The following is a 144,179-nucleotide window of genomic DNA, read 5'->3' on the forward strand; positions in this document are numbered from 1 at the left end:
TCATTGTTAACCTCAGTAGGATCCTCCTCAGGGCCTTGCTCTCTGTAACTTCTCCAGAGTTGCTGTGGTGACTGATTCCTTTCAGTTCTAAGACCGTGGAAGTTCCAAGCATCTCGAAAAGAGTCGAGGCTTTGCTGAACCAGTGGAAGGAAAATCCGGTGCAGAGCGAAAAGATGGACTTCATTGTCTGGATTCAGTGTCTCCTGATCTTCCAATGAAGTAAAGATCTGATAGAAGAGGTCCAGGGCATGTTCATAAACATCTCTCCACATCCTCTCTATTCTGTGTTTAGGATAAAATTGAGAAATTGTTAATTTATGACATATGCTAAAGTACATTCAACTAGTATGTTAGTTGTGTGAGCCTAGTTGCCAAACATATTTCTTTACCGCTGATTGTGGACACTTCTGCCTGTGATGTGTGAATTCCTGTCGGTACCTCTGCTTCTGATCATGAATTCTGCTACATCTGCATTCTCCCCCCATTTGTCAGACCGTACCCTTGATGGCAGCCCATACTGCTCAACAGCGGCGATAAAGCTCTGTAAGACCGTATGAGCTCTATTATTGCCGGCCACAGTCAGGTAGACCACTAAACGACTGAATCCATCCACCCCACCGTGGACAACAAATCTCCACCTGTTGCAAACACATGAAAAATATAACTTTATTGTATAACAATTGTAATGAAACATATAGAAAGATGCATTGTTTATCTGCTAATATCACTGACCTGATAAGCTTATGGTGGCCATCTATATGCCACAAAGAGTTTGGGCCAGGAACAAAATACTGCCGTCGCCTTAATACACGCAGCCTCAGACGTCTCATGTAGACTCCTCTGCATTGACTCTGCGTAAAGACTCTTGCAGTCTTGAGACTGAGGGGAGGAATTTAAAATGAATAACCACACACTCACTGGCTACTTATTTTGAGGATATAGTGGTGTCATAATAAAATAAATAATGTGTGTAAAACAGTCAACTATTACAGAACCACCACAGCTTCAAAAATGTACTTTACTGTCAGATATTGTACATATATATATATATATGTATATATATATATATATATATATATATACATACACATATATATACACATATATAAAAATTATATATACATATACATATATATATATATATATACACATACATACATACATATACATACATATATACATACATACATATATATATTTATATATATATACATACATATACATACATATATATATATATACATATATATACACATATACATATATATACACATATACATATATATACACACATATATAGATATATAGATAGATAGATAGATAGATAGATAGATAGATAGATAGATAGATAGATAGATAGATATAGATAGATAGATAGATAGATAGATAGATAGATAGATAGATACCACATGCTCGAACAGAGATGACCTGAGATTTTTTGCCTCCTATGATATTTTGCTTTTCTATGATTATATTATACCCTTTACAGCAGGGGCACATCCGGACAGCTGAGAATATTACTGTCAGATATTGTTCCACCTCTATTAAACAGGAGGCTAAAAATCACAGGACATGTCTATCCTGATGATACAAGTCAGCCGTCCTGAAATGTGTGTTTCTCTTCACATTTCTTCTACACATTCTACATCTCAGAGGCGATGTCTTTCCATAAGCGGGCTTCCTTCACCTTTCAAAGGGGCAGAGCTCCAAATTAAAAATACATTTAAATAATGCCCATATTATTATCTACTCACTTGGAACATGCACACCTCTTGCATTCAGGTGACCACGCATTAGCTTGTAGGCGGTGTTTGGATGACTTCTGTGAATTTCACTTACAATACGGTCTAACTCCTCATCATTCACAGCTGAATAGAGATCTGTCTTTCTGTACAAACAAGAAAAACACAACATCAAGTAATGTTACCTTAAACGTCATATTCTTTCCGAGTGTATGAGAGCAGCAATTCATAAACAGAAAACTCATGAATTTAGTGTAAATACCTTAAACTGTATTGTTGCATGCGCCTCCTGATGGTCCTCTTTGACACACCGAACATCGCTGCAATTTGAACTGCGGGAACTCCACAAAGAAGTTGATGCTCCAGAACTGCACTCGGTATGTCAAACGCCAAACGCCCCGGTCCCTGTGTGTGTTGGGCCTGAAGTGCCCTGGTACCAGAGAAGCGGTGGACAACTTCTTCTAGATTTGCAATCACTCTGTGGTCGATATCTTCGTCGGAAAGTGCGGAAATGACTCCAACAACTTCAATAAGTTCCTCTGCTTTACTAGCTACATGCTCTGGGTCAGCAGGTCCTGCTTCTACATCCTCTGCTAAGTTTAAAATGTCTCTAACCAACTCCCTGGAAAGTTCACGGAGATCCTCCATTGTCTCTATCCAGGTTGGCCTACTCTACTTCAGACCAAAGCAATGGATCAGACTAGATTCGCGTTAGCCCCGCCCACTGACTTTGATGGGTCAGTTTGACAGTTTTAAGTAATTCATGAATCACTGCAATGCAGGATCATGAAATGTAAATGTAAATAGTGAAATAATTATATATGTATTTTACATAAAATGAATCGGTATTTGAATTAATTAATGACACATTTAATAACACATTTATGTATTTAATTCTAATTTTAATTAATTAATGACACATTTAAGTAATTATTTAATGGTGTATTTATTTATTTAATTGTGGCACTTTTAGTCCTCCATATGGAGCATGTATGCCTTTTAACTGTATTCTCCATTGGCCTGTAGAGGGGGTACACACACTTGACAGGGGATTAATGGCAAACACACATACAACAGAAATGCATCATGAATTGGAAACATGGAAATATACAATATGACCTATTTGGCTCCTACAAGCCAGAATGTTGAATAAAATTACATTTGAACTTACTCTACCCATTGTCTGTGCGGTTGGTCCTTCAGATGCTCGACATTTGAGACAAAGTATCCACAGGAAAGTATTGTTTACCTGACTTTTTAGAGTGCTGGTACTGAAGTTGAAATGTCTATCACCTGTCACATGTGCAAAACCATGTAAACCCCTGTTAATATGCATGCATCGCGTGCATGTACTTCCATCTTGTGCACATGCCTTGGGTCATGAGCAAACACCCGTGTTCTGAAGTCTGTTTAATAATAATTTCCTGTGGATATTTAGTCTCAAATTTCAACCAGCTGAAGGACCAACACCACAGACAATCGACAGAATAAGTTGAAATATAATTTTATTCAACATTCGTGACAGACAAGGGGACGTTTGGGTTTTTTCTTTTGTAAATGTGCGTGGTGTTGCCTACACAATTGAAGGCATCGCCACTGGGGGTTGGGCGGTATCCAGATACCTTCAAACTGTGACTGTGCCAACCCGGGATATACGGTATTACCGGTAGTGCACACAAGGGGAGGATGCTACGTAAATGCTAACGAGCGCATGCAAACACTTACTACTAAGACAGACAACCCAGCTCATAAAGTTATGCAAGTATCTCAAAACGCAGTTTGCAGCATGCACAAAACAAATATTAGACAGCAGGTTTCTTCATCCAGGAGGGGATTGTCTGTGCTGCTGTTACCAAGAGGATTGATCTTGCAAGCTAACGTTAGCCACTTAGCAAAACCCAGCTGGAGAGAATTGATTTGGCAAATCTTAGATAATTAACTTAATAGTTATAAGATATATAGCTGGCAAACATTAGTAGTGAATTTCATACAAGTGTATCTTGATCACCTCACTTAAGTTCCGCTGCAGCAGGAGTGACTCGCCTCACAAAGCTCCAGTGGTGACCAGTTATTCAGAGCAGGTGTGGCTAAGCCCCACCTGTTTTGAGCCCCACCTGTTTAGTTAATTAATTTCACATAATTCATGTCACATATCAGTTTGCAAACAATGTAAAAAAAAACTGGTTCAAGTAACAGCCGCATACAAACATGGTTTCTTTCTTGAGTAAGGCAGCTCCAAAATGCAGGTGTTTCAGCCTAGCTCAGTGCTTTCTGTGGTGGAGGGGCAGCCAGCAGAATATACAAAGCGTAGGTGTTGGTAATCTTCTTTAGTTGCGCCGTGATTGGCTTAGTGTTCGGTCACTATGTCACCGCAGAATCTACAGGGAGAGCTAGGCAGTTCAAGCCCCCTTGGGTGCTGCCATAGATTTACATTAGAAGTACCCATCCAAGAAGGCTCAAGGTCATTGGCCACAGATAAAATGACGTCAAATCAAATTTTATCTACCATAGCTTTGATTGGACTGATCATGTTACTTTCAAAATCTTAGCTAGCAAGCTAGACAAGCAGTCATCATCATGAATCACGTCGACAATCTATTGGCAAATCCTTTTCAATCCTTGTCATATGAAGATAAATTATAGATAAAAAGGTATCGGTGCTCATCGGCCATTGGACATAAACATTACACTACAAGTCGTGAATTGCAAATTCAACAATGAGTGGTTTGGAAGGAATCAGTGGCTAACTGTAAGCATTGCAAAGCAATCACTATTTTGCTTAGCCTGCCTGCTATTCGGTGGAGAGGGTGTGTGGTCAAAGTCTGGGTTTAAGGATTTAAAACGTCTGTCTGAAATGGTCTCTTTTAAGGATAAACATTCACTCTCAACACCATGGGCCAGAAAAGGTTGAATACATTGGCCATGCTGTCAATCCAGCATGACTTCTGCCGCGCTCAAAACAACTGGAAACTCGGAACTGGGAAATCTCAGACTTCAGTTCAAGACAACTGGGAACTTAAAAAAAAAAAACTAGCTCCGATTGTGAAAATATGTTTTGAACGGTCATCCAACTCGGAACTCATGCCTCTTTCTAGATCTCCGACCTGAAGATCACTGACATCATGATTCGACCTTTTTTTTTTTTTGTTCACAGTTGTCTTGAAAGCAACTTTGATGACAAAATTTGCCCACAAGAAGGACCGCTGTGCCACCTTCCTATTCAAGTGAGTACAGCACAACAACGGTGAGTCCAAAAATGTATTGTATGTTGCTGCATAAATTAGCTCATGTTCTTTTCTTCACGAGGAGGGGATACTATATAATGTTGTTGGGTTTGTAACCATGTTTGCCAGTAACAGTCGCTTCCCATTCAAATATTTGTTTTCAACAAAAAGTTCAGTAATAGACCCATGTAATTCCAGTTGATATTGGGAGTTTTTTGTTTTGTTTTGTTGTCACCATTATAGTGCAATTAATGTATTGTTTAGTGTTGTGTAGTGGCTTTGCTGGCATGCATCTAAAAATTTTTTTTGAGTTTGCCCCACCAAGATTTACATGCTAAAATCGCCACAGCGAAGCTCCCATTTTGCTAGTTGTGCTTCTTTGTAAACAAACACACGTGACTGGCTCAAACAGCTGTTTTGGGAAACAAGCAGAGGTAGGACCAAGTCACTATTATTCAAGTCACAAGCCAGTCCGAGTCTCAAGTCGAGTCCCAAGTAGAACGGGTCAAGACTCAAGTCAAGTCCATGTCATGTCGAGTCACAAGTTTTCAAGTAAAGTCTTAAGTCAAGTAAAAAAAAAAATCTATACATTCAATGACTTGTTAAACTACAAATCTTTGTCTATTTGTTGAGGCTACAGGACAGCCCTTTTCATTATTTAGTCTACAAAATATTTTATTAGCCTATGTAATTGTAAAATATGGACCTTGTAGCAGTAAGGGCATGAAATCAGCAGAAGGCAAGGCAGGTTGACGTGCTCAGAGTGTAGATTTATTTACAGGTCTTGGTGATCCAATGGTGAAAGCGCCGTATCATACAAAATATGCAAGTAGATTTATCAAATATACAGGGGCAATAGCCCAAAAGAAATAGCCTCTGTATCAGGCTTAACCTGTCTTATCTGAGAAACCAAATCGAATCTCTAACAGGAGCTCAAACAGGTAGGCCTACATAATAAGCACTTGGCCCCCAGGACCATACAATTACCCAATTGGCAATGACAACCAATAAACTGGTTCTACAATGTAAAAGGCCATTTCCACATCCATTATTAAATTGGTACATTCGTCTTAATAAGACTTAATGATTATTAATGATATTTCAACACTATGCATACATTTCTCTTATTCAACGTTCTGACTCCAAGTGGATGTCACGACTTCCGCCGAGGCTGCCTCCCCTCCTTGTTCGGGCAGGTTTCGGCGTTCGTCGTCACCGTCTTACTAGCTGCTGCTGATCCATTTATCATCACTCCACGTGTCTTGTCTAATTAATCACAAACACCTGGTCCTTGACTTACCGATCCCATGGCATAGTGTTTATGAACTGATACGCAAAACGACACCGGATTCAAAACTTAGAATCTTTCAATTTAAATTATTATATAAAATTCTTGCTACCAATAGAATGTTATTTATATGGGGGATACAATCTTCCCAGCTCTGCAGATTTTTCTGTGAAGAGACAGAATCATTAGATCATTTGTTTTGGTACTGTCCATTTGTAGCTTGTTTTTGGACACAGGTCCAGGAATGGCTAAAGGATTGCAATATTTACCTGGAGCTAACTTTGCAGATAGCATTATTGGGTGATCTGAAAAGTCATAGTCAATCGATCAATAATATAATAATACTTTTAGCAAAAATGTTTATTTTCAATTCACAATCTGTAGAAACAATGAGAATAGAAAGGTTCAGAACTTTTGTAAAACATCACAGTACAGTTAAAAAATATATATGGCAAATATAAATCCTATATGGATGTTGTTAAGAGATAGATGGGAGGTGTTGAATGGAATTGAAGGATGGGACTAATAACAACTAACAACAAATAATAACAAGATAACTAATAATGTAAGCATACTGTGTCCATAATGGGTGTATGGGTTGTAGGTTGGGAGCTTTTGTGGAGGAGCACAGTTGGAAAGATATGGCAAAAAAAAAAAAAAGGAAAAATATATTGAAAAAAAACAACAACAAAAAACACCTGGTCCTTATCCCCAATTAGTCATTGTATAAGTGTTCCCTCTGCTTCCTTGTATGTGTGTGTGATAGTTTGTAGTGAGCTGTGTGTAGCTCGGTTGAGCTACCCTTACCTTGTTGTTGCCAGGGTAGTATTTTCCCCTGTGCCTGAGTGATGTTGTCGCATGCTTGCGCAACTGTTTATGGACGAAAAACTCTTTGGATGCGTATTACTCTCCTGCGCCTGACTCCTTCTATCACACGCATCACAGTGGAACGCAGGCCATGTAGCCTATTTCTATGCGCACTAGGCGCGCGCGCTCCTATTATGCACAACAAAAATGACAGAAACACCGAACTCCGACATAAACGGGAAATATGAACAAAGGAATCTATACATTTAATTAAATAAACATAACTTCTACCTCATGAGTCTTGCGAATGTTCAGAAGGGTAAGAAATGGTTGGCAATAAAATTAAAATGTATCGTAGGCCTATCAAACATGAAACAGAAATATCTACCCGTTGCAATAGTGGTGGAAAAAGTATCAAATTGTCATACTTGAGTAAAAGTAAAAATACCTTAATAGAAAATCACTCAAGTAAAAGTGAGTCACCCAGTAAAATACTACTTGACTAAAAGTTTTTTTTTTTTTTTTTAAACCTACTTAAGTATCAAAAGTAAATGTAGTTGCTAAAATATACTTAAGTATCAAATGTAAAAGTAACAACGAGGGTTGTTCTCTTGATAAGTGTGTGAATTGGACAATTTTCTGTCCTGCTAAGCATTCAAAATGTAACGAGTACTTTTGGGTGTCAGGGAAAATGTATGGAGTAAAACGTACATTATTTTCTTTAGTAATGTAGTGAAGTAAAAGTAAAAGTAGTCAAGTACAGATACCCCAAAAAGACTACTTAAGTAATACTTTAAAGTATGTTTACTTAAGTACTTTACACCACTGGCAATAAACAGTAAGGTAATGGAATGATGAAATGCTAGCAATTATTGTATTATAAGATGAAATATATAGATTTACCACATAGGGCCTATGTATTTAAATGTGTGAAAGCAACAGCAAATATTTCAACAAGGGAAAAAAGCTCTCTCCACTGGCAGGAGTTTGGAGAAGTGAAGAGCAGGGCATATGGTGCGTCTTCGCCACAGTAATATTTGATTTTAACAAAAAATTCCAAAATGTAAGCTTCATGAGTAAATGATCAATATCAAGCAATTGTTACATACCAAAGCACCAGTAGACCTATGCTAGTAATTGTTGCCCATTGCTGGTGAGCTTGCAAAGTAAACAGTTAATATTCTTGATCACCAAGTTACTGGAAATTGGCGGGAACTGGAACAAGCTGTCATACACGTCGATCGAGAGCATCTCAAACATGCTCAATGGGTGAGATGTCTGGTGAGTATGCAGGCCATGGAAGAACTGGGAAATGTTCAGCTTTCAGGAATTGTGTACAGATCCTTGCGACATGGAGCCGTGCATTATCATGCTGAAACATGAGGTGATGGCAGCGGATGAATGGCACGACAATGGGCCTCTGGATCTAGTCACTGTATCTCTGTGCATTCAAATTGCCATAGATAAAATGTAATTTTGTTTGTTTTCCGTAGCTTATGCCTGCACATACCATAACCCCAACACCACCATGGGGCACTCTGTTCACAACGTTGACATCAGCAAACTGCTTGCCCACACAACGCCATCTGCCCGTTACAGTTGAAACCGGGATTCATCCGTGAAGAGCACACTTCTTCAGTGGCCATCGAAGGTGAGCATTTGCCCACTGAAGTCGGTTACGATGCCAAACTGCAGTCAGATCAAGACCCTGGTGAGTACAACGAGCACGCAGATGAGCTTCCCTGAGATGCTTTCTGAAAGTTTGTGCAGAACTTCTTCGGTTGTGCAAACCCACAGTTTCATCAGCTGTCCGGGTGGCTGGTCTCAGATGATCCCGCAGGAGAAGAAGCCAGATGTGGAGGTCCTGGGCTGGCGTGGTTACACGTGGTCTGCGGTTGTGAGGCCGGTTGGACGCACTACCAAATTCTCTAAAACAACGTTTGAAGCGGCTTATGGTAGAGAAATTAACATTCAATTCTCTGTAAACAGCTCTGGTGGACATTCCTGCAGTCAGCATGCCAAAAAACTTGAGACATCTGTGGCATTGTGCTGTGTGACAAAACTGCACATTTTAGAGTGGCCTTTTATTGTCCCCAGCACAAGGTGCACCTGTGTAATGATCATGCTGTTTAATCAGCTTCTTGATATGCCACACCTGTCAGGTGGATGGATTATCTTGGCAAATGAGAAATGCTCACTAACAGGGATGTAAACAAATTTGTGCACAAAATTTGAGATAAAAAAGTGATTTGTGCATATGGAAAATTTCTGGGATCTTTTATTTCAGCTCATGAAACATTGGAACCAACACTTTACGTGTTGCGTTTATATTTTTGTTTAGTATAATATGGCAATACTCTCTCCTGACAATTTGACGTTTGCACTGCACCTGATCCTATAGCTGTACAGCAAATCATCAATCTGTTTGCTAGCTCACCCGACCTGGGTTGATTGACAGTTTGCTGGTCCAATCAGAGTGCTGAGTGTACATTTCACTAGCCAATCTGTTGCAGTTTTTTTTGCAAAGGCGATGCTGCGGCTACTGTCTCTGTCTGCGTGTAGATTAATCCACTTAGACTCTGTGCCACAAAATGAGTGACAAAATATTACAAAACCTGGCCAGATAATTTCAAGTCATCAGTTTCAAGTCAAAGTCAACTCCCGAGTCTTGATGCTCCAAGTCATGTCGCAAGTTTTTTTATTTTCTATCCAGTCGAGTCTCAAGTCATCAAATTTGTGACTCGAGAAAGACTCGAGTCCAAGTCATTTGACTCGAGTCCACAACTCTGGAAAGTAGTACTAGTAAGCTTCATAATGAAAAATAATCTAACAGGCAAAATGATGACGCGATCTGCTTTATCTATTACCTAGTGCACAAGTTGACTGCAGGTATTTATTTAAAATGTACACATTGAATTATTATTATTTTTAAACATATTGAAGTTATTGGAAAATCATACCGAGTGTATTTCAAAATACCCTGGGAGACTGTATATGAGGTATACTGCACAACCCTAATCGTCACATTTTGTGACTAACAGCGGTTCCCCTTTTGGGTGTTCAGCTGAACATATGGATCACAGCTGACTAAAATCCCGACGTGCTGTTTTAAGGCCGTCGCATACTATCCAGTCGAGACGTGCCGTTTTGGTGTTTGGCAGGGTTTTTTCAGCTGTTCGCGCACATTTAATTTTTTCTTGAGGCAAGTTTAAGTTTGGTAGCCGAAGTCTATGCCTCTTCGTCGGTGATTGGTCAACTGTAGGGGTGGAAACTAATGGAATGGAGCTACAATGGACAGCTGCCGTTTTACGGGCTCCTTACCAATTCTGCTATTTTGTGTTTTTTTTGCGCTGATCTTAACTTTTTTGGTACATAATGTTTCCGCCATCATTTCCTATGACCGAAAAGAGCTTCTGGACATCAGAACAGCCATCACTAACCACGGTTTGGATGAAGATTTCTACTTCAACGAGTCGGCGGCGCAGGACATATACTGTTCACCCCGGACCAGGCCCTAATCCCAGAGACTCGGAAAAGGAAGAGACAATGTAAGAGAGGCCGACATGCTGACGAAACTACGTTGGGGAGTAAATAAACCGCCTCTGCCCTCCGTTGTAATGAAAATGCATTCCAAAATGCCAGGGGTGCTGTCCTAAAGTCTGAAATGTTTCAACATGCTATAAGTTCTTCCTCTGTTAAGTGCTTACCATGTGATTATGTTTTCTATCCATGTCTCCACACAGGTCAGAGAATTCCTCAGCACATTGTGACCTGGAAATGATACCTATGCTACAGACTGCACCAGCTCACTGGCCATTCATGCCTTACAGCCTATACCACCTCCCATGCTGTAAAGATTACACCAGCTCACTGGTCCTTACTGCCTTAGACAACACTGGTCCCCTATGCCTTCCAGCAAGGATATATCTAAATCCTGGGTCCTGGAGAGCTATACTGGGTTTGCAGGCTTTTATTCCAGCCCAGCACTAGCAAACCCGATTCCAATATTGAGGGTCTAGAGACTGAAGACAATCAGTTCTGGGGTGGAACAAAAGCCTGCGTACCACAGTAGCTCTTTAGGACTGAAGATGGAGACCTCTGCATTAGACTACACCAGCTCACTTGTCCTCTTGTGTCATTCAGACTATTGGCACCATAATGTGCATGTCCAGAGATTAACAGGGATTGTACATTTATTTATCTGCTTATGACAATCAGTATACTTCCATTTTTTTTATTTTAGGGTTGCCAGATTTAGGTGGAGGGGTGTAGATCTTCTGAATTCCTAGTGAAATTTTAATGTGTGTATATTTTAAATTGACCATGTGGAAGATATGCTGTGTGCTTCTTTTTAATGTAGTCAGTTTACAGACTTGTACGTATTTATATTTTGGCACGTACACATTTTATACACGTGTTAATCTGGTGTGAACACATGGTTTGCTGGACAGATTAAGGCTAGTCCTTGACTAAAATGTTATTTCAAAGGAGATTCTCAATTGAGCATGAGTTCAGGCAGGGGGTGGCTGTCACTTTATTCAAAATGGTTAGATCAATACATGAGTTTCCCTTTGCATTACGTTTTTTTGTGTAATATGGAGAAATAACATTGCTGTGATTAAATATACCACTTACTTACAATTAAGTTGTTTGATGGCAGTTACATATTTGTTCCTGAAATAAATGGTCAAACATGATTGTGAATGCTATTCATATTGCCCTCTTTGAAAACAAATATCAGCCTCAAGTATGATTGAAAAGGGGTTTGTGGTAGTGGAAAGCATGAAACCATGGCACTGACTGGTGTTTTTGGGGGAGTGGCTTGACTGAGGATACTCAATAGTGCCCATCCAGCACAGATGATAATGCATACCTGTGACACATTCTGCATATGCTTACAGTCACCAACATTGGTTCCATGAAAGACTGTTATATGGAATATCCCGTTTGATCTTTTCATGCCCCACAAGCCTCAGCCGCAACCCATATGCCAACCTCACCGGAGGCGTTTGAAAAGGGCTTGCCTTTATGGCCTATTAAAAGTGTCATGCTTCAGAGAGTTTGAGTTAACAGTGGACAGACATATGCATTAATTGATAGCAGTGACTGACATGAAAGTGGAACAAAGTAACCACTTAATATTGAATTGGCTATGTACCCCTGAGAAGTTTGTGGGCAATACATTTGCTAACACGGTGCACTTTTTTATTGATACATGCAAAGATTGGCGTATCACGAAAGTGGGACTTTTCGTAACAGTGCAAGGGTCCAATCATCTTCTAAATATTCCGTTTCAAGGCGTTAAATCGCAAAGCCTTCTCGTAAACCTACCTTGACGTCGCGTGCTTTCCTCTGACAAACATCAATTATATCCAACCATATGTCGGTATTCTATTTTCCTGACCAATAATATGCATGGATTTTGAATAGAGGCGGGGTAAGAAACAACTCGCGCAAAGTAGTTAGGTTGTTAGAAAGTTAATGGCTAGGGGGAAAGAGATTCTCTTCTCGCTTCAGGAGAGTTTCGGGGTTTTTCTGAAGTATAAATATAATTACTAAAATACCAACAACCCCAAAGAAAGTTCAAGACAATATTGCGTTAATTAGAATACAAAATACTAAGGGAAGTATGCAGGATGCAGTAGCCGGGGCGGCAATGCTGACGGACGGCTTCGAGGACGAGATTGACTCGGTGACTCCGCGATCCCATGGAATGGGGCTTGGAGCCACACCAGGAGCCAGACTCGGGGGCCTAGGGATTGGTGTTGGTGGAAAGAAAGTCCGCTTGTTTGGAGAGGCTGGTGGGCCTGCAGCTGACAGGCTTGATTTCAAACTCGCTGCGGCCGCCGTGCTTTCCTCCGGTCCCAGATCTGGCAGCGACGATGAAGTATCTGAGGTAAGCCACTCATGCTAGCTAACCAGCGAAACTGGACAAGAAGATTCATGTTAGTCAACGTTCCCTAAGAAAAATACCGTTTCTTTCGACGATATCATGAACCCTCCTTCCTTTCTTCTATCAACTAAAATAGTATCAGTCAGATGTCTTGTATTTTGGCTGATAGTTTGAAGAGTATTGGCTAGCAAGCTAGCGACATGTTTTGTAATTTGACATGATATGAACAATATTTTGGCGGAGGCTTCGACCTAGGCCTAACGTAGTACTGTGGCAGCACACACACAGCGCCATCAACCGCTAGCTAGCTAATTATTGAAATGTAGCTAGCAAAGATTAGATACAAGTTTGTTAACCTATTTATGTCAAACTGGCCAATTGTTTTTAACAGTTAGGTGTAGACAAGTGTTTCTAGCTCGTGTTAGATATAGTAACTGGCATGCAATCATACATCCACTTATTCACTGTCACCCCAGTTGTCTATTTAGTTCTAACGTTAGCTGGCTAGGCACGTTCGCCCTCTCAGAATAGCACGCTAAATAGTTACAGTAACAAGTCCTCCTGATTTAACACGCAGTTTTATAGATTTCTACAGGTACTTCGCCAGGGTTGATGGTACACTTGCCAAACGCAACACAGCCTGATATGTTTGCTACAAGCGTGATGCTGAGCTGTCAGTCAAGATGTTAACTCGAGTGGTGATGATGCAACATCATTCAGTAACTTCAGGGATTAGAAATGCCCCAGTGATCAAATCAAACGTCACATTTTAGTTAGAAAATTATTTCCTACACCTATTCTGGTCTCTAACCATTTTCATGTGGACAGGTTGTTTGGGTTTTGTAATGTGTTAATTGTAAAAGTTTTTTTTCATATCCCAACTCTTCATGAGACACCCTTGGAGAGTGGGGTCACGGCCAGGGTCAGCCATTATCAACGGCGACCCTGGAGCAATTAGGGTTAAGTTACTTGCTCAAGGGTTGTGACTAGAGTGAGTACAGCTATGACCAGAAGTGTCTTTTCGTAGCAGGTTAGGAGAGTATTTTAGCTAACCCTAACTGTTTTCCTAACCTGCTACGAAAAAGTCACTTCTGGTCGTAGATGTATTCCCTCTAGTCAGAACCTTGCTCAAGGGCACATCAAACGCTATCCTCTCCAATTATTGCTAATGTGAGGAGTAAGCATGTCTTGGGGGTATGATCTTTTTGCCTCTAACTTTCTCACTCATCATGATTCACAATTAATTCAGGATTATGCGTAATCATGGTAGCATCCACTTTAATGTAGAAGATTTTAGAAACATATATTCTTATTTACGATGAAAGTGACTCCAAAATGACAGTACATTATTTACCATTCACTTCTATTGGGCACAAAATAATCTGTAACACAACCAAAACAAACAGCAAATGCATCCAACAAGTTTGTTTTGGTTGTTTTGGTTGGCATCACAAGCTTTATCTAGTCATTGCGTGCTAGAAATATTGGACCAAAAGCTAAACATTTGACTACTTTAATATACATAGGCCTATAAGTTAATTTGTCCAAATACTTTTGGTTCCCTATAATGGGGGGGGGACTATGTACAAAAAGTGCTGTAATTTCTAAAAGGTTCACCTGATATGAATGCCCTCAAATTAAAGCTGACAGTCTGCACTTTAACCTCATAGCAGGGTCCAATGTTAAGTCGGGCCAGTTGGCCAAAAATCTACTGGCCCAAACAGAATTTCTACATGGGGTAGTTTGTAAATGCATTAGGGTCATGCAGGGCCTAGGTTTACCTGCTTTCTCTATATATATTCAGATAGTAATAGGCTACATTTGGCTATGGTATGTATTAAAAAGCTGTGTAATATAATTTAGCAATGGAAGACCATTATTCTTTAAAATTGAATTGTGACAGATGAGATCCACTGGCCCAACACATGGTTTTACTGGCCCCAGGCCAGCGGGCCATCATTAATGTCGGACCCTGCTCAGTCACTGTATCATTTCTAATCCAGTGCTGGTGTACAGAGCCAAAATAACAAAAAATGTCACTGTCCAAATAATTTTGGACCTCACGTTATATCCAAAATTACTTTTCTCATTTTTGTTTTCCTCATTTTGGTATTTCATGCAGGTTTGTCGACTTCTGGCCAAGGAAAACTTTTGAGAAATACATTTTTCTGTCAGCTGTTAAAGGGTTTCTATCAATAATTACATTTACATTTTAGTCATTTAGCAGACACTCTTATCCAGAGCGACTTACAGTTAGTGAGTGCATACATTTTCATACTGGCCCCCTGTGGGAAACGAACCCACAACTCTGGCATTGCAAGCACCATGCTCTACCAACTGAGCTACAGGGGACATGTATGAAAATAAGTGATGTCAGAACAGGTTACACATCAGGGTTTCTGTTAGCTGGCAATGGCTGACTTTTAGCAAAAAAATAAAATGAAAAGCCACTAAATAAAACTGTTGCCAGCCAAAATGAAAAAAATCCCATTGCAAAATAATGCTTTGTATTCATTGATGGAAATAACAGTTGACAGAAATACATTTGACCGTCATGCTTATCGGACTATAGTTTAATTTGCATAATTTTGTGGAATTATATTGGCCTGTGTATTTTCGTTAGTGACCATTTTATCTTATTCATCCAACACAACTATCGCACGCGCACAGCATACAGAGCCTATTTTGAGAGGGATTCCTCCTGTAGCTCCTCAACTGGTTGCTGTGGGAGTAAAACGTGATTTTATAAGCCCATTCATTGAGCAACAATTCTAAATGCAATCACGTGTTCAAAACAGTTTTGGTGCACAAATAAAGAGCTACTATTTTTATTTCTCAACTGGTAATTGAAGTGAGCCTCCCATTCACCATTCAAGTGCAGGCAACAGGCTATCAAGCACATCACATTTACATTTTAGTCAATTAGCAGACGCTCTTATCCAGAGCGACTTACAGTTAGTGAGTGCATACATTTTTCATACTGGCCCCCCGTGGGAATCAAACCCACAACCCTGGCGTTGCAAGCGCCATGCTCTACCAACTGAGCTACAGGAGGCCCTACCCACCACTTTACAATGTTCGCTGGAGACAGTATGCAGTTTGAAACCATACTTAATTGTTTGAAACCTGAATGTTTTATTTCATATTATGAGGCATGTCTTACCTTGCTTCAAAGTAGCCTATAGGCTAAATCCGACCATGGAAAGATGGGGGCAATTATTTTATAAAGACTTCATAGGCGGTGAGTTTCAAGTTATCCTACCATTTCTACCGGTCTGCGTGCCAGTTATGATTTTCATATGCATATCTTTCATGGAAAAGTTTCATTTCAATAATAACGTTTTCTCAAAATGATTAAAATCTAATAATCAACTAATGTGAGATCACCAGTCTCTTCCATATAGACACATTGATACACCGGGATGGTGGCACATGAACCTCCCGAGTGGTGCAGTGGTCTAAGGCACTGCATCGCAGTGCTTGCTGTGCCACTAGAGATCCTGGTTCGAATCCAGGCTCTGTCGTAGCAGGCCGTGACCAGGAGACCCATGGGGCGGCGCACAATTGGCCCAGCGTGGTCCAGGGTAGGGGAGGGAATGGCCGGCAGGGATGTAGCTCAGTTGGTAGAGCATGGCATTTGCAACGCCAGGGTTGTGGGTTCGATTCCCACAGGGGGCCAGTATAAAAAATAACTTACAGTTAGTGAGTGTATGCACTCACTAACTGTAAGTCGCTCTGGAGAAGAGTGTCTGCTAAATGACTAAAATGTAAAATAGCCTATAGGCCAATGCAGCAGTACAGTGCCTTCAGAAAGTATTCATACCCCTTGACCTATTCCACATTTTGTTGTTACAGCCTGAATTCAAAATGTATTTTCCCATCAACAAACAATACCCCATAATGACAAAGTGAAAACATGTTTTGAGAAATGTTTGAAAATGTATTAAAAATGATACAGAAATATCTCATTTACATAAGTATTCACACCCTTGAGTCAATATTATTATTTATTTATTTTATGGGGGAGTAGATCAGCTTTAATAGTGCAGATTTATTGTAGCTTCCATCAATGTAATTGTCTACATAATTTCCAATCCCCCATATATTGTTTTGCTTAAATATATACACTACCAGTCAAATTAATTTGTGGAATTTATTTCCTTCTAAATGCATTTTAGCCAAATCAGTTGTGTTGTGACAAGGTAGGGGGGAGGGGGGGGTACACAGAAGATGGCCCTATTTGGTAAAAGACCAAGTCCATATTATGGCAAGAACAGCTCAAATAAGCAAAGAGAAACAACAGTCCATCATTACTATAATACATGAAGGACAGTCAATACAGAAAATGTCAAGAACATTTAAAGTTTCTTCAAGTGCAGTTGCAAAAACCATAAAGCCCTATAATGAAACTGGCTCTCATGAGGACCACCACAGGAATGGAAGACCCAGACTTACCTCTGCTGCAGAGGATAAGTTCATTAGAGTTACCAGCCTCAGAAATTGCAGCCACAGAGTTCAAGTAACAGACACATCTCAACATCAACTGTTCAGAGGGGACTGTGTGAATCAGGCCTCCATGGTTGAATTGCTGCAAAGAAACCACTACAAAATGACACCAATAAGAAGAGATCTGCTTGGGCCAAGAAACGCAAGCAATGGACATTAGACCGGTGGAAATGTGTCCTTTGGTCTGGAGTCCAAATTTGAGATTTTTGGTTCCAACCGCTGTGTCTTTGTGAGACGTGGTGTGGGTGAACGGATGATCTCCCCATGTGTATATCCCACCGTAAAGCATGGAGGAGGAGGTGTGATGGTGTGGGGGTGCTTTGCTGGTGACACTCTCTGTGATTTATTTAGAATTCAAGGCACACTTAACCAGCATGGCTACCACAGCATTCTGCAGCGATACACCATCTCATCTGGTTTGGGCTTAGTGGGACTATCATTTGATTTTCAACAGGACAATGACCCAACACACCTTCACGCTGTGTAAGGGCTATTTTACCAAGAAGGAAAGTGATGGAGTGCTGCATCAGATGACTTGGCCTCCACAATCCCCCGACCTCAAACCAATTGAGATGGTTTGGGACGAGTCGGACGGCAGAGTGAAGGAAAAGCAGCCAACAAGTGCTCAGCATATGTGGGAACTCCTTCAAGACTGTTGGAAAAGCATTCCAGGTGAAGCTGGTTGAGAAAATGCCAAGAGTGTGCAAAGCTGTCATCAACGCAAAGGGTGGCTATTTGAAGAATCTCAAATATGAAATATGTTGATTTGTTTAACACTTTTTTTGGTTACTACATGATTCCATATGTGTTATTTCATAGTTTTGATGTCTTCACTATTATTCTACAATGTAAAAAATTGTAAAAATAAAGGAAAACACTTGAATGAGTAGGTGTGTCCAAACCTTTGACTGGGACAGTGTATATATCTCTTTTAAATATATTTTCCTTTATTATTTTCCCCTAACCCTACCACCCCTCCCCTAATTGGAGTAAACTAATGGACAACAGCACTTAGGCTTCTACTTCCAGCTTATAAACTCAACAAAAAAAGAAACGTCAACTGTGTTTATTTTCAGAAAACTTAACATGTGTAAATATTTGAATGAACATAACAAGATTCAACAACTGAGACAAACTGAACAAGTTCCATAGACATGTGACTAACAGAAATGGAATAATGTGTCCCTGAACAAAGGGGGGGTCAAAATCAAAAGTAACAGTCAGTATCTGGTGTGGCCACCAGCTGCATTAAGTACTGCAGTGCATCTCCTCCTCATGGACCGCACCAGATTTGCCAGTTCTTGCAGTGAGATGTTACCCCACTCTTCCACCAAGGCACCTGCAAGTTCCCAGACATTTCTGGTGGGAATGGCCCTAGCCCTCACCCTCCGATCCAACAGGTCCCAGACGTGCTCAATGGTATTGAGATCCAGGCTCTTCGCTGGCCATGGCAGAACACTGACATTCCTGTCTTGCAGGAAATCACGCACAGAACGAGCAGTATGGCTGGTGGCATTGTCATGCTGGAGGGTCATGTCAGGATGAGCCTGCAGGAAGGGTACCACATGAGGGAGGAGGATGTCTTCCCTGTAACGCACAGCGTTGAGATTGCCTTCAATGACGACAAGCTCAGTCCGATGATGCTGTGACACACCGCCCCAGACCATGACGATCCCAAATCGATCCCGCTCCAGAGTACAGGCCTCGGTGTAACGCTCATTCCTTCGACGATAAACGCGAATCCGACTATCACCCCTGGTGAGACAAAACCGCGACTTGTCAGTGAAGAGCACTTTTTGCCGGTCCAGCGACAGTGGGTTTGTGGCCATAGGCGACGTTGTTGCCGGGAATGTCTGTCTGGTGAGGACCTGCCTTACAAACAGGCCTACAACCCCTCAGTCCAGCCTCTCTCAGCCTATTGCGGACAGTCTGAGCACTGATGGGGGGGATTGTGTGTTCCTGGTGTAACTCGGGCAGTTGTTGTTGCCATCCTGTACCTGTCCCGCAGGTGTGATGTTCGGATGTACCGATCCTGTTCAGGTGTTGTTATACGTGGTCTTCCACTGCGAGGACGATCATCTGTCCGTCCTGTCTCCCTGTAGCGCTGCCTTAGGCGTCTCACAGTACGGACATTGACATTTATTGGCCACATCTGCAGTCCTCATGCCTCCTTGCAGCATGCCAAAGGCACGTTCACGCAGATTAGCAGGGACCCTGGGCATCTTTCTTTAGGTGTTTTTCAGAGGCAGTAGAAAGGCCTCTTTTTAGTGTCCTAAGTTTCATTACTGTGACCTTAATTGCCACAGTCTGTAAGCTGTTAGTGTTTTAACGACCGTTCCACAGGTGCATGTTCATTAATTGTTTATGGTTCATTGAACAAGCATGGGAAAGAGTGTTTAAACCCTTTACGATGAAGATCTGTGAAGTTATTTGGAATTTTACGAATTATCTTTGAAAGACAGGGTCCTGAAAAGGGGATGTTTATTTTTTTTGCTGAGTTTACATACTATATACATTTTATGGACACAATGTATTTTACAATAGTTATCTTTTAGTTTTGTTTTTATTCCCATCCTTCAGCTCTACTCAACCCCACCCATCTATCTCTTAACACCATCCATTTTTTATTTATATTTGCCATATATTGTTCAACTGTGCTGTGATGTTTCACAAAAGTTCTGAACCTTTCTATTCTCATAGTTTCTTCAGATTGTAAATGAAAGAGAAACATTTTTGTTAAAAGTATTGTTATATTATTGATTGATTGACTATGACTTTTGAAATCACCCAGTAATGCTATCTGCAGAGTTGGCTCCAGGTAAATGTTGCACTTCTTTGACCATTCCTGGACCTGCGACCAAAAACGAGCTACATATGGACAGTACCAAAACAAATGATCTAATGATTGTCTCTTTGCAGCAAAATCTGCAGAGCTGGGATGGTTGTTATACCCCATATATATATATATATATATCTCATTCTATTGGTTTCAAGAATTTTGTATAATTTAAATTGAAAAATTGAATACGGTTTTGTTTTGCGTATCAGTTCATAAACCATTTCCCATGGAATCAGTACATCGCAAATCTCTTCCCAACTATTTTGCAATCTATATGGCACAGCTATGAATTTTTTGGTCCTTAAATGAAACTGGTATACTTTATTATTTATGACAATGTTCTTTAACCAATTTTGGTCTTTAATGCAGGGCCGACAGACAAGTTCCTTACTCTTTCCCCCTTCCACTTGCCCCTTCCATTTTTGTGGTAATGCTGCAATTAGTTGGTTGTTATTTTAGGTAGAGCAGACATTTCCATATTTTTGTCAACTGCATGTGTGACAACTCCACCAGTCCTATTTGTTATACCTTTCATTAAAAAATAAAATAATAATACATTAGTATATTTGAGTTTAACCACAATATTTGTTGTATTATTTGTTCTGTCTTTTCTGGTGGATTAAACTGAAATTGAAACCAACTTTCTATGGCTTGTTTTAGAAATAGAGATATTTTGGATATTTCATTTTCAAATAACTGAAAGTGAGAGGTTGTAATCTGAATAAAGGGAAAAAGGCCATTCTTGAACATTGGGTGAGACAATATTACTAATCTGCTAGAGAACCAGTTCGGATTTAAATATAACTTTGTATGATTGACTCCTTTAGTGAGAAGTCTAATGCTTTAATATTTAATCATTTCTGCCCTTCGAATTCATATTCATTATATAAATAGGTCTGTTTAATTTAGTCTGGCTTGCCATTCCAAATAAAATATAATTATAATTAAAAAAACATGTTGCTAGGTGTAGACGGGACCATAAGCAAATAGGTAATCTGGGATAAAACTAAAGAGTTAATCAGGGTGATTTTTCCACAAATAGACAGGTATTTTCCTTTCCCTGATAGCAAAATCGTATATTTTTGCTAACTTTCTATTAAAATGTATTGTAAGATCATTTCTTTCTTTCGGGTTATGTATACCGAGTATGTCCACATCACCGTCAGACCATTTTACTGATCATAATTTGTTTGTAATCCAGAGAGGTTAGAAAAAGTATGTAGATCCTCTGAGGCTGTGGAGGGATCCAAATTGTGGATTTAAAAGAAAGCATGAATCATCAGCGTACAATGACACTTTGATTTCTAACCCCTTGATATTATTGTTGGATCCGATTTTAATAGCTAACATTTCGATGACCATAATAAAAAGATATGCCGATAGTGGACAATCTTGTTTTACTACTCTTGACAGATTAATGCTTTCTGAGAAGTAGCCATTATTAACTATTTTACATCTAACTTAACTTCAACCCATTTTATAAGAGATTCTCCAAAATTGAAATATTACAGGCATTTATACAATGCATTCGCACCCCTTTTTTCTTTTTCCACATTTTATGTTACAGCTTTATTCTAAAATTGATTAAATTGGTTTTCTTCCTCATCAATCTACACACAGTACCCCATGATGACAAAGCAAAAACAGGTTTTTAGAAATGTTTGCAAATTTATAAAATTTGCAAATTTAAAAACTATCACATTTACATACAGTGGGGAAAAAAAGTATTTAGTCAGCCACCAATTGTGCAAGTTCTCCCACTTAAAAAGATGAGAGAGGCCTGTAATTTTCATCATAGGTACACGTCAACTATGACAGACAAAATTAGAAAAACATTTCCAGAAAATCACATTGTAGGATTTTTAATGAATTTATTTGCAAATTATGGTGGAAAATAAGTATTTGGTCAATAACAAAAGTTTCTCAATACTTTGTTATATACCCTTTGTTGGCAATGACACAGGTCAAACGTTTTCTGTAAGTCTTCACAAGGTTTCACACACTGTTGCTAGTATTTTGGCCCATTCCTCCATGCAGATCTCCTCTAGAGCAGTGATGTTTTGGGGCTGTCGCTGGGCAACACAGACTTTCAACTCCCTCCAAAGATTTTCTATGGGGTTGAGATCTGGAGACTGGCTAGGCCACTCCAGGACCTTGAAATGCTTCTTACGAAGCCACTCCTTCGTTGCCCGGGCGGTGTATTTGGGATCATTGTCATGCTGAAAGACCCAGCCACGTTTCATCTTCAATGCCCTTGCTGATGGAAGGAGGTTTTCACTCAATCTCACGATACATGGCCCCATTCATTCTTTCCTTTACACGGATCAGTCGTCCTGGTCCCTTTGCAGAAAAACAGCCCCAAAGCATGATGTTTCCACCTCCATGCTTCACAGTAGGTATGGTGTTCTTTGGATGCAACTCAGCATTCTTTGTCCTCCAAACACGACGAGTTGAGTTTTTACCAAAAAGTTCTATTTTGGTTTCATCTGACCATATGACATTCTCCCAATCCTCTTCTGGATCATCCAAATGCACTCTAGCAAACTTCAGACGGGCCTGGACATGTACTGGCTTAAGCAGGGGGACACGTCTGGCACTGCAGGATTTAAGTCCCTGGCGGCGTAGTGTGTTACTGATGGTAGGCTTTGTTACTTTGGTCCCAGCTCTCTGCAGGTCATTCACTAGGTCCCCCCATGTGGTTCTGGGATTTTTGCTCACCGTTCTTGTGATCATTTTGACCACACGGGGTGAGATCTTGCGTGGAGCCCCAGATCGAGGGAGATTATCAGTGGTCTTGTATGTCTTCCATTTCCTAATAATTGCTCCCACAGTTGATTTCTTCAAACCAAGCTGCTTACCTATTTCAGATTGTCTTCCCAGCCTGGTGCAGGTCTACAATTTTGTTTCTGGTGTCCTTTGACAGCTCTTTGGTCTTGGCCATAGTGGAGTTTGGAGTGTGACTGTTTGAGGTTGTGGACAGGTGTCTTTTTTACTGATAACAAGTTAAAACCGGTGCCATTAATACAGGTAACGAGTGGAGGACAGAGGAGCCTCTTAAAGAAGAAGTTACAGGTCTGTGAGAGCCAGAAATCTTGCTTGTTTGTAGGTGACCAAATACTTATTTTCCACCATAATTTGCAAATAAATTCATAAAAAATCCTACAATGTGATTTTCTGGAATTTTTTTTCTCAATTTGTCTGTCATAGTTGACGTGTACCTATGATGGAAATTACAGGCCTCTCTCATCTTTTTAAGAGGGAGAACTTGCACAATTGGTGGCTGACTAAATACTTTTTTCCCCCACTGTAAGTATTCAGACCCTTTGAAGCACCTTAGTCAGCGATTACAGCCTTGAGTCTTGGGTATGACGCTACAAGCTTGACTCACCTGTATTTGGGGAGTTTCTCCCATTCTCCTCTGCAGATCCTCTCAATCTCTGTCAGGTTGGATGCGGAGCGTCGCTGCAGAGCTATTTTCAAGTTTCTCCAGAGATGTTCGATCGGGTTCTGGCTCTGGCTGGGCCACTCAAGGACATTCAGAGACTTCTCCCGAAGCCACCCATTCGTTGACTTGTCTGTGTGCTTAGGGTTGTTGTCCTGTTGGTAGGTGAATCTTCGTCCCAGTCTGAGGTCCTGAGCGCTCTGGAGCAGGTTTTCATCAAGGATCTCTCTGTACTGTGCTCCGTTTATCTTTACCTCGATCCTGCCATGTCTCCCAGTCCCTGCCGCTTAAAAACAGCAGTGAAGCTGCCACCACCATGCTTCACTGCCAGGTTTCCTCCAGATGTGGCTCTTGGCATTCAGGCCAAAGAGTTCAATCTTGGTTTCATCAGAACAGATAATCTTGTTTCTCATGGTCTGAGTCCTTTAGGTGCCTTTTGGCAAACTCCAAACGGCAAACGGGTGTCATGTGCCTTTTACTGAGGAGTGGCTTCCGTCTGGCCACTCTACCATAAAGGCCTGATTGGTGGAGTGCTGCATAGATGGTTGTCCTTCTGGAAGGTTCTCCCATCTCCACAGAGGAACTCTGGAGCTCTGTCAGAGTGACCATCGGGTTCTTGGTCACCTCCCTGACCAAGGCCCTTCTCCCCCGATTGCTCAGTTTTGCCAGGAGGCCAGCTCTAGGAAGAGTCTTGGTAGTTCCAAACTTCTTCCATTTTAGAATGATGGAGGCCACTGTGTTCTTGGGGACCTTCAATGCTGCAGAAACCTTTTGGTACACTTCCCCAGATCTGTGCCTCGACACAATCCTGTCTCGGAGCTCTGCGGACAATTCCTTCAACCTCATGGCTTGGTTTTTGCTCTGACATGCGCTGTCAACTGTGGGACCTTATATAGACAGGTGGACCACAGGTGGACTCCAAGTTGTAGAAACATCTCAAGGATGATCAATGGAAACTGGATGCACCTTAGCTCAATTTTGAGTCTCATAGCAAATTGTCTGAATACTTATGTAAATAAGGTTTTTCTGTGTTATAAAAAAATAAATGTCTAAACCTGTTTTTGCTCTTTCATTATGGGGTATTGTGTGTAGATTGAGGGAATACAATTTAATAAATTTTAGAATAAGGCTGTGTCATAACAATGTGTAAAAAGTCAAGGGGTCTGAATACTTTCAAAATGCACTGTATATATAAATTATTACGTTTCTTAATTTCCACATTTCACGAGTAATATGCCTAGTAATGTAGGCAGTTAATGCGAAGGATGGTTCATTTGAATGATTTATTAATATATTTTTGTATTTTACCACCCTTTTTCTCCAATTTCGAACTCGTCTCATCGCTGCAAGGCGAAGGTCGAGTCATGCGTCTTCAGAAACATGACCCGCCAAACCATGCTTCTTAACACCAGCTCGCTTAACTCGGAAGCCAGCTGCACCAATGTGTCGGAGGAAACGCTGTTCTACTGACGACCAAAGTCAGCCTGCAGGCGCCGGCGCGCCACAAGGAGTCCCTAGAGCGCGATGAGCCAAGTAAATCCCCCACGGCCAAACCCTCCCCTAACTTGGACGACGCTGGGCAATTGTGCGACGCCCTATGGGACGGTTGTGACACAGCCTGGTATCGAACCCGGGTCTGTAGTGATGCCTCAAGCACTGCTATGCAGTACCTTAGACCGCTGCGCAACTCGGGAGGCCCGAAGGACTGTTGCCTATAACCAGTATTGCCATTACAAAGATTACATTTTTGGCAAGCAATTATTATTTTAGCAAACAATTATTGTGATTAATCTTATATTGTCCCTAAAATCATGACCCCATAGCAACAGATGTGGGATACATACACTTACTCATACACACTCGACCCCTTTCCCCCACAAACAACTACAAGCTCAGATGTTCAACAATTGTTCTGTCCCCGAGCCCAAATTGGGAAATTTGATTAACCAATGTCAAGTCCTAGCTGTTGGAGATGAAAAAACAAATGGCCTTCTCCTTAGTGTATGGGTCGCTCAGGTGGGTGTATAGGGTTGGGGACCGTTCCATCATGATAGGACAATAAATAACTAAACTAAACTATATTTATAATTTATTTTAATGTATATCCCATATCTGCACAAAATTGAAAGCTCTCTTCACAACCCCTGCTCTCAGACACGCGTGGGCTCTGGTATTCGCAACCATTTTCCTTTTTCACTCACTTTACGCCACACTTTTCCAAACACAAACCCCACCTTCCATCACAATTCACCCGCACATACCCACATACTGTGCTTTCTTTGTCCTCTGTTTGCTGTGTTTTTATCCCTACCATGTTGATTCTGAGTACTTTTTTGTTCTAGTTCCTTATATTTGAAGATTCATTTTTTAGCTAATTATCCTTTCTTCTAATGCGTTCTTATCTATTTATAAAATACTATAAATAGAAAGTTGAATACTAATTATTTTACGACATTCCCTATCTTGAATGGTATAGTTGTAGTTTATTTCTTTATCAATTGTTGTATTTTATTGTTTTCCTATGTTTTTTTTTATTACAATCCCTACCATGGATAGTATTGTGTTGCATTATTCGCCGACTCTGGGAACTTTGTAATATTTAGAATAGCCATGGAGTAGACTTCGTGTCTTGGAACATTTGGTTATCAATATACAGTTTATCATCTACGAGAGCTACACGTTTCCCTTTTAATCTATTAACCTTGAAGAGTGGGTAGAGAACTTTGCGCCATTCTGCAATTTCCTTCGGGAACTGATCATTCATGCCTGTTTTCGTGCCAGCGAGTCTTTTACCCAGGCTTTTAACCATTATTTTATATTTTAAAGAATGTAAATTTGGTAACAATTGGGCGCTCATTTCTCTGTCCTAAACGGTGTACACGTTCAAGTTGGATTTTGTCGACAACATCGCCTTGGGTCTGTAGCATTGTAAGCGGTACCGGAGCGCCAAAATGCTTCTTAACAGCTTCTACCCCCAAGCCATAAGACTGCTAATCATGGCTACCTGGACTATTGGCATTGTCACCCCCCCCCCCTTTTATGCTGCTGCTACTCTCTGTTTATTATCTATGCATAGTCACTCTAACTATACCTACATGTACAGTGGGGAGAACAAGTATTTGATACACTGCCGATTTTTGCAGGTTTTCCTGCTTACAAAGCATGTAGAGGTCTGTAATTTTTATCATAGGTACACTTCAACTGTGAGAGACGGAATCTAAAACAAAAATCCAGAAAATCACATTGTATGATTTTTAAGTAATTAATTTGCGTTTTATTGCATGACATAAGTATTTGATCACCTACCAACCAGTAAGAATTCCGGCTCTCACAGGCCTGTTAGTTTTTACCTGTATTAACTGCACCTGTTTGAACTCGTTACCTGTACAAAAGACACCTGTCCGCACACAATCAAACAGACTCCAACCTCTCCACAATGGCCAAGACCAGAGAGCTGTGTAAGGACATCAGGGATAAAATTGTAGACCTGCACAAGGCTGGGATGGGCTACAGGACAATAGGCAAGCAGCTTGGTGAGAAGGCAACAACTGTTGGCGCAATTATTAGAAAATGGAAGAAGTTCAAGATGACGGTCAATCCCCCTAGGTCTGGGGCTCCATGCAAGATCTCACCTCGTGGGGCATCAATTATTTTTTATTTGTATTTTTTTTAGTCATTTAGCAGACGCTCTTATCCAGAGCGACTTACAGTTAGTGAGTGCATACATTTTCATACTGGCCCCCTGTGGGAATCGAACCCACAACCCTGGCGTTGCAAGCGCCATGCTCTACCAACTGAGCTACACGGGACTATGTTGATGATCATGAGGAAGGTGAGGGATAAGACCAGAACTACACGGCAGGACCTGGTCAATGACCTGAAGAGAGCTGGGACCACAGTCTCAAAGAAAACCATTAGTAACACACTACGCCGTCATGGATTAAAATCCTGCAGCGCACGCAAGGTCCCCCTGCTCAAGCCAGCGCATGTCCAGGCCCATCTGAAGTTTGCAAATGACCATCTGGATGATCCAGAGGAGGAATGGGAGAAGGTCATGTGGTCTGATGAGACAAAAATAGAGCTTTTTGGTCTAAACTCCACTCGCCGTGTTTGGAGGAAGAAGAAGGATGAGTACAACCCCAAGAACACCATCCCAACTGTGAAGCATGGAGGTGGAAACATCATTCTTTGGGGATGCTTTTCTGCAAAGGGGACAGGACGACTGCACTGTATTGAGGGGAGGATGGATGGGGCCATGTATCGCGAGATCTTGGCCAACAACCTCCTTCCCTCAGTAAGAGCATTGAAGATGAGTCGTGGCTGGGTCTTCCAGCATGACAACGACCTGAAACACACAGCCCGGGCAACTAAGGAGTGGTTCCGTAAGAAGCATCTCAAGGTCCTGGAGTGGCCTAGCTAGTCTCCAGACCTGAACCCAATAGAAAATATTTGGAAGGAGCTGAAAGTCTGTCGTATTGCCCAGCGACAGCCCCGAAACCTGAAGGATCTGGAGAAGGTCTGTATGGAGGAGTGGGCCAAAATCCCTGCTGCAGTGTGTGCAAACCTGGTCAAGACCTACAGGAAACGTATGATCTTTGTAATTGCAAACAAAGGTTTCTGTACCAAATATTAAGTTCTGCTTTTCTGATGTATCAAATACTTATGTCCTGCAATAAAATGCAAATTAATTACTTAAAAATCATACAATGTGATTTTCTGGATTTTTGTTTTAGATTCCGTTTCTCACAGTTGAAGTGTACCTATGATACAAATTACAGACCTCTACATGCTTTGTAAGTAGGAAACACTGCCGATTTTGTCAAATACTTGTTCTCCCCACTGTACATACAGTGGGGGAAAAAAGTATTTAGTCAGCCACCAATTGTGCAAGTTCTCCCACTTAAAAAGATGAGAGAGGCCTGTAATTTTCATCATAGGTACACGTCAACTATGACAGACAAAATGAGAAAAAAAAAATCCAGAAAATCACATTGTAGGATTTTTAATGAATTCATTTGCAAATTATGGTGGAAAATAAGTATTTGGTCAATATCAAAAGTTTCTCAATACTTTGTTATATACCCTTTGTTGGCAATGACACAGGTCAAACGTTTTCTGTAAGTCTTCACACACTGTTGCTGGTATTTTGGCCCATTCCTCCATGCAGATCTCTTCTAGAGCAGTGATGTTTTGGGGCTGTCGCTGGGCAACACAGACTTTCAACTCCCTCCAAAGATTTTCTATGGGGTTGAGATCTGGAGACTGGCTAGGCCACTCCAGGAACCTTGAAATGCTTCTTACGAAGCCACTCCTTCGTTGCCCGGGCGGTGTGTTTGGGATCATTGTCATGCTGAAAGACCCAGCCACGTTTCATCTTCAATGCCCTTGCTGATGGAAGGTTTTCACTCAAAATCTCATGATACATGGCCCCATTCATTCTTTCCTTTACACGGATCAGTCGTCCTGGTCCCTTTGCAGAAAAACAGCCCCAAAGCATGATGTTTCCACCCCCATGCTTCACAGTAGGTATGGTGTTCTTTGGATGCAACTCAGCATTCTTTGTCCTCCAAACACGACGAGTTGAGTTTTTACCAAAAAGTTCTATTTTGGTTTCATCTGACCATATGACATTCTCCCAATCCTCTTCTGGATCATCCAAATGCACTCTAGCAAACTTCAGACGGGCCTGGACATGTACTGGCTTAAGCAGGGGGACACGTCTGGCACTGCAGGATTTGAGTCCCTGGCGGCGTAGTGTGTTACTGATGGTAGGCTTTGTTACTTTGGTCCCAGCTCTCTGCAGGTCATTCACTAGGTCCCCCTGTGTGGTTCTGGGATTTTTGCTCACCATACTTGTGATCATTTTGACCCCACGGGGGTGAGATCTTGCGTGGAGCCCCAGATCGAGGGAGATTATCAGTGGTCTTGTATGTCTTCCATTTCCTAATAATTGCTCCCACAGTTGATTTCTTCAAACCAAGCTGCTTACCTATTGCAGATTCAGTCTTCCCAGCCTGGTGCAGGTCTATAATTTTGTTTCTGGTGTCCTTTGACAGCTCTTTGGTCTTGGCCATAGTGGAGTTTGGAGTGTGACTGTTTGAGGTTGTGGACAGGTGTCTTTTATACTGATAACAAGTTAAAACAGGTGCCATTAATACAGGTAACGAGTGGAGGACAGAGGAGCCTCTTAAAGAAGAAGTTACAGGTCTGTGAGAGCCAGAAATCTTGCTTGTTTGTAGGTGACCAAATACTTATTTTCCACCATAATTTGCAAATAAATTCATAAAAAATCCTACAATGTGATTTTCAGGATTTTATTTTCTCAATTTGTCTGTCATAGTTGACGTGTACCTATGATGAAAATTACAGGCCTCTCTCATCTTTTTAAGTGGGAGAACTTGCACAATTGGTGGCTGACTAAATAATTTTTTCCCCCACTGTATTACCTCGACTAACCTGTGCCCCTGCACATTGACTCTGTACCGGTACCCCCTGTATATAGCCTCCCTACTTTTATTTTATTTTACTGCTGCTCTTTAATTAATTATTATTTTTTACTTATCTATTTTTTTGATTAACACTTATTTTTCTTAAAACTGCATTGTTGGTTAAGAGCTTGAAAGTAAGCATTTCACTGTAAGGTACCTGTTGTATTCGGCGCATGTGGCAAAAAACTTTTGATTTGATAAGAAATAATTATTTCACCACGATTTCAGGATTTTCGCCTTTTTCTTTGATACCACTAAGTACCAGATTTTCTCTCATAGATCTAGTCTGTATGTCAAGTAAGGCTTCTCTTAGAAACATGTTCTCCTTTTTAAGTTCTTTTAAAGTCCATTTCCATATTTTTGACTGTACCTTTTTAGCTCGCCTTCACCTCCTCTATATCTTTTCTGACTAGTTCAAGTATGCCCAGTTGATCATTTATCGATTTCAGCAAGGCGGTTTCCACCCTTACCATTCCGGGTCGTGAAAAGCATAAATTGTCTGTGTCCGTCGAGGATGCTGCGTTTTCTTTTGGAAATTGGTTCTCCATATTTACTCTCAGCCATGTTTGGTTGTTGTTTGTTTTGGTAATATTGGTCGATTAAATTTGAGGGGATCTGCACCGCTGTGTTCAGTCCGGCGTCTTGCCTGTAACTTTCCGTGGATGGCCTGAGTCAATACTTTGTAGAAGCACCTTTGGCAGCGATTACAGCTGTGTGTCTTTTTGGATAAGTCTCTAAGAGCGTTTTGCCCATTTATTCATCTTTTAATTCTTCAAGCTCTGACAAGTTGATTGTTGATCATTGAGATATTTTCAAGCCAATTTAAGTCAAAACTGTAACTAGGCCACTCAGGAACATTCAGTGCCATCTTGGTAAGCAACTCCAGTTTAGATTTGGCCTTGTTTTAGGTGAATTTGTTGTAAAGCAGGCTGAAACAGGTTTTCCTCAAGGACTTTGCCTGTGCTTATAGCTGTATTCTATTTCTTTTTATACTAAACTCCCTAGTCCTTGCTGATGAAAAGCATACCAATAACATGATGCAGCCACCACCATGCTTGAAAATATGAAGAGTGGTACTCTGTGATGTTGTGTTGTATTTGCCCCAAACATAACGCTTTGTATTCAGGACAGAATTCTTTGCCACATTTTTTGCTTTATTACTTAAGTGCCTTGTTGCAAACAGGATGCATGTTTTGGAATATTTGTATTCTGTACAGCCTTCCTTCTTTTCACTCTGTCAATTAGGTTAGTATTGGTTAGTATTGTGGGTAACTACAATGTTGTTGATCCGTTCTCAGTTTTCTCTTATCATAACCATTCAACTCTAATTGTTTTAAAGCAGGGGTGTCAAACTCATTTTAGCTCAGGGGCCACATGGAGGAAAATCTATTCCCAAGTGGGCCGGACCGGAAAAATCATGGTATATATAACTTAAAAACAACAACTTCAGATTGTTTTCTTTGTTTTAATACGATCAACATACAACATAAAGCTGGAGCCTGAGGACAGTGTGTCAAATAGTACAAGCACAACATCACTATTAATCATAAAACACGTCAAGTTTATTTGAAAATTCTAAAGAAAAAGAACACACAAACACACAATGCCTCAGTGATTAACAGAACTGTATCACAGATCACAGAACTATATCAGGGTGTCATTTCTCAGGCAGAAATGTAGATACAAATAATGAAATCCTGTTCCCCAAACAAGTGCAAGAACCACAGTCAAGAATAGGTTAAATATACAAATAAAATAAAATCAATTAAAAACAATAGCACATCAACATAAAAACATATAAACATAAATCTGAAAGCGTTGCTCAAACTCCCGTAACAGTCCCGTTATTTTATCTTTTGAACTGCTTCATGTCTGCCACATGTTTGGTCGCGCACACATTTTTCAGACAGGGGAAGTGAGCTGCATCACCACCGGCAAGTTGCGTCTCCCACAATGACAGCTTCAACTTGAAAGAACGTATGCTGTCATAATACTGCGTGGCAACTTTGTTGCACCCTTGCAGCTGTTTGTTCAAGTTATTCAGGTGCTCTGTAACATCCACCATAAATGCAAGGTCCTGCATCCATTCTGCGGAATGAAATTCTAACACTGGTTTGCCCTTTTCTTCCATGAACTGTTCAATTTCTTCTCGTAAATCAAAGAAACGCCTCAGCACAGCACCTCGGCTTAACCATCTTACCTCAGTGTGGTATGGCAGGCCATAGATGTGGTCTTTCTCTCTGAGAAGGCTGTCAAACTGACGGTGATTCAGGCTTCTGGATCGGATGAAATTAACAGTTTGGATGACCACCTTCATGATGTTATCCATCTTTAATGACTTGCAACACAAAGCCTCCTGGTGCAAAATACAGTGAAAAGTCAAAAAATCACGTCCTCCATTTGCAGATTGCACTTTCTCTCTGAACTTTGTCACAACGCCTGCTTTTTTCCCGATCATTGAGGGCGCACCATCTGTAGCCAGGCTGACAGCGCGGGACCAGTCCACTCCGACCCTGTCCAGCGTGCCGACGAGTGCGGTAAAAATATCAGCTGCTGTCGTTGTATCTGTCATCGGCACCAACTCCACCAACTCCTCGGTGACGGTCAATATATATATATATTTTTTTTAAATCATCTCGCGGGCCGGATTAAACCCGTTAGCGGGCCTGATCCGGGCCGCGGGCCGGACGTTTGACACCCCTGTTTTAAAGTCACCGTTGGCCTCATGGTGAAATCCCTGAGCAATTTTCTTCCTCTCTGGCAACTGAGTTAGGATGGACGCCTGTATCTTTGTAGTGACTGGGTGTTTTGATTCACCATCAAAAGCCTAATTAATGACTTTACACATCTACCACTATGTATTGAAAACCCTCCCTGGTCTTTGTGGTTGAGTCTGTGCTTGAAATTCACTACTCCGTTGAGGGACATTACAATTATCTGTATGTGTGGGGTACAGAGATTGGGTAATCATTTAAAAAATCATGTTAACCGCTATTGTTGAACACGTAATGAGTCCATGCAACTTATGTGATTTTGTTAAGCACATTCTTACTCCTAAACTGAACTGATTTAGGCTTGCCATAACAAAGTGGTTGAATACTTATTGACTCAAGAAATGTCAGCTGAATTTTTAATAAATTTTTACTAACATTTTCTACAAACAAAATTCCACTTTTACATTATGGGGCATTGTGTGTAGATCAGTGACACACAATCTCAATTTAAGACAGTTTAAATTCAGGCTGTAACACAGCAAAATGTGGAAAAAGTAAAGGGGTGTGAATACTTTCTGAAGGCACTGTAACTTCCATTTCTCTTTCACACTGAGGATTGGTGAATATCGAGGTGGGGATTGTTGGAAAGATTTTTCAAATAGCTTACTGTGAGGAACTATAGTTTTAATATATTATCATTTGCAATGGATGTTAAACACTTTCCTACATTTCCATGCAGCAGCCCAGGTACTTCTATGCGTGCACAGGCACGTGCGCTCACTCAACATGATTAGGATAGAGAAACCAGACACATGTTCACATGGAGCACTCCAAACAAAAGACAATGAAAAAATTGACAAATCTCATAAATGATAGTTATGAAATAAACCAAACTTGTTTCTCACAAGTGTAACAGGTTGTGAACTCTGCAAACAACATTTCCACTCCGAGAATGAGAACGGATAATGACTGTAATTAATACATGCATTAACAGAAATGTATGTAACCAAATGACGGGGATTAATGGTACATTTACTACGGGTGACATGTTATGGGGAATTGATACAAATAAATAATCTAAGGGGAAACAATTCACACAATGAATGAGCAAGAATTGGCGAGAGACAGCTGAGCCATTCTGGAGAGAGACTCACCTATATCTTTGCTACACACCTCCCCTTGTCTCAATGTTTTAAATGATACTAAAGACACATTATCTAAACATTTTTAGGTGCTTTTCACTGACAGCCGCAACTCACTAATCAGCTAGGCCTATTGCTACGCGCGATGCCCACATTGGGGGCTTCCCAAATAGCATAGGCCTACGAGCTTGTGATTTGAAACAATCCACAGCTTCTTAAATAAAAATAAAATAAAAAAAGCTAATGATCCTCGATTCCTCTGTGGCTAAGTCATGCTTTCTGGTGAAGTATTTTATTTATTTCTGTGTAGACCGGGGTAACTATTGGACCGACCGCTATGCCATTTCTCTCCTGTTCTGTTGGTTTTAATATCAACTTTCTTTCGTTGTCCAGAAGGCAAAGGCACAATCCAGTACTAGTTGTTGCATCTTTAGGTTCCCCCTCTAAGTTTCTAACAGATATTTTCATCTCTGTCACATATGGAACTGCTATCAGGTGCGCTGTTTAGAATGGTGTTTTCCTGCAAATTGGATTTTGGCAAATGTTTGAAAATGTTTTATTGGCTGCTTCATTAAATTAGTTGCATGTTCTGTTAAGATGCATTTCCATTATCTAAATGTGATTTCTGTCAATCTAAGCACCGTGGGTGGATGCAGGGATCATCAACTAGATAAAGCCGCAGGCCAGTTTTTTTCTTGAGCGGATGGTTGGAGGGCCTGAACATAATTACAAATAATTTGTAGACTGCAAATTGACCACAAGAAGCCAAAACGGGTATAATATTTGACTAAAACATAATCATTTCAAACCTTGCTTACATTTGTATATGATCACGTGTCTCTCTATTATGCATGGGAATACTTAGGAACAGATTTCTAAAATTAAAATCACTTGGAGCTGATTTCCTGTTTTTTATTTATTTTTTTTTTTTTTTATATTGGGGGGAGGGGCAAATAAAACCACCTGCAGGCCAAATTGGGGTTAGGGACCACTGCCCTATTATGCACCCAAAGCATATGGGTTCGGTAAATTTCTCAAATGGCCGGTAAATTTAAATCTTCCTGGTAGGCTTGGGCGGTATACCGGGTTATTTGTAAAAAGCCACAGGATGGTTTTTCAATACCGTTGAAACTATTTATTTTGAAGTTTTTTAATAAATTAGAATATTTGTAGCTACTTTTTAAGTAAATACCTGCAGTCAACTTGTGCAATACATTAGGAGATAAAGAACATTGGGTTCTTCATTTCACCTGTCATATTATTATGTAGCTTACAGGAGTCCCCAGTCACGTGGTGTTTATTTAGGCCCCGTGTAGCTCAGTTGGTAGCGCATGGCACTTGCAACGCCAGGGTTATGGGTTCGTTTCCCACGGGGGGCCAGTATGAAAAAATTTATGCACTCACTAACTGTAAGTCGCTCTGGATAAGAGCGTCTGCTAAATGACTAAAATGTTATGTAAATGTTTACAAGCACACAACGACAAGACCGGAGCCTTGTGAGTCACTCTCACTGTTGTGCAGCATGCGCCAGGGGATCTAATTACAGTATGGAATTCACAACTAAATGTTTTCCAGCTAGATATCTTAACGATTTAAGTTAACTGTCTAAAATGTGCTAAATGCTCTGCAGTTGTGCATTTGATTTGCTAATTTAGTACCTAGTTAGCTATCTAGCTAAGTGGTTAGCTTCTTCCAAACTCAAGCATTCGCTTGGTAACAGCAGAATATCCCCTCCTGGATCAAGAGCCTTGCTGTCTAATATTCGTTTTGTGCATGCAGCAAACTGTGAGTAGCATTTTTGAGTTACTTGTATAGTTTAGGTGACGCGCTCGTTAGCATTTAGTTTGCATCCTCCATGAGGGTTCCTTTAGTACTTCTTAGCATTTTGTTAGCATTCTGGTAAGTGACGTTTTTTGGAATTTGAATATGAGTACTTTTAAAATAAATACCTGCAGTCAACTTGTGCACTAGGTAATAGACAAAGCAGATCGCGTTCATCATTTCGCCCGTTAGATAATTGTTCATTATGAAGCTTACCTTTTGTTATGTGAATTATTTAACAAACTATTTCAGTGTCTCTGTGCGTCTCCCAAAAGGTTGTAAGTCTTTTGGATTTAAGAAACGGACAGAGTCTCGATCTGCATAGTCAGAGATTTTATTCATTGAGAATTCTGCCATCACAATTTGAGTCCATCTTTAATACTCATACGTCATACAAAAAATCCCTCCTCTCTGTAGGCGGGCTGTAGTTTTCCACTTTAAAACTGCTCTCCTGACCATCAGTACACACACACACACACACACACACACACACATGCATTCCTTAGTTATCGCCGTCCTCACAATATCCTGCATACTCCTTAAAAAGCCTAACAGTTTCTCTCCTCCCTAAATTGGGAGGCCTCTATCTTGGTTTCTCAGTTGTCTGTAGACAGTTCTCCTTGTCCTTTGTTGTCTGGTCTAACTCTTACTCACATTGCTAAATAGTAGCACAATGTCATAATCTTTACTGGTCCTATACTCACACATTACCAGGTAGTAGATTCTAACACATCTCACACAGTTTCAGAGTATAATAATTAGTCACTACTAAGAAAGTACTAATCATACTTAAAACAAGAACATTTCACAACTATATTTAAGGGTGGAACATTTAGTCATTATTTTTTAACCTGTATATATTTTAATTTCTATATCAATCCACCCTTTGACTAAATTATCCACACTATAATACACAGAAAATCATTACAATTACTTTTAAACTAGAGATTTATAGTTCTAGGAAAACATCCAGTCTCAAACTATCTGAATCGTCGTCGTCCTCCACCAAGCCTGGTGGGTCATATTCTTCATTCCTTAGGTCGGAGTCCGGGATTGGGCCGTATCTCACCATCTGTTGGGAAACTGCATTCTCCAACGCCTTGCTCACCAACCCTCGGACACAGGGAATAAGACAACATCCACAAAGAACAAGCATACCCATAGACACGATTGCCGCGACTAAAATAGTTACAACAATAGTTTTCCATTTACCAAACATTTGATCAAACCAACCAGTCATTGATGTGTTCACCCCCCAGTTCTCAGCCCATTCTTTAATTAATGCAGTGAGACCTGCCAGTGCTCTAGTTACTGTACCATCTGGGGCTGTATTGTTGGGGATAAACATACAACAATGACCTCCCACCATCTTGCAAATCCGCCCTTCTCTGCTAAAAGCATTTCGAGAACTAAACTATTCTGCAGGTCATGAGTGAGGTGGCAGATAGTTGGCCTGAGATTCTCTTCACTGCATCCCTTGTCTAATTAACAAACCTTTGTAGATGTAATTAATCCAGTCAACATTTTTATCAATTGTAACCCACCAGAAAAACGTTGTTGTAAACCCTTCTCCAATTTGATCTGTGATTCGCATTACTTTGGTGTCTATAACATTGATAATCTCCGGGGTTCATGGTGAATTGGGGTGCCTTAGTATTATCCTTTTTAAGAGTGGTTATTTTAATATCAGAACAATTAGGTGAGGTTTGGTTTGATCCCAAATCTATCACACAAGAGAACATGGTCTGAGGCATAGGTGCAGTTACAAGGGTTGGCTTACCTGTTGAACAGGCATAACAATTAGTCCCTAGCTGTGTAGTTCATCCACCTTACCCAGAAGTTCTCATTTGAAATTCCTTCTACTTCTCCTTGATTCATTTCCTGCAAGAGGAAATATTCTACCCTTGGTGGTTTAGTGCTATTTAGGATTCCTTCTGAGGGCCTTCCAAGGGGTATTAGACTAGTTTTTTTGGTACCTCTGGTGATAACATTGGATCTACATGCTGATCTGTCTCGGAGGTGGAAGATTCATTTCTCTCCTGAAAAATTAGCCTCAAACATATATCTGCCCCGAAATCATCAACACAGGCCCAATAGTTCCTTGCTATGTTATCGTGCATAATTGACTTTACCGTTATCACCAGTTCCGTTTTATATTTATCATGGGTTTGTTTCATTCCCCATCGGTGTACTGCGTCCATTCCATTCTCATAGTATGTTCCCCAGGTATGTTTAAACACCCTTGCCCAAGGACATGACCGTTCCCCAGTGCTAATGTATTTACCATACCTTCTAGGACCTAACTTTCTTGTACACGCCCCCTTCTTACCAAAGCCCCCAAAACCTCCTAGCTCTTCATGGGAGAAGTCGAATGGTATCTTGAATCCCCCATCTTGTCCTAAACTGACTTTAACTATTAAAATAATAATTCCCCCAATAGTCTTTCTTGGTTTCAGTATTTCTATGAGATCGAATCAGTGCATCATTTCCCTGTTTAGGTTGACCTGGATTAATCCATAATATGGTTAACATGATGATGCAGCTCAGAGTCCCCCAAAACCGCCATCCCAATCCCGTCCCTGACCCACCTGCCTGGTACTTCCCCATACCCACACCTCTATAAACACCCCACAGTGATGAAAGGTCGGGGTAGGGTTTCTTCGTTAAGAGTTTACCCCTGAACCCTAGTGGTTCAGTTCTTCTCTTTAACTCAGTGTGTGTACAACGGTGTTGGTATGTGGGCCTACCTTTTTGCAGTGGGTAACGTGGACCCAAGTGGCTTTCTTAGCTATTCTTATAGCGAAGGCAGTTACCAATAGGACTTGGTATGGTTCCTCCCAGCGTGACTGCTTTCAATCCTTTATCCTCAACGATTGGATCCACACCCAGTCTCCAGGTTATATACTATGAATCACCTTCTCCTTTAATTCTCCTGTAGGACACAAATTCTTAGACATACGGGTATGGTTAACGAACAGTTTTCTCATGTGTTATGCTAGTGTATTCTCTAATTATATGTCTGCCTGTTCTGGTCCTGCCAACTGTGGCATTCTGTAAGGTCTTCCAAACACTTTCTCAAAGGGGGATAACCCATCTTTATCTGGGGTTACTCTAAATTTCTTCCCTTCACTCCGTGATAACTCTATATAAAATCATTTTCCAATTGCTGGAAGGGGTACTTAGCCGGAGGATACTCACCCTGAGGTGCCCTTTGTCTGCCCTGGTGATTATTTTGAGCACAGATAACACATCTTGAACAAAAGGTTTTTATTTTTATTTTTTATAATTAGTAATCCCATATGCAACAAAGTGTTGTCTAATCTGCTCTACCATCCATCCCTCCCGTTGACACATGGCTCTGCCCGTGTGTCAATATTGCAGCATATCTAAACAGTAATTTCGGGAGAATTGGTAAGCTGTCTTTGACCCATATTCCTTCCTTATTTACTGCGCCTTGCTTCACCCATCTGTGAACTTCCTTAATTGGGGCCCTACTGTAGTTATCTATAAGTAGATCTCTATCTATCGAAACTTCCTATTTTGACAGCTGACTGGGACCAGAGAAGTGTTTTAACCCTGCTGACAACATTTGATAATACCTCAACTTACTTCTATCCCGTAAAAGTAATCCAAGATTAGTACAATTTTACTAGCAACAGGTATTCCTCATTCAGGGAAAGCTCTCTCTCTTCTGTTATTTTATGGATCGAATCATATATATTATTACCAAATTATAAATTTCTTCACACTTTTCACAGTACTATAAATTACCCTCAACTTGGTAAAATAAACTATCTTAAAGTCCTCCTCTCATGCCTTTAGAATTTACCAGTGTAGATGATCAATTAACACCAGAAAGTCAAAACAGAGTTCAGAGGCAATTGAAATCATTCAACGAACTGTTCCATCCCATAGTATACTAAGCATTACCATCATTCTAAATATTTCATAAATGTTACTTATCCCAAGTGTTCATTAAGTCCTCATTACATTTATTCTCATAAGAAATCATGTATACCCTAAACTCAGTAAAAACTGAGAAACTTCATAAAATTCACTGTGTGCTCCTTTAAGACTTACCACCTTTGACCTGTTGAAAACCCCCTAAAATCAAAATAACAAGGCTTTATAAACATCATACTAGGTGTGTTGTTTTTTATTTAAAAACCCCAATTAAAAAACAACGAACCAAAATAGCCAGGTCATGAGGACTCCTGATTTCTCTCTTCCCCTTCTGCCTACAGTTTCTTAACTGGTGCCCTTTCCTTGCACAGTAACTACACGGTTCCTCACATTCTCTAGCAAAATGTCCCGTTTTGTCACAATTGTAACACTTCCACTCACACTTGTCTCCACTATTACCGTTTCCTTCTTGTCTATCTTTGCTACCATAACCTCTCTTCTCTCCTAGGTATTGACTAATAGTCTCACTGTCTCCATGTTTACACTCATGGACTTTGGAGAAGTCGGCATGTCTGTGATAATATTCTCTCAGATTATCACAGAGTTGTGCCAATTTATCTCCATAAACCCCTCCTTCTGCCCACTCTAGAACCGGCACATTCCCATCTCCGGGAACCCAGTTTCCTCTCACTGCCACCCAGTCCTTTAACACTATCTGTCTGACTGCCCTCTCTAGTTCCCCTGTATTCAGCTTAAAGCTGGCGGTCAGCCCTTCCATATCTCTTCTGAACTGGTGTACCCCCGTCTTAGGGTGGGGTATCCCTTCCACTGCTCTCACTACATCTCTCTGCTTCGTTTACTAAATCCTGGCATTAGTAAATTCTATCCACACACCACCAAAAACGAATAACATATTTGCATACACATAACTAGAAAGCATGAATGTAATGCCATTCTTGCTTAAACAATGCAATTCAACATTTCTCATCACCCAATTTCTATTACTTGTTTTTTCACACAGGAAACCCTGTACAATCTCTATCCTCTATTGCTGACTTTCCATCTAACATTACTTTTCAAAATTTCTCAAATCTAATTACCTCTGTTATCGACTAAAATTATAGCCACCTCTTATGAAACCCCCAATCTGTCATTGTTTAGAATACAGCAGATATAGGTAACTGTCCTTTCTAAGTAGGCTACAAATAACACCAAACACATGCCGTAGTTGACCAGCATATATTGAATTTATCTCCATAGTATTAATATCCGATGTAGTGATTGACGTTCCTTAATGGAAACCCTAAATTGGCTTTGTACAATATTATATGAATTATGTCTCACCCCATGACGTATGTCTACGTTTGGGTGAGCAAGTTAATATATAATTATTATTCCAATTATTATTTTATGAAGTCTCTAGCCTCTCATTCAACACAAATCCCCATCATCAAATATACTCCCAGCAGAACTGAAAAAAAAATTCAGGACACTGCTCCTTTGTTCTGGCCTCACTATCTCTCCGAGAGATGGCACTCCCTTAAGGTCTCTCTTACTCCTCTTTCTCTCTCCCAATCTGCTCTTGGTAAACTGCATACTTTTTTAACCTCAATATGTGTTGCTGTGCTTTTCTCCACCCTATCAAAGTATTTTTAATGGTCCTGCTTATCTCTGGTCTCATTCCACTGAGGAACGCTATATTTTTAATTGCTGATGGTAGTGCGTATCATTCCCCTGTCTCTGGTCTGGTTCGGGTATGCCACTGTTTGCGTTAAACACATATTTTACTCTCTAAGTACTGGCTGACAGTCTCACTATCCTCTTGTTTACACTCATGTACTTTAAAGAAGTCTGCATGACGATGGTAATGTTCTCTGAGGCTATTACACAATTCAGTTATTTTCCCAACATACTCTCCGTGATCGGCCCATGGCAAAAGTGCCCTCTGGGCATCCCCTGAAACCCACTGCCCTCTAACGGCAGCCCAAACCTTACTATTCCTGTTTTGGGGTGGTCATTCCTTCTACCGCTCTGGCTACGTCCTCTGTGTTCATGGCCTGTCTGCTAAATGGCATATTATTATTATTATTATTACTGTATACATCTAAGGTTGCTTGGGCCCCTTCATTCCCTGCCAATAGATTAGGTAAGGCTATCAGTGGGTACTGGCCCCCCTCCTCCTCTCTCATCTCTTGACTCATACTGACTTCCTCCTGAGCTTAGCTCTGAATCCTCCTGTTCCTCTCTTTTCTGTTTCTTTAGATCATTACCACAATGTACATGCATTTGTTTAATCATGGATTCCAGTTTAATTACATCAAGTCGCCCAGTAAAGCCATTTTGTTTTGTTTTTCCAATTAGGTAAATAATACACATTTAGCTTGTCTCTAATTTCCATGTATTTCTCATCCCCAGTAAATTCTGGGACCACTTGTGAGAATTTGCCTCCCATGGTTGGTACTGTTAAAAATCCCTTAGCCACCTCTTCTATATAACAAGTTATTCAAAACAGTTTCACACAACAATTGGAATCACCCCTTCCTGTATAGGTACTAGTCCCCCAGAATTATCTCTTACTCTACGGAGGAATTCATCCCCACAATGTAATCTTGATAATTCCTGACAGTCTCATACAACAGGAATGGGTTCTCCCTCTTTTCTATACAACCACTTGGAATTATTCATAGATGTGACTTTTGAGCAAATATTAGTTCTCACACGTATACAACCTTACATGATTATTGGTTAACACCATCGTTAACCCGGAGTTTGTAAGGCTCCAGTTTCATGAAACGAATAGAGTTACGGCAAAATCTACAGTTGTTTGTGACTTTTGACTTTACTAATATTCTATTTCTCACACATGCTATTTTAATTCCTTCTGGTGTACACCCCTCCCTGTATTTCTTTATCCCAGATTATTTGTTGAACATTACTGTTCTAAAATCTACTACAGGTTCTCTGAATACAGGGTAGTTTCTTTTGGTAATTGGCCTATTACCGTGAATCGTTACGGACCCACCAACCTTAAATTGGCTACAACCTTAAATCGGCTACCGGCTACAACCTTAAATTGGCTACCTTAAAATGGCTACGCATTGATCAATTTGCTACTTTAAATTATGACGTTACTTTCAGTCAATATTTTAGCAAGTTCTCAAATCAATTTCACCAAGTAATGAATAAAGTCTACTGACCTTATCCTTGCAGCCGAGATTCAATGTAGGTTTGGATTCCGTCACCGTCTCTGTCATTAATCAGGTGTCCTCTGGCCTGTCTTAACCCTTAATGTCAAAGGGCAGGACTTTCTATTTACGAATGTATCATTCGCCCGTCGACGGTTTTCAGAGTTACCTGGAATGACAGAGGCAGGTATTGGATTCCGAGCTCGAAGGACCAAGCTGTTATGTGAATTATTTAACAAACTATTTCAGTGTCTCTGTGTGTCTCCCAAAAGGTTGTAAGTCTTTTGGATTTAAGAAACGGACAGTCTCGGTCTGCATAGTCAGAGATTTTATTCATTGAGAATTCTGCCATCACAATTTCAGAGTGTAGTTTTCCACTTTAAAACTGCTCTCCTGACCATCAGTACACACACACACACACACACACACACACACACACACACGCATACACACACACACACATACATACATACATACATACATACACACACACACACATGCATTCCTTAGTTATCGCAGTCCTCACAATATCCTGCATACTCCTTAAAAAGCCTAACAGTTTCTCTCCTCCCTAACTTGGGAGGCCTCCATCTTGGTTTCTCAGTTGTCTGTAGACAGTTCTCCTTGTCCTTTGTTGTCTGGTCTAACTCTCACTCACATTGCTAAATAGTAGCACAATGTCAATCTTTACTGATCCTACACTCACACATTACCAGGTAGTAGATTCTAACACATCTCACACAGTTTCAGAGTATAATAATTAGTCACTACTAAGAAAGTACTAATCATACTTAAAACAAGAACATTTCACAACTATATTTAAGGGTGGAACATTTAGTCATTATTTTTTAACCTGTAAATATTTTATTTTCTATATCACCTTTACTAGTTTAATCCCCGAGCTGACTAGGTGAAAAATCTGTCGGTGCCCTTGAGCAAGGCACTTAACCCTTATTGCTCCTGCAAGTCGTTCTGGATAAGAGCGTCTGCTAAATGACTAAAATGTAAATGTAATGTAGTTTCCCAAAACAGCAGTTTGAGATGTCACGTGTGTTTTTGTTTACAAAGAACAATGAGCAAAATGGGAGCTTCATGAGGTGAGTCACTCCTGCAGCGCAGCTTAAGTGAGGTAATCAAGTTACACTTGTATAAAATTCACAAAAATGTTTGCCAGCTATATATCTTGTAACTTAAGTTAACTATCTAAGATGTGCCAAATACGTTCTCTTTAGTTGGTTTCTGCTAATTGCTAATGTTAGCTAAGTGGCTAATGTTAGCTTGCAAGATCAAGCTTCTTGGTAACAGCAGCAGAGACAATCCCCTCCTGGATTAAAGATCCCTGCTGCCTAATATTTGTTTTGTGTGTGCTGCAAACTGCGTGTTGAGATACTTGCATAACTTTGAGCTGGGTTGTCTGTCCTAGTAGTAAATGTTCACATGCGCATTTAGCATTTACCTAGTAATCCGCTATGAGAATTCCCTAGTACTTGTTAGCATTTTTTTAGCATTCTGGTAAGTGAAGTTTTTTGGGGCTTTTTTTACTTTAAAAAAATTATAATAATAGCGCCCCTGGTGTGCACTACCGGCAATACGGTATATCCGAGGATGGCACAGGCATGGTATGAAGGTATAGAAATCTGGATACCGCCCAACCCTACTTCCCGTTCATGTTGTCCGCCGCCACATTTTCCTAACAGAAACCCTGTTAAACATACACACTCACACACACAAACAATCTGACACAGAGGTTGCTGTTTCCCTGAGCTGCATGTGATTCCTCCCCCTCTGTCTGCAGGTGTATCTATTGCCTTTTATAGATCTTAACGGGTTCCACACAAGCTATTTATTAGTCAGAAGAATGAGTTAACACATTACAGTTGCTTATAGGGTTTCATAATGCACAAAGCATGTACTTATACTCTACTTTCGATATGTGACGTTCATTCCAAAATGTTCTCAACAGAAGAACAGGAAGAGTATGCATTCGTGAACAGCTCTTGGTGAAATACATTTGGTGGTTGTGAAGTTGGGCAGGGTCTTGTGTCATCTGGGAGGGGAATTAGCCATGATGGCTGTAATCAGGTGAATAAGACTTGGTGAAATCCAGGAGGTCCACAATCATCCAACTCTCACTTCCCCTTTCAAAGATTGATCAAACTTGACATTGGGATTGATCTGTAGATTTTATCACTGCATGTTTGTAATTACATTATGCTACAGTTAAAATATAGCCTAAGGTCCAAGAATGGCCTACTGCACTGCTAGTCATTCAGGCCCCACTAATTTTTGGGCTGCCGAGTGGTGCTGCGGTCTAAGGCACTGCATCTCAGTGCTAGAGGCGTCACCACAGACCCTGGTTCGATTCCAGGCTGTATCACAATCCAGCCATGATTGGGAGTCCCATAGGGTGGTGCACAATTGTCCCAGCGTCGTCCGGGTTTGGCCGGGGTAGCCCGACATTGTAAATAAGAATTTGTTCTTAACTGACTTACATACTTAAATAAGGTTAAATAAATAAAATAGTGACAGTTGTACACACAGATGTAGTTGTGGCTTATCTTGCATATTGCCATGTACTGGTAATTTTGTATTGTACTTTTACACCGGTGTTGTCTTTAGAAGTACTACGGCATGTAGCATGAATTAGGCTAGTGATTTGATATTGATTTTGGATTTCAAGTCAAATGCACTATAGACGACATGACGACACCTTATTAATAACCCAACCCATACAGCAGAGTTTCCGTCAGGAAAGTGACCGGCAAGATTTTAATTTACCGGACATTTGAGAAATTTACCGGACATCCATATTTATTGGGTGTGCAACCCATTAGGGCATTTAGATAATTGTAATTCATCTTAACATAATATAAATTAGCCTGTAAAGTTGTCATAAAATAAAGTAGAACAATGTTCTTATACCAACTTGACAGGTTTTATTGAAAATAAAAACATTGCCCGTTGCGTGTTCATCCCTGCTATAAATAATGAATGAATATCATAAAAAAAAAACATTTAGCCTAGACAGTAATAAAAAAACGTAAAAATATAATATTTGTATATAATTGGGCCCCGACAAAAAAAAATCTTAGTCGACCAAAAGTCGTGTGTTCTTTCGACTCAATCGATTAGTCAAAATGTTAAAACATGGATTTTTCCATATACAGTGCATTCGGAAAGTATTCAGACCCCTTGACTTTTTCCACATTTTGTTATGTTACAGCCTTACTCTAAAATTGATTAAATTGTTTTTTTCCCCCTCATCAATCTACACACAATAACCCATAACGACAAAGCAAAAACAGGTTTGTATACATTTTTGCAAATCTATAAAAAATAAAAAAGCTGAAATATTACATTGAAGTATTCAGACCCTTTACTCATTACTTTGTTGAAGCACCTTTTGGCAGTAATTACAGCCTCGAGTCTTCTTGGGTATGACGCTACAAACTTGTTACACCTGTATTTGGGGAGTTTCTCCCATTCTTCTCTGCAGATCCTCTCAAGATCTGTCAGGTTGGATGGGGAGCGTCGCTGCACAGCTATTTTCAGGTCTCTCCAGAGACGTTCGATCGGGTTCAAGTCCGGACTCTGGCTGGGCCACTCAAGGACATTCAGAGACTTGTCCCGAAATCACTCCTGTGTTGTCTTGGCTGTGTGCTTGGGGTCGTTGTCCTGTTGGAAGGTAAACCTTCGCCCCAGTCTGAGGTCCTGAGCTCTCTGGAGCAGGTTTTCATCAAGGATCTCTCTGTACTTTGCTCCGTTCATCTTTCCCTCGATCCTGACTAGTTTCCCAGTCCCTGCCGCTGAAAAACATGCCCACAGCATGATGCTGCCACCACCATGCTTCACTGCCAGTTTTCCTCCAGATGTGACTCTTGGCATTCGTGCTGTGTTTCTCATGCTCTGAGAGTCCTTTAGGTGCCTTTTGGCAAACTCCAAGCGGGCTGTCATATGTTCCTTTTACTGAGGAGGGGGTTCCGTCTGGCCACTCTACCATTAAGGCCTGATTGGTGGAATGCTGCAGGTTCTCCCATCTCCAGAGGAACTCTGGAGCTCTGTCAGAGTGACCATCGGGTTCTTGGTCACCTCCCTGACCAAGGCCCTTCTCCCCCGATTGCTCAGTTTGGCCGGGCGGCTAGCTCTAGGAAGAGTCTTTGTGGTTCCAAACTTCTTCCATTTAAGAATGATGGAGGCCACTGTGTTCTTGGGGACCTTCAATGCTGCAGACATCTTTTGGTACCCTTCCCCAGATCTGTGCCTCGACACCATCCTGTCTCTACGGACATTTCCTTCCACCTCATGGCTTGGTTTTTGCTCTGACATGCACTGTCAACTGTGGGACCTTATATAGACAGGTGTGTGCCTAACCAAATCTTGTTCAATCAATTGAATTTACCACAGGTGGACTCCAATCAATTTGTAGAAACATCTCAAGGATGATCAATGGAAACAGGATGCACATGAGCTCAATTTTGAGTCTCAGAAACATGGGTCTGAATACTTATGTAAATACATTGTTTTTTAAATACTTTTTTTGTTATATATAAGTATGCTATAATTTCTAACAACCCGTTGTCACTTTGTCATTATGGGGTATTGTGTGTAGATTGAGGATTTTTTTTTTTATTTAATCCATTTTAGAATAAGGCTGTCACGTAAGAAAATGTGGAAAAGTCAAGGGGTCTGAATACTGAATGCACTGTAAGTATTGAAATATAGGCCTAAGTAAGTTATGGTATTAAGACTAAACAGGATGTGCTCTTAGGCCTACAGGTCGATGGTGGTTATACAAGGCTGCTATACTAAGCCTACTAATGATAAATACATTACTTATTATTCTAATGATCATAATAGTAGTAATGATAACAATAAGGAGATCAAGAAAAAGGAGGGTTATTATTATTATAAATAAAAATAAATGGACCATTTGGAACAGTGTAACACTAAATCAATTATAAATAATTCCAGAGAGGCCGTTCTAACGAAAAAAGTGTAAAGCCTTTATTACAGCGTAGCAAAGATTAAAAACGTACGAATTTGTGAAATTGTTTATCCGACATGTTGTGGTTGCGTGAGGCTTGGTGCTCCCGGAATCAGTAGGCTATTAAACAAACACTCAAACGGGCAACAGAAGCAGGATCTGTCTTATTTCTGTAGATATACTGTATGATGATGATTTTTATAAAGCCAGGCACATTTAACAGTTAGGCTATTGATTATAGACCTAATTAAGTTGTTTTCCTCTCTCCTCACTTTTCTTAGACAATTAAGGCAAGGGCTGTTTCTCATCTCCTAACTCTGCTGCTGGCGCCACCACATTGTTCTCAACACCAATAAATCAAATCAAATGTTATTTGTCACATTACACGAATACAGCAGGTTCAGACCTTACCGTGAAATGCTTACTTACAAGCCCTTAACCATAAAAATAAATAAAAAGTAACTAAATAAAAGAACAATAACGATGCTATATACAGGGGGTACAGATACCGAGTCTATGTGCGAGGGTACAGGTTAGTCCAGGTAATATGTACAGTTGAAGTCGGAAGTTTACATACACCTTAGCCAAATACATTTAAACTCAGTTTTTCACAATTCCTGACATTTAGTCCTAGTAAAAATTCCCTGTCCTAGGTCAGTTAGGATCACCACTTTTATTTTAAGAATGTGAAATGTCAGAATAATAGTAGAGAGAATTATTTATTTCAGCTTTTATGTATTTCATCACAATCCCAGTGGGTCAGAAGTTTACATGTACTCACTTAGTATTTGGTAGCATTGCCTTTCAATTCTATAACATGGGTCAAACGTTTCGGGTAGCCTCCCACAAGCATCCCACAATAAGTTGTGTGAATTTTGGCCCATTCCTCCTGACAGAGATGGTGTAACTGAGTCAGGTTATTAGGCCTCCATGTTCGCACACACCTTTTCAGTTCTGCCCACAAATGTTCTATAGGATTGAGGTCAGGGCTTTGTGATGGCCACTCCAATACCTTGACTTTGTTGTCCTTAAGCTATTTTGCCACAACTTTGGAAGTATGCTTGGGGTCATTGTCCATTTGGAAGACCCATTTGCGACCAAGCTTTAACTTCCTGACTGATGTCTTGAGATGTTGCTTCAATACATCCACATAATTTTCCTTCCTCATGATGCCATCTATTTTGTGAATTGCACCAGTCCCTCCTGCAGCAAAGCACCCCCACAGCATGATGCTGCCACCACCGTGCTTTACGGTTGGGATGGTGTTCTTTGGCTTGCAAGCACCCCCTTTTTCTCCCATTGCTCCCAAGGATGAACCAGATTTGTGGAGGTCTGCTATATTTTTTCTGAGGTCTTGGCTGATTTCTTTTGATTTTCTCATGATGTCAAGCAAAGAGGCACTGAGTTTGAAGGTAGGCCTTGAAATAAATCCACAGGTACACCTCCAATTGACTCAAATTATGTCAATTACATTTTTACATTTTAGTCATTTAGCAGACGCTCTTATCCAGAGCGACTTACAGTTAGTGAGTGCATACATTTTCATACTGGCCCCCCGTGGGAATCGAACCCACAACCCTGGCGTTGCAAGCGCCATGCTCTACCAACTGAGCTACACGGGACAATTAGCCTATGAAGCTTCTAAAGCCATGACATAATTTTCTGGAATTTTCCAAGCTGTTTAAAGGCACAGTCAACTTAGTGTATGTAAACTTCTGACCCACTGGAATTGTGATACAGTCAATTATAAGTGAAATAATCTGTCTGTAAACAATTGTTGGAAAAATTACTTGTGTCATGCACAAAGTAGATGTCCTAACTGACTTGCCAAAACTATAGTTTGTTAACAAGAAATTTGTGGAGTGGTTGATAAGAGTTTTAAAAACTCCAACCTAAGTGTATGTAAACTAGCGACTTCAACTGTACATGTAGGTAGAGGTAAAGTGACTATGCATAGATAATAAACAGCGAATAGCAGTAGCATAATATGCTGCTTAACTTTGCTATTATAGCAACATGGTCTAATGTGGCCTCATGTAGCTCAGTTGGTAGAGCATGGCACTTGCAACGCCAGGGATGTGGGTTCGATTCCCACGGGGGGCCGCTATGAAAAATGTATGCACTCATTAACTGTAAGTCGCTCTGAAGAAGAGCGTCTGCTAAATGACTAAAATGTAAAAAATGTAGGAAAAGGGCCACTTGAACTACGCACTGATGTTTCAGGACAACGGACAGCGACCACTATCCAACGCTGGAGAAAGCGCATTTGTTATTAAATAATATAATTTCTATTAGTGTTGCACCATTTTTCTTACATACAATTTTAGTAGCACGTCTTAGAGTGATGGACTATGCCATCCCCACGGCCACGACTGGCACGAATCACCAGGTGTCTTGTACGCCATGAAGAAAACTTCTGCCCAGTAGGGGTACACTTAGCTGAAGTCCCTTATGAGGACCTTGCGTCTTATGCGTGAGTAATTTCCAAGCAGCTTGACGATTTATTAGCCTGTGAAGTTTATTTCCCCTTGAAGTTGGAGCACATCGACTGGTATTTCCATCAATTAATAAAAAAGCATTATTTTGCAATTTAATTATTATTTAATGCATATTTTTTTGGTGGGGGGGGGTCGGCAATGTTATTTATCGGCTTTAAAAAAAAATCTGCCAAAAGCCAGCATTTACCCTGCCATACAAATATCTATGTAAAAATAATTATAATAAGAACTCATGATTTTACAGAGTCACATTGGAGGTTTGTGTTGGAGGGTAAAGGCAGATGTTGTTACTGGAGAACAGGATGTTTGTTTCACATTGAGTGGGTTAATTCAAGGTTCCTTGACCACAGGATGTTCTAGTCTTTCATTCCCTGTGAATGTTAGTTAACGCTCCCAAAATGTAGACCCACATGTACACACATTTGCATTGAAGCTTCGAGTACTGGACCGTGTCAGTGGCCTTCTGGTTAGTGTCCACCCTGATATTTGAAGGTTGGGATTTCGATCCCTGGCCGAGTCATACCAAAGACTATAAAAATGGGACCCTATGCGTCTCTGCTTGGCACTCAGCATTAACAAGATAGATTGGAGGTAAGGCCCTGCGATAGACTATTGTCCTGTCTAGGGGGTGTACTTGTACATCAAGCTGACTCGCGCTACAGAAACTGACCAAAACTACTGACCTCCGCTACTGCTCTTGTCAGGCTCCTGCTCCTATGAGCTGCTCCGGCTCGCAAAAGCCACCGCTCGTGCAAGGCTACTTACTCTTACTTTGAGTACTGTTGCAGCTCAGCGCTGTACTGTAAAGTCAGTGTGTGGCTGAGGGTCAGGGGTCGACAACTATTGGACAGGAAACTGTTTTAATTACAGAAAGGACTAGTGCCGTGTACAACTGTAGGTTATCACTTCAGGCTATCGTAAGTTATTCCCTCATTTGTTATTTATGTGTATGTTTTTGTGGACACTGACTCGCAGGTAATTTCTTGTCCACAGTGCACTGTACTTGTTGATGTTTTCATTGTTATAAGGTTCACATGGTGGCATGTCAGATATTAGATGGCATAAGTAAGTACCGGTTAATGCTAGAGCATAACATTATGCATTTAGCAAAACAGTCTACCCAATAGATTGATTGTGTGGGCATGACGTCAACATTTAGACCTTTTTTCATTATTCTTACATCTTGGAAATGATTGTAATTAATAACTTTAGCTAACATGAGTTTAGAGGTGGAATGTCATTGTTTTTCCTCATTGTGCTCCGGCTGAGAGCAGTTCTCAGAAGTCCAGGATATTTTGGCAGAAGAGGGATTTGACCAAGTAAACTTGCCAGATTGTTGGCAGCAATAATGTCATGTTTCTTGACAATTAATCGTCTTCTATTTAACTAAGCATCCTATGATTGAGTTTCCCCTCACCAGCACCCATTACCCTCAATTTCCTTGCAGACTAAGTGTAATATAAGATAATTCTCCCTGATTAGTGTCTCTGTCACACACTCGCGCAGACAGACGTGCATGAACGAGGTAATGAGTCACTTTTTTGGACGTGGCCTCTTGTCTTGTGCTCTTGTTCAGACACACCCCTGAGACAGATGCTTCCCTGAGCTGAAGCACAGAGCACCACAATTCCATCCGTGCCACAGCTTCGGCAGTGAGATATACCCCAGTATGGTTTCAATTATATTCACCAGTTTGATCATTTTTCTCTGAAAGAGACTCGTGAAAGAAAAATGGAAATGGAGAGTTGCTGACCATACCCTCCCTCAGACTCGGTTCCGTTCATTGGGTCAGTTCTTTTGGCAGAGCCTCTGCTTTTCTGGTCCCTTTGCGCCAGTGACGTTTGTTGATATCATGCAGCTATGGAGTTGTCGGTTGTCCAGTCTGTAAAGAACATTGTAGGATAGTGTACGATTGGGTATGTCTGTGTTTTGTGTTAGTAAATAGATTGTGCTTCATGAGCGGCTTTCAGTCTACTGCTATTCCCGTGATCCAACACACAGCTGTGTCCCTGGATGGTGACCGTGATGGCTGGGATGTATTGGCTCGCTTCTGCTCTGCTGTGCTCCGCCCTCCCCTGTAGACCATGAAATGACATATGGACAGAGCCTGCCTGCTGGATGTCCTGTCCAGTGCAGGACGTCCTGCCCTGTCGGCCGTAAGGCAGGTATATGGAGGTCAAGGTCGCAGGGAGGGGAGGGGAAACGCGCTGATCAGTTAATGTAATTCCACCAAGGCTCAGGTCCTAAGCACTGTGCAGCTCTGTCTCCAGGCAACGTGCTTGAGGGGGTGGAGCTTGGGGATTATTTTTACTGGTGCCCTCGTGCCAATTACTAGACTATACCTGCCTGTGTCATCATGAAATGGGCCTGCCCATACCTTCCTCAGAATATGCAGAAGTATTTTTTATTTATTTCCTGTGGTCATAAGATTTACAGTACTGTATGATAGGAACCACTATTGTAGTAATAAAAAACTATTTAATTGAGGCGATGGGTTTCTCCCAGCAACTGTATAGGGTGAAATTAGCATCAGCAATGCGTCCTGTCTTGACTATCTCTTGTTTCTCCTTGTCTCTAGGTGGAGTCCTTCATATTAGACCAGGAAGACCTGGACAACCCCATGCTAAAGACTGCGTCGGAGCTGCTCCTGTCCAGCGCTGCCGAAGGAGCTGACCTCAGAACAGTGGACCCAGAAACACAAGCCAGACTGGAGGCTCTGTTAGAAGCAGCCGGTATGTATAGTACAGGGTAATTGATGACTTTTGGCCCCCCAAAAAGAAAAGCCGATTTTAAATAAAACTGTTGCCGGCCAAATTGACCGGGAGAAAAAAAAATCCCTTTGCAAAATAATGCTTTTTATTAATTGATGGAAATATCTGCCGATGTAAATACGTTTGACAGTCATGCTTATCGGTCTATAGGTTCATTTTCAAAATGTAGTGGAATTAAATTGGGCCGTGTGGTTGGACGCCGTAATGGGTTACACACCCAATGCATATGGGTCCGGTACATTTCTCAAATGGCCAGCAAATTAAAATCCTTCCGGTCACGTTGTCCGGTGCCACATTTTGTTAACGGAAACCCTTGTTTAGTAGCACCATAATCGGACCCCTTCACCTAGTTTTATGAATGCCCCTGTTTTCAGACCTGCCCATATTTGGCTTACTGCCATGCCCACTATGAATTTGAAATCATGTTAAATTACAACAATGTTACATGGTAAGGCTGCCCAGTCATATTCTCATTATTGAATAGGACTGCTGGTCTTTTTTGATTGTTTGAATGCTGAAACCTGCTTGAATCTCTGCCCAATATAGTATCAATTTAAGCCTAAAATGTTGCTGCAATTTAGTTAGTACATAGAAATACTTTCTGATGTTAGCAGGCCTGTGTCTGGTGTTCATGTTTCTGTTCCTTCCACTGTGTTGGGACATGACCCTGTAGGTGTGTAGAGTTGGCACACTGCCAGGGAGAAATACCTACATAACTAACGCTAGTGCTCAAAATAGATGCTCAAATCTCTGCTACACTGCACCCCTGCGTTTTATTTTTTACTTCCGGTTGTTTTTTGGTTTCTGTAGTTCACCGTGTTGAACAGTCAATGGGGGGGAAAAAACTCAAAATGATATGATCAATTACAGTGATCAGTAAAGTTGACTGCAGGGTGCTCACAGGCTAAGTATCACAAGCGAATACTCCGACAGGCCACAACTCTCTCTCTGGCCTCAGTTGAGCTAAACTGAACCAGCCCATCAAAGCACTTAACCTTGGGGACTGTCTGTATAGAGCCACAGTCATTGCTTTCTGAAACAATTAAAGAAGGTAATGGGTCTGATTCGATGTGCATGAAGCGATGGATGGTGTGGTGTGCAGACATGCCGGGCCCCAGCCAGCCAGCCAGCCATCCAGCCATCCAGTCAGTGCATGGCGAGCTGGTACAGGCTTGCCCAGCCCATGAGATGAGATGGGAGGTAGCTAGGCTCGCTGGGGCACCACGGGGGAGATTAACATGAACAATGGATTTCCATACAGCAACAACAGCTCCCATCATGACTCAGCACTGGCCTTTAGCAGACTGTTGTTTCCGTACGTGTTTCAGCCTCCCGTCTATCTTTTGTGTGTTTTGTGTGTGACTGTGTGTATGTGTCTGAGTGATTGTTTGTTCCTGTGTGTTTTGTCAGTTCCTCTCAAATCAAAATGAAATAATAAAATACAATTTTATTTGTCACATACACATGTTTAGCAGATGTTATTGCGGGTGTGGTGAATTGCTTGTGTTCCTAGCTCCAACAGTGCAGTATATCTAACAATTCACAACAATACACACAACCTAAAAGTAAAATAATGGAATTAAGGAATATATAAATATTATAAATGTTAGGATGAGCAGTGTCGGAGTGGCATAGACTAAAATACAGTAGAATAGAATACAGTATATACATATTACATTTATGTACTGTGTGGTGTGCGTGTCTGAACTGCTGCACATCTGTGTGACCAACCACGTGGCACGTGCAGTGGTTTTTGCATACCATAGGCAATATTGGGCTCATTCTTCTGTTCTTAAGCCTCAACGTTGGCTGATCACCAGGCTCTGTTCCATTGATTCAGTGTATATTATGCACATACTTAGTCATGTGTTCAGATTCCCCAATTGATATTATCAGAAATGACTTCTCCAATAGAAATCCCAGATCACACTTGTAGGCGATGTCATTACGATGTTGGCGAGCTAAGCTCATGCGCAGAAACACGTCATTGGGTCTAACGGTCATCTCACTCTGAACTGCAGATATGCAGGCCGTCAAATCAAAGGCACACCTTCGATATAAAGTTGTTTTTGACGAGGTTGGAGTAATAACATGTTCAAATACTTAAGACATTGGCTTGAATCTAGGTTGTGCCTTTAGATTGAGAAAATTAACAACTAAGGAAGAATTCTTGACTTCTCTCATTGACTTCTATAACCCCAACCCCCGGCCTGATCTGCTTTGTTTGTTTTCGCGAGCGTTCCCGCAAGTCTCCCGATGTTGCGCCTCTAGGTTTAAAAACGGTGATATTATGTTTCCTCAACACTGTTCAACACTTGATAATATAGACAAAATGTGTTCTCTTTGCTCCGTCTCTTTGAACATGTTGCGTGGTTGGAACATGGGCTGAACTATGTCTGTTTCTTGTGTGTTTTATTTGGCCTGGCACTAACCGTGGATGCGTTTTGTGGTCGCTGTGCTGTGAATGCTGGTGACCCTCGATGCACGGCCCTGTGCCTATGAAGGCATTGGTAAACTGTCCACTGCCGATGGTAAAGCCTTCGCCGATCCAGAGGTGCTACGCCGCTTGACGTCATCCGTGAGCTGTGCGCTGGATGAGGCTGCGGCCGCTCTCACACGCATGAGGGCCGAAAACACACTCAACGCCAGCCAGGCAGACAAGTATGTATCTCTTCTGCTCTAGTAGTCTCATACCCCACAGGTGCAGCACACCATATTCTCACACCAGTAGAACGATGTTCTTGTCTAGGACGTTTCCTTTGTGCTTTGTTCAAGTTAGCCTGTCCCCTATTCATGAACATCTGACAATTCCTTCAATGATGATAACATAACTGTGCTCATACTCTGAATAGCTCACATGATTCATAGAAGATGCCTTGTTCTCACAAATTCGATCAAACTAATACGGTTTTACTGAAACGCTTTAAGGCGCCATATTGGGCCAAATGCAGTTCATGAAATGCATGTACAGCTCTGCCCCGAGTGAGGCCTTTTTGTTTTAAACTTCAGTGAGTATGAGAAGGTGTGAATTGTGACAGCACTCTGTAACCTTATTTTCGGACCTGGTGTTGATTTGGCCTGTGCAGCCACAGTCCCAGTAATTGTAGCAGTCTGGTTATTTTCAGCCGTAGCTTGGCGGAGGCTTGCTCGGACGGGGATGTCAATGCCGTGAGGAAGCTGCTGGATGAGGGGCGGAGCGTCAATGAACACACAGAGGAGGGAGAGAGTCTGCTTTGCCTCGCCTGCTCCGCCGGATACTATGAACTCGCACAGGTAGAGTACCCACACACTTTAAATACTTTATTGAATCCACTAATCACATTACATGACAAAGGACACAACAATTTCAAGGGATGTTGACACAAGGAGACTCATGGGAACAAAAAGCACCTTCTCCTCCACACGGCTAGGCTGGCCGTAATTGCCGAAACAGAGCAGTACCTAGCCCAGCTGCCTTGCTGTGGTCTTAGGCAGGCCTGCAATCTGGAGACCATGTACAGTAAGCCTATGTACGTGGCTGAGACTGCCAAATATCAGTGCCACCAACCTGCATCTGTATCCCAGGTTGTGTAGGCATGATGTGAGAGGCTGGTATTTGAGGAGCTTGTCTGCAAAAGCCTGCTCCGGTGTAACAGTCGAATGAGCAGCCCACTTCCAGAATCGGCACCTCCCTCTGGCCTCCCCCACAACAACAATATCTGGCTTAATCAGCATACAAGAAAATACATTATCATCAACATCAAACCAGGCTCCTCTGACACACACTCTCTCATCTTTGCATTTTTAATTGCTCACATTATACTGCTAGCATTGTCCTGCCTTGCTTTTAATCCATGGTTCCATCTAGTTCTGTAATCCAATACAGTTGTATTCAAATTAGGGCTGACCCCAATTATTCGACTGTTCGATTGTTTGGTCATTAGGCTATTGGCAGTTTTTGCTTTTCCTTCACTCAGCGGTCCAACTCATCCCAAACCATCTCAATTGGGTTTGGGTCGGAGTGATTGTGGAGGCCAGGTCATCTGATGCAGCACTCCATCACTCTCCTTCTTGGTCAAATAGCCCTTACACAGCCTGGAGGTGTGTTGGGTCATTGTCCTGTTGAAAAACAAATGATTGTCCCACTAAGCGCAAACCAGATGGGATGGCGTATCGCTGCAGAATGCTGTGGTAGCCATGCTGTGGTTGCCATGCTGGTTAAGTGTGCCTTGAATTCTAAGTAAATCACCGACAGTGTCACCAGCAAAGCACCATCACACCACCACCTCCATGCTTCACGGTAGGAACCACACATGCGGACATCATCCATTCACCTACTCTGCGTCTCATAAAGACACGGCGGTTGGAACCAAAAATCTCAAATTTGGACTCATCAGACCAAAGGACAGATTTCCACGGTCTAATGTCCATTGCTTGTGTTTCAAAGGCCCAAGCAAGTCTCTTCATCTTATTGGTGTCCTTTAGTAGTGGTTTCTTGGCAGCCATTCGACCATGAAGGCCAGATTCATACAGTGTCCTCTGAACAGTTGATGTTGAGATGTGTCTGTTACTTGAACTCTGTGAAGCATTTATTTAGGCTGCAATCTGAGGTGCCGTTAACTCTAATGAACTTATCCTCTGCAGCATAGTCTTGCATTCCTGTGGCGGTCCTCATGAGAGCCAGTTTCATCATAGCGCTTGATGGTTTTTGCGACTGCACTTGAAGACATTTTCAAAGTTATTGAAATGTTCCGTATTGACTGACATTCATGTCTTAAAGTAATGATGGACTGTTGTTTCTCTTTGCTTATTTGTGCTGTTCTTGCCATAATATGGACTTGTTTTTTTACCAAAAAGGGCTATCTTCTGTATACCACCCCTACCTTGTCACAACACAACTAAATGGCTCAAACGCATTAAGAAGAAAATTAATTCCACAAATTAACTTTTAAGAAGGCACACCTGTTAATTGAAATGCATTCCAGGTGACTACCTCATGAAGCTGGTTGAGAGAATGCCAAGAGTGTGCAAAGCTGTCATCATGGCAAAGGGTGGCTACTTTGAAGAATCTCAAATATAAAATATATTTTGATTTGTTTAACACTTTCTTTGGTTACAACATGATTCCATCTGTGTTATTTCATAGTTTTGATGTCTTCACTGTTATTCTACAATGTAGAAAATAGTAAAAATAAAGAAAATCCCTGGAATGAGTAGGTGTGTCCAAACTTTTGCTGGTACTGTATATGGAAAATTACACATTTTAAAATGTCAACCAATCGATTGGTCGAAAGAACAGATAACAGATAAATCAAATGTTCTACTGCCAACCTGGGGCTTTGTGGTTGTATCTGTTGCAAGCACTGATGTTGTCTGTCCTCCTGCAGGTCTTGCTGGCCATGCACGCTAACGTTGAAGATCGGGGCATCAAGGGCGACATCACGCCCCTCATGGCAGCAGCCAGCGGAGGCTACGTAGACATAGTCAAACTGCTCCTGGTACATGGGGCTGACGTCAACGCACAGTCCTCCACAGGTAAACACACGTCACATTCGCTCAATCCAGACACAGTCTCATACTTTCCCACCACATGCATTTATATAGATCTGCTATGAATGTCCACAAACACTAACAATCTGTCCTTGTTCTTGTCAGGTAACACAGCGCTGACGTATGCGTGTGCGGGCGGCTTCCTGGACGTGGTGAAGGTGCTGCTGAAGGAGGGCGCCAACATCGAGGACCACAATGAGAACGGACACACCCCTCTGATGGAGGCGGCCAGCGCGGGACACGTGGAGGTGGCCCGGGTGCTCCTGGAGTACGGGGCTGGAATCAACACGCACTCCAACGAGTTCAAGGAAAGTGCACTTACGCTGGCCTGCTATAAAGGTACGTCCTGGACAATGAACCCCTTGTCCATGCATCAGAGAGATCGGGCGTCTTCATCTAGATATCCGTGACTGAAGTTAATAACGAATGTTAAGCAGTGATTGTAATTGTAGGGAAGAAGCACCCAGAGCTGTTCCTCTTGTCCCCACAGGGCACCTGGACATGGTGCGCTTCTTGTTAGAGGCTGGGGCCGACCAAGAGCACAAGACAGATGAGATGCACACAGCGCTCATGGAGGCTTGTATGGTGAATACACACATACACATGAACACATTTTGGTTGTTCAGCACTATTAAATTGAACAAGATGCGGTATGCCTGTGCACGATGGTGAACCCTGTTGTCTCTGCCCCTCTTCAGGACGGGCATGTGGAGGTGGCGCGTCTGCTGTTGGACAGCGGGGCGCAGGTCAACATGCCCGCTGACTCGTTTGAGTCTCCGCTGACGCTGGCGGCCTGTGGGGGACATGTAGAGCTAGCTGCCCTGCTGATCGAGAGGGGCGCCAACCTGGAGGAGGTTAACGATGAGGGATACACTCCACTCATGGAGGCTGCACGAGAGGGCCACGAGGAGATGGTAGCGCTGCTTTTGGCACAAGGTACGGACTTCTCTCTCTCTGTTTGAATTAAACAGGCTTCTGTTTAGAGATTTTCCCTACTACAGATGTAGGATCTTTATTTGATCACTTTTTGTTGCTGATAATTTTCCTGCACCGCAGGAAATGCAGATGAGCTTTGTGATTTCCATAAATCCACTGAAAACCCACACTAACACAGTTATATTAACAGTATTGCACTTTCAGGTATCCTACTTTTGGCCAGCTAATAGCCTAAACACAGATCAAGCAACATTATGGACTAAACGTTTAAATCCTGTTGCTGTAGTATTATTTTTTCCATGAGACTGACCAGGTGAATCCAGGTGAAAACTATGGTCCCTTATTGATGTCACTTGTTAAATCTATTTCAATCAGTGTAGATGAAGGGGAAGAGACAGGTTAAAGAATGATTTTTAAGCATTGAGACATTTGCAACATGGATTGTGTATGTGTGCCATTCAGAGGGTGAATGGGCAAGACAAGATTTAAGTGCCTTTGAACAGGGTATGGTAGTAGGTGCCAGGCGCACCGGTTTGAGTGTCAAGAACTGCGACGATTTGTTCCCAGCCAAATCATCTGATTGATCCTCGTCCCTCTGTTGTCTATATTGTCTCTGGTGTCTGCAGGTGCCAACATCAACGCTCAGACAGAGGAGACCCAGGAGACGGCCCTGACACTCGCCTGCTGTGGTGGCTTCCTGGAGGTGGCTGACTTCCTCATCAAGGCCGGGGCCGACATCGAGCTGGGCTGCTCCACGCCTCTCATGGAGGCTGCACAGGAGGGACACCTGGAGCTGGTCAAATACCTGCTGGCTGCAGGTGAGCAGAACCTCTCCTATCAGGACTCTACCAACCTGAATTCATACATTATTGAAATTGACTTGGCTATCTCTAAAACAAAAATGTCCTCAAATGTGTCTTTGTTATCCTGATCTCACACACAACCCTCAGTGTGTAATTTGACACCTGTGCTCTTGTCCTAAGGAGCAAATGTCCACGCCACCACGGCGACGGGAGACACGGCGCTGACGTACGCCTGTGAGAACGGACACACAGACGTGGCTGACGTGCTGCTGCAGACGGGGGCTGACCTGGTGAGACCTCTCCCCGACCCTCTGGCCTGCCTTCATCGACGGGAGAAACAGTTCATGTCAATACATAGCCTTTTTGCATGAGTTGTTCACACGTTTACGTAAATGTGGGAGTGCTTCCCGAATGGCACCCCAAGATATTCCCTTTATAGGGAATCAGGTGCCATTCGGGATGTAGCCTGGGTGCTGTTTAAGTGCTGTATACATTGCCGCTTGAATAGGCTCATGTGATTCTTTGTGCCCTCTTTACTCACTTCTGTCTTTCTGTTTGTCTTGCAGGAACATGAATCGGAGGGGGGCAGGACCCCTCTGATGAAAGCAGCCAGAGCGGGACACCTGTGTACTGTACAGTTCCTAATCAGCAAAGGTGTGCCTCTGCCTCCTCTCTGTATAACACCACACACCAGACATCTGACATAGTTTAACTTGAGCCACAGACACATTGCTCATCAGACAGACACAATGATACATTCATCTTAACACATCATGGCGTTGCTACTGTTTTCAAGTGGGCTCAGATTGACCCTGTCCTTTGTCTCCCTCCCTCCACCAGGTGCTAATGTTAACAGGGCGACGGCCAACAACGATCACACAGTGGTGTCTCTGGCCTGCGCTGGGGGCCACTTGGCCGTGGTGGAGCTGCTGCTGGCCCACGGGGCCGACCCCACACACAGACTGAAGGTGAGTCACCTGTCCCAATCTCCTGGGCGGAAAGGTCTCAGGAGAGAAATTTGATGTTAAGAGTGCCACACTGCAAGCATTATAATGGACTCCTGTAAACACAAACCTTTCTGTACCGCCTATGAACACAATTGTTTCTTTGTCTTTTTCAATTGTCTTGAGATAAATTGTAACTTCTCCCAAGAACCTGAGACTAATGGTAACATATGTGTGTTTTGTACATTTTTCACATAGGATGGCTCCACCATGCTGATCGAAGCTGCTAAGGGTGGTCACACCATCGTGGTGTCCTACCTCCTCGACTACCCCAACAACATCCTGTCGGTCCCCACGCCTGACCTGTCTCAGCTCACACCCACCTCCCATGACACCGCTCAGGTAGACTGCTGACTTGCCTATAGACAAACATCTACTTCTACAAACATGTTTGTTTATTTGTCTGGATGACGTTGTATTGATACCATATACACCTTTATACGTTGAAACCAAATTATACTTTCATAGTATCTTACACCTTACCTTACCCAAACAGGCTCCACGAGTTCCATTCCAAGCCCTGGCCATGGTGGTGCCACCACAAGAACCAGACAGGGTCCCCTCCAACATCACAACGCCTCCACCTGTCATCACAAAAAGTTAGTTCATACAACGTGTGTTAACAGTATATACATGTCTAACTTTGTTAATTCACTGGCCAAGAAGACCACTAGACACCAGTTGACTGCACAAGGCATCAAAGCGTTACAGGTAATGATTACTGTAATACTGTATGGGACAACCTCGTAGCTAACTGGTTGTGTTGTCCTGTGTGGTTCTCAGGCAGCTCCAAGCAGAGGCTGAGCCCCCTACTGGGTAGCCCCGTCGCTGCAGGAAGTCCAGATGCAGACCAGCTGCCCCCCTTCCACCCGTACCAGCCCCTGGAATGCATTGTGGAGGAGACGGAGGGCAAGCTGAACGAGCTGGGCCAGAGGATTTCCGCCATAGAGAAGGCCCAACTGCAGTCTCTAGAGCTGATCCAGGGAGAGCCGCTCACCAAAGACAAGATCGAGGAGCTGAAGAAAAGCCGCGAGGAGCAGGTACAGAAGAAGAAGAAAATCCTCAAGGAGCTGCAGAAGGTGGAGCGCCAGCTGCAGTTCAAGACGCAGCAGCAGTTCACCAAAGAGTACCTGGAGGCCAAAGGCCTGAAGGACGACCCGGGGCAGCCGGTTCAGGCGGCAGGGGTGGAGAAGCTCGGCACCCCCCTGCCAATGCAGGCTGCACAGCCGGGCTCCAACACCGAGGGGGACGGGGAGGGCAACCACCACCACGATGGGCAGCCCCACCCAGCTACTGAGGAACAGGAGGATGACTATGATGAAGATGATGAGGACGAGGAGGATGAAGAGGTGGACTACGCCAAGCTGCCCCAGGTGGACACCATCCTGTACAGAGAGGCCCAACAGCCCCCGCCACCCTCTCCTCCTCATACCCAAGGCCTGCAGGCCAGCTTCGTACCCATCCAGTCCCTGGCCACCCAGCAATCCACAGACTTCAGCACGGCAGACTACCTCGACAGCCCTGACCTGCAGAGGGTGATGGTGAGTCAGCAGCAGATGCTGGGGCAGCATTTGACAGGCCTGGGACCGGGCGTTCTCACCCAGGCCCCTGACGGACTCATGGTGGCCACCCCCGCACAGACGCTCACTGACACGCTGGACGATATCATGGCAGGTGTGTGAGCAGTTACTGTAGACACTGGTTCATTTCTTTCCTTAGGCCTTCTAATAACTATAAATAGTGACAGTGTTCCATCCCCCATCCTTAATACTCAAGTTTCAGTTTCAGTACATTTTCAACAGAATTCACAAATGGTTTTGATCCTTAAATTCTAATGTAATATGATTTGGTTATAATTTGTAAGTTGTGTCTTATTAAAACCTCTATAGACTACAGTGTCTGAAATCAGGCACTTGAATTACTGATATTATGTTTATATTACTTATTTTATTCATTTACCACTGTTTTATAAGTCAGAATACAAAAAAACCCCTAGAGCTTCTAAATCACCTCTGTTGAATAAACGTAGTTTTGGCTCCCTTCGGTGGTCAGCTGCATCTTAACACCATCTAAAGAGACTGCACCACCCAGCTTCCTCAAGTGGGTAGTGCTTACGCCTCGATCACACCGATAGCGTTATTGCGTTTTGGTACACCAGAAGTACATCCATTTCCAATGGAACGCTTTGCAGCGTTGCAGAGGCAGTTGCAGTGTATTCTGGGGGGGAACACTACAACATTATTCAAAATATTGCCCTCTTGCTAGAGTGATGCACACCGTAGCGAAACAGTGCGAAAGTGCTGTCAGCTCAAGAGGTTTTAACAACTCTCTCCCTCTCAGCAGCGGTGAGCAGCAGAGTGCCTGTGTTGAACACTACAACCTCGCCCACACCCACAGCACAGACGCCAATCGACGCATGGTCCCCACCGTCCATGCTCCCCCTCTACCCCTCTGTGGACATCGACGCACACGTACGTCACACCACTTATCTAATAATGCACAATGATAATACACACTGCTTAAGCTGGTAATAGTAATACGTCTTGTTTCTGATCAGGAAAATGACGCTGACTTTATCTCTTCTCAGACGGAGAGCAATCACGACACAGCTCTGACGCTGGCCTGTGCAGGTGGCCATGAGGAGCTGGTGTCGGTGCTCATCGCTCGCGGGGCTAACATCGAGCACCGGGATAAGAAGGGTACACGCTCCATACTTTGTCTTTTAAATGTTTGTTGTAGCTTTATTTTTTAAATGTGTAAATTTTCAGAAAACTTGATAATTTGTGTGTAGAAATGGGAGTCCATATCTGTGTATGTTGATGTTTGAGAGTAATCTAAGTGTCTGTCTCTCTCTGTCCCCAGGTTTCACCCCTCTGATCCTGTCTGCTACAGCGGGTCATGTTGGTGTGGTGGAGATCCTGCTGGATAAAGGAGGGGACATCGAAGCCCAGTCAGAGAGAACCAAAGACACACCTCTCTCCCTGGCCTGCTCTGGAGGAAGACAAGAGGTGCTGCTCTGCACTAAACACCACATCAGTGACTTCTTATAGGATCACAAACAAACTCTTCTCCTAACACCACATTAGTGACTTGTTATAGGATCAGAGACCAAGTAAAATGGCTGAACTATGGGCTGGTTGCTAAACTAATACAAGGGAGCTGATGGATATATCAAGCTCAGAAGTGTTCAGTAGTGTGATCAGAGCAGGCGTCTCTCAGACCATAGACAGCCCGATTGATCCACCCCATAGAGAAACAACAGTCTGGACAACCAGACAGACACCAACTCGCTGTCTGAACCAGTTTAACACTCCTTACGTTTAGAAAAACAATAGAAGTGTTCTGTGGATTGACTAACCTGTGGTCCATTCCTTCCAGGTGGTAGAGCTATTGCTGCTGCGCGGGGCCAACAAGGAGCACCGTAACGTTTCAGACTACACTCCTCTCAGCCTAGCCGCCTCAGGAGGCTACGTCAACATCATCAAGATCCTCCTCAACGCTGGCGCTGAAATCAACTCCAGGTATCCACATCCAGCCATCCCCCACAGTTTGTTTCCATGTGCAGGCTGCACCTCTGCCTTCATCCCAATCTTGAAATGGAACGTACAGCATTTTAGCAACATGAAATCGGAAGATATACACTCCCAGGAAGAATGTGACACCTTTCTTTTACATTTTCTGACAAGCGAGCACTTAGATATGGTCATTTTCATGATTTTATAAATTCATAGAATGTTTGTGAATGACGTATAGTAAGGCATTTGTAAGCGGCCGTGCGTTTGGACAATTAATAGACACAATCTACTTATGCCGGTGCACCATAGCCAATCAGAGCTACAGTAGGCCTATATGCAAATAAGCCATATGCCCCACGGGCTGCCATCATTCACTTTGAACTGGACTGTGTGTTTACAGGCTGTAGCAATAGCGCGACTTTAGATCTTTAGAATGCATTCGCCAAAAGCCACAAAATACACCTGAATGGATTTCTGCAAATATGTAAATACCATGAGTCTTATATTTTGGAACTTCACAATCCTATTTATCAAACAACCATGAAAAGGTAGGCTCTCTCCCCCTCAGTTGCCTATGCACATCAACAACAAGATCAACAACTAATGCTAGCCAGAGCAAAATGAGCTCAAATCTAACAAGGGAACATTTGATAAACCCTCTCAAACTTTTTCAGTTAGTTGTCTGTCAAAATTGCACTCATAAACAATGGGGAATAGTAGCCTGCTCGTCCTTCTGCAGCTTGCCTGCCATTGCATGCTTGTCCCAACCCATGTTTTGACAACTGAATGGGAACTTGCCTGCCCACATCTTTGATCAATGCCAAATACATTTGATTGACAACAAAGAGATATGCTAACTGTGGATAAGTCGTTCAAGTTCAGTATAGCTAGCTAGCTACCAAAGTGATTCACATTTCTTGCTAGCTAACCAAATGACACCTGCAGCATCTCTAGCTTGTAGCCAAAAAAAGCGAAAATCTATATGCGGGGGAAAAGTCGGTCACTCACCCACTCCTCCAATGACATGACATCCTCCTACCACCTAGCTAGCTAGCGTTAGGTGCCGTGTTTTTCACCCGCTAAATAAATAGCTACATAAATAGATACGCTAGCCCAGGGGCGTCAAACTCAATCAGCGCACTGACCATATAGAAAAAACACAAAAAATGTTGCGGGCCAGACATAGCCTATTTGTTTTTGTAAAAGAAACGTGGAACTGCGACCCAAACTAGCCATTGTTTTATTAGAAAAAATATGGCCCTTATATAATGTCCACTTATGTACATAGGATGCTGTATATACAGTGGGGAGAACAAGTATTTGATACACTGCCGATTTTGCAGGTTTTCTTACTTACAAAGCATGTAGAGGTCTGTAATTTTTATCATAGGTACATTTCAACTGTGAGAGACGGAATCTAAAACAAAAATCCAGAAAATCACATTGTATGATTTTTAAGTAATTAATTTGCATTTTATTGCATGACATAAGTATTTGATACATCAGAAAAGCAGAACTTAATATTTGGTACAGAAACCTTTGTTTGCAATTACAGAGATCATACGTTTCCTGTAGGTCTTGACCAGGTTTGCACACACTGCAGCAGGGACTTTGGCCCACTCCGCATTACAGACCTTCTCCAGATCCTTCAGGTTTCGGGGCTGTCGCTGGGCAATACGGACTTTCAACTCCCTCCAAAGATGTTCTATTGGGTTCAGGTCTGGAGACTGGCTAGGCCACTCCAGGACCTTGAGATGCTTCTTACGGAGCCACTCCTTAGTTGCCCTGGCTGTCTGTTTCGGGTCGTTGTCATGCTGGAAGACCCAGCCACGACCCATTTTCAATGCTCTTACTGAGGGAAGGAGGTTGTTGGCCAAGATCTCGCGATACATGGCCCCCATCCATCCTCCCCCTCAATACGGTGCAGTCGTCCCTGTCCCCTTTGCAGAAAAGCATCCCCAAAGAATGATGTTTCCACCTCCAAGCTTCACGGTTGGGATGGTGTTCTTGGGGTTGTACTCATCCTTCTTCTTCCTCCAAACACGGCGAGTGGAGTTTAGACCAAAAAGCTCTATTTTTGTCTCATCAGACCACATGACCTTCTCCCATTCCTCCTCTGGATCATCCAGATGGTCATTGGCAAACTTCAGACGGGCCTGGACATGCGCTGGCTTGAGCAGGGGGACCTTGCGTGCACTGCAGGATTTTTAATCCATGACGGCATAGTGTGTTACTAATGGTTTTCTTTGAGACTGTGGTCCCAGCTCTCTTCAGGTCATTGACCAGGTCCTGCCGTGTAGTTCTGGGCTGATCCCTCACCTTCCTCATGATCATTGATGCCCCATGAGGTGAGATCTTGCATGGAGCCCCAGACCGAGGGCGATTGACCGTCATCTTGAACTTCTTCAATTTTCTAATAATTGCGCCAACAGTTGTTGACTTCTCACCAAGCTGCTTGCCTATTGTCCTGTAGCCCATCCCAGCCTTGTGCAGGTCTACAATTTTATCCCTGATGTCCTTACACAGCTCTCTGGTCTTGGCCATTGTGGAGAGGTTGGAGTCTGTTTGATTGAGTGTGTGTACAGGTGTCTTTTATACAGGTAACGAGTTCAAACAGGTGCAGTTAATACAGGTAATGAGTGGAGAACAGGAGGGCTTCTTAAAGAAAAACTAACAGGTCTGTGAGAGCCGGAATTCTTACTGGTTGGTAGGTGATCAAATACTTATGTCATGCAAATTAATTCCTTACAAATCATACAATGTGATTTTCTGGATTTTTGTTTTAGATTCCGTCTCTCACAGTTGAAGTGTACCTATGATAAAAATTACAGACATCTACATGCTTTTTAAGTAGGAAAACCTGCAAAATCGGCAGTGTATCAAATACTTGTTCTCCCCACTGTAGCATTTTAACATATTAAAACAAAATACACAACTATTTGGCCAGCCTTTGCTGCTTGCAGATGTGCATAATATGTTGCAACCCTAATCAAAACATATTTAATAACTCCAAATAACAAAAATGTAGCTGTAGGTTTTTGCACTGCATGAATCACTGGTGTGGTTGAATGCAGCATTGCTGTATGGTGCACTCAAACTATAGCTTTTGTAGTTGAGTAGCCAGCCTAGGCTCCTGCTCAAATGTTGCTGTAATAGGCCTACATGTTTTTCTCTTGCATGGCATTTTGTAGCAGATTTAGTTTTTGGGTGTTAATTGTCAAGTTTTTAAAACCGAAGCCAGACTGCAACATTTTAGTAGCCTAGCTAGGACTGTGGCATGTGTCTGTACACTGTCCCTCTGCTGCACGCTGTAGACGGGACACACGAAAGCAGCGCAATTGAAGTTTAATTCTCTGATGCGAGCGTATCAGGCTGTAATTTCATAAAGTAGATGACTCAACTGTTGACTCATTTATACTTGCTTGTGTGTCCTATTCGGCCTGCGGTCCTTGTGTTTGACACGTGCGCTAGCCTATTAGCCACGTTATGGCTGACTTGTGATCATTGCCCTTGCTAGTTTGACTGTATAGACATTCCCAGCCTTAGTTACAGTCGTCTGTTTTTGTTCAAAATATTCAGTAATTGAAACTGAAATGGTGCATCCTGAATGGGTTGTGGCAGCAAACAATGTACCAGGCCAGTTGTGATTTACAACCAGATAGCAATTTTTTTTGGGCTACCAAGAAATGTATTGGTGAATTATATGAATCATGCATTGAACTGCATCCATCTGTTCTGCCAACAATGCCTTAATGTACGTCATGTAATTTTTTGTCAAATAGAACCTATTTTTAAAACCTCTTATGACGTTGGTTTTGATGCATAAACTGGGAATTTTTATATTTTTGACTGATATTATAATTTTGTTTCATATCTGCAAAGTAGTTAAAACGCTGTCAGTTCCACTTGAACTGTTTGTGTAATCAGCCCTTATCCCTTGCTTTCCCCATTCCCTGTCTGTTCCTCTCTCATTGTGTATCTGTTTCCTTCAGGACTGGGAGCAAGCTGGGTATCTCTCCTCTGATGCTGGCGGCCATGAACGGCCACGTCCCTGCGGTCAAGCTGCTGCTGGACATGGGCTCGGACATCAATGCTCAGATCGAGACCAACCGCAACACGGCACTGACCCTGGCCTGCTTCCAGGGACGGGCGGAGGTGGTCAGTCTGCTGCTGGACCGCAAGGCCAACGTGGAGCACCGTGCCAAGGTGAGAGCAGCTGCCATCGGCTGAACCTGACATGTCGTCATGTTACGTGAGCTAGAGTCAAAGACATTAGGAATGAGGTTTGGTGTTAGACAGTGTGGTGTCTGTTTGGTGGAGTATGTCACTGACTTATTACACATTCTCTCTTAGACTGGTCTGACTCCCCTCATGGAGGCTGCGTCGGGTGGCTATGCTGAGGTGGGACGCGTGCTGCTGGACAAGAGTGCTGACGTCAACGCCCCACCTGTCCCCTCCTCCCGAGACACGGCGCTCACCATTGCTGCAGACAAGGGCCACTACAAGTTCTGTGAGCTCCTCATCAACAGGTAATTACTGTTACAGTCCTCTGCCTACAATATGAGATTGAGACATTTTCATTCTTCTAGTCTTTTTTTTTCTTCTAACCACCCTGTCGTCTTCCTCCTCAGAGGTGCTCACATCGACGTGCGTAATAAGAAGGGGAACACGCCCCTGTGGCTGGCAGCCAACGGTGGGCATTTTGACGTGGTGCAGCTGTTGGTGCAGGCCGGGGCCGATGTCGATGCAGCAGACAACCGCAAGATCACACCGCTCATGGCTGCCTTTCGCAAGGTACAACACCCGCCCCCACAACCACCACCACCACCACACAAATGAAACTATACTATGATAAACACTAGTGTGACATGCTCCTTTAAGTAAATTTGCTCTGATATTGACTCATAGTTGAATATCTGATATCTGACCCTTTGGCACTCTAGGACATGCTCCCCTTTCCTGCACTTAGCTAATGACCCTGGTGGTGCGTTAAAGTGGAAGTGTGTGTATAAGAATCCCTGGAGGTTGACCTCTGACCTCTGTCTTATAGGGCCATGTGAAGGTGGTGCAGTACCTGGTGAAGGAGGTCAACCAGTTCCCCTCGGACATTGAGTGCATGAGATACATTGCCACCATCGCAGACAAGGTAGGATAAAACAGACAAGGCAACAAATTAATTGAAAATGAGAAAAGGGATAAACATGGGTAAAACACTTTGGTGCTCTGAAAGTGTGGGCTAAGTCCAATGGTAAAGCTTGTTTCGTACTCGTCCTAGGACTTGCTGAAGAAATGTAATCAGTGCATGGAGACCATTGTCAAAGCCAAAGATCAGCAGGCAGCGGAGGCCAACAAGAACGCCAGCATTCTGCTGAAGGAGCTGGACTTGGAGAAGGTGAGTAACCTTTGACCTTTCTATCAAACAAAACCTTCTGCATCCCAAATGCCACCCTATTCCCTATATGGGTGATTATACAGAAATGGTGCAAATTGTAGTCCCACTCCAGAAAAATATATTTTTTTAAACAGTTAAGTCTCCAAATTTAGGACATTTATTTACATCATCATACAGTATGTTCTAATTCAATCCAAAGCAATAACAAACATATTGTTAGATGAATATAGTACAAAATCATTGTTTATACACATTTCTATTGAGGTGGCTATCCCAAACCATGACTCCTAAACTTAATGTTTGAAAATAAAGCAATTGATCATTTTTGTATTTTTTGTAACACTATTTCAATAGAACATATTGAGTTGTTCTATTATTACATTGAAAGATACTGATCTAATTAGTAGTTTTGTTTATTTTTTAACATCCTTAAAAAAAAAAAAATGCTGTCCAGCCTTTTGATGTCACTGCCAAAACACACACACACACACACACACATTAAAAGACTGTAGAATGAATGTCCCTTAAGCCACACCCCTACAAATATCACCAGGTGATGGGATTGCACCCCTCTCCAGCATTGCCACGTGGTGAGTAGTCTGTTTGCAAACATTTTGGAGAAAATTAGTGAGCAAGTATCATGTATTTTTAAGAAGTGTCACTGCCAAACATCCTAATATATCATGAAATGTGTAATGTATGGTTTTGAGATTGAAATATATGTTTTCTTGGATGTACATCTGCCCAAATGAAACATAGCCAGCCATATGTTAGCTATGGGGATTCTTTAAAGTCCAAAATAAGTCAAAATTGTCCAAACCCATACGGTCACAACTGAAACAATTGACACCATAGAGATAGGTAGAGGTCTCATCTTTGTATCTGTGCCATTATGGCGTCTGTGACAGCCGGGCAGCGCCATTGAGGCTATCTCCATTTGAAAGTTGCATGCGCCAGGCTCTACCAACTGGGCTACAGAGGACCAACATGTAGACAGTGGGCAAGTGCACATTTCAGGAAAAAGTGTAGAATATTGAGATGCATAACCAGCAGGGTGGCTCCAACCCTCCAAGATCTATTTTGGCTAAAACATAGACGTCTATAATGATGCTGTGCTTTACTGTGCTGTGCTCTATTGCACTTAAGTTTACTCTACTTGAGTTTCTTACCATTTGAACAAAGGGCCCATGGACTCGACTCAAGACTAGGGCTGTTGCGGTGACCGTATTACCACCACACCGGCGGTCACGAGTCATGAAATTCCACATGACCGTTTAGTCACGGTAATTAGGCTTCTCCAAGCTCTGATGCTGCTGCTGGTCATTAGAAGCCTACCAAACTTGCTAACTGCCTGGTACTCAGCACTCTATTGTCCCTCTAATCACCCTGACATCAATGCAAATGTTTTTGAAAATCTAATCAAATACTTAATGAGAGCCCATGAACTGATGTTGCGCAACATTTCTATAGGCTATGCAATTGCGGGAGAAAACCGAGTGATGGCCGCTAATAGAAAGAGGAGGATCCCATCAGCTTTCTATAGGCTAGGCCTGCTATATTTATTCCTCATCTTTCCTAATATTAAGCCACGGGGAAAAGCATCCTCCATTCGTTATTTAAGTGCATGGATGACATGTATTTTTTCCCGCTGCCCCTGTTTCGATACAGGTGCATGATAATGGTGCATTCTAAATCAAAACAAATGTCACACATATATTATTTAGTATATGTAAAGACAAGATTAATCAAGAATAGTCTGATGGGTGACAATATTAGCCTATCTCTTGTGAATGATATATTATCACTTGTGAATGATGTCCAGCATAAGAAACAATGCCTTTTTTGATTTGCGATTTTTACGAATCATAGTTGCACACCTCATGTAGCCTAGCCCATAGGCCTATGTTTTAATAAGGTTTGTATCACAACTAAAGTGGCCAAATAACTTATTAAAATTAAGCACATTAATCTGCTTTACAAGGGGTATAGAGCCTAAATGGCATATACAGTGGGGAGAACAAGTATTTGATACACTGCCGATTTTGCAGGTTTTCCTGCTTACAAAGCATGTAGAGGTCTGTAATTTTTATCACAGGTACACTTCAACTGTGAGAGATGGAACCTAAAACAAAAATCCAGAAAGTCACATTGTATGATTTTTAAGTAATTAATTTGCATTTTATTGCATGACATAAGTATTTGATCACCTACCAACCAGTAGGAATTCCGGCTCTCACAGACCTGTTAGTTTTTCTTTAAGAAGCCCTCCTGTTCTCCACTCATTACCTGTATTAACTGCACCTGTTTGAACTCGTTACCTGTATAAAAGACAACTGTCCACACACTCAATCAAACAGACTCCAACCTCTCCACAATGGCCAAGACCAGAGAGCTGTGTAAGGACATCAGGGATACAATTGTAGACCTGCGCAAGGCTGGGATGGGCTACAGGACAATAGGCAAGCAGCTTGGTGAGAAGGCAACAACTGTTGGCGCAATTATTAGAAAATAGAAGAAGTTCAAGATGACGGTCAATCACCCTCGGTCTGGGGCTCCATGCAAGATCTCACCTCGTGGGGCATCACCTTCCATCATGAGGAAGGTGAGGGATCAGCCCAGAACTACACGGCAGGACCTGGTCAATGACCTGAAGAGAGCTGGGACCACAGTCTCAAAGAAAACCATTAGTAATAGTCATGGATTAAAATCCTGCAGCGCACGCAAGGTCCCCCTGCTCAAACCAGCGCATGTCCAGGCCCGTCTGAAGTTTGCCAATGACCATCTGGATGATCCAGAGGAGGACTGGGAGAAGGTCATGTGGTCTGATGAGACAAAAATAGAGCTTTTTGGTCTAAACTCCACTCGCCGTGTTTGGAGGAAGAAGAAGGATGAGTACAACCCCAAGAACACCATCCCAACCGTGAAGCATGGAGGTGGAAACATCATTCTTTGGGGATGCTTTTCTGCAAAGGGGACAGGACGACTACTCCGTATTGAGGGGAGGATGGATAGGGCCATGTATCGCGAGATCTTGGCCAACAACCTCCTTCCCTCAGTAAGAGCATTGAAGATGGGTCGTAGCTGGGTCTTCCAGCATGACAACGACCCGGAACACACAGCCAGGGCAACTAAGGAGTGGCTCCGTAAGAAGCATCTCAAGGTCCTGGAGTGGCCTAGCCAGTCTCCAGACCTGAACCCAATAGAACATCTTTGGAGGGAGCTGAAAGTCCGTATTGCCCAGCGACAGCCCCGAAACCTGAAGGATCTGGAGAAGGTCTGTATGGAGGAGTGGACCAAAATCCCTGCTGCAGTGTGTGCAAACCTGGTCAAGACCTACAGGAAACGTATGATCTCTGTAATTGCAAACAAAGGTTTCTGTACCAAATAATGAAGTTCTGCTTTTCTGATGTATCAAATACTTATGTCATGCAATAAAATGCAAATTAATTACTTAAAAATCATACAATGTGATTTTCTGGATTTTTGTTTTAGATTCCGTCTCTCACAGTTGAAGTGTACCTATGATAAAAATTACAGACCTCTACATGCTTTGTAAGTAGGAAAACCTGCAAAATCGCCAGTGTATCAAATACTTGTTCTCCCCACTGTATAAGCACCGCGTGAGTTTGAAGTTTGGGGAAGATAATTTTCACCATAAAAATGCACCTTTATAATAAAAGCATTGCATGCATAATTGCATTTTTTATGGTCACTTTTGATAATGGTGTTTTCCGCTAATGGAACATTTGCGCTTATAGCCTACTACCATGTGCGCATTGCTGTGCTTATAATGTGAAGAAATAGCCTAATAGTTTATCAACATTTTAAGCTAAATGTTCTGATCTGTTGCGTCAGCCACATTGCATAAAAAAAGTTTTTTTGATGCTAGTGGTTGTATTAATTTGGGATCTATCGCATCCCACAACTGTCCCAGACTATGTTTGGAATATTTATTTGTCGCACAGAATAGAATAGGTCGACTTTTGTACTATGGGGGATAGTAGATTGACATAGGCTAGTGCTTTTGCTGTTCGTTAGGCCTACTCATCTTGTTGGCTGACAAAGTAAATGTGGACAGTTCTTCCAACATCTTCAATATGCATCTCGGAAATGGATAAGGACGTGCGCAATTGCATTACGGCCACAAAGGGGATGCTGCCATGAAATTCGAGGCATTTTTCAAGTGCTTGTCAAATTGTGAATGAGAGACTATTGGCGTGTGTACAGCCTGCGCAAAAATCTAAGCAAAGCTCATGCCTTTCAAATGACTTTTTTCAAATCATCATAAAAAATCAAAACATATAGCCCAAGGTTTGTAGAACAACTAAAGTTACATTAATAACACTAAATTAAGCATATAGGAGTACCTATTTCTTTGTTAACCGCTCAACACAGAATAGCTGCATGTGCGCACTCCCTGAAATAATTTGGAGAAAATATTTATATTTTATTCAGTTTTGTTCAATTGTGTTCTTCATACTATAAAATAATGCCACGGAATTATAAGCAAATCTTGTCTGCTAAATGAACTAGTGTAGCTCACAGCCATTTGGCATAGCCACAGCCGCCACATCAGGACCTAAAATAAGGACAAGTCAGAGTATGCTATTATTTTCTTCTGAAATAGACTACATTTTCTTCATATCATGCTTCTTTAATCCTGTCTAAAATAAATAATGGATTTATTTTGAAGGTGTAGGCTATATTACATGGATTTATTATACTTTTTTAAATGGCTTGTAGGCTATGTTTGGAAGCCAGGAGATGCTAAATGTGTTTATGTTAATTAACGGTCAATTACCGTGAGACCGACAGTTATTTGCTTGACAATCACCGGCTGACGAAATTTCGTGACCGCCACAGCCCTACTCAAGACCACATAAATTACAGTCTTTAAAGACCTGCTCTGGAACTTTGGCGACTACTAAGTCTTTTTTTTAATTTATTTTTTTATCTCCCGTTTTGGGTTGGATGTTTCAATGTGTAGTTCATACATACATAATCTATGCAGAATTGCTGTTTTACCTCAATTAGCCACAAAATCCCCAGTTTAAAAGCAACTGTTTTTCTGGGAGCTGTGCAGCCCCCTAGCAATTTGAGTTCAACCAATGAGCTTCAGCCCCTCGCCAAATGAGTGTCAGCTAGCAAGATGCACATGATGCACACAGAAGAGGGAGAGAGAGAGCAATGACGTGGTGCACATATGGGATGCAGTATGCAATTTTCAGGGACCACTTTTGTCTCTCTTAGTCTTTGGCTCTCGGTCTTGGCTCCTGGATATTACCTTAGAATTTTGGTTTACAAAGCATAGGCAACCTAATTTGAAGACAAGGCTCTGATCATTGGCGGCTCACTCCCAACCCATACGAATCCCCATCCAGTTGACACATTTTACATGGTGGAGGCCCTCAAGGGCATTGTCTATACTAAAACAAGTAATATCCATCTAGAGTCCTCCATTTATCTCTGACACTTGACACAGAGACACCTGTTATTTTGCCAAAATAAAGATGGGTAAAGTGATAAACATTTAACAACATAATTGGATGTATGAGTAATTCAATCAATCAACAAGTTTCAGATTCATACAATCAACAGAACATTTTACAGAGAACAATAGAGATTATATTTCTCTAAATTACTATTTTGTTTATTTGGTATGCAACTAACATTTCAAAAATGTATCTGTAATAGAAGGTTAATCAAAATGATCACTACTTTGCATGGTTCTCCCTTTTATTGCTACTTTTTCACTATGTTTCAGTAGTGTCAAATTGAGTGGGGTGGTAAGGAATTCAGGTGAATATTTCAAATATGCAATACGAACAAAGTGTGTGAGTAGTATATATGGACCTTTCTATAAATAAAGGGGCCAAGGTGTGACATCAGGGTAAACATTTCAAAATGGGTTGATATACATTTCAATAGGATTTTCTTGCAGCTTTACATGTGTAGTTACAGGGATAAAAGTCTAGATATGCCCAATGAGACCATAACTCCACCTAACAACAACAAAACATCTACATGTCATTAAAAATGTCACATGAAACATGGACACCACATGTTTCTTTGTCATGCCTAGTAGCCAGGTCTGTTTGTACTTTAGTCAACTTCTCTATCATTTATAGCCATGCTAAACATTCCTGAAGAATGAAAAAGATAAACAGCGTTTCTGTATTTAAAAAAAATAGTTGATATAATAATATAATACAATAATATAATACAATGGGTTCTGTCAAGAAAATCATTGTTGATAATAATAACCAATAATAATCAATGAGATTCATATAATCAGTAAACTCTTCAAGCAGTGTGTTACACTGTATATACCCTCTTACGCTGTATATATACCCTCTTACGCTGTATATTTACCCTCTTACGCTGTATATATACCCTCTTACGCTGTATATATACCCTCTTATGCTGTATATATACCCTCTTATGCTGTATATAAACCCTCTTACGCTGTATATAAACCCTCTTACGCTGTATATAAACCCTCTTACGCTGTATATATACCCTCTTATGCTGTATATAAACCCTCTTACGCTGTATATATACCCTCTTACGCTGTATATATACCCTCTTACGCTGTATATATACCCTCTTACGCTGTATATATACCCTCTTACGCTGTATATATACCCTCTTACGCTGTATATAAACCCTCTTACGCTGTATATATACCCTCTTACGCTGTATATATACCCTCTTACGCTGTATACCCTATTTTCACTTACAGCATGTTCTCTGGATTTATGACTTTATTAGATCTCTTTATCACCGCTACCATCAATACTCCTCCAGCACCCAGTGTGATGCTGTCATCCATCTGGTCTCTGGTTCATCTGGTCTCTGGTTCATCTGGTCTTTGGCATCTCTTTCAAAGTTCTGGTATGGAAACAAAGAATAACATGAGGTTATTGAAATAAGTCATTTAATATCAAACAATATTTACATAATGTGAGCAATGTGTTACTTACCACGAAGACTATGAAGTTTACCTCTCTCCGTTGCTCAACATATAATCAATTTTCACAGACTCCAATCCCATGGAGACAAGAATAACAGAAGCAGCTGAGGTTTCTGGTTGCCACTACCCTGTTGTTTGGATCCAATGCAACTTCATGCTGCCAGGCACTTGCTTCAGACTACGGTGACTTCTGTTTCTTTCAGTGTCCTCACTGGGAATGAAGAACATGGTACGGAGGTAATGGGTACAGGTATCTGGAGATGCTTCCTTTGTCAGATTGTCCCTGCTGTAGTTGTTAGAGCTACTTTGCGTTTCTGGTCAGGGCTCGACCAACCTTCACTGCTGTGGTTGCATGGCTCTTGATTACTGCACTTTCCCCATCACTGGCACCTTTACCCTGTCTGGAGCCAGAATAGTTGTGTTGTATGGAGAAACCAAAATCAGACACAGTATAGCTAACATTTGTATTGTGCACCTCAGCCGTCAGTATCTGTGTAACTTATTGCGCTTCAGATTTCTTTGGTTTTTCAGGTGATCAATAGCTGCAGTTTGAAATGCATTGACCGCATTGTAGTCATGCTTGAGGTCATCTGATATCATTATACAACTTTCTGTGATGGTCATTGGGCATTTCCCACATTTGTAGTACATTACCAAGGGGTGCAGTGTAACACTCTCTTGGGTCCAGTAAGCCCCCTGGGCCTCATGCTGGTACCTGCAAGTTTAGTTCTCTGCAAAGTCCAGGATGCCCAATGCTGTGTGTTCTGGGAGGTTGGCTTTCACTTTTGGTTCTGCCAGTCCTTGATAAACAAGTGTTCTGAAAAAGCTTGATCATCTTCTTCATCAGTAAGCATCTTCATAGATTCACGCTTACAGACCAATATGATTGCTTTTTTATGGTGTTCTCTACTTTTTGGCTGACAATCTCCCACCTTTTCCACTCTACGTCAGTGTCCTTTTTTTTGAGGAGGGGGGCAATAAATTGATCTAGTCTATGGACACCAATCCTTGTACTGCCGTTTGACATTTAGGATGGTGGAAATCATTCCCTGTAGTTTTCTCACACATAGTGACACTGCTGAACGCATGCACACCTTTTATGGTTGGTGAATATTTGCTTACCAAGTGGCCATTCACTGTCTGTAATTTCTGTTCAATATTTTCACAGTATTTGGAGAGGCAAGCAACCCACAAGTGTAGGACTTTTCTGTGGTTTAATGGTTCTTGTTCTTAAGCTGTAAAACATAGCAGCTCCTATTGAGTTACCAGGGTTGGCTTTGAGAAATTCTTGGTACAGCCGAGCATGGAACAATCTAGAAATCTGACTGTCTTCCCAGTCTTCTTGCTCACCCTTTTCTTATCTGGCACTTTGTGAGAGACTGTCTCATATAATTTTTCCATTGCTGAGACTGTAGGTTGTGAGGTAATCTGTCACTGGTCACCACCCTTTTTTTTGAGTTGATCACTTTCTGAGTCAAAATCCAAGCCGAAATCTACCTTTCAGATATATATTTTTACATGTCTTAAAAAACATAAGCCTATGCAACATTAACCTATTAAAAACAGTACTGTAGTAATGAGGTTTGTGCATTAGGCTATAGGCCCAAAACATTACCGCATATTGGTTTTGCTTGAATTGCCCTGCAACTGCATTGTTGTTCTTTTCAAACCGTTTTTTAAAATTATATTTCAACATTTGAGGTAGGCTATATAATCACACCAGTAAATGTCTACATTGTAGAATAATAGTGGACATCAAAACTATGAAATAACACAGATGGAATCATGTAGTAACCAAAGAAAGTGTTAAACAAATCAAAATATATTTTATATTTTGAGTTTCTTCAAAGTAGCCACCCTTTGCCATGATGACAGCTTTGCACACTCTTGGCATTCTCTAAACCAGCTACATGAGGAATGCTTTTCCAACATTCTTGATAGGAGTTCCCACATATGCTGAGCACTTGTTGGCTGCTTTTCCTTCACTCTGCAGTCCAACTCATCCCAAACCATCTCAATTGGGTTGAGGTCGGGGGATTGTGGAGGCCAGGTCATCTGATACAGCACCCCATCACTCTCCTTGGTCAAATAGCCCTTACGCAGCCTGGAGGTGTGTTGTCCTGTTGAAAAACAAATTATAGTCCCACTAAGCGCTGCAGAATGCTGTGGTAGCCATGCTGGTTAAGTGTACCTTTAATTCTAAATATATCACCGACAGTGTCACCAGCAAAGCACCATCACACCACCTCCTCCATGCTTCATGGTGGGAACCACACATGCTGAGATCATCTGTTCACCTACTCTGCGTCGCACAAAGCGGTTGGAACCAAAAATCTCAAATTTGGACTCATCATACCAAAGAACAGATTTCCACCGGTCTAATGTCCATTGCTTGTGTTTCTTGGCCCAAGCAAGTCTCTTCTTCTTATTGGTGTCCTTTAGTAGTGGTTTCTTTGCAGCAATTCGACCATGAAGGCCTGATTCATACAGTGTCCTCTGAACAGTTGATGTTGAGATGTGTCTGTTAATTGAACTCTGTGAAGCATTTATTTGGGCTGCAATCTGAGGTGCAGTTAACTCTAATGAACTCATCCTCTGCAGCAGAGGTAACTCTGGGTCTTCCTTTCCTGTGGCGGTCCTCTTGAGAGCCAGTTTCATCACAGCGATTGATGGTTTATGCGACTGCACTTGAAGAAGTCTGCCTAGGTCAGCATCCCGGAGTCGCCTCTTCACTGTTGATGTTGAGACTGGTGTTTTGCGGGTACTATTTCATGAAGCTGCCAGTTGAGGACCTGTGAGGCATCTGTTTCTCAAACTAGACACTAATGTATTTGTCCTCTTGCTCAGTTGTGCACCGGGGCCTCCCACTCCTCTTTTTATTCTGGTTAGAGCCAGTTTGCGCTGTTCTGTGAAGGGAGTAGTACACAGCGTTGTACGAGATCTTCAGTTTCTTTGCAATTTCTCGCATGGAATAGCCTTCATTTCTCAGAACAAGGATAGACTGACGAGTTTCAGAAGAAAGTTATTTGTTTCTGGCCAATTGCTGGGAAAAAAAGAGGACTGAGCACACCCCCATTCTCATCGATGGGGCTGTAGTGGAACAGGTTGAGAGCTTCAAGTTCCTTGGTGTCCACATCACCAACAAACTATCATGGTCCAAACAAACCAAGACAGTCGTGAAGAGGGCACGACAAAGCCTATTCCCCCTCAGGAGACTGAAAAGATTTGGCATGGGTCCTCAGATCCTCAAAAAATTCTACAGCTACACCATTGAGAGCATCCTGACTGGTTGCATCACCGCCTGGTATGGCAACTGCTCGGCCTCCGACCGCAAGGCACTACAGAGGGTAGTGCGTACGGCCCAGTACATCACTGGGGCCAAGCTTCCTGCCATCCAGGACCTCTATACCAGGCAGTGTCAGAGGAAGGCCCTCAAAATTGTCAAAGACTCCAGCCACCCTAGTCATAGACTCTTCTCTCTGCTACTGCACGGCAAGCGGTACCGGAGTGCCAAGTCTAGGTCCAAAAGACTTCTCAACAGCTTCTACCCCCAAGCCATCATGGCTACCCGGACTATTTGCACTGCCCCCCCACCCCCACCCCATATTTTTACGCTGCTGCTACTCTGTTAATTATTTATGCATAGTCACTTTAACTCTACCCACATGTACATATTACCTCAACTACCTCAACTAGCCGGTGCCCCCGCACGTTGACTCTGCACTGGTACCCCCCTGTATATATAGCCTCCCTACTGTTATTTTATTTTACTTCTGCTCTTTTTTTCTCAACACTTTTTTGTTGTATGAATGCCCTGACTTCTGCTGAGGCAATATCACCATAAATGCTACATGGCCAATGCAGACGTCGAATTGACCATGCCTCCAGTTGCACAATGCACTTCTTTCTCCAGAATGCGCTCTCTCCCGCCAATTTGTGCACATTCATTGTTTCATAACTTAATTGTGTGAATTGTTTGCGTTTTGATTGTTAGTGTATATCAATTCCCCATTACATATATCACCAGTAATACATTTACCGTTAATTCCTATAATTTCTAATCTACAATATTTGTTACTTTGATTATGGTAATTTATTTTAATGCATTCAATATTATTATTACAGTCTTCCCATTCTCATTGTCGGAGTGGACACATTGTTTGCAGAGTGCACATCCTATGCTACACTTGTGAGAAACAAGTTTTGGTTTATTTCATTCCATTTACAAGTTTTGTCAACTTAGTCATTGTCTTTTGTTTGGCGTGCTCCTGTCAATGTTGAGTAAGGACACGCATGCATGGAAGTAGGCCTATAGGCTACCTGGCTTGAACGCAAATGTGGGCATATAAATGTGCCCATTTGGGGATCTGATAGTATTTCTGATTGGCTTAACGCACCACCACTAATGACCTGTGGAGCTTCTCTAAGTAATGTTTTCTTCACCTAAAACAGCAAGCAAACAAAGTCTGTTTTTACATCCGTTGATATAGGACTGTCCCCGACAAAAGAAAAATGTCGGTCGACCAAGAGTCTGTTCTTTCGACCAATTGATTTGTTGACATTTTTCAACGTATTTTTCCATATATTGACACATCCTATGTTTTAATCAAATCAACTATATTCCCTGAGCTTGTCTGATGCTTTAAGCACACAGTTCGATTAAATAATTAAGACACACAAATGACTAGAGGGAGTCCGACTAGCAATGTATTTGATTGTGCTGGGCCCAAAAAACAAAAAAAGACAGCGAGTGACTGTGACTAGCACCCATTGTCTCTCTATCCTCCCTGCTGCAGCGACCGCCACAGAACATCAGTGTTAATCAAAGTGTTTATCGCGCTGTCCATGTTGCTGAAGCTGCAACATAACTACAGCCATTTCTGACTGAAAAGTTCTGTTACCGAAATCCCTCATTTGTTTAGGAAAAACATTCCCTATTCCCTCAACCCTTGCTCTTTTTACTTGACACATGCTGGACATGCCGAGAGATGAGTTCGGATTGGTCTGCCATGTAGCACACTTCTGTCTATAACATGAGCTGGTCAGTATGTGTAGGTAATCCTTTCTAACGCAGCTTTTTTTTAAAGATATCACGTAGTAGAACTGCATAAGTGTTGCTCACCACTTTCTGGAGGACCGAGTTTTGAAATCAGTGGAATTAGAGTATGATAGCTAAGGAGATGGAGAAAATTCTGGCGTTTGATTGCAAATATGCAGACGGAGTCGAAAAGAGAACACATAGAAGGCTGTTGTATAAAACACCTATCTCCGGATTACATCTTCAAACTAAGGGCATCCGTGACAGAGAGGGAGAAGCGTCCATCCATGTATACGGGTAAGATAGTCTAGCTAGCTACATTTTCAGATATTACACGTTTCTAATTTTGTCAAAGTTATTTTCATTTCAAGTTAGTGTACTGTTAGTTAGCTAGCTAATGCTAGCTAGCTAATGTTATGTGTATGATCTGTGTAGTAATATTATTCATATCTCAGAGCCATTTGAATTGCTAGTTATAGTTAGCTAGCTAACATTGAACCTGGTTGGTTAGCTACCTGCAGATTCATGCAGGGTAGTAACGTTATGAGTTGGGATTATGGTTCATTGTTTAGCTAGCATGTTTAAATTGTTGTCAGCAGCACAGTTGCAGTCACCAACGCTCTGGATAACATAAAAACAACCTAACCAGCTCTGCTAGGGCGAGTAAAATGGTCAGAGCGAGCTGTTCTCTCATTTGTGTCTGGAAGTAGCTAGCAAGCTAGTCAACATTAGCCAGTTAGCTTAGGTGCTTGACTACTGCTGTTAGGGCAGAACCCTCGGATCAACTCTACTCCTCGGCCAGAGCGTCCAGTGTGCGCTCTGAACGCTCCAAGACCGAAATGCTCAGAATTTACGAACGGACAATCTGACAACGCTCTGAGTTTACGAACACCCAGAGCACACTCTGGCACTCCAGATTACATTTACGAACACACCCGTAGTATAAACCAGCCTTTAGTCTTGAAATCGATGCTGAATGGGTGTAAACAAAGAGCTCTCCAGTAGGTACCAAAACATTCAAGGGCCATTTTCTCAAAAGTTAGGTTACAAGTTGATCAACTTTGGAAGCAGAATTACGTTCCCATTGTTCCTCAACTGTAGTGTATGATATACAATTTTCTAGCTCTGATTCTCTACTTTTATCCAATGTAAAAAAAAATAAGACAATTTCAATTTTTGCTACGTAAGATCGAGCCGGTCGGTCACATATACAGTGCATTTGGAAAGTTATCAGACCCCTTGACTTTTTCCACATTTTCTTACGTTACAGCCTTATTCTAAAATGGATTACATTTCTTTTTTTCCTCATCAATCTACACGATACCCCATAATGACAAAGCGAAAACAGGTTCGTAGAACTTTTCGCAAATGTATTACAAATAAAAAACAGATACGTTATTTACATAAGTATTCAGACCCTTTGCTATGAGACTCGAAATTGAGCTCAGGTGCATCCTGTTTCCATTGATCATCCTTGAGATGTTTCTATAACTTGATTGGAGTCCACCTGTGGTAAATTCAATTGATTGGACATGATTTGGAAAGGCGCACACATGTCTACATAAGTTGACAGTGCATGTCAGAGCAAGAACCAAGCCATGACGTCGAAATAATTGTCCGTAGAGCTCCGAGACAGGATTGTGTCGAGGCACAGATCTGGGGAAGGGTACCAAAACATTTCTGCAGCATTGAAGGTCCCCAAGAACACAGTGGCCTCCATCATTCTTAAATGGAAGAAGTTTGGAACCACCAAGACTCTTCCTAGAGCTGGCCGCCCGGCCAAACTGAGCAATTGGAGGAGAAGGGCCTTGGTCAGTGAGGTGACCAAGAACCCGATGTTCACTCTGACAGAGCTCCACAGTTCCTCTGTGGAGATGGGAGAACCTTTCAGAAGGACAACAATCTTTGCAGCACTCCACCATTCAGGCCTTTATGGTATAGTGGACAGATGGAACCCACTCCTCAGTAAAAGGCACATGACAGCCCTCTTGGAGTTTGCCAAAAGGCACCAAATGACTCTGACCATGAGAAACAAGATTCTCTGTTCTGATGAAACCAAGATTGAACTCTTTGGCCTGAATGCCAAGCGTCACGCCTGGAGGAAACCTAACACCATCCCTACGGTGAAGTATGGTGGTGGCAGCATCATGCTGTGGAGATGTTTTTCAGCGGCAGGGACGGGGAGACTATTCAGGATCGAGGTAAAGATGAACGGAGCACAGTACAGAGAGATCCTTGTTGAAAACCTGCTCCAGAGCGCTCATTTTTTGCTTCAGAATTAAATTTGAAAATAAGTCATTTATAGATGTTTATGTTTGGACCAAATCAAGACCGGACAAAATCTGAACCGAGCATAGGCATCTGTGATTGGTTCAGATTTGGTCCGGACCAAAATCAAGGCTGGTCTGGAACTGCACCAAAAAAAGACGTCCAACTGCATCCAAAAGGCGTCTTTCTTACGGAGGTGTAGCCTACGGTGTTGCCTGAAATTGAATTTTATGAATGCCCATCCATGTGGTAGGTCCACCGTTTGTAATTGCATTGGCTTTATTAGTCCTGATTCCTGTGACTAATCAATTTGTCTATTTAAGCTCTGAAAATCAGCTACCCAACTTTATCAGGAGTTATTGCGAGCCTATTTGCAATGTGTTTACACAGCGGGAAATGCAGAAGTATTTTCTTTTTCGCTATGATCAGCTTGTCAAAAACATTTACAGATACAAACGTGAAACCATAATGTCCATTTTACTTTGACCTGTCCTGTTTTTAAGATATGTTCCTTTGATAACATGACAGCACATTTTTTATTTGATTGAGCGCCATTTAGGTTAGGCTATTTGTTCCGAGAAACCTGCATGATGTAAAAAGTGTCCATCTCATTACATTGTCATACATTTTATTTCCAGCCTGTAGGCTTCAGAAAAGGCCACATACTCTTTCTACCATATCCTATATCTGCTACATGATTTATGTTAGATACTTTTTTTGACAATGTTGGAGCGCTGCAGAGATACGTCTCTTTACAGCACCCTGGAGAGGCTCACTGGGAATGGACAAGCAAAATATTTTGCAACTTTGACAAAGTGGGCACTGCTTATCAAAGTGCTGCATCAGCACTCACCTAAAAAGCCCATATGCCACTGGTTGAGAGAAATTGTCATTGTTTTTGGGCAGAATTATGTGAGGTTGTCAATCTGCCGCCTTAGGCGGCCACCTAATCCTGCCTAATGAGCGGGCAGGCCGTGCCTATAGCATATCATAATCACATCAATAAATTGGTTATAACAAATGGATGCAGAATACGTGACAAATAAACTCGAAACGGGGGAATATTTACACATTGCTCAGGAGGTAAAGGGAAAGTCAGATGTGTGGAATAAATGGAGATCAAGAAAAAGAAGGTAAGGAGCAAGCGCTGAGTGCATATTATGTGTGCCAAACAGGTGCTGTATAGATAACAATATAATTTCTGACCGTTTGGAACAATGTAAACAACACTAAATAAAGTATAAGCATACCAGAGAGTCTGTTGTAATGTTTTTTGGTTAAGCCTTTATTACAGCAAAGACTAAGAACAGTCACATTCATTAGTGAATGCAATTTCTGAAATGGAACGGTTTATTTATTGTTTAAGCTAATTATTCAAGGCTGGCTTTATTTTTAAACTAAAATGCTTGATTGCATTTTTAAATCATGGATGACTTGTTTGCTGTGTGGTAACATTAACAAATTAATGTTTGATTGATACAGTAGCCTATAGAAGTATTGAAATTTAGGCCTAAGTAAGTTACGGTATTAAGACTAAACAGGATGTGCTCTTAGGCCTACAGGTCGATGGTGGTTATACAAGGCTGCTATACTAAGCCTACTAATGATAATGATGTTACTTATTATTAGTATTATTATTATTATTATAACAATAAGGAGATCAAGAAAAATTAGCATTATTATTATAAATATAAATTTTCCGACAATTTGGAACAGTGTAAACACTAAGTAAAGCCTTTATTACAGCAAAGCAAAGATTAAAAACTGTAGAATTTGTTAAATTGTTTACTTGACATGTTGCGTGAGGCTTGGTGCTCACAGAATCAGTAGGCTATTAAACAAACACTCAAACAGGCAACAGAAGCAGGATCTGTCTTATTTCTGTAGATATGTTGTTGATTTATAAAGCCAGGCACATTTAACAGTTAGGCTATCGATTATAGACCTAATTAAGTTGGTTTCCTCTCCTCACTTTTCTTAGACAATAAGGCAAGGGCTGTTTTCTCCTCATTCTGCTGCTCAACACCAATATGCTGGTTAACTCTGCTATTATGCACATAGCAACATGGTCTAGGAAAAGGTGGCAATTCAACAGTGCACTGATGTATTTCAGAACCGTGGACAGCAACTGCTATCCAACGCTGGAGAAAGCGCATTTGTTATAAAATAATATAATTTTTATTAGTGTTGCACCATTTATGTAATATAACCATATACAATTTCAGGAGCACGTCTTAGACTGATGGACTGTGCCATCCTCACGGCCTCCACGATGGATCAGTTCACTCGGCGCGAATCAGACAGGTGTCTTCTACACCGTGATATATATATATATACATATATATTATATTTTTGCTACTGCTCGACTAAAGAAATCTGTCAACCAAACAATCGACTAAATGAGGTCAGCCCTACATTGAGAATTACAGTAGTTACTCAATGTATTTGAAAAATCTTTCCAGCGCTCTCCCTTTCCGATAACCACTCAGTGTGAAAGGGAAAAATGTCATGCTCTGATCCAATGAAAACGTCATAAAATAGGTCTACCTGACTACTTCTTATCAGTGCTTGACTTGGACTGAAATAGGTTCCGGTACTCATTTTGGGTGCTGGTACTGTTTATATTTAGGTGCAGGAGCTCCCCAATACTTTTGAGCTAATATTCTATAAGTGGAACAGGAGCTCAAGCAGTAGAACATTTGAGGTGCCGGTACTCAGCTCCGGTGACCTCCTGCCCAAGTCAAGCACTGCTTCTTATCCTTTGCGCAAATAGCCTACAGCTGTGTCTGTCCCGATCTCACTGGCACAGGAAACTCTGAGGGGCCAGAATATTTTATACAATGTTGTAAGTTCGCTAGCGCAAGCTTTGGGTCGGACCCAGTTAATAGTTAATACAATGTGTCAAGTTCGTTGCAGACATGCCATGCGTGTAGCCAATGTGATTTATAGGATATTTATTTTTATCAGGAATTATTTTCTACCTGCAGGCTGCAATGTTTTTATTTGTTTGCTTTATGTAGGTTATTTTTACATAGTTGGCAATGGCAATAGACGTTACTTTTTATGTTTTATATGATTTTCATTTAGATTTGGATATAATTTTGATTAACCACATGACAATGATTTTGAGATATGAAGACGTTATTATAAATTAAATGAAACTGTTTCACGAAAATGTGCATATGAAAACCATAACTGGCACGCAGATCAGTAGAAATTGTAAGATAAATTGGCATTCCACATGAGAAAGGTTGCCAACTCCTCGTGTAGCCTATTACTGTCAACTTCAGGAGAGTAATGGCAGAATCTGCAAAAGCCAGCAGGAGCGGGAGGAGAATAGTTGGGTCAGGTTAAGGTTTTTTCTTCTGATTATCTAGATCTCTGGCGCCCTCGTGAGGCATTTGTCTTATTTCATCAAACTGTAAGCTTTACGCATCAGACAAGCTCAATGCATATAGTTGATTTTATTAAAACACATGGGTGTGTGTCTGTATATGGAAAAATACACGTTTACATTTTTCAACCAATCGATTGGTCGAAAGAACAGACGACTTTCGGTCTACCAAGATTATTTTTGGGTCGGGTAGAGCCCTACTTGAGACACAGCTGAGTGAGCATACATTTCTATAATTTGCTTTTTTTATTTTACTGGGCTGATGGAGCCTGCATCTGATGGTCAGTCTTAGTGGAGGGAGAGGGCAGCAGACTGAAGATCCGCCTCTCAACATCTCTCCACTCTCCCTTTCCTGTGCTGACTCTGGACAAAAAGTGGCACAGTCTTCCAGCTGATGGCAAAACTCACGTTGCACTGCATTTTCTGCTTCATGCACAAATTCATGTTACTCCTATGACCAGAGAAAGTTAAACATTATTCCTTAATATAAAAAAAAAGACCCAAGCCGCTAATAATAAACTTAAACATGAACTCACTCATAAAAACAGCAGTTCTTTGCTGTATTCGTTGACAGTCTCTCTCTAGTCATGGTTTTAAAAGTTTAGAAATCTCAGTATCAACTTTGCTGTAGCTTTCTTTTACGCCTGCAGACACGGTAATCTGAGCCATCTGATTGGCCAGTGGTAGGCCTATAGTGCACTTGATTTGCTCTCCCCGGGAACGCTGTACCTCCAGACAAATGAAATGGTTCAAAATGGGAACACGTCGCTTACCCATCGCGCAGGGCAGCTGAATCGGGTGCACCTACCACGAACAGCGCGAGACAAAGAAAATAAATTAGGAACTCAAGGCTTATCGTTCATATTTTTACAGAAATGTTTGCCGATCGACTAGGAATGCTTTGCAGATTGTCTGGACTTTTGATAGGCCTTTCGCTAATTCTTCAACAACTGCTACTTCCAACTTCCCCTCTGTTGTTCTGATCTTCTGACGGAAAATGGCTGCCTTCCTCGGTGAGGCCTTGTCAATGAGGTCCATGGTAGTAGTGACATACTGTGCTGCCTGTTTTGGCATATAGGCTTTAGCCCTTTGAAAGTTCTTCCTTCTGGCAGATGGAAACCTTACATCTAGCACTGCTGTCTGCAAGGCTCTTTTAGAATGGTCAAGTTGCTTTCTCTGTTCTAATTTATCCTCTAGTTCCTTGAAATGAATTATCTTTGCCTCCAATTTCTCTTGTTGTGCTTTCACCTGCTTTGCCTTTTCATTCTGCTTTGCCTTTTCTTAGTCCTGACAATGTTTTTCCCATCTTTTTTCTTTTTCTTTCATGCTCCTCTTTTGACCTAGCTGCTCTCTGTTCACGTTTTTTTTAAAGCTAGCTTTGCGTTCTTTCTTTTTCTATAATTCTGTTCTTGTAAGTGTTTTCTTGACTCATATTTGGTTGCTCTGGGCTTCCTCTCTCCGCTTTGCTCTCAATTTCCGCATTCTGGGAAGCACTGGCATTTTTCCGCTGCTGCCCTTCTCCCCCTTTGCTTGAAATGTTCCTCTTTTTTACCATACTAATAGCAAGGGACATGTCATGTCTATATGTTTTGTACAGTCGTGGTCAAAAGTTTTGAGAATGACACAAATACTAATTTTCACAAAGTCTGCTGCCTCAGTTTTGATGATATACTCCAGAATGTCATGAAGAGTGATCAGATGAATTGCAATTAATTGCGAAGTCCCTCTTTGCCATGAAAATGAACTTAATCCCCCAAAAACTAAAAACCGTCTCCTAAAGTTGATTCAGCTGCGGGATCGGGGCACCACCAGTGCAGAGCTTGCTCAGGAATGGCAGCAGGCAGGTGTGAGTGCATCTGCATGCACAGTGAGGCGAAGCCTTTTGGAGGATGGCCTGGTGTCAAGAAGGGCAGCGAGGAAGCCACTTCTCTCCAGTAAAAACATCAGGGACAGACTGATATTCTGCAAAAGGTACAGGGATTGGACTGCTGAGGACTGGGGTAAAGTCATTTTCTCTGATGAATCCCCTTTCCGATTGTTTGGGGCATCCGGAAAACACCTTGTCCGGAGAAGACAAGGTGAGCGCTACCATCAGTCCTGTGTCATGCCAACAGTAAAGCATCCTGAGACCATTCATGTGTGGGGCTCAGGGAGTGGGCTCACTCACAATTTTGCCTAAGAACACAGCCATGAATAAAGAATGGTACTAACACATCCTCCGAGAGCAACTTCTCCCAACCATCCAAGAACAGTTTGGTGACGACCAATGCCTTTTCCGGCATGATGGAGCACCTTGCCATAAAGGGCTCGGGGAACAGAACATTGACATTTTGGGTCAATGGCCAGGAAAATCCCCAGACCTTAATCCCATTAATCCTCAAGTGGCGGGTGGACAAACAAAAACCCACAACTCCAAGCATTGATTATGCAAGAATGGGCTGCCATCAGTCAGGATGTGGCCCAGAAGTTAATTGACAGCATGCCAGGGCGGATTGCAGAGGTCTTGAAAAAGAAGGGTCAACACTGCAAATATTGACTCTTTGCATAAACTTAATGTAATTGTCAATAAAAGCCTTTGACACTTATGGAATGTTTGTAATTATACTTCAGTATACCATAGTAACATCTGACAAAAATATCTCAAAACACTGAAGCAGCGAACTTTGTGAAGACCAATACTTTTGACCACGACTGTAGTTTCGTCCTCTGTTTAATATTTAATCATATCTTTTAGGGTCTTTAGTCTTCATGCTGGTTCTCCAACTTGGCTTTGTGGTTCCACTTTTTATTTTCATTGAGGATGGGATTTGTTCATCTACCTTATTGCATCTTATGAGTAGCATGTATGGCGGCTTTTTTTGGTTCATTATGCAACTTTGAACTTTGAAGCTGTAAAATTCCCAATAAAATTTTATTGTAAATACGACACACAAAATCCAATCAAATCCATTAAAGTGTATTTTAAAACTGTCTAACAGTGTATTCTGGCAGGCTATGTAAAATAATAATATTATAATATAGATGAATCATAAATAAAGGATAACAAGTAGGCATATGGAAAACTGCAGATTTAGAAAATGTTCAGATTTTTTTCAGGATTTCCCTCAATCACACTTTTTATAGAAAAACTATAGATGTTCTATATTCACAACAATGCTTAAACCACATCAGTAGACCACCGAATTGCTGTAGTTCCCCTTTAATTAAACTGCCACCTTGCAATTGACTGTTGTTTGGCTAGGGTGTTTTGGTAGGCTACTAGACATGTGATGGGAGATTTTGCAAAATGAATGAACACCCGATTGACACAAACCATCATATCATTCTGCCAGGTATGCTTTCTTTGCAGTCAACATTTAATTGGGAAAGTTTTTTGTGAAAGCCTTTAAAAAATGTATGTTTTGTATGCGCATGACACTCATGTTGCGCATGATGGTGGCACTACATAAGACGTCCCATCACAAGCGTTCCACGTGACTTTTTCCACATTTTGTTGTGTTACAGCCTGAATTTAAAATGGATTACATTGAATCATAATACTTCATAATGTCAAAGTGGATTTTTATTTATTTAATTTTTGTACTTTTCTTTAATACAAATGTAATAAAAAATGAAAAGGTGAAATGTCTTGAGTCAATAATTATTCAACCCCTTTGTTTTGGCAAGCCTAAATAAGTTCAGGAGTAAAAATGTGCTTAACAAGTCACAATTAGTTGCATGGACTCACTCTGTTTGCAATAATAGTGTTTAACATGGTTTTGTAATGACTACCTCATCTCTGTACCCCACACATACAATTATCTGTAAGGTCCCTCAGTCGAGCAGGGAATTTTAAACACAGATTCAACCACAAAGACCAGGGACGTTTTTCCAATGCCTCGCAAAGAAGGGCACCTATTGGTAGATGAAAAACAAAAAAAGCAGACATTGAGTATCCCTTTGAGCATGGTGAAGTTATTCATTACACTTTGGATGATGTGTCAATACACCCAGTCACTACAAAGATACAGGCGTCCTTCCTATCTCAGTTGCCGTAGAGGAAGGAAACCGCTCAGGGATTTCACCATGAGGCCAATGGTGACTTTAAAATAGTTACAGAGTTTAATGGCTGTGATGGGAGATAACTGAGGATGGATCAACATTGTAGTTACTCCACAATACTAACCTAATTGACAGAGTGAAAAGAAGAATGCCTGTACAGAATAATAATATTACAAAACATGTATCCTGTTTACAACAAGGCACTAAAGTAATACTGCAATAAATGTGGCAAAGCAATTATCTTTAAGTGTTATGTTTGGGGCAAATCCAATAATACACATTTAATGAGTACCACTCTCCATATTTTCAAGCATTGTGGTGGCTGCATCATGTTATGAGTATGCTTGTAATGGTTAAGGACTGGGGGATTTTCAGGATTAAAAAAAAAACACGGAATGGAGCTAAGCACAGGCAAAATCCTAGAAGAAAACCTGGTTGTCTGCTTTCCACCAGACACTGGGAGATTAATTCACCTTTCAGCAGGACAATAACCTAAAGCACAATGCCAAATCTATACTGTAGTTGCTTACCAAGAAGACAATTAATGTTCCTGAGTGGCCAAGTTACAGTTTTGACTTAAATTTACTTGAAAAGCTATGGCAAGACCTGAAAATGGTTGTCTAGCAATGATCAACAACCAATTTAACCGAGCTTGAAGAATTTTGAAAATAATAATTGGCAAACGTTGCACAATCCAGGTGTGGAGAGCTCTTAGAGACTTACCCAGAAAGACTCACTGCTGTAATTGCTGCCAAAGGTGCTTCTACAAGTATTAACTCGGGTGTGAATAGTTATGTAAATGAGATTTCTGTATTTCATTTTCAATAAATGTGCAACAATGTCTAAAAACATGTTTTCACTTTGTCATTATGGGGTATTGTGTGTAGATAGGTGAGAGATGTATTTAATCAATTTTGAATTCCGGCTGTATCACAACAATGTGGAATAAGTCAAGTGGTATGAATACATTCTGAAGGCACTGGATGTCTACCTGACATATGTTGAAGACATGCATGCTGAAGGTTTGGGAAAAATTGGATACAAATATATATATTTTTTCCAACCCCGATTTGCACCACTTCTGTAGAATGACCCACTACTTATGTGCCCTGGTCAAAAGTAGTACACTAAATAGGGAATAGGGTGTCATTTGGGACACAGAAAAAACCTTATGCTCATTTATCTGTATGGATTTACAGGTCTTTGTAGATATTGTAATCATCTGTTTTTGCTTATAGTCCAGGGAGGAGAGTAAGAAGCAAGCCCTGGCTGCTAAGCGTGAGAAGCGTAAGGAGAAACGCAAGAAGAAGAAGGAAGAGCAGAAGAGGAAGCTGGAGGAGGAAGAGGTCAAAGTAAAGGAGGAGGACCTGGAGTTACAGGACCAGGACCAAGACTCCTCCGAGGGTGAGCACCTTTTTACCAGCTCAGCCTTTACAGCCTCTAATAGCGTAATCCAGCTACTGATATCAGCATTGAATTGCTGTTTAAGATGACCTTTTTACTAGATAAACTATATCTGTCGCTGTCTGTCTGCGTGACTGAAGTGATATTGAAGTCACAATTAAACAAGCTACACATTTTATTATTTCCCTATGATGTTCTTAACTGAAAGAAGAATATACTGAACACAAATATAAACGCAACATGCAACAATTTCAACGATTTTACTGAGTTTCAGTTCATATGAGGAAACCAGTCAATTGAAATAAATTCATTAGGCCCTAATCAATGGATTTCACATGACTGGGAATACAAATATGCGTCTGATCACAGATACCTTTAAAAAAAATGGGCCTCATGATTTCGTCACAGGGTATTTCTGTGCATTCAAATTGCCATCAATAAAATACAATTGTGTTCGTTGTCCGTAGCCCATACCCTAACGCCACCATGGGGCACTCTGTTCACAACGTTGACATCAGCAAACTGCTTGCCCACACGCCATACATGTGGTCTGCGGTTGTGAGGCCGGTTGGACGTACTGCCAAATTCTCTAAAACGACGTTGGAGGCAGCTTATGGTATAGAAATGAACATTCAGTTCTCTGGCAACAGCTCTGATGGACATTCCTGCAGCCAGCCTGCCAATATTTTATTTCAGCTCATGAAACATGGTACCAACACTTTACATGTTGCGTTTATATTTTTGTTCAGTGTAAATCTCAACTGAGACAAAGCCATCCAGCATCTTTCTTAAGTGCGTTTAAAAATAATTTAAGTTAATTTACAATGGTTAAATAAGGGTAAATAACCTTTTCCTTCCTTGTCTCATGGTCTATGTAGACGGGGATATCCCCATTGACCCGCCCAGCGCTACCACCACCACCACCATTGGCATCTCTGCCACCTCCAGCACCTTCACCAACGCCTTCGGCAAGAAACGAGCCAACGTGACGACCACGCCCAGCACCAACCGCAAGAACAAGAAGAACAAGACCAAGGACTCCCCCAGCGAGCCCATCATCCTGCAGGACCCCCAGGTGGCGCTGGCTCAGCAGAAGGCTGACAAAAACAAGATCCACGGGGAGCCCAGGGGTGGCGGGGTGCCGGGTGGAAGCGACTCGGACAACCTGGACAGCACCGACTGCAACAGCGAGAGCAGCAGCGGAGGAAAGAGCCTGGAGCTCAACTACCTACCGGACCTGCCCTCTTCGTCTTCCTCATCCTCCTGCTCTTCATCGTCTGCTCCTTCGGTGGTGAGCCAGCAGCCCCAGCCGGTCCCTGAGAAGAGGCAGTGCACCTCGCTGCACAGCTCCCGAGATGACAAGGTCACTGTGTCCATCTCCAAACCACACCAGAAGTAAGTGGCTCATCTTTTTTGCTCAACTGATGTGTATCCAAACTAAAAGTTGAAGCTTTTGTTAGTCCTTTAACTAGTATACTGCTTTAGTGGTAAAAATAGAATATTTGGTAGTTTGTGTTTTCTCTGGCTTTAGTGCAAAATGTAGAAAAACACATGCAGGATTCTTCCATCTGAATTGTTTTAGGTACACCGCAGGGTTCTCTTAAGTTTATTAGTCCGTATTCTTTCTTCTCAGAATCCATGACTACGTAAACGACTTGACGCCCAGCTCCCTTCCCTCCTCGTTCAGAACCATTTCATTGCCAGTCACCTCGCCCATCAGCAAGATGAACCTCACCAGCCCCAAGAGGGGCCAGAAGAGAGAAGAAGGTTGGAAGGAGGTGGTGCGAAGGTGGGTTGGCTCACAGAAATGTGCCTCAAATCAAACAATGGCTACTGCTGTTACTTTTACCCATAAAGACAGTAGTAGGAGTACAGTATGTCCCTGTTTAACATCTCCCTAGCTTTAGTTTGGAATTTACAGTCAACTGCCACTGGTATCTACTACATAGTTGTGTTATGTAAAGCCATATGACACATATATTAATCGAATTGCTTATGTGTGTTTTGTCAGGTCTAAGAAGCTGTCGGTGCCTGCCTCTGTGGTGTCTCGGATCATGGGCAGAGGTGGCTGTAATATCACTGCCATTCAGGATGTGACCGGTGCTCACATCGACGTAGACAAACAGAAGGACAAGAATGGAGAGAGGATGATCACCATCAGGTTAGACCAGCCCACTGTCTACTGCTTTCACAGAACAGTCTGTCAGTATATCATTTCATATTATAGTCATTTTTACTGTCTTGACACTCACCTGCTTTTCTTCCTTTCCCTCTGGTCTTTCAGAGGTGGCACAGAGTCGACTCGACACGCCGTGCAGCTGATCAGCTCCCTGATCCAGGACCCAGCCAAGGAGCTGGAGGACCTGATCCCCAGAAACCACATCCGCGCCCCTGGCACCAGCACCAAGATGGGCTCCACCTACACCACCTCCACAGGGGCCACCAACACTACGGCGGCTGGCTCCAAGGGCCTGTCATCAGTGTTGCCGTCGTCCGCTGTGTCCTTCCAGTCGTCCTCAGTCTCTCAACAGGGAGGGAAGATGGGGAAGAACCTGTCTCCCGGAGTGAGGCCCCCCTTCGTTTCACTTCCTCTGGCGTACGCCAACCCCCACCTGGCCCTGCTGGCCGCCCAGACCATGCACCACATCCGACACCCGCGCCTGCCTATGGCACAGTTCGGTGGCACCTTCTCTCCGTCTCCCAACACCTGGGGCCCGTTCCCGGTGCGTCCCGTCAGCCCCGGCAGCACTAACAGCTCTCCCAAGCACAACGGGACCACTGCTCCCCGGCCCTTGCCTGCCTCCGCTGTCCATCCAGAGTACACAGCCCCTGCCTCAATAGCAGGCCATGCAGCCACCGCCTCGCCCCCCAGCTCTGCACCCTCTGGCACCCCCATGCCCTCCTCCGCCAGGAAGCAGCTCTTTTCTGGCGAACCAAAGACAGCCAGCATGGCAGCGGTCACCTCGACCATGAGTGGTGCGCCCGCTACGCAGGTGGCCGCAGCACCTCACACCACTCCCTCTACCCCACCCTCCCCTGCTTCGTCCATCGCCCCGCCTGCACAGCAGCTGCCGGTTTCCAAGCCAGAGCCTGCTGGCAGCGCCACGCCTGGTAAAGAGAAGTCCCCTCCAGACACAGCGGCACCTGTCCAAGGTGGAGCATCTGAAGGCTCCAACTCCACCGGCTCCATGCACTTCACAGCTCCCACAGCTCCACCACCACTGCCCTCCCAGCAGCCAGATAGCCGACAGCAGCAGCTGCCCCTCCCCTTCTCCTCCAGCACAGAGCCCAGCCTCCCGGCCGCCCAACCTCCCGGCTCCCTCCTGCCCACGTCTCGCTCTGCACCAGCAGGGGGAAGCACGGTCACACACACCAGCAGCACCTTACCTCACTACGCACCGCCTGCTCCCTCACGCAAGCAGCCCTCGGCCCAGTTCTACCCCATGGCAGCTGGGGCATCTCCACAGGAGCACCAGTCTGTATTTGTACCCTCTGGAGCATCCCAGGAGCAACATCAGAAACAGCAGCAGCAGCATGCCAACCATGGCATGGCACCCCCCTCCATGCAGCAGCAGATGTCCTCCAACATGGGCATGATGAACGGCTCCCAGATACACATCCACGGGGGCAAGGCCCAGCAGCTGCCCCCCAACTACGGCCCCACTGCCCTCTTCAACCATTTCAGCAGCATGTTCGACAGCAACCAGGTGGGCAACAACCAGGTGTGGGGAGCATGTCACCTGCCTGCCCGGACCCCTCCTGAGCAGCCCTACACCGCTCCGCCGGCCTATATGGGGGGCATGGGACAGATGGAGAACGTGATGCCCCCTCCTGATGGCTCCAAGGCACCAGGGTACCGCTGTGACACCCAGAGGATTGTCACCAGTCCCATCGGTAAGCAACAAGGACCATAGAGACTCCACCACACACAGATATAACTCCATGTAACCCAACTCCAAGACAATACTTTTGTTCCATAGAAACAAAAAATCGACTGATTCCACAAAGTAGTACTCATCATATATATATATATATATATATATATATATATATATATATATATATATCACACACACACACACACACACACACACACACACACACACACACACACACACACACACACACACACAGGAACTGCCAAAATAAAGGAAACACTTACATTAAAGTGTCTTAATAGGGCGTTGGCCACCACTAGCCACCAGAACAGCTTCAATGCGCCCTGGCATAGATTCTACAAGTGTCTGGAACTGTATTGGAGGGATGCGACACCATTCTTCCACAATAAATTCCATAATTAGTTTTTTTGTTGATGGTGGGGGAAAACACTGTCTCAGCCCCCGCTCTCCCATTAGTCTTCAATTGGGTTGAGATCTGGTCACTGAGACGGCCATGGCATAAGGTTTACATAGTTTTCATGCTCATAAAAACCATTCAGTGACCACTTGTGCCCTGTGGATGGGAGCATTGTCATCCTGGAAGAGACCACTCCCATCAGGATAGAAATGATTCACCATAGGTTGAAGTTGATCCCTCAGAATGGCTGTGTATTTATTGGCGTTTACCTTGCCCTTTAAGCGGACCTAACCCATGCAAGGAAAATGCACCATAAGAGCCGCCAGAACCCTAATTTAGTTACTCAACTGCTTCCTTTATTTTGGCAGTTACCTGTATATAGACAGACTAGTTCCGTTTATTACAGTGGTTTGTGCCTACATAATTTAACCAGGTCAGTTGAACTCTTTGTTTCAGGAATGCACCCAATGGACCCGTCGGGAAACTCCATCTCTTCGTCTGCTGCTCTGACCAGCTTTGCCACCAGTATCTCTTGCAGTCCAGTGTACCTGCAGGGTCCAGCCCCGGTGGGCACGCCCTCCTTCAGCCGCCAGCACTTCTCCCCTCACCCCTGGAGCGCCTCCACCTCCTGTAAGAACACAACACAGGGAGAGGGAACTGGGCCGCTCCTTCATAGATGTACTGTGGTTCCCCTTTGTAAACAAAGTAAATTCGCTTCAATGTCTACTGTCATGGTGGGACACAGACACAGTCACTTGGAAAAGAATGAAAGTAAATGTAGCCAAATAAAATGATTTAATCTTATTTTATCCTAAGTATTTGAATAATCTAGCATTTGGAAAGTTAACAAGCCAAGCCTTTGCCCCTTCCTCAGGTGAGTCCCCAGTGCCCTCTGTGTCGTCTGGGGTCTCGTCTACCCTCTGTACGTCCATGGTGACCCCAGCTCTGATCCAGGCTAAGCCCAGCAGCAATAGCCAGCAAGACCGCAAGGTGCCCCCTCCCATTGGCACTGAGCGCCTGGCACGTATCCGCCAGACGGGCTCCGTCAACCACGCCATGCTCACCACCAGCTACACGCCGCCTGTCGGACAGGGGGGCATCTGGTCCTTTGGAGTGGGCAGTGCTTCTGGTGAGTGTTCAGGGGAAAGGTGGATGGGGTTAGTGTGCAATGGATAGTTGTAGAACTGATAACTTAAAAGTGTTTTAAGATGTTTATTATAAGGCTTTGAAATATATTGTGAATGTCTTCTGTGTAAATGTTTTTAACATGACTTTTAACTCTCACACGATCCAAAATCTCAGTCCTCCCCTCCTCTTACCCTCCACCTTCAGAGGCGATGTCGGGCTGGTCTCAGCCACTGATGGGCGGTCACGTGATGCACCAGCAGATGCAGGAGCAGAGTGCTTTCTCCCAGCACCAGGCCATGGAGCGGGATGACACTGGCATCGTGAACCCCTCCAACACCTTCAATCAGCCCATGCACACCAACTTTATGGACTTCCCAAAGGTAACGGACAACGCTAAATAGTTGATGCAAAGATCTCCTGGTCCAAGTGATCCAATGACATCTATCACAAAAACAAAATGTTTACCACTTCTCTCTCATTGTCCTTTCGAGGGTTTGCCAATGTCAATGTATGGCGGGACGATGATTCCTCCCCACCCTCCTATGGGAGAGGCCCCCGGGGGCCCCGTGTACAACGGGCTCCATAACGCTGACCCAGCCTGGAACCCTGTCTTGAAGGTGGTCTCCAACTCTGCAGATAACTCAGACCCACAGCAGGTAAGCACTCCCATAAACATTCTTCACTTATTTTCACCATTACTCATTCCTCACTGTTGTGGTTTTATAGCCAAGTGATGAAAACGTGTCGTTTCAGATCTGGCCTTGGACTTGGGCCCCGCACGTTGGGAATGTGCACCTGAATCATGTCAACTAAACACGTGCGGCCATCAAAGCATAGGACCAGTAACAAGACGCATACACGTTTAAGAGAACCAGATAATTACATAATATTCAACGATATTAACCTAGGGAGTGTCCAGAAAGGAGGAATTGGATGGTTGGACACCATTTTGATGTGCCTAACTAAAAAGACTGTGTGGGCTGTAACGTGTTTACCAATGTCTATGAACAAACCGATTTGCCTGTTCAACAGGATCCATTCTCTGCGTAGTATAGCCATTATTTTGACTTTAAAAGCCCCACATGAATTATTCTTCGTCTGCAGGGCTCTACAGGACTGTACGCTATTTATACTCAGCCCAATAACTAAGTGAAAACATAGAGATAAATCAGACCTTTTAGAGTGGTAAATACATGTATAATTGTTTACATACTAAAAAGGGTTCAAATGAGAGTACATTTCATGTCGTATAGTGGCTCTACTTTATGTAGCCTGTATTAATGTGAAATATTTACCTTAATATTCAATAAAAAAATATGGAACTGTACCTTTTTTTTGCCTTTTATTCATATTGTATTAACCTCATGACATCATACACCTCATGATTCTCCATACACTTGTTGATTTGAAGTGCCCTTGATCTGTCTTCTCTATTTAAGTAGTAGGTTTCTGTCATGTTTACTCATGATGATGTCATTACTCACTGACTGAATGTTCTGGCAGGGGGTGCTATTTATCTTCTTGCATGCCTCGAGAAGTTTCCACCAGAGACTGCAGTCTGACAATTATTTTACATTCAATAGATCCCCACCAGCAATAAATTGTCTCCCCAGATAAAACCCAAAAGCTCAGTATGTTTTGACAGATTACTACAGTATCTCGTTATCCTGTTTAAACGGATTATGGCTCATCTGCCTTGATTTTGAATTGCATGTACTCATTGTGATTGTAAACCAGTAAGGCTGAATATGTTTGAGTAACTTGTATTTTTTTTAAACAACCAAGATTGACTGGGAATTACATTTAATGAGAGACCACTGTCACGCAATCTGAGAAAAGAAAGCATTCGTGGATGATATAACACTGAATAACAGTGTCACGACATCACATAGACAAATAAATAGGGGACATCAAGCAATTTGGGGGGAGGGGCTATTGCGTCAGGTTTAAATGCGAACGTTCTGTCCTGCTATGTCCTAGTCCTCATTTACATTGTACACATATCTAACCGGTCTGCCTGCCCCGTTAAATCATGGGACTTGGTTCATTTCAGTTCATACTGAGTCAACAATGTTATTGTGAGCTGTAAAATGTCTTTTTGCGCAGTTCTATCATAACGTAGTGAGGTGTGATTGCGACGCCCGAAACTAAACCACGCCTCCCATCAGCAACTTCTTCATAAACACCTGCACGTGGCTCTCAGAGAACACTGAGTATGTCAGTCTTGAGGTGGTGTGTGTCTCCCTGCGGTCCCGTGTTTCCAGACAAACTTTAGAGTTGGTGCAGCATTAGTAGACTACAGGCCAGAGTTGACATCGATCAGCAATAATTTGCCGAGGCTTTTTTTGTTTTTGAAACTTTTCCTTCCTTATATAACTTATTTGTTTATTCATCCACTTTCTGCAATGTCTTCTAACTGTAACAACAGCGTAGGCCTTAACTGCCCTATTCCCAGTCGCGTTGAGCAGTCGAAAGACTGGTCTCAGCTGCCCTACAGTCAGACGCCCGGAGGCACCCTGTTCTCCACGACGCCTGGAGGTAAGTTATGCAAAAATAACGGAATTCTGCCAACTACTTGGCATTTTGAACAGGGGCGTCATGCACCACAATCTGAGTGGGCACAAAGTAGGTGAGGGTGGCTGGGAGGGGGACTTTTTCATTTTTCAAACACCTGAAACTACTTTATCTAGAGTCATAATCATATGCTTAATTCTATGTCAATGTCTTTCTGCATATCTAAGCATACCTCTTGAGCTGTCTGTATCCTCCTGATTGGTGGTTCTATTTTTAAAGAAACTAAATATGCTTCTCTGCTAAAATCTGGGTAGAAGATTGAAAGGAATGTGAGTCTTATTCATTACATTTAGTTATTTCTTGCTTTTCTAAAGTCTACCAACCTTGCCAGCAGGCATGCCAGCTAAGATAGTTAGACAAGCTAGCTACTCTAACTTGATAGCTACACTGAACAAAAATATAAACGCAACATGTAAAGTGTTGGTCCCATGTTTCATGAGCTGAAATAAAACATCCCAGAAATGTTCCATATGCACAAGGTTATTTCTCTCATTTTGTGCTCAAATTAGTTTACATCCCTGTTAGTGAGCATTTATCCTTAGCTAAGATAATCTATCCACCTGACAGGTGTGGCATATCAAGAAGCTGATAAAACAGCATGGTCATTACACAGGTGCACCTTGTGCTGGGGACACTAAAAGGCCACATTAAAATGTGCAGTTTTGTCACACAACACAATGCCACAGATGTCTCAAATTTTGAGGGAGGGTGCAATTGGCATTCTGACTGCAGGAATGTCCACCAGAGCTGTTGCCAGAGAATTTAATCTTCATTTCTCTACCATAAGCTGCCTCCAATGTTGTTTTAGAGAATTTGGCAGTACGTCCAACTGGCCTCACAACCACAGACCACGGACCACAGCCCAGGACCTCCACATCTGGCTTCTTCACCTGCAGGATTGTTTGAGGGGGGGTGGGGGGAATTCTGAGGAGTATTTCTGTCTGTAATAAAGCCATTTTGTGGGGGGAAACTCATTCTGATTGGCTGGGCCTGGCTCCCCAGTGGGTGGGCCTGGCTGTCAAGTGGGTGGGCCTATGCCCTCCAAGGCCCACCCATGGCTGCACCCCTGCCCAGTCATGTGAAATCCATAGATTAGGGCCTAATGAATTTATTTCAATTGACTGACTTCCTTATATGAACTGTAACTCAGTAAAATCTTTGAAATTGTTGCATGTTGCGTTTTAATATTTTTGTTCAGTATAGTATAGTTACAGTGAGGGGAAAAAAGTATTTGATCCCCTGCTGATTTTGTACGTTTGCCCACTGACAAAAAAAATTATCAGTCTATAATTTTAATGGTAGGTTTATTTGAATAGTGAGAGACAGAATAACAACAAAAAAATCCAGAAAAACGCATGTCAAAAATGTTATAAATTGATTTGCATTTTAATGAGGGAAATAAGTATTTGACCCACTCTCAATCAGAAAGATTTCTGGCTCCCAGGTGTCTTTTATACAGGTAACGAGCTGAGATTAGGAGCACACTCTTAAAGGGAGTGCTCCTAATCTCAGTTTGTTACCTGTATAAAAGACACCTGTCCACAGAAGCAATCAATCAATCAGATTCCAAACTCCCCACCAAGACCAAAGAGCTCTCCAAGGATGTCAGGGACAATATTGTAGACCTACACCAGGCTGGAATGGGCTACAAGACCATCGCCAAGCAGCTTGGTGAGAAGGTGACAACAGTTGGTGCGATTATTCGCAAATGGAAGAAACACAAAATAACTGTCAATCTCCCTCGGCCTGGGGCTCCATGCAAGATCTCACCTCGTGGAGTTGCAATGATCATGAGAACGGTGAGGAATCAGCCCAGAACTACACGGGTGGATCTTGTCAATGATCTCAAGGCAGCTGGGACCATAGTCACCAAGAAAACAATTGGTAACACACTACGCCGTGAAGGACTGAAATCCTGCAGCGCCCGCAAGGTCCCCCTGCTCAAGAAAGCACATATACAGGGCTGTTTGAATGATTCTGAGAACTGGGTGAAAGTGTTGTGGTCAGATGAGACCAAAATTTGGCATCAACTCAACTCGCCGTGTTTGGAGGAGGAGGAATGCTGCCTATGACCCCAAGAACACCATCCCCACCGTCAAACATGGAGGTGGAAACATTATGCTTTGGGGGTGTTTTTTCTGCTAAGGGGACAAGACAATTTCACCGCATCAAAGGGACGATGTACCGTCAAATCTTGGGTGAGAACCTCCTTCCCCTCAGCCAGGGCATTGAAAATGGGTCGTGGATGGGTATTCCAGCATGACAATGACCCAAAACACACGGCCAAGGGAACAAAGGAGTGGCTCAAGAAGAAGCACATTTAGGTCCTGGAGTGGCCTAGCCAGTCTCCAGACCTTAATCCCATAGAAATTCTGTGGAGGGAGCTGAAGGTTCGAGTTGCCAAACATCAGCCTCGAAACCTTAATGACTTGGAGAAGATCTGCAAAGAGGAGTGGGACAAAATCCCTCCTGAGATTTGTGCAAACCTGGTGGCCAACTAGAAGAAACGTCTGACCTCTGTGATTGCCAACAAGGGTTTTGCCACCAAGTACTAAGTCATGTTTTGCAGAGGGGTCAAATACTTATTTCCCTCATTAAAATGCAAATCAATTTATAACATTTTTGACATGCGTTTTTCTGGATTTTTTTGTTGTTATTCTGTCTCACTGTTCAAATAAACCTACCATTAAAATTATAGACTGATCATGTCTTTGTCAGTGGGCAAACGTACAAAATCAGCAGGGGATCAAATACTTTTTTCCCTCACTGTATGAGGTTGGGAGATTGGTAACCAATCTGTGCTAGCAAAAGCCAACTTCATAAAGTTGCTCGGTGGCTAGTAGTATTACAGGGAAACCAACATTTTTTATTTTTATTTTTTTTAAACAGGACAAATCTGAGGGCATGATGCCTCTGATATTGAAAAACACACTATGCCTTGGATTGTACTGTAGCTACTAGTTTGGAGAATAAAGCACCAGTACCTAAAGATAGACATCAGGAGCTCTGTGCCGCTTTTGTGCCATTTTGTTTTTACGAACTTATGTACAGTACTTACATTTCTATTGCATTAAATGCACTTTGACCTGTTTCCATAATTTTAGCTGCATCCGTTTATTGTTTGGATCAATCAATTACAGATTAAATTATCTGTCAAGATCTGTGGGAGTGTACGTTTAACCCTTATTTTACCAGGTGAGTTGACTGAGAACACATTCTCATTTACAGCGACGACCTGGGGATTAGTTACAGGGGAGAGGAAGAGGGATGAATGAGCCAATTGGAAGCTATGTGTGTGAGGAGGATAAATCAGCAGCCTTTCAGGGAAAACTGAGGGGATTGAGATCCAGAGAGTAATGAATAACTGTATGACAACAGGTACATAGGTGTGATTTGCATTATGCTTCTGTTATCAGTACAGTATATGAAATATGTCGGATCAGCAGGTTCTCTGATAGTTGCCTAGTAGTGCATGATCAGGATCAGATAATTGTGAGCGCTTATACTTGGAATCACTGAGGGGATCTTTGTAGTGTAGCTGCAGAACTCCAGCCTTTGGACCCCCCCTCCCTAGTCTACCCCTTCTGTTCAGGACACACTGCAGTCTCAGGAGTTGAGTTGCATAACATGTTTTCCCTGCCTTTTTATGACCAGATACAGTGAGTGCAAAATGGGAAAAGTACAGGATTGAAAGTAAAGACCTACTTTTCTATGTAGCCTGCACTAATAGTCTATTGGATAACTATTGTGCACAAGAATACCTCATGATCTAGACACACTGCTGCACCTCATGACTGGTACTACTGTCTGTGTTTTTTCTCTGAGAGAGACTTTAAGCCCTTTGTTATCATTACAGGAACCAGGATCATCTATGACAGAAAGGTCCTGCTGGAGTGTCGGAATTCACCGATCGCGCGCACCCCCCCATGCTGCCTCCCCCATATCCCAGGGGTCACGGTGCCGGCCCTGCACCCTCTGGGCAAGCTGAAGGAGATGGAGGAGAACAAAGACTTCTCAGGTAAGCCCTTATACTAACAGTGAGTACTGAATATCCTATGAGACCCACTAGCCTCTTGCCCCAGCCAGGCCTTTTGGTCACCTGCTCTCCCAAAGCCGTGTGGACTCATCTCCCACATGGCTTTGTAACAGATACCGTATGTGCTTTTGTGTGCAGGTGCGCACCTACTGAGCAACTCAAAATAACACCTTTTCAGGGCTCCTCTAAGAAAAACTTGGAACAGGTTTTAACTTGTTTTGTTCTTAGAAGCGGTGCAAGGACAGTAAATTAAGTAATTGCACTCATTCCGTCGTAATAGTTCACAGTGAAGGGAAACAGAAAGCAGTTGCTTATGTCTGAAAGGTGTCTAGGAGAACTATACATTTGTTTCACGGTGCATTTGTTTATATCCTAAGATAAAAATACAGTATCTCCTTGTCATTCAGTCCCTGTCACTTGTCACTAGATTTACTCTATCGTGTATTCATATGATGTTCTGATGTCTCTCCTCCCTAACCTGCCTAATTTTTCTGTCTCCTTAAATTTCACAAATAAATATGAGGGGACAGGTGGCTTGGTTCAGGCGGATGTTAATAAGTACTTTATTTCAGATAAGGAAGGTACATAGACCTATTGTCATCAGTGCAGTGTGTATGAGGTGGCAAATGGCCAGACTCTCACCTAGTGTGCAAACCAGTCAGTTTGTGTGTGTTTTGACTTTTTTGTACCAGCACTAGGCCAAGTTTCAAGGTGAACCGCTCCATGAGAAAAGCAAACAAAAATCTGTCAAGCTGCTGGCCAAACCTTGTGCTGCATATCTTGTGACCACCCCATTTAGGTTGCACGTGCCAGAAAGGGCTCTATCAGTGTGCATAGCTTCTTGGAAATTCAGGAAAGGATATGTCCACAAAGCTGACTTGTGTTCTCTCTTCTGTCCCTACAGCTGATGATGCCCAGTTTGTAATTGACATCTGAACCTACTCATCCAAACCAGCCCTGTTGGAGAAATTGTATTCCGTTCAGACCACTGGGTGGTCTTTCTACTGGTCAGCGGACAGAACGCTCACTTTATATTCCCTTCTGTTTAATCCTGGTGGATGACTCAAGAACCGTTAAATGCTCAGAGTTGATCTCTGAGGCTAGAGGAAGAACTCTGGGTACATTTTGTAAGGGTGGCTGCAGTCAGTCTGCTAGCTGTGCCAAGGAGGGTAACACAGATTGTTCTGCTGCTTTTATCTTGATATACTTTTTATTCTGTACACTTGGTACTTTGTTTTTACAGGATTAATTCATGTATAATTAGATTTTTTTCGTGGGAACAAATATTTTCATGTTGCATTTTTATATGTGATATGTGGGTTGGCAGCCGATTTATGAGGTGATCCAGAGATTACTTCAGTTAATCTCTGGGCTCTTTGACAGTGTGTGCTGTTCAGCTGCAGAGAAAATAAATGAAAGAAAACTGAATGAATGGAAAAAAGTTATAAAGGGTGCTTTGTGTATTAAAATAAAATAATCTAATTGTTTGAAAAGACATGGCAATAGGCCGAGAAGGGTGGTGTTTATGTGGTGTGGTTTGAATTAACTCATTGCCAATGTATAGAGTATTAGTCTAGAACAGGGATCATCAACTAGATTCCGCTGCGGGCCGATTTTGGTCTTGAGCGGATGGTCAGACAGCAGGAACATAATTACAAATAATTTGAAGACTGCAAATTGACCGCAAGAAGCCCAAACCGATCTAATATTTCACCAAAACGTAATTATTTCAAACCTTGCTTACATTTGTATACGAACACATATCTCTATATTATGGGCGGGAATATTTTGGACCATATTTTCAAATTTAAATCACATGCAGCTGATTTTTGCTGTCCAACAATAAAACAAATATATACAGTGAGGGAAAAAAGTATTTGGTCCCCTGCTGATTTTGTACGTTTGCCCACTGACAAAGACATGATCAGTCTATCATTTTAATGGTAGGTTTATTTGAACAGTGAGAGACAGAATAACAACAACAAAATCCAGAAAAACGCATGTCAAAAATGTTATAAATTGATTTGCATTTTATTGAGGGAAATAAGTATTTGACCCCTCTGCAAAACATGACTTAGTACTTGGTGGCAAAACCCTTGTTGGCAATCACAGAGGTCAGACGTTTCTTGTAGTTGGCCACCAGGTTTGCACACATCTCAGGAGGGATTTTGTCCCACTCCTCTTTGCAGATCTTCTCCAAGTCATTAAGGTTTCGAGGCTGACGTTTGGCAACCTGAACCTTCAGCTCCCGCCACAGATTTTCTATGGGATTAAGGTCTGGAGACTGGCTAGGCCACTCCAGGACCTTAATGTGCTTCTTTTTGAGCCACTCCTTTGTTGCCTTGGCCGTGTGTTTTGGGTCATAGTCATGCTGGAATACCCATCCACAACCCATTTTCAATGCCCTGGCTGAGGGAAGGAGGTTCTCGCCCAAGATTTGACTGTACGTGGCCCCGTCCATCGTCACTTTGATGCGGTGAAGTTGTCCTGTCCCCTTTGCAGAAAAACACCCCCAAAGCATAATGTTTCCACCTCCATGTTTGACGGTGGGGATGGTGGTCTTGGGGTCATAGGCAGCATTCCTCCTCCTCCAAACACGGTGAGTTGAGTTAATGCCAAAGAGCTCGATTTTGGTCTCATCTGACCACAACACTTTCAACCAGTTCTCCTCTGAATCATTCAGATGTTCATTGGCAAACTTCAGACGGGCCTGTATATGTGCTTTCTTGAACAGGGGGACCTTGCGGGCGCTGCAGGATTTCAGTCCTTCACGGCGTAGTGTGTTACCAATTGTTTTCTTGGTGACTATGGTCCCAGCTGCCTTGAGATCATTGACAAGATCCTCCCGTGTAGTTCTGGGCTGATTCCTCACCGTTCTCATGATCATTGCAACTCCACGAGGTGAGATCTTGCATGGAGCCCCAGGCCGAAGGAGATTGACAGTTATTTTGTGTTTCTTCCATTTGCGAATAATCGCACCAACTGTTGAAACCTTCTCACCAAGCTGCTTGGCGATGGTCTTGTAGCCCATTCCAGCCTTGTGTAGGTCTACAATCTTGACCCTGATATCCTTGGAGAGCTCTTTGGTCTTGGCCATGGTGGAGAGTTTGGAATCTGATTGATTGATTGCTTCTGTGGACAGGTGTCTTTTATACAGGTAACAAACTGAGATAAGGAGCACTCCCTTTAAGAGTGTGCTCCTAATCTCAGCTCATTACCTGTATAAAAGATACTTGGGAGCCAGAAATCTTTCTGATTGAGAGTGGGTCAAATACTTATTTCCCTCATTAAAATGCAAATCAATTTATAACATTTTTGACATGCGTTTTTCTGGATTTTGTTGTTGTTATTCTGTCTCTCACTGTTCAAATAAACCTACCATTAAAATTATAGACAGATCATTTCTTTGTCAGTGGGCAAACGTACAAAATCAGCAGGGGATCAAATACTTTTTTCCCTCACTATATTTGTATACAGTACCAGTCAAAAGTTTGGACACCTACTCATTCAAGGGTTTTTCTTTATTTTTTACTATTTTCTACATTGTAGAATAATAGTGAAGATATCAAAACTATGAAATAACACATGGAATCATGTAACAAAAAAAGTGTTAAACAAATCAAAATATATTTTATTTGGGATTCTTCAAAGTAGCCACCCTTTGCCTTGATGACAGCTTTGCACACTCTTGGCATTCTCTCAACCAGCTTCATGAGGAATGCTTTTCCAACAGTCTCAAATGAGTTCCCACATATGCTGAGCACACGTTGGCTGCTTTTCCTTCACTCTGCAGTCCAACACATCCCAAACCATCTCAATTGGGTTGAGGTCGGGGGATTGTGAAGGCAAGGTCATCTGATGCAGCACTCCATCCCTCTCCTTGGTCAAATAGCCCTTACACAGCCTGGAGGTTTGTTGGGTCATTGTCCTGTTGAAAAACAAATAATAGTCCCACTAAGCCCAAACCAGATGGGATGGTGTATCGCTGCAGAATGCTGTGGTAGCCATGCTGGTTAAGTGTGCCTTGAATTCTAAATAAATCACAGACAGTGTCACCAGCAAGTACTATCACACCACCTCCTCCATGCTTCACGGTGGGAACTACACATGCGGAGATCATCCGTTCCCCCACACCGCCGCTCACAAAGCCAGCACCCCCCCCCTCCTCTGGGTACATTGACTTCAATATCAAACTTAGGAGGCTCGTGGTTCTCACCCCCTTCCATAGACTTACACAGTAATTATGACAACTTCCGGAGGAAATCCTCCAACCTATCAGAGCTCTTGCAGCATGAACTGACATGTTGTCCACCCAATCAAAGGATCAGAGAATGAATCTAGTACTGAAAGCATAACCTACAGCTAGCTAGAACTGCAGTGCATAACATGTGTTGAGTAGTTTACTCAAAGAGAGAGAAAGACAATAGTTGAACAGTTTCAAACAAATTAATTTCTTAGAGAGCTAGCTATATACATATTTTTTTCACTTTCACTTACTTAGCTAGCAAATGCAGCTAGCTAGTTTAGCCTACTCAAACACATCTCAAACAGAGAGGGATGCTATGTTAGCTAGCTGGCTATGGCTATCCAACACTGGAACTCTTCAAAGTCAAGGTAAGCTTTTGGTTTTATTAATTTATTGCCACGGGACCCGCCAGTGTAACTGCTACTGCATAATTGTAGCAGGTTTACTAACGCGTTAGTTCTAGTAGCAATGTTGACTATGACATTATAATATGGTGACAACGATGTAGCGGTTATAATATGAAGGTGAGAGGAGGAGAGCGCGTAGATGCGATAAGAAATTATACAACGATCAAAGGGATTGTGCTGTATTGTATGTACTATGTGGCTGCTATGAAAGTGAACTGTGTTTGTGTGTGATAAGGGGTGTATTCATTCCGCAGATTGTTAAAATGTTTTTTAAACAGAAGCAAACGGAACGAAACGTGGATAAACATACCTGAATTTGTCCTATAGAAACTCTTGTTTGCAACTGGTGGACTAATGATTACTCCCTAGATCAGCCAGATGCAGGCAAGAGTGTGTAAGGCGGTATTGAATGTGCCAATGTATGTCACCTTGATTACTCAAATTTCTCTCACCTGTGCACCTAGCGTACTTGCAAACTTTCATTCATAGGCTAGGTTGTAGTAACTTCATGATGGGTATAGGGAAAATTTGACTATCATGTAGTAGCCTAAACCTATCGATGTTACATTGAGCTAGGTGAATGGAGTATGAATGACAGTCATCCAATATGCTGAAATAGAAATGAGGCCATGCTCATAAAAAAATATTTCTTCCCTCATCTTAAACGGCACAGAACCCCACTAGTAGAATACTCATTAATTATTGACTCAGATTTGATCTAACTTTAGCTTACTAAACAAGGGGGGCGATGCTCCGGACCACTGCTGTCTGCTGCTCCGAACAAGCAATTGAAGCGCACCTAGCTCACTCTTTTTGCCTCATGCAAAATGTGGTGATGCAGAAACGAGAGACCACATGTGTGGCAAAATAGGGGAATATTTGGCCAAGTAAACATTTCTGGTTGGTCTCAGGGAATGTAAAACAGTTAGGGAGTCTTTTAAAACGGGATTGAGTGAAGTAGCAGCAACTAATGAGCATGGAGAGCCCCACAAGTTTGACAAAATTACCTTTATCTTTCAGTCTTATATGGCTATTTACTTACTTTTGTAGCTCTTCACCAGAAGCACACTTTTTGTAAGTAGTTAAGCCTACTGTCCTCTTCAAGTTTAGTTGGAATTTAGGCCGAAAGAATTTGAGAAATATGATTGGTTGACAATAGGCCTATGACATTGGCCTACGTCTCAATTTGCGCAGCGCAGAATACCAGATCTCAACAAAGATTCGAAAAGTGTTTAACGTCACCAGTAAGCTTAGGCTACCACATCATTATGATATATATATTTTCACAACCTTTTTTCTAAATTAGTGGTGCTTGAATTTGTTGATAAAATGCTGGACATGATTGTTTTGTTGCGGGACAAAGGGGAAAAATGCGTAACTGTCCCGCACAATCCAGGACATGTGGTCACTCTAAATGCAATTAATTAGAACAATGTGGACTGCAAACAGGTTCAAGTTAACATATTTAGTAAAGATGGGATAGGTCGACATAAAAAAAATATAATTATGTAAGCTGTTTAACAAACTATAATGGACTAACAATGGAATTGGAGTTGATTCCAAGGCAATACATAAAAGACTGTAAAAAAGACCCCCATACCTTAAATGCGGAAGACACATTTAAGTTGAATGCATTCAGTTGTACAACTGACTAGGTGTCCACCTTTCCCTTACCTAGAGCGCTACCGCCAGCACTTAGATTGACCATTGCGTTAGGTTTGTTAAAATAGAGCCCTAAGAAACAACATCCAATACGCTACCGGTAGGTTCACTGGGTTTCTGCTGACCATGAGTGTAAAACCCTGTCACTCAGTCTTCCCCTTGACTCACCCCAGTGGGGAAGCAGTTTTGGCCTATTCATTACAGGAGGAGGAGTGAGAGGATTGCTGCCATACAAACAAACTCACTCCTGTCCAGTTCTGAGAAATTAAGCATGCCAAAATACCAAATGTAACTACAGGGCATTGCTTACCCCCCTTTGTTATTTTCCTCTGAAATGTCCACGTCTGCAATGCACATGGCTGATGTGAAATGTAACGCAACTCTAACAACTTCATGTTTTAAGTGACTGACAACATTGAAACAACAGGATGTCCCTTCAAAACTACTACATTAACCTTTCTGCCAATGAATTGGTAATCTGTTCCTAAATTGAGTGGTTTCTAGCTTGACCTTTTCCCTAGCCTTGCATAGTTCATTTCTGTCCAATATTCTTTAGTATTTAACAGGCAGAGCCCCACCTGTTATGAGCCCCACATTTTTAGCTAAAAAAATAAATATATACAGTTGAAGTCAGAAGTTTACATACACTTAGGTTGGAGTCATTAAAACTTGTTTTTCAACCACTCCACAAATTTCTTGTTAGCAAACTATAGTTTTGGCAAGTCGGTTAGGACATCTACTTTGTGCATAACACAAGTAATTTTTCCAACAATTGTTTACAGACAGATTATTTCACTTATAATTCACTGTATCACAATTCCAGTGGCTCAGAAGTTTACATACACTAAATTGACTGTGCCTTTAAACAGCTTGGAAAATTCCAGAAAATGATGTCATGGCTTTAGAAGCTTCTGATAGGCTAATTGACATCATTTGAGTCAATTGGAGGTGTACCTGTGGATGTATTTCAAGGTTTACCTTCAAACTCAGTGCCTCTTTGCTTGACATCATGGGAAAATCAAAAGAAATCAGCCAAGACCTCGGAAAAAAAATGGTAGACCTCCACAAGTCTGGTCCTTTGGAGCAATTTCCAAACACCTGAAGGTACCACGTTCATCTGTACAAACAATAGTGCGCAAGTATAAACACCATGGGACCAGGCAGCTGTCATACCACTCAGGAAGGAGACGCGTTCTGTCTCCTAGATTTGATGACAAAGTTTGCCCACGAAGGACCGCCGTTCCACCTTCCTGTTCAAATGAGCACAGCACAACAAGTTGAGTCCAAAAATGTATTGTATGCTGCTGCATAAATGATGTAATATGCCAGGGAGATATGTATACTGTAGCTAAGAAAGTAATACTAAGTGTATGTTGTGTTGTAAGTTGTTAGTAGCCCATGTGTATTTTCCACTCTTAATTTCGCCTACTGTTCTGACATGGTGGTGCACATGTAGCCTATAACCTGTTTTAGTGGAATGTAATCATCGAATAGTGAAAGAGCTTTCATTGTCTGCTTATATGCTCCCTTTACTTATCCTATGCTGAACAAATAGTTATATTGACTACGTCCATCCTAGCTCTCTCATTAATGTCTTAATCGAAATTACGGATTGCCTCTTATCCGCTCGTCGTCCCCTTATGCCATAGTTTGTACATCTCAATTGTCAGTAGAAACCACATTTGTTTAAGCAAGTCAGCCATATCAGCTATGTTTTTTAAAAGGCAGTAAATGAGGCTGAATGAACTGTTTCGCTGCCAGACAAGGCTCTGCTGATAGCTAGGTGTAGCAGTGGTAAGGTTTTGGGACTCTGCTGTTGGGACAGCTTTATGTAGGCCCTAAAAGTTTGTGGGTACTGTTTGTCACCGTTATAGTGGAATTCATGTATTGTTTAGTGTTGTGTAGTGGCTTTGCTGGCATGCATCAAAAACATATATTTTTTAGTTTGCCCCACCAAGATTGACATGCTAAAATCGCCACTGACCGTATTGCAATTCAGAATCAATTCACGTTTAGATGGAGTAATTAACTAGCTAACGACGGTAGCTAGCTAGCTAACTAGTGCATTGATTTTAGCTAGGTTAGTTTTGCTACAAATGTGTGAATGCACCTGCTAGCTAGCCCTATAGCTGCGCAGCGTCCTGTAGGGCTACTGCTAGCTTGCTATCCCAGCTAGTTAGGATTGTAATAGTGGTGATTAGTGTAGAAATTAATGGCATCAATATACACTGCTCAAAAAAATAAAGGGAACACTAAAATAACACATCCTAGATCTGAATGAATGAAATAATCTTATTAAATACTTTTTTCTTTACATAGTTGAATGTGCTGACAACAAAATCACACAAAAATTATCAATGGAAATCAAATTTATCAACCCATGGAGGTCTGGATTTGGAGTCACCCTCAAAATTAAAGTGGAAAACCACACTACAGGCAGATCCAACTTTGATGTAATGTCCTTAAAACAAGTCAAAATGAGGCTCAGTAGTGTGTGTGGCCTCCACGTGCCTGTATGACCTCCCTACAACGCCTGGGCATGCTCCTGATGAGGTGGCGGATGGTCTCCTGAGGGATCTCCTCCCAGACCTGGACTAAAGCATCCGCCAACTCCTGGACAGTCTGTGGTGCAACGTGGCGTTGGTGGATGGAGCGAGACATGATGTCCCAGATGTGCTCAATTGGATTCAGGTCTTGGGAACGGGCGGGCCAGTCCATAGCATCAATGCCTTCCTCTTGCAGGAACTGCTGACACACTCCAGCCACATGAGGTCTAGCATTGTCTTGCATTAGGAGGAACCCAGGGCCAGCCGCACCAGCATATGGTCTCACAAGGGGTCTGAGGATCTCATCTCGGTACCTAATGGCAGTCAGGCTACCTCTGGCGAGCACATGGAGGGCTGTGCGGCCCCCCAAAGAAATGCCTCCCCACACCATGACTGACCCACCGCCAAACCGGTCATGCTGGAGGATGTTGCAGGCAGCAGAACGTTATCCACAGCGTCTCCAGACTGTCACATGTGCTCAGTGTGAACCTGCTTTCATCTGTGAAGAGCACAGGGCGCCAGTGGCGAATTTGCCAATCTTGGTGTTCTCTGGCAAATGCCAAACATCCTGCACGGTGTTGGGCTGTAAGCACAACCCCCACCTGTGGACGTCGGGCCTCATACCACCCTCATGGAGTCTGTTTCTGACCGTTTTAGCAGACACATGCACATTTGTGGCCTGCTGGAGGTCATTTTTTGCTCTGGCAGTGCTCCTCCTGCTCCTCCTTGCACAAAGGCGGCGGTAGCAGTCCTGCTGCTGGGTTGTTGCCCTCCTACTGCCTCCTCCACGTCTCCTAATGTACTGGCCTGTCTCCTGGTAGCGCCTCCATGCTCTGGACACTACGTTGACAGACACAGCAAACCTTCTTGCCACAGCTCGCATTGATGTGCCATACTGGATGAGCTGCACTACCTGAGCCAATTGTGTGGGTTGTAGACTCCGTCTCATGCTACCACTAGAGTGAAAGCACCGCCAGCATTCAAAAGTGACCAAAACATCAGCCAGGAAGCATAGGAACTGAGAAGTGGTCTGTGGTCACCAACTGCAAAACCACTCCTTTATTGGGGGTGTCTTGCTAATTGCCTATAATTTCCACCTGTTGTCTATTCCATTTGCACAACAGCATGTGAAATGTATTGTCAATCAGTGTTGCTTCCTAAGTGGACAGTTTGATTTCACAGAAGTGTGATTGACTTGGAGTTACATTGTGTTGTTTAAGTGTTCACTTTATTTTTTGGAGCAGTGTATTAGATTGGAAATGTAACAACTGTGTCAGATAAATTATTAACAGGAATTTTAACCCTACTGCAATTTTTCTATCTTCATTTGATGTGAAATGGCAGCATGCGTGGACTAATCCACATAAATATTTTATAACTAAAGTAAATTAAGTCTCTTAAAAGATCCTTCACAGATGTTATCCTTGTAATAGTCTTATTTCTAATAAAAAATTAATGTGTGAAAGTGTTTGCCCCCTTCCTGATTTCGTATTTGTTTGCATGTTTGTCACACTTAAATGTTTCAGATCAAACAAATTTAAATATTAGTCAAAGATAACAAGTAAACACAAAATGCAGTTTTGAAATGAAGGTTGTTATTATTAAGGGAAAACAAAATCCAAACCCACATGGCCCTGTGTGAAAAAGTGATTGCCCCCTACAACCTAATAACTGGTTGGGCCACCCTTAGCAGCAACAACTGCAATCAAGCATTTGCGATAACTTGCAATGAGTCTTTTACAGCACTGTGGAGGAATTTTGGCCCACTCATCTTTGCAGAATTGTTGTAATTCAGCCACATTGGAGGGTTTTCGAGCATGAACTGCCTTTAAGGTCATGCCACAGCATCTCAATAGGATTCAGGTCAGGACTTTGACTAGGCCACTCCAAAGTCTTCATTTTGTTTTTCTTCAGCCATTCAGATGTGGACTTGCTGGTGTGTTTTGGATCATTGTCCTGCTGCAGAACCCAAGTTCGCTTCAGCTTGAGGTCACGAACAGATGGCCGGACATTCTCCTTCAGGGTTTTTTGGTAGACAGCAGAATTCATGGTTCCATTTATCACAGCAAGTCTTCCAGGTCCTGAAGCAGCAAAACAGGCCCAGACCATCACACTACCACCACCATATTTTACTGTTGGTATGATGTTCCTTTTCTGAAATGCGGTGTTACTTTTACGCCAGATGTAATGGGACACACACACCTTCCAAAAAGTTCAACTTTTGTCTCGTCAGTCCACAGAGTATTTTCCCAAAGGTCTTGGGGATCATCAAGATGTTTTCTGGCAAAAATGAGACGAGCCTTAATGTTATTTTTGCTCAGCAGTTGTTTGTTTTGGAACTCTGCCATGCAGGCCATTTTTGCCCAGTCTCTTTCTTATGGTGGAGTCATGAACACTGACCTTAACTGAGGCAAGTGAGGCCTGCAGCTCTTTGGATGTTGTTGTGTGGTCTTTTGTGACCTCTTGGATGAGTCGTCGCTGCGCTCTTGGGGTAATTTTGGTCGGCCGGCCACTCCTGGGAAGGTTCACCACTGTTCCATATTTTCACCATTTGTGGATAATGGCTCTCACTGTGGTTCGCTGGAGTCCCAAAGCTTTAGAAATGGCTTTATAACCTTTTCCAGACTGATGGATCTCAATTACTTTCTTTCTCATTTGTTCCTGAATTTCTTTGGATCTCTGCATGATGTCTAGCTTTTGAGGATCTTTTGGTCTACTTCACTTTGTCAGGCAGGTCCTATTTAAGTGATTCCTTGATTGAGAACAGGTGTGGTAGTAATCAGGCCTGGGTGTGGCTAGAGGAATTGATAAACCACAGTTGAGTTGTCTTATAAAGGGGGGGGCAAACACTTTTTCACACAGGGCCATGTAGGTTTGGATTTAGTTTTCCCTTAATAATAACAACCTTCATTTCAAAACTGCATTTTGTGTTTCCTTGTGATATCTTTGACTAATATTTAAATTAGTTTGATCTGAAACATTTAAGTGTGACAAACATGCAAACAAATAACAAATCAGGAAGGGGGCAAACACTTTTTCACACCACTGTAGCTTTTGTGAATTGGAAAAGGAGACTAGAGCATTTATTTTGTGATTGTTTGCTTAGTGAAATATTTTGGACAGGTATGAAAATATATTAGTGATAAAATGGGTAAACTTATAAGCATTACTACATTTTATATTATTTTGTTATTATACATGCACCCACAGTGACTGCCAATACATTGTGAATTTGTTCATTTTATTGGGAAAATGTTTCATCCATAAAAAGAAGTTCATGAGTCAAAAAAATATTTTCAATATTTTTCTAATTTATTTAAAAATATATAAATACCAAATTATCAATGAAGTATCTACAGTATTTGTCAATGCAACTTGTCTAATGCATAATATACTTTATGTGTCTCTCTGGATTTATTTATTCTATTTTTGGGGATCTTTCTATATTGTTTTGTATAATGTTCATATAATGCAGTGGCGATTTTAAGCATGTAAATCTTGGTGGGGCAAAAAAACATGTTGTAGATGCATGCCAGCAAAGCCACTACACAACACAACCCTAAACACTACATTCATTGCCCTATAATGGTGACAAACAGTGCCCACAAACTGTTAGGGTCTACATAAAGCTGTCCCAACAGCTTTCTTTTCAGCACCATGGAGAATCCTTACCACTGCTACACCAGCGGCACCTTTTCTGGCAGCGAAACAGTTCATTCAGCCTCATTTACTGCCTTTAAATAAAAACTGCTGATATGGCTGACTTGCTTAAACAAATGTGGTTTCTACTGACAATTGAGATGTACAAACTATGGCATAAGGGGACGACGAGCGGATAAGAGGCAATCCGTCATTTCGTTTAAGACATTAATGAGCGAGCTAGAACGGAAGTAGTCAATATAACTATTTGTTCAGCACTTTTGAAATGTACAGCGACAGAATTCAGAACATGTGCCGTTCTTACAATATTCTCGCTGTAAACCAAGTCAGAACTGTAGGATAAATAAAGGGGGCATATAAGCAGACAATGAAAGTTCTTACAATATTCGATGATGACATTTCTCTAAAACAGGCTATAGGCTACATGTGCACCACCAACATTGAACAGTAGGCTAAGTTATGAGGGGGAAAGGGACCAAATTATTAGGGTGAGGCACATGGGCAACTAACAGCTTACTATACAACATACACTTAGTATTACTTTCTTAGCTACAGTATACATATCTCCCTGGCATATTGCATCACTTAAGCAGCAGCATACAAAACATTTTGGGACTCCCCTTGTTGTGCTGTGCTCACTTGAACAGGAAGGTGGCGCGGCAGTCCTTCGTGGGCAAATATTTTAAACCAAACTTTGTCATCAAAGTCTGGCATTCTCTGGATTTATGGTGCTTTCAAGACAACTGGGGAAAAAACATGGTTGAATAATGATGTCAGTGATCTTCAGGTCGGAGTTCTAGAAAGAGGCCCGTGTTCCCGACTTGAAATTCCGAGTTGGATAACCGCTCAAAACGTATTTTCCCTGTCGGCGCTGGTTTCTTTCAGAGTTCCCAGTTGTCTTGAACTCACTGAAGTCTGAGATTTCCCAGTTTTGAGTTTCCAGTTGTTTTGAACGCAGCAGAAGTCATGCTGGATTGACAGCATGGCCAATGTTGAATGTTTATCCTTTTAAGCTTGGAAAAGAGACCCTTAAACCCAGACTTGGACCACACACCCACTCCACTGAATAGCAGGCTCCTCCTCACCACTTGCTGAATTTAGCACGTTATGTTTAGTATTTGAACTCGCCAGCTTCTTCTTCTTTAGGATTTGGTTGAAGGATCAACTTTCAGTTGCATACACCGCCACCTATTTATTGTACTGGTGTGTGAGGCCATTCACTGCCTACCTACATTAAATTCTTGATACGGTAATACAAATTGAGAAAAAGGAAAGAGAAAATTGCCCTGCCAACTATTAGCCCTCTAAAAAATCCCACCCCATTCCACTATTTAACCCTATCTAATTCTACTACAGACCAACGTTTTAGCAGCGAGAGTACTACAGTAAATGTGTTGATAGAACTTCGGTAGCGTTTTCCTCAAATTTGCTTTGTTCAAATCCCCAGCTACAATAAATGCGGCCTCAGGATATGTGGTTTCCAGTTTGCGCAAAGTCCAGTGTAGTTCCTTGAGGGCTGTCGTGGTATCGGCTTGAGGGGGAATACAGAGGGGAAAAAAGTATTTGATCCCCTGCTGATTTTGTACGTTTGCCCACTGACAAATAAATGATCAGTCTATAATTTTAATGGTAGGATTATTTGAACAGTGAGAGACAGAATAACAACAAAAAAATCCAGAAAAACGCTTGTCAAAAATGTTATAAATTGATTTGCATTTTAATGAGGGAAATAAGTATTTGACCCCCTCTCAATCAGAAAGATTTCTGGCTCCCAGGTGTCTTTTATACAGGTAACGAGCTGAGATTAGGAGTACACTCTTAAAGGGAATGCTGCTAATCTCAGTTTGTTACCTGTATAAAAGACACCTGTCCACAGAAGCAATCAATCAATCAGATTCCAAACTCTCCACCATGGCCAAGACCAAAGAGCTCTCCAAGGATGTCAGGGACAAGATTGTAGACCTACACAAGGCTGGAATGGGCTACAAGACCATCGCAAAGCAGCTTGGTGAGAAGGTGACAACAGTTGGTGCGATTATTCGCAAATGGAAGAAACACAAAAGACCTGTCAATTTCCCTCGGCCTGGGGCTCCATGCAAGATCTCACCTCGTAGAGTTGCAATGATCATGAGAACGGTGAGGAATCAGCCCAGAACTACACGGGAGGATCTTGTCAATGATCTCAAGTCAGCTGGGACCATAGTCACCAAGAAAACAATTGGTAACACACTGCGCCATGAAGGACTGAAATCCTGCAGCGCCCGCAAGGTCCCCCTGCTCAAGAAAGCACATATACAGGCCCGTCTGAAGTTTGCCAATGAACATCTGAATGATTCAGAGGAGAACTGGGTGAAAGTGTTGTGGTCAGATGAGACCAAAATGGAGCTCTTTGGCATCAACTCAACTCGCCGTGTTTGGAGGAAGAGGAATGCTGCCTATGACCCCAAGAACACCATCCCCACCGTCAAACATGGAGGTGGAAACATTATGCTTTGGGGGTGTTTTTCTGTTAAGGGGACAGGACAACTTCACCGCATCAAAGGGATGATGGACGGGGCCATGTACTGTCAAATCTTGGGTGAGAACCTCCTTCCCTCAGCCAGGGCATTGAAAATGGGTCGTGGATGGGTATTCCAGCATGACAATGACCCAAAACACACAGCCAAGGCAACAAAGGAGTGGCTCAAGAAGAAGCACATTAAGGTCATGTAGTGGCCTAGCCAGTCTCCAGACCTTAATCCCATAGAAAATCTGTGGAGGGAGCTGAAGGTTCGAGTTGCCAAACGTCAGCCTCGAAACCTTAATGACTTGGAGAAGATCTGCAAAGAGGAGTGGGACAAAATCCCTCCTGAGATGTGTGCAAACCTGGTGGCCAACTACAAGTCTGACCTCTGTGATTGCCAACAAGGGTTTTGCCACCAAGTACTAAGTCATGTTTTGCAGAGGGGTCAAATACTTATTTCCCTCAATAAAATGCAAATCAATTTATAACAATTTTGACATGCGTTTTTCTGGATTTTGTTGTTGTTATTCTGTCTCTCACTGTTCAAATAAACCTACCAATAAAATTACAGACTGATCATGTCTTTGTCAGTGGGCAAACGTACAAAATCAACGGGATCAAATGCTTTCTTCCCTCACTGTATACACGCCTGTGACTATAACTGAAGAGAATTTTCTTGGGAGGTAATACGGTCGGCATTTGATTGTGAGGTATTCTAGGTCAGGTGAACAAAAGGACTTGTTTCTGTACGTTTTCACAATCACACCATGAGTAGTTAATAATGAAACATACACCACGCCTTTCTTCTTCCCGGAGAGTTCTTTATTCCTGTCTGCGCAATGTACTGAGAACCCAGCTGCCACTCAACATCCCCTTCAACTGTTCTGCAGTAAATCCTCACAATCCCAAGTACTTTTCTACCATTGCCACCAGCACCTCTATTTTCTGTGTCTTACGATCCATTTCTGCAGTACAATTGACAACCATGGCTATGAATACTAAAAAGCCCACCTTACTGAAGCACATATTCTTCCCATCACTCTCTCTTGGTTTCTGCCTACTCACAGCAATCCTCTCAGTATCCCTCACCCTGTACCCATCTTCCTCTACCACTCTTTTCACTGCTTTGGCATACAACATGTTGTGTACAGTGGTGGAAAAAGTACCCAATTGTCATACTTGAGTAAAAGTAAAGATGCCTTAATAGAAAATGACTCAAGTAAAAGTGAAAGTCACCCAGTAAAATCCTACTTGAGTAAAAGTCTAAAAGTATTTGGTTTTAAATATACTTAAGTATTAAATGTAAATGTAATTGCTAAAATATACTTAAGTATCAAAAGTAAAAGTACAAGTATAAATAATTTCAAATTCCTTATGTCGTGATGTGACTTACTTTTTAATGGATGACTGTTATTCATCGAATCACCTATGTTTAATTGTCACTCGATTAAAATTAATCATGTAACAATCAACTCATTAGGAATTTGGGGCACCACGGAATAAGTTGTTTAACGAGTTACAATCTCCCGAATTAAACTCTTAGATTATATATATGTTATATATCGATAAGTCACTTATTCAATAATTACCTCTTATCAGTCTCATTCTGAACGTCGCATAATCCTTGAACCTGAAAGAACCCTAACCTTATTGATGAATCAGCAATACACATTTTGGCTTAATTATTGACTTACTAACTAACTAAATAACACAATACAAACACATAGGTTATTGATTACTAACGTAATACAATGAAAAGAGGTCCCTAGTGGATTGGACTAACATTAGCATGAATGCTTGGATAGTGGAGGGGTCAGAATGGAATGGAGAGACAGATTCAAACTATCGTAGTTACTTTGGAAACGACGCTCACAGTAATCATAATACTTATGCACCCTAATAATCAATCATTCGGATTAGAAATGCAACATGTATTTACGTGTTGCTGTCCTCGATAGTTGAGTTGATGATGTAGGACTCTGGTTTGCCCGCCAGAGATTTCAATGTCCTTGGTAGAGTTTCTGGTTGTAGTGGTGATTAGAATGGATACTTCAGATGTACCAGCGGTTGTCGGAGAGGGATTGTCCTTTCCAACTCGTGTCTTTAGTAAAAGTTCTCTAGACGACTATACATGCCAGCTGCAGACTGAGTTTCAGAGTTTCTCCATTTCAAACGTGTGGACTAACGTCTCACGTTTTCTGGTCTTTCTGAAATGCAAGCATTTGCAACGTTTAGCTCACGCCTCACGTCTGCTGGTCTGCGCAACTAAAGGGGGATTACAGTAAAATCTTTTTAATAGTTGCGCATCTGGCCCTTTAATTGCACATCTAGCAAGTGAGGAATGTGCCATATAATGTGACGGTCTAGCGATGGTTCTGTACTGCTGCTCCTCATTTCATGGCGAAGTTTGCAAATAACAAATAATAGACACAAATGATATACTTCTGCCAGGTGAGCCTACTTTGCAGTTAACATTTAATTGAGAAGGTTTTGGGGAAAGTAAACTACATAACCAAAAGTATGTGGACATCTGCTCGTCGAACATCTCATTCCAAAGTCATGGGCATTAAAATGGAGTTGATCCCCCCTTTGCTGCTATAACAGCCTCCACTCTTCTGGGAAGGCTTTCCACTAGATGTTGGAACATTGCTACGAGGACTTGCTTCCATTCAGCCACATGAGCAATAGTGAGGTCGGGCACTGATGTTGGGCGATTAGGCCTGGCTCGCAGTCGGCGTTCCAATTCATCCCAAAGGTGTTCGATGGGGTTGAGGCCAGGGCTCTGTGCAGGCCAGTCAAGTTCTTCCACACCGATCTCGACAAACCATTTCTGTATGGACCTCGCTTTGTGCACAGGGGCATTGTCATGCTGAAACAGGAAAGGGCCTTCCCCAAACTGTTGCCACAAAGTTGGAAGCACAGAATCGTCTAGAATGTCATTGTATGCTGTAGTGTTAAGATTTCCCTTCAGTGGAACTAAGGGGCCTAGCCCGAACCATGAAAAACATCCCCAGACCATTATTCCTCCTCCACCAAACTTTACCGTTGGCACTATGCATTGGGGCAGGTACGTACCCCTGGCATCCGCCAAACCCAGATTCGACCGTCGGACTACCAGATGGGGAAGCGTGATTCATCACTCCTGAGAACGCGTTTCCACTGCTCCAGAGCCGGCGAGCTTTACTAATTTTTTCATTTACATTTTAGTCATTTAGCAGATGCTCTTATCCAGAGCGACTTACAGTTAGTGAGTCCATACTGGCCCCCTGTGGGAAATGAACCCACAACCCTGGTGTTGCAAGCCCAATGCTCTACCAACTGAGCTACAGAGGGCTGTGGGTTCCAGAATTACTGGCTCCCCTGACTGGCAATGCACAAACAATACTTTAAAAATAGAAACAATATAATTATAGAGAAACTTAAAAATCCAACATGTGAGAAATACTGTTATTTATTAATGTTTCAATGGAACCAACCAAAATTCATACAATTATTTAATACAAAATAAATGTCACCAAAATCAAGGTTTCATAATTATTGGCACTCCTCATTTAGTACTTTGTGCAACCACCTCTGGCAAGGATAACAGCATGGAGTCTTTTCCTGTAATGTTTGATAAGGTTAAGGAACACATTTGGAGGGATTTTGGACCCTTTTTCTATTCAGATCCTTTCAAGATCCTTCACATTGTTGGGTTTGCGCTTATCAACTGCCCTCTTCAACTAAGCCCACAGATTTCCGATTGGATTGAGGTCCGGCGACTGAGATGGCCATGGCAGAACATTGATTTTGTTGTCACACAACCATTTCTGTGTGGATCTTGAGGTATGTTTTGGGTCATTGTCTTGTTGGAAAGCCCACCTATGGCCAAGTCCCAGCCTTCTGGCAGAGGCAACCAGATTGTCAGCCAAAATTGCATGAGACTTGGTGGAATTCATTATGCCATCAATCTTAACCAGTGCCCCTGGACCTCTGGAATTAAAACAGCCCCAAAACATCACTGACCCACCACCATATTTCACCGTGGGTATGAGGTGCCTCTCCTTGTATGCATCTCTGTTTCGACGCCAAACATGCCGATGCTGTATCTGACCAACGTTCAATTTTGGTCTCATCTGACCAGAGCACCTTCTTCCAGTCATAATTTAAATGACGTTTGGCAAACTCCAAGCGCTTGCATCTGTGTCTTGGTGTCAGAAAGGGCTTTCTTCTGGCAACCCTTCCAAAGAGTCTGTGGTTGTGGAGGTGGCGTCTGATGGTGTTTTCTGAAACCTGGTGACCCCAAGACGCCACCAAGGCCTGCAATTATTTCACAGTGATTCTTGGGGATTTTGTTGCTTCTCTCACCATCCTCCTCCCTATCCTGGGGGGCAAAATGCATTTGCGTCCTCTACCCGTGAGGTTTTCAACTGTTCCATATCTTTGTAATTTTTTTAATAATTTCCCTGACAGTGCTCAGTGGTATATTCAATTGTTTGTGGATCTTCTTGTAGCCATTACCAGATTTATGAAGGTCTACGACCATCTGTCTCTTTTGAACTGCCAGTTCTTTTGTTTTCTTCATGGTGTTGGATGACAAAGGGATTTTGCATGCGTGTTACCTCATTTGTATACCCTAGAGAAACAGGACGTGATGTAATGGCTCAATATAGTTCCTTAAGACTTAGATAAACTTAAATAAGGGGAATTTAATTCCTGGTTTAATTTTGGTAGATGTTATATACAATAATCTTTAAGGGTGCCATTAATTGTGAAACCTTGATTTGGAGGACATTTAATAAAAAATCAATCAATACATTATTTTGGTAGGTTCCATTGGAACATTAATATAGTACAGTATTTTTCACATGTTAATATTTTGAGTTTCTCTATAATTATATTGTTTATATTTTTTAAAGTATTGTTTGTGCATTGCCAGTCAGGAGTGCCAGTAATTTTGGAGCCCACTGTATATATATTTGTATTATTATTATTTTCCCCTAACCCTACCACCCCTCCCATAATTGGAGTAAACTAATGGACAACAACACTTATGCTTCTACTTCCAGCTTATACATACTATATACATTTTACGGACACAGTATATTTTACATTACTTATCTTTTGTTTGTTTTCAGTCCCAACCTTCAGCTACCCTCAACCCTTCCCATTTATCTCTGAAGACCATCCCGTTTTGATTTCTATTTTCCATATATTTTTCAACTGTGCTGTTTCACAAAAGTTCTGAACCTACAGTGCCTTGCAAAGTATTCATCCCCCTTGGCATTTTTCCTATTTTGTTGCATTACAACCTGTAATTTAAAATTGATTTTTATTTGGATTTCATGCAATGGACATACACAAAATAGTCCAAATTGGTGAAGGGAAATGAAGAAAATAACTTATTTCAAAAGATTCTAAAAAATAAATAACGGAAAAGTGGTGCGTGCATATGTATTCACCCCTTTTGCTATGAAGCCCCTAAATAAGATCTGGTGCAACCAATTACCTTCAGAAGTCACAGAATTAGATAAAGAAAGTCCACCTGTGTGCATTCTAAGTGTCACATGATCTGTCACATGATCTCAGTGTATATATATACACCTGTTCTGAAAGGCCCCAGAGTCTGCAAGACCACTAAGCAAGGGGCACCACCAAGCAAGCGGCACCATGAAGACCAAGGAGCTCTCCAAACAGGTCAGGGACAAAGTTGTGGAGAAGTACAGATCAGGGTTGGGTTATAAAAAAAATATCCAAAACTTTGAACATCCCACGGAGCACCATTAAATCCATTATAAAAAAATTGAAAGAATATGGCACCACAACAAACCTGCCATGAGAGGGCCGCCCACCAAAACTCATGGACTAGGCAATGAGGGCATTAATCAGAGAGGCAACAAAGAGACCAAAGATAACCCTGAAGGAGCTGCAAAGCTCCACAGCGGAGATTGGAGTATCTGTCCATAGGAGCACTTTAAGCCGTACACTCCACAGAGCTGGGCTTTACGGAAGAGTGGCCAGAAAAAAGCCATTGCTAAAAAGAAAAAAATAAGCAAACACATTTGGTGTTCGCCAAAAGCCATGTGGGAGACTCCCCAAACATATGCAAGAAGGTACTCTGGTCAGATGAGACAAAAATGTAGCTTTTTGGCCATCAAGGAAAACTCTGTCTGGCGCAAACCCAACACCTCATCACCCCGAGAACACCATCCCCACAGTGAAGCATGGTGGTGGCAGCATCATGCTGTGGGGATGTTTTTCATCGGCAGGGACTGGGAAACTGGTCAGAATTGAAGGGATGATGGATGGCGCTAAATACAGGGAAATTCTTGAGGGAAACCTGTTTCAGTCTTCCAGAGATTTGAGACTGGGACGGAGGTTCACCTTCCAGCAGGACAATGACCCTAAGCATACTGCTAAAGCAACACTTGAGTGGTTTAAGGGGAAACATTTAAATGTCTTGGAATGGCCTAATCAAAGCCCAGACCTCAATCCAATTGAGAATCTGTGGTATGACTTAAAGATTTGATGTACACCAGTGGAACCCATCCAACTTGAAGGAGCTGGAGCAGTTTTGCCTTGAAGAATGGGCAAAATCCCAGTGGCTAGATGTGCCAAGCTTATAGAGACATACCCCAAGAGACTTGCAGCTGTAATTGCTGCAAAAGGTGGCTCTACAAAATATTGACTTTGGGAGGGTGAATAGTTATGCACGCTCAAGTTTTTTGTCTTATTTCTTGTTTGTTTCACAATGAAAAATATTTTGCATCTTCAAAGTGGTAGGAATGTTGTGTAAATCAAATGATACAAACTGATAATGATACAAACAAAAAATCCATTTTAATTCCAGGTTTTAAGGCAACAAAATAGGAAAAATGCCAAGGGGGGTGAATACTTTCGCAAGCCACTGTAGATAAACTGGGATATAACTAAAGAGTTAATCAGGCTGATTTTTCCACAAATAGACAAGTATATTCTTTTCCATGGTAGCAAGATCTTATCAATTTTTGCTAACTTTCTATAAAAATGTATTGTAGTGATTTTCTTTCGGGATATGAATACAGAATATGTCCACCTCACCGTCAGACCACTTTATTGGTAAACTACATGGTAATGTAGAAGTTGTATTTTTGTAGTGATCCAATACGTAATATTTGGTTGTAATGCAGAGAGGTTCGAACATTTTTCTAGATCCTCTATGAGGCTGTGGAGGGATCCAAATTGTGGATTTAAAATAAAACATAAATCATCAGCATACAATGACACCTTTTTGTTTTTAAGTCCTGGATTTCTAGCCCCTTGATATTATTGTTGGATCTGATTTTAACAGCTAACATTTAGATGGCCATAATAAATAGATATATCGATAGTGGGCAACCTTGTTTTACTCCTTGACAGTTTAATACTTTCTGAGAAGTAGCCATTATTTACTATTTTACACCTAAGATTAGTATACATAACTTTAACCCTTGTATAAGATTCTCCAAAATTGAAATATTCCAGGCATTTATACAGTGGGGAGAACAAGTATTTGATACACTGCCGATTTTGCAGGTTTTCCTACTTACAAAGCATGTAGAGGTCTGTAATTGTTATCATAGGTACACTTCAACTTCAACAAAATCCAGAAAATCACATTGTATGATTTTTAAGTAATTAATTTGCATTTTATTGCATGACATAAGTATTTGAAACATCAGAAAAGCAGAACTTAATATTTGGTACAGAAACCTTTGTTTGCAATTACAGAGATCATACATTTCCTGTAGGTCTTGACCAGGTTTGCACACACTGCAGCAGGGATTTTGGCCCACTCCTCCATACAGACCTTCTCCAGATCCTTCAGGTTTCGGGGCTGTCGCTGGGCAATACAGACTTTCAGCTCCCTCCAAAGATTTTCTATTGGGTTCAGGTCTGGAGACTGGCTAGGCCACTCCAGGACCTTGAGATGCTTCTTACGGAGCCACTCCTTAGTTGCCCTGGCTGTGTGTTTCGGGTCGTTGTCATGCTGGAAGACCCAGCCACGACCCATCTTCAATGCTCTTACTGAGGGAAGGAGGTTGTTGGCCAAGATCTCGCGATACATGGCCCCATCCATCCTCCCCTCAATACGGTGCAGTCGTCCTGTCCCCTTTGCAGAAAAGCATCCCCAAAGAATGATGTTTCCACCTCCATGCTTCACGGTTGGGATGGTGTTCTTGGGGTTGTACTTATCCTTCTTTTTCCTCCAAACACGGCGAGTGGAGTTTAGACCAAAAAGCTCTATTTTTGTCTCATCAGACCACATGACCTTCTCCCATTCCTCCTCTGGATCATCCAGATGGTCATTGGCAAACTTCAGGCGGGCCTGGACATGCGCTGGCTTGAGCAGGGGGACCTTGCGTGCCCTGCAGGATTTTAATCCATGACGGCGTAGTGTGTTACTAATGGTTTTCTTTAAGACTGTGGTCCCAGCTCTCTTCAGGTCATTGACCAGGTCCTGCCGTGTAGTTCTGGGCTGATCCCTCACCTTCCTCATGATCATTGATGCCCCACGAGGTGAGATCTTGCATGGAGCCCCAGACCGAGGGTGATTGACCGTCATCTTGAACTTCTTCCATTTTCTAATAATTGCGCCAACAGTTGTTGCCTTCTCACCAAGCTGCTTGCCTATTGTCCTGTAGCCCATCCCAGCCTTGTGCAGGTCTACAATTTTATCCCTGATGTCCTTACACAGCTCTCTGGTCTTGGCCATTGTGGAGAGGTTGGAGTCTGTTTGATTGAGTGTGTGGACAGGTGTCTTTTATACAGGTAATGAGTTCAAACAGGTGCAGTTAATACAGGTAATGAGTGGAGAACAGGAGGGCTTCTTAAAGAAAAACTAACAGGTCTGTGAGAGCCGGAATTCTTACTGGTTGGTAGGTGATCAAATAATTATGGCATGCAATAAAATGCAAATTAATTACTTAAAAATCATACAATGTGATTTTCTGGATTTTTGTTTAACATTCCGTCTCTCACAGTTGAAGTGTACCTATGATAAAAATTACAGACCTCTACATGCTTTGTCGGCAGTGTATCAAACACTTGTTCTCCCCACTGTATATAAATTCCAGTCGTACTTTATCAAAAGCATTTTCAAAGTCAGCTATGAATACCAGGCCTGGTTTCCCAGATTTGTCATAGTGTTCTATTGTTTCCAGTACTTGTCTTATATTATCTTCAATGTATCGTCCATGTAAAAAAAAACCTGTCTGATTAGGATGTATAATATCCCAAAATTGCTTTTTAATTCTATGTGCTATGCATTTTGCTCGAATTTTTGCATCACAACACTGAAGTCTAAGGGGCCTCCAATTTTTTGAATGGACTGGATGTTTATGTTTACCACCTGGGTCCTGTTTCAGTAATAGTGAAATCAGACCCTGTTGAGTATCTGATAATTTACCCTTTTTATAGTAGTGGTTAAAACATGCTAATAACAGTCCCCTGAGTACATAAAAAAAGGTTTGATATACCACCAGCTGGTATGCCCTGGAGTTTTCCCGGCCTTAAAGACTTTAACTGAATCAAGAAATTCCTCCTCTGTAATTTGGCCTCCACATGAGTCTTTCTGTACAGCTGTTAATTTTACATTTAATAATAGAAAAAAATCCTTACAATTCACTTCGGTTAGTGGAGATGGAGGAGACTGAAACGAAAACATATGCTTAAAGTACTTTGCTTCCTCTTTCAAAATATTGTTTGGTGAATCATGGGGGACTCCGTCATTTGTAACAAGTTTCAGTAAAATATTTTTGGTAGCATTTCTATGTTGAATATGAAGAAATTATTTGGTGCATTTTTCCCCATATTCCATCCAGTTCGCTTAATTTTTTATAATATATTACACTTGATCTTTCTTGAATAAGTTCCTCCAGTTCTTTTTGTTTTTCCTCTAACTTATTCTGTGCCTCTGTGGTAAAGTATTTATTGCTAACTATCTGTACTGTTAGTCCCTCTATTTCCTTTGTTAATGTGAACTATTTTGACCTATTTTCTTTTGTTTTAAAGATGTGTATTGAATTGGCCTCTAAAGGCACATTTAAACGTGTCCCATACAATAAGGGGATCTGCTGTACCTATGTTATGTCGGAAATAGTCAGTTATGAATTCTTCTGTCCTGGTTAAAAACAAGTTATCTAATAAGCTTGGAATACATATCCAATATCCTCGCCCACGTGAAAATTCTGTAAGCATAATGTATATGCCAATTATTTGATGATCTGACCGCATTCTGTCCCCTATATACACTTTTTAAACTTTTGGTGCCAGTGAGAATGACATATGAAAGTAGTCAAGAAGACTAGCTTGATTGAGCCCTACATAGGGTTGCTATGAGATTGAAATGGGTAAATAATGTACCAGTGAAAAAAATATGAAAAGCTCCCCAATACCGTCTGATGTGTATATACAGTGCATTCGGAAAGTATTCAGACCTCTTGACTTTTCCCACATTTTGTTACGTTACGGCCTTATTCTCAAATTGATTAAATATTTTTTTTCCTCATCAATCTACACACAATACCCCATAAAGACAAAGCGAAAACAGGTTTTTGGAAATGTTCGCAAATGTATTAAAAATTAAAAACTGATACCTTATTTACATAAGTATGCTGACCCTTTGCTATGAGACTCGAAATTGAGCTCAGGTGCATCCTGTTTCAATTGATCATCCTTGAGATGTTTCTACAACTTGATTGGAGTCCACCTGTGGTACATTCAATTGATTGGACATGATTTGGTAAGGCACACACCTGTCTATATAAGGTCCCACAGTTGACAGTGCATGTCTGAGCAAAAACCAAGCCATGAGGTCGAAGGAATTGTCCGTAGAGACAGGATTGTGTCGAGGCACAGATCTGGGGATGGGTACCAAAAAATGTCTGCAGCATTGAAGGTCCCCAACAACAGTGGCCTCCATCATTCTTAAATGGAAGAAGTTTGGAACCACCAAGACTCTTCCTAGAGCTGGCCGCAGGCCAAACTGAGCAATCGGGGGAGAAGGGCCTTGGTCAGGGATGTGACCAAGAATCTGATGGTCACTCTGACAGAGCAACATAGTTCCTTTGTGGAGATGGGAGAACCTTCCAGAAGGACAATCATTTCTGCAGCACTCCAACAATCAGGCCTTTATGGTAGAGTGGCCAGACGGAAGCCACTCCTCAGTTTGCCAAAAGGCACCTAAAGGACTCTCAGACCATGAGAAACAAGATTCTCTGGTCTGATGAAACCAAGATTGAACTCTCTGGCCTGAATGCCAAGCGTCACATCTGGAGGAAACCTGGCACCATCCCTACGGTGAAGCATTGTGGTGGCAGCATCATGATGTGGGGATGTTTTTCAGCAGCAGGGACTGGGAGAGTAGTCAGGATCGAGGGAAAGATGAACGGAATAAAGTACAGAGGGATCCTTGATGAAAACCTGCTCCAGAGCGCTTATGACCTCAGACTGGGGCGAAGGTTCACCTTCCAACAGGACAATGACCCTAAGCAAACAGGCAAGACAACGCAGGAGTGTCTTCGGGGCAAGTCTCTGAATGTCCTTGAGTGGCCCAGCCAGAGCCTGGACTTGAACCCCATCAATCATCTCTGGAGAGACTTGAAAATAGCTGTGCAGCGACGCTCCCCATCCAACCTGACAAAGCTTGAGAGGATCTGCAGAAAAGAATGGGAGAATCTCTCCAAATACGGGTGTGCCAAGCTTGTAGCGTCATACCCAAGAAGACTCAAGGCTGTAATCGCTGCCAAAGGTGCTTCAACAAAGTACATAATAATGTGATATTTCAGTTATTTATTTTAAATAAATTCGCAAAAAATAATAACTTGTTTTTGCTTTGTCAATATGGGGTATTGTGTGTAGATTGATGAGGGAAAAAAACTAATGTAATCCATTTTAGAATAAGGCTGTAATGTAACATTGTTGAGAAAGTCAAGTGGTCTGAATACTTTCCAAATGCACTGTATTTAATGTATTACATGAATGGTGACCACAGCCCTTCCGAAAATACATTTAATTTGTGGTTTAATGAGAAAAAAAAAAAAAAACACCCTGCTCCATGTATTCAATGTATTCCATTTCAAATTTTGCTCCAAGTGCGGCTAGTTCCGGGGGTATTTTGATTCATTTGACAGTTCCTTCTCTGTATGTTCTTAGCCGGTAGGGGTTCTGTGTGCTTTGGTAATTACTGACTCAAATAACGAAATTAGTCAAAAGATTTGTTCTTTTGACGGAGTAAGTCAAACAGATCAGTCAGTAAAAAGAGCACAACTTTCCCATCACTATTATGAACACGTCGTTTGGGGGCCCACAGATAGTATATGAACACGTCAAAATGTGTTGAAATGCATGAAAATTAGCTTTGAAACTATAAAATTGACGGTGCCTTTTCATGACAGGATAGACACTTGTGGTTTCTAGCTGCACCAATCAAAGCAATTGAGGGTGTAGTGAAGCAACACTTTAGTGGTCAAAACCATTCATCTTGGGGGGAGCAGGGTTGCAAAATGCAATCATATCATGCAATTATACCATTTATAAAATGGTCAGATATACAGTACCAGTCAAAAGTTTGGACACCTACTCATTCAAGGGTTTTTCTTTATTTTTTAAAACTATTTTCTACATTGTAGAATAATAGTGAAGACAACAAAACTATTAAATAATACATATGGAATCATGTAGTAACCAAAACAGTGTTCAACAAATAAAATAATATTTGAGATTCTTCAAATAGCCACCCTTTGCCTTGATGACAGCTTTGCACACTCTTGGCATTCTCTCAACCAGCTTCATCTGGAATGCTTTTCCAACAGTCTTGAAGTAGTTCCCACATATGCTGAGCACTTGTTGGCTGCTTTTCCTTCACTCTGCAGTCCGACTCATCCCAAACCATCTCAATTGGGTTGAGGTCGGGGGATTGTGGAGGCCAGGTCATCTGATGCAGCACTCCATCACTCTCCTTCACAGCCTGGAGGTGTGTTGGGTCATTGACCTGTTGAAAACTAATTATAGTCCCACTAAGCCCAAACCAAATGGGATGGCGTATCGCTGCAGAATGCTGTGGTAGGCATGCTGGTTAAGTGTGCCTTGAAATCTAAATATATCACAGACAGTGTCACCAGCAAAGAACCCCCACACCATAACACCTCCTCCTCCATGCTTTACGGTGGGATCTACACATGCAGAGATCATCCGTTCACCCACACCGCATCTCACAAAGACACAGCGGTTGGAACCAAAAATCTCAAATTTGGACTCCAGACCAAAGGACAAATTTCCACCGGTCTAATGTCCATTGCTCGTGTTTCTTGGCCCAAGCAGGTCTCTTCTTATTATTGGTGTCCTTTAGTAGTGGTTTCTTTGCAGCAATTCGACCATGAAGGCCAGATTCACACAGTCCCCTCTGAACAGTTGATGTTGAGTTGTGTCTGTTACTTGAACTCTGAAGCATTTATTTGGGCTGCAATTTCTGAGGCTGGTAACTCTAATGAACTTATCCTCTACAGCAGAGGTAACTCTGGTTCTTCCATTCCTGTGGCGGTCCTCATGAGAGCCAGTTTCATCATAGCGCTTGATGGTTTTTGCGACTGCACTTGAAGAAACTCTCAAAGTTCTTGAAATGTTCCGTATTGACTGACATTCATGTCTTAAAGTAATGATGGGACTGTCTTTCTCTTTGCTTATTTGAGCTGTTCTTGCCATAATATTGACTTGGTCTTTTACCAAATAGGGCTGTCTTTTGTATACCCCCCACCTTGTCACAACACAACTGATTGGCTCAAACACATTAAGAAGGAAAGAAATTCCACAAATTAACTTTTAAGAAGGCACACCTGGTAATTGAAATGCATTCCAGGTGACAACCTCATTTTTTTAATTGAACCTTTATTTAACTAGGCAAGTCAGTTAAGAGCAAATTCTTATTTACAATGACGGCCTACACCGACCAAACCCGGACGACGCTGGGCCAATTGTGCGCCGCCCTATGGAACTCCCAATTAATGCCGGTTGTGATTCACCCTGGAATCGAACCAGGGGGTCTGTAGTGACGCCTCAAGCACTGAGATGCAGTGCCTTAGACCGCTGCGCCACTCGGGAGCCCGAAACTGGTTGAGAGAATGCCAAGAGTGTGCAAAACTGTCATCAAGGCAAAGGGGGTGGCTATTTGAAGAATCTCAAATATAAAATATATTTTGATTTGGTTACTAAATTATTCCATATGTGTTATTTCATAGTTTTGATGTCTTCACTATTATTCTACAATGTAAAAATGTTTTACAATTAAGAAAAGCCCTTGAATGAGTAGGTGTGTCCAAACCTTTGACTGGTAGTGTATATATTTTTTTATACCGACTAGCTCAGACATAAATTAAACTTGACAAATTATCCAAAGGATTATGATAAGAGTTTGTACCCCCTATTTTATTTTGCTCCATGTCTCAGGTGCCCAAGTGGACGTAGAAAGTGTACTGTATATAATGATGAGACGGTGTCCGCCCTAACAATGGGAGTCGTTATCCCAAGGGCGGGAAGGCAGGCGGTCTGCTTATCGTTGTATTCCCGCGTGGACAGATTTTGACAGGACCCTCTTGCTTTGCCCCGTCCTCTCTGGTCGCGACTCGAGAAGAGGAAGAACCTTGCAGGTGTTTCTGATTAATAAACAATGCCATGCTGGTGGTTGGTAAAATTCAAATAAATCCCAGCCCTGAAAATAAATTTACCTGAAAAGAATTTGCACGTCATCTCATAGGAAAAGACACAGCATTTCCACGAATGTCCCACTTCAAGCCCAAATATACAGTGAGGGGAAAAAAGTATTTGATCCCCTGCTGATTTTGTACGTTTGCCCACTGACAAAGAAATGATCAGTCTATAATTTTAATGGTAGGTTTATTTGAACAGTGAGAGACAGAATAACAACAAAAAAATCCAGAAAAACGCATGTCAAAAATGTTATAAATTGATTAGCATTTTAATGAGGGAAATAAATATTTGACCCCCTCTCAATCAGAAAGATTTCTGGCTCCCAATTATCTTTTATACAGGTAATGAGCTGAGATTAGGAGCACACTCTTAAAGGGAGTGCTCCTAATCTGTTTGTTACCTGTATAAAAGACATCTGTCCACAGAAGCAATCAATCAATCAGATTCCAAACTCTCCACCATGGCCAAGACCAAAGAGCTCACCAAGGATGTCAAGGACATGATTGTAGACCTACACAAGGCTGGAATGGGCTACAAAACCATCGCCAAGCAGCTTGGTGAGACGGTGACAACAGTTGGTGCGATTATTCGCAAATGGAAGAAACACAAAATAACTGTCAATCTCCCTCGGCCTGGGGCTCCATGCAAGATCTCACCTCGTGGAGTTGCAATGATCATGAGAACGGTGAGGAATCAGCCCAGAACTACACGGGAGGATCTTGTCAATGATCTCAAGGCAGCTGGGACCATAGTCACCAAGAAAACAATTGGTAACACACTACGCTGTGAAGGACTGAAATCCTGCAGCGCCCGCAAGGTTCCCCTGCTCAAGAAAGCACATATACAGGCCCGTCTGAAGTTTGCCAATGAACATCTGAATGATTCAGAGGAGAACTGGGTGAAAGTGCTGTGGTCAGATGAGACCAAAATCGAGCTCTTTGGCACATGCGTTTTTCTGGATTTTGTTGTTGTTGTTATTCTGTCTCTTACTGTTCAAATAAACCTACCATTAAAATTATAGACTGATCATGTCTTTGTCAGTGGGCAAACATACAAAATCAGCAGTAGATCAAATACTTTTTTCCCTCACTGTATCATACTTTCACTTAAATGAAAGACCTATTGACGTAAATCATTGTACAACATCATGGGTAAGCTCTGACCATTGTCTTTCAGCTCAAAAAATTGTATTTCTGCTGTCGTATCGGGTGAATGGTGGCAATTATTGCTGTCAACAAAGAGTCCGCTTAGGCTGCACAATGATTAGAGGCTTTTATTAATATCACAAGGTTACAGCATAAGTTACAGACCCGCGGTGTCTGGAGAACGGCGTCCCAGATTGCAATGGCCGTTCTGCCTCTCTCTGTCTAGCCCCTTACTTATAAACAATGCAAAAAGATGGGTGGCTCCCTCTTCTGGCCAATCACCAGTCTCCCCTGGGGCGTCACCCTCCAACTGCTACATTCAAACTTAAGATAAACAGTTCTTCTTTGTCCCTCAAGACTAGTCATAATCGTCATACACGACATATCCCCCCTTCGAGACAAACTAAAAGTCTCGAAAACAAACAGAATAGGATTATGACAAGTGACAATTTATCTTATTGAGTATCTTTAACATTAAACCAAAAAACATTATCCTCTAGAGTGTATATACCTTTCTATGAAATATGAATAACTGTTTATGAAGTGTGAATACATTACTATGAAATATGAACAAATCTTTATGGAGTGTAAGAGCGAAAAACTGTCCGGCAACCTTCGTTCCAAATCCATCCATCAATCAAGACAGTAAAATTCTCTCACGGTCCCTCTGCCCCAGGCAACCACCACGGTACTCCAAATAAACTCATAAACCATGTAAATGCATTTGAAACTATGATGCAATTAAATACACATGTAAGCCCCTGCAAACAAAATCCTATCCAAAAAATATCCACTCTAAGGCTGGTCAACCCATTGGACCCTACAGTGGACCTCTCCCTGCCTAGACTCCCTGTCCCTAAGCATCACCGAAATAAACAAAAACATCTAAGATCCTCACATGTATTCAATAACATCAAATATCATTCTACAAAAATTAATACGTAAGAGTATGACACAATTATGTATTACACATCAAATATGTCTATATTTAATTGCAGACACTGGAATGTAGTCCACTACACTTCATCTCCTCCGTAGTCTCGACTTCCAATGGATTGTTGATGATGGAATCGGAATCTTTCCACCCCTCCTTGTTTCATCTCCTCCAGTCATATTGTCCTTTCATATTGTCCCTTCATATTGTCCTTGTTTGAGTATTTCAATCTCCACATGTCCCCCAAATGCTTCTGAAAGAAAAGGAAAGACCAAACAGTATCTTTTGCAAAACAACACTTTCAAATTGACCATCAATATCAACTAAGAATATAAAAATGATATATAAATGATGTATGAATCACATTAAATGATAGAATAATGAACTAGGATAATTATTCATTCATACACTTCCCCCCTTTGATTCATAAAATCATACCAAAATCACCCCAATATTGAAAAAAAAAAAAATTTGAAAAATGATCAAATAATCAAAAATGATATTTATCCATTCAGTTCCTCTTGTCCATCTTCATCCAGATCAGGAACAGTCAACAACGGCATCTGAGTGTTGTCTCCAGGCATCACTCTCCAACCTATCTCAATATCATAGCTTTCTCAAAGGTGAGTAACAAATTACAAACATCTCACACAGTGCTATCAAAGCTGCCATTAAATGTAACCCATCACTGCCCCTACTGGCCTACCTGATCTTGCAACCAAGTCTTCGCTGACCCTCCAGCTCCTTCAGATATACCAAATGCATCTCTTATATTCTTCAATGCATATATAACCCTAGTGATAATATCTGAACTATCTGGACTCAAAGTATAACTAACATTATCAATAGGATCTTCCCAAATGTTACACCATACCATGGAAAAAGTCCCCCCTTCTCCCTTAACTTTATCCTTCAATGATAGGCTTGAAGACTATTAAATGTAGCCATGTCTCTTTTCACCCTATTTTCAACAGTAGTTTCAGATTGATCTGTGTTCGGTGCTACCCCTCGTCTAATGGTAAAAACCTCATATGGAAGCTTCAACGTTGACATGTAACACCATCCTTTCCATCCATAGGGTAAGAATATATATGCTTTATCACCACAAACCCACCAAATATCTCTAAAATTCCCAATAGTTACATTGACAGGCAAAAGCTAATCTTTTAACCATCAAAGTCCTGCTGTTCCTACTACCTGGTACATAAAAAGTAACATATTTCTCATTACTACCCTTAAGGTCATGCATACCCAAAGTTATCATATAGTCATCACAATCTGATATTCCCATAAACATACCCCTTACCTCATATGTTTTATTAGAACAAAAACAACTTTTAGCCCTCAATGGTTACACCTCAAATGCTTCAGGGCTCGCTGTTACCTGATTTTACTTCCCATCTAACAAATGCACACAAGTTAATTCACTTAACCCAATAACACTTATACCTAGGCTTAAACAAATGTTTTGACAACGACATTATTTTATCTGTTACTGACTGTTGTTGCTGATACAACAGTCATGACAAAGCATAAGATTGACACATACTTGATAGAGGTCGAGCGACCGTCTCTAACATGTTTGACTGGAATTCTCAACAGACATGGACCCTCAAGATTCCTCACTGATCTTACAGAATGAGCTGCTGGAACCTGCCCATCTATCTCTAATTTTCACAACAGAAGAATCAAACCACTCCATTTAGTTTCTCTCTTCCCTAACGAGCGGTACTGATCAGATACCTCTCCTTGTCTGTCATTAAAATCAAAGACCTCATCCTGTACCACCATGATAGTATCACTATTTCAGATGAATCTATATTGTTCTCTACTACTATCTGCTCTCCTATTTTAACCCTATTCGTACTATCCTTGACAGCACTCTCCAATTCGTAACATAAACCCCTGAGTCCTTCTTGCTACCTCCTTTAATTTCAGAAAAGTTGTTGTCGGTGTCATACTTCCTACATTTGCTATTGCCATCGTATCATTAATCCCTTCCAAAGTTACCATTAAAGTAGTTGACTTAGTTGATGTATTACCACCTTTAATTACTTCTAGTGGGAAAGTTACCAATATACTCTGTATTATTTACTGTTGGAGTGACTACTGTAACATATTCTTCCTGACCTCCTTTGGTGACTGTGGAAACTTCAACAGATTTCAAATCTTCCATTATAAGCGTCACTTTACGAATTACATAGCCCTTTAACCAATAATTCTTAACCGGAACAAATTCTAATGCTTGCACTAGATAAGTATACTTCTTCTCCATAATTATCTCTCCATGTGGGAGGAACGTCCCCATCCTAACCCTAATAAGTATTTTTTCCCTAAAATTGGTGCTGGAGCTATTGGTTCCCTTATAATCAAATGCAATATATTTATGGCTTTAATAACTATCAATGTTGAAAGAGTTAAATTGCTTCTCACTGTTGTTATAATAGACTGACGTGTTAATGTCCTTATTGTTACTTCATCCATTTTCCCCAAAGATTTGAAGTCTTTGCTTGTACTTCCATCTATCACCACTAGTGTCACTTTTTCCCAACTCTCAGTCCTATCTCTAATCCCTGACTTTCAAACTTTTGATTATAAAAAATACACCTATAATTACCTTGATCTCCCTACTCTAAAGTGTCCTTCACCACCCTTCTCTCTCTCTTACTACTAACTTTGAAACTTAGCTTACTGTCTTAGAGTTCCTTCAACCTAGTTCTCCTAACTTATTTTAATCTAATCTTTTCTCCTAACCTTTAAAAACCTTTTCCCACTGATTTATTCACAAAATCCCTTTACCACCAAATTTTAGAATATGTGATAGGGAAAGTCCCCACCTGCTTCTGACTTCTTTACACACAGACTTGGCAAACGACTAAACACCTTTTAGCCTAGCCTGAAATCTCTTAGTGTAAGAATGTAACCCAGAATAACAGTCACCCCTTTTAACTTTATTTTTCAGACAGATTGTCTAATAGGCAGTCTAATAGATTATCATCCTTCCTATGATATTATCTTTTTAAGCAAATATGATTCCCAAAAACCCTACTTTTTAAAATCTACCAGACAGCCGTTTAGTGTACATCCTATTGTACAGTTAAATTTACACCATGCATCTCTTCCCAACACTGCAATAGGTATATGCTCTAATATTAGTATGTCTATTTTAATTTCTCTTTGATTTTTTTATAGCATAGCTCAATTGGTTCCCTAAGAGTAATTAACTGTTTTACTACCTCAAATCCCTATCCTAATTAGTTAATTTTACATAGTGAGATGTTTAACCTCTTTTAGGCTCAACACAGATAAGTTTTTCCACTATTCACTATCACTTCTCATAGTCCTGTTTTTACTTCAATTGTTGGATATTTTCTCTTCTTCTCTAATCGATGCTATCAGCTGACACCCCCCTTCGTATCTTCTAGGCACTCTAGAATCTTTAGGGTTCACCTGGAGAACAGGTGATCTTGAATGGCCCCTGTATCTTCCTTAAAAATGTCCTCTGTTGTTTCCTCCTGGCCCACTGCACTCACAGGTAAAGTAACCAACCTGTCCATAATTATAGCAGTCTTCTGAAAGTTGCTGGAGGTGTAGCTGAAATCTTCCTCCTCCTTCTAAGCCTTCTCGTCCTCTTCCTCTCCAATTCTGTGTCTGTCCAGAAACTGGCTGTGGATATGAAACACCTGGTACCCCCCTTGGCTGGTACAATTGCATTTGATATTGTTCAGTTGAAGCTGTAACAGTGATTGTTGATTTGGTTCACTCTGATTCTTCCTAACCAAAGCTTCTCTTCTCCACCAGTTGTATGATTGAGTTTTCTGAGAGTTTCTTGATCCTGTTCTTTCTTGCTGTTGACATATCAGGATTCTTCAAAAGCTTATATTCTAAGTTCTGTCCTCGAAATATCATCTTCCATCATCTTCTTACTATTGGCCTTTCCTTGACCTCAATGTATTATTCTTCTCCTCCAATTCTTGGGATTATTTTCTCAGCAGGTTTTCTCCTTCTGTATCTTCATCCTCATCTTTCCGAACCTCATTCTTCTCTTAGTTTCCAGACATCTCGGTTTTTCTTCCTTCTGGAGTTTTGGATTCATCTTCATTGTCATTAAAAATCATGAATAATTAAAACCAATTTTTATTCCTATATCCTATGTCACCAATTTATCAATTAGTGGTGGCTATCTTACCACAACCCATCAAATGCAAATGTAAGTTAGTCAACTTCAAAGCAATCCCAAAAACAAAGCCTCTAACCCTTCAACACTACAATTCCCATAAACCCTTATCTTAATTTTACAGAATAATGTTAGTCCTTGATTCCCAACACATCTGTAATTAACCCAAGTGATGCACATAGCCTCCAAAATGCAATTTTTAATGATCAGTTTGCCAAGCCTATGTGAAATTGTCATAACATCAAATATTTTGTAACCAGACCAGTCTCAAAACCTTTTTGACTTGATCCTCTGCCGCGTCACGTGACGCTACGTCAGCACCCCCTCTCTTTCTCTCTCTCTCTCTCTCTCTCTCTCCTGTCGTATCGTCCTACTGCTCCTCTCATATGACAGAAGAACAGAGACACAGAAAAAGATTTTAGTAGTTACTGCAATCACTGAGTTCTCAACCATATTCAACATTCCTTCGTTCACCCATTATTCACTCTAAGACTAAACTCAGAACTAAATAGATCGCTCAAAAACATTTTTATTTTATTTTAATCCGTCATTTAATTTAATTCATTATACTCCGTCAACATATATTTAATGTATAAATTCACTACATCTCAACAAATAGTTTCATGTTCAAACACCAGCCGCTTTAAAACTATAAGATTCGTGTTAAAATCTCTCCTCTTCTGTGGCTATTTCTCCCCCTGCAGGGTAACCCCACAGACCTATGACCCTTACCCACAATGCCGTGTTTGTAGTTTTAGCAAATAACCGCATGTCGTAGTTTTAGCGCCGTAAAATCAAGCGCATGCGCACATCCACTTAACCCTATGATTGCCACACCATAGAACGCCAGCGTTCTACCTCAGTTCTCTATTTTACACTTATAGTCAGACAATTACACATAACAGAACTCACATTTGCGTAGAACTCTGAATTCCACCCACATACAAACAAGTTTAAGAGGCTTATCCTATCGCAATAGGACCTCTAAGGACACGTTAGCATGTAGCACGCAACACAATTAGCATTTAGCATTAGCATTTAGCATTAGCCGCTATGTATAATGTGGCATGACCCACACTCCAGCATTTAGCATTAACATTAGCCTTAGCCTTTAGCTAACTGCGGCCTACCACACACATAAGCATCCTGCACTGCCCTTATTCCTTTTAACATATTTCCCTACCATTTTGTGCTACCGTGGACTTAATGACAATTCACCGAGAAATCACACCCATGCAAACCCCCCGTCGGACGAAAGTCAAGCAATAATCACAATCAGATACATTTCATTAATCCGAGTTTTCCTTTAAAAAACACACCGAATTGCACATTCTATCGTACAAACGGATTTGTCGGCCCATTATCTAAAATGGCCCCCCTGGGGTCTTTAAGCGGTACAGTGCCCTAATGAATGCGCATATCTGTTTTAATTGTACACCTTCAATACTTAATTCCTACCGTTTTATGCTCTAAACTTCCAATTACCTGCCGTTTACCCATGGAATATATTATAACAGACTCTAGTTGACCGCAATAACGCCACATGAGGCACATTTCGGTCGTATGGTACACCCCTCCAGTGTACACACGCAGTATCCAAACCTAACAAGCTCCAAACCGGTAAGAAAAACTCACCCTTGTCTGGCCATGGCTTCAAAGCGAGTTAGCCTGGCGGCTGAATGAAACAGAGGAGAGGTGCAGACCAGCCCCACGTTGGGCGCCATTTGTCGTATCGGGTGAATGGTGGCAATTATTGCTGTCAACAAAGAGTCCGCTTAGGCTGCACAATGATTAGAGGCTTTTATTAATATCACAAGGTTACAGCATAAGTTACAGACCCGCGGTGTCTGGAGAACGGCGTCCCAGATTGCAATGGCCGTTCTGCCTCTCTCTGTCTAGCCCCTTACTTATAAACAATGCAAAAAGATGGGTGGCTCCCTCTTCTGGCCAATCACCAGTCTCCCCTGGGGCGTCACCCTCCAACTGCTACATTCAAACTTAAGATAAACAGTTCTTCTTTGTCCCTCAAGACTAGTCATAATCGTCATACACGACACTGCTATTGTGGGTCATTAAATAATTCTCCATCTGAATCTCATTTCCTGATACAGTCCTCACCAGCTGTTTTATATCTGTCTCTCTTTTTGTTTATTCCCTTTTATATTTTCTTTCATTTGTTAAATTCTTTTTAGTCATTTAGCAGACGCTCTTATCCATACATTTTCATATTTGTAGTGAGTGCATACATTTTCCTTTCCCCCAGATGATGGCACATCCTGCCGGTGCGGGGGGGCTCAGAGATCTCAGAATACCCAGCTGGAGTGTTCCTGACTGGAGCTGCTCGGCCTCAGCGTGGAGCTCATCCCCTTTAAGGTGACAGTGCAGGACAGTCTCTGGCCCTGCTTGTACAACAAGCGCTGGAGACACACTGTCTTCCATTGATCGCTGTCAGGAGGCCAAACACACACTGGATCAAGAGCAACACTTCTGAAATTCAATCTTGGGAAGTTTACTCCTGCTCATTTTGTAATTGTACCTCTTCAAAACTGTGCTAGATGCTCCCACTGATCCTAAACCGCTTGTGAAGTTGCCTATTTGAAGACTAAATCAGTGCCCTT

The 144,179-nt window shown here is 41.9% G+C and overlaps 2 protein-coding genes across 7 annotated transcripts; both read left to right on the forward strand.

The window, feature by feature from the left end:
- Window positions 1-12,538: 12,538 nt before the first annotated feature.
- LOC121574074 (ankyrin repeat and KH domain-containing protein 1) lies at window positions 12,539-100,295 on the forward strand. Of its 6 annotated transcripts, none has more exons than XM_041886650.1 (34): window positions 12,539-12,957; window positions 53,055-53,208; window positions 55,752-55,908; window positions 56,358-56,520; window positions 58,614-58,761; window positions 58,882-59,115; window positions 59,267-59,361; window positions 59,475-59,712; window positions 60,339-60,530; window positions 60,696-60,805; window positions 61,082-61,169; window positions 61,356-61,483; window positions 61,718-61,861; window positions 62,016-62,118; window positions 62,303-63,193; window positions 63,860-63,990; window positions 64,107-64,218; window positions 64,382-64,527; window positions 64,898-65,040; window positions 69,027-69,240; window positions 69,388-69,563; window positions 69,666-69,828; window positions 70,085-70,180; window positions 70,310-70,426; window positions 93,379-93,544; window positions 94,423-94,939; window positions 95,178-95,333; window positions 95,556-95,705; window positions 95,829-97,438; window positions 98,297-98,470; window positions 98,715-98,969; window positions 99,143-99,348; window positions 99,460-99,624; window positions 99,722-100,295. In XM_041886650.1, the coding sequence occupies exons 1-34, from the start codon at window positions 12,691-12,693 to the stop codon at window positions 99,779-99,781; spliced, it is 7,869 nt and encodes a 2,622-aa protein (XP_041742584.1). In that variant the 5' UTR covers window positions 12,539-12,690; the 3' UTR covers window positions 99,782-100,295. The 6 variants fall into 6 exon arrangements, with proteins under 6 accessions (XP_041742584.1, XP_041742587.1, XP_041742585.1 ...); XM_041886653.1 differs by having other exon boundaries at window positions 99,173-99,348; XM_041886651.1 differs by having other exon boundaries at window positions 63,863-63,990.
- Window positions 100,296-101,166: 871 nt separating this feature from the next.
- LOC121574075 (eukaryotic translation initiation factor 4E-binding protein 3-like) lies at window positions 101,167-107,075 on the forward strand. Its single transcript, XM_041886656.2, has 3 exons — window positions 101,167-101,506; window positions 105,399-105,560; window positions 106,483-107,075. Exons 1-3 carry the CDS (start codon window positions 101,374-101,376, stop codon window positions 106,512-106,514), a joined length of 327 nt encoding a protein of 108 aa, XP_041742590.1. The 5' UTR covers window positions 101,167-101,373; the 3' UTR covers window positions 106,515-107,075.
- Window positions 107,076-144,179: the final 37,104 nt, after the last annotated feature.

Source organism: Coregonus clupeaformis, chromosome 9 (genome assembly GCF_020615455.1).
Source record: "Coregonus clupeaformis isolate EN_2021a chromosome 9, ASM2061545v1, whole genome shotgun sequence".
Lineage (NCBI taxonomy): Eukaryota > Metazoa > Chordata > Actinopteri > Salmoniformes > Salmonidae > Coregonus > Coregonus clupeaformis.

Excerpts from the sequence above, each read along its gene's own strand:
- LOC121574075 (XM_041886656.2), top strand. The coding sequence starts at position 101,374 with ATGTCTTCTAACTGTAACAACAGCGTAGGCCTTAACTGCCCTATTCCC. Across the intron at positions 101,507-105,398 it reads GTTCTCCACGACGCCTGGAG|GAACCAGGATCATCTATGAC; the intron begins GTAAGTTATGCA and ends TTATCATTACAG. Across the intron at positions 105,561-106,482 it reads GGAGAACAAAGACTTCTCAG|CTGATGATGCCCAGTTTGTA; the intron begins GTAAGCCCTTAT and ends CTGTCCCTACAG.
- LOC121574074 (XM_041886650.1), top strand. The coding sequence starts at position 12,691 with ATGCAGGATGCAGTAGCCGGGGCGGCAATGCTGACGGACGGCTTCGAG. Across the intron at positions 60,806-61,081 it reads TGCAGACGGGGGCTGACCTG|GAACATGAATCGGAGGGGGG; the intron begins GTGAGACCTCTC and ends TTTGTCTTGCAG. Across the intron at positions 61,484-61,717 it reads ACCCCACACACAGACTGAAG|GATGGCTCCACCATGCTGAT; the intron begins GTGAGTCACCTG and ends TTTTTCACATAG.